This window comes from Vitis vinifera, chromosome 6 (genome assembly GCF_030704535.1).
Source record: "Vitis vinifera cultivar Pinot Noir 40024 chromosome 6, ASM3070453v1".
Classification (NCBI taxonomy): Eukaryota; Viridiplantae; Streptophyta; class Magnoliopsida; order Vitales; family Vitaceae; genus Vitis; species Vitis vinifera.
Window position 1 is genome coordinate 8,270,632 of NC_081810.1, and position 126,692 is coordinate 8,397,323.

The 126,692-nt window shown below is 36.9% G+C and overlaps 14 protein-coding genes and 1 long non-coding RNA gene across 17 annotated transcripts; 4 read left to right on the plus strand and 11 right to left on the minus strand.

Annotated features, from left to right (window-relative positions):
- The first annotated feature begins 3,131 nt into the window (after positions 1 to 3,131).
- Positions 3,132 to 3,980, plus strand: LOC100260457 (uncharacterized). Its single transcript, XM_002272537.4, has one exon. It carries the CDS (start codon positions 3,202 to 3,204, stop codon positions 3,646 to 3,648), a length of 447 nt encoding a protein of 148 aa, XP_002272573.1. The 5' UTR covers positions 3,132 to 3,201; the 3' UTR covers positions 3,649 to 3,980.
- A 1,897-nt stretch (positions 3,981 to 5,877) lies between these two features.
- LOC100253616 (cation/H(+) antiporter 15) lies at positions 5,878 to 9,099 on the minus strand. The gene is made up of 3 exons (XM_059737298.1): positions 9,052 to 9,099; positions 7,273 to 8,274; positions 5,878 to 7,053 (listed from the first exon to the last, which is right to left on the minus strand). The coding sequence occupies exons 1-3, from the start codon at positions 9,097 to 9,099 to the stop codon at positions 5,878 to 5,880; spliced, it is 2,226 nt and encodes a 741-aa protein (XP_059593281.1).
- A 1,411-nt stretch (positions 9,100 to 10,510) lies between these two features.
- LOC100258763 (cation/H(+) antiporter 3) lies at positions 10,511 to 18,361 on the minus strand. The gene is made up of 3 exons (XM_002277538.4): positions 17,346 to 18,361; positions 11,845 to 12,846; positions 10,511 to 11,716 (listed from the first exon to the last, which is right to left on the minus strand). Exons 1-3 carry the CDS (start codon positions 17,541 to 17,543, stop codon positions 10,622 to 10,624), a joined length of 2,295 nt encoding a protein of 764 aa, XP_002277574.1. The 5' UTR covers positions 17,544 to 18,361; the 3' UTR covers positions 10,511 to 10,621.
- A 403-nt stretch (positions 18,362 to 18,764) lies between these two features.
- Positions 18,765 to 21,686, minus strand: LOC100263928 (cation/H(+) antiporter 14). The gene is made up of 3 exons (XM_002277516.4): positions 21,453 to 21,686; positions 20,339 to 21,343; positions 18,765 to 19,935 (listed from the first exon to the last, which is right to left on the minus strand). The coding sequence occupies exons 1-3, from the start codon at positions 21,684 to 21,686 to the stop codon at positions 18,802 to 18,804; spliced, it is 2,373 nt and encodes a 790-aa protein (XP_002277552.1). The 3' UTR covers positions 18,765 to 18,801.
- A 913-nt stretch (positions 21,687 to 22,599) lies between these two features.
- Positions 22,600 to 26,440, minus strand: LOC100241653 (cation/H(+) antiporter 15). The gene is made up of 3 exons (XM_010652545.3): positions 26,269 to 26,440; positions 24,091 to 25,095; positions 22,600 to 23,853 (listed from the first exon to the last, which is right to left on the minus strand). The coding sequence occupies exons 1-3, from the start codon at positions 26,269 to 26,271 to the stop codon at positions 22,693 to 22,695; spliced, it is 2,169 nt and encodes a 722-aa protein (XP_010650847.1). The 5' UTR covers positions 26,272 to 26,440; the 3' UTR covers positions 22,600 to 22,692.
- A 108-nt stretch (positions 26,441 to 26,548) lies between these two features.
- Positions 26,549 to 28,597, minus strand: LOC100265673 (uncharacterized). The gene has a single exon (XM_002272425.4). The coding sequence runs from the start codon at positions 28,237 to 28,239 to the stop codon at positions 26,728 to 26,730; it is 1,512 nt and encodes a 503-aa protein (XP_002272461.1). The 5' UTR covers positions 28,240 to 28,597; the 3' UTR covers positions 26,549 to 26,727.
- Positions 28,598 to 31,498: 2,901 nt separating this feature from the next.
- LOC100243352 (WRKY transcription factor WRKY24) lies at positions 31,499 to 34,599 on the minus strand. The gene is made up of 5 exons (XM_002272004.5): positions 33,901 to 34,599; positions 33,472 to 33,660; positions 32,737 to 33,389; positions 32,482 to 32,643; positions 31,499 to 32,159 (listed from the first exon to the last, which is right to left on the minus strand). Exons 1-5 carry the CDS (start codon positions 34,234 to 34,236, stop codon positions 31,688 to 31,690), a joined length of 1,812 nt encoding a protein of 603 aa, XP_002272040.1. The 5' UTR covers positions 34,237 to 34,599; the 3' UTR covers positions 31,499 to 31,687.
- Positions 34,600 to 36,120: 1,521 nt separating this feature from the next.
- Positions 36,121 to 42,027, minus strand: LOC100246775 (F-box/LRR-repeat protein 3). Of its 2 annotated transcripts, XM_002277470.4 has the most exons (9): positions 41,121 to 42,026; positions 40,231 to 40,356; positions 39,996 to 40,100; positions 39,498 to 39,891; positions 39,287 to 39,416; positions 38,461 to 38,755; positions 38,118 to 38,372; positions 37,404 to 37,489; positions 36,121 to 37,039 (listed from the first exon to the last, which is right to left on the minus strand). In XM_002277470.4, exons 1-8 carry the CDS (start codon positions 41,778 to 41,780, stop codon positions 37,448 to 37,450), a joined length of 2,007 nt encoding a protein of 668 aa, XP_002277506.1. In that variant the 5' UTR covers positions 41,781 to 42,026; the 3' UTR covers positions 36,121 to 37,039; positions 37,404 to 37,447. The 2 variants fall into 2 exon arrangements, with proteins under 2 accessions (XP_002277506.1, XP_059593509.1); XM_059737526.1 differs by lacking the exons at positions 36,121 to 37,039; positions 37,404 to 37,489 and having other exon boundaries at positions 37,807 to 38,372; positions 41,121 to 42,027.
- A 4,984-nt stretch (positions 42,028 to 47,011) lies between these two features.
- Positions 47,012 to 50,883, minus strand: LOC100248478 (U2 small nuclear ribonucleoprotein B'' 2). Its single transcript, XM_002271828.4, has 5 exons — positions 50,594 to 50,883; positions 49,176 to 49,348; positions 48,027 to 48,120; positions 47,638 to 47,720; positions 47,012 to 47,503 (listed from the first exon to the last, which is right to left on the minus strand). Exons 1-5 carry the CDS (start codon positions 50,664 to 50,666, stop codon positions 47,222 to 47,224), a joined length of 705 nt encoding a protein of 234 aa, XP_002271864.1. The 5' UTR covers positions 50,667 to 50,883; the 3' UTR covers positions 47,012 to 47,221.
- A 2,214-nt stretch (positions 50,884 to 53,097) lies between these two features.
- Positions 53,098 to 54,365, plus strand: LOC100251905 (short-chain dehydrogenase reductase 2a). Its single transcript, XM_002277451.2, has 2 exons — positions 53,098 to 53,147; positions 53,531 to 54,365. Exons 1-2 carry the CDS (start codon positions 53,098 to 53,100, stop codon positions 54,363 to 54,365), a joined length of 885 nt encoding a protein of 294 aa, XP_002277487.2.
- A 286-nt stretch (positions 54,366 to 54,651) lies between these two features.
- Positions 54,652 to 56,445, minus strand: LOC100257036 (uncharacterized). Its single transcript, XR_002030226.2, has 2 exons — positions 56,303 to 56,445; positions 54,652 to 55,624 (listed from the first exon to the last, which is right to left on the minus strand). It is a non-coding gene; the product is annotated as an uncharacterized LOC100257036 (long non-coding RNA).
- Positions 56,446 to 61,577: 5,132 nt separating this feature from the next.
- On the plus strand, positions 61,578 to 74,435 carry LOC100262146 (mitochondrial 28S ribosomal protein S29-like). Its single transcript, XM_002271560.5, has 7 exons — positions 61,578 to 62,308; positions 62,386 to 62,552; positions 63,232 to 63,443; positions 68,636 to 68,890; positions 69,029 to 69,115; positions 72,234 to 72,406; positions 73,897 to 74,435. The coding sequence occupies exons 1-7, from the start codon at positions 61,941 to 61,943 to the stop codon at positions 74,006 to 74,008; spliced, it is 1,374 nt and encodes a 457-aa protein (XP_002271596.1). The 5' UTR covers positions 61,578 to 61,940; the 3' UTR covers positions 74,009 to 74,435.
- On the plus strand, positions 63,529 to 68,104 carry LOC109122794 (uncharacterized). Its single transcript, XM_019220559.2, has 4 exons — positions 63,529 to 64,765; positions 65,421 to 67,257; positions 67,363 to 67,690; positions 67,779 to 68,104. The coding sequence occupies exons 2-4, from the start codon at positions 65,422 to 65,424 to the stop codon at positions 67,937 to 67,939; spliced, it is 2,325 nt and encodes a 774-aa protein (XP_019076104.1). The 5' UTR covers positions 63,529 to 64,765; position 65,421; the 3' UTR covers positions 67,940 to 68,104.
- Positions 74,436 to 75,849: 1,414 nt separating the features above from the next.
- On the minus strand, positions 75,850 to 99,488 carry LOC100267314 (E3 ubiquitin-protein ligase listerin). 2 transcript variants are annotated; one of them, XR_009465851.1, is made up of 18 exons: positions 99,237 to 99,488; positions 99,047 to 99,149; positions 98,446 to 98,508; positions 93,203 to 93,280; positions 90,651 to 90,742; positions 89,626 to 89,728; positions 89,131 to 89,283; positions 87,705 to 88,363; positions 87,072 to 87,561; positions 84,784 to 85,310; positions 83,510 to 84,248; positions 80,946 to 81,654; positions 79,090 to 80,114; positions 78,483 to 78,941; positions 77,868 to 78,098; positions 77,102 to 77,441; positions 76,946 to 77,011; positions 75,850 to 76,209 (listed from the first exon to the last, which is right to left on the minus strand). XR_009465851.1 is itself a non-coding variant. In XM_059737527.1 (16 exons), exons 1-16 carry the CDS (start codon positions 99,290 to 99,292, stop codon positions 77,214 to 77,216), a joined length of 5,715 nt encoding a protein of 1,904 aa, XP_059593510.1. In that variant the 5' UTR covers positions 99,293 to 99,423; the 3' UTR covers positions 77,096 to 77,213. The 2 variants fall into 2 exon arrangements, 1 of the variants encoding a protein (XP_059593510.1); XM_059737527.1 differs by lacking the exons at positions 75,850 to 76,209; positions 76,946 to 77,011 and having other exon boundaries at positions 77,096 to 77,441; positions 99,237 to 99,423.
- An 898-nt stretch (positions 99,489 to 100,386) lies between these two features.
- Positions 100,387 to 101,879, minus strand: LOC100245001 (asparagine--tRNA ligase, cytoplasmic 1-like). Its single transcript, XM_010653123.3, has one exon. It carries the CDS (start codon positions 101,824 to 101,826, stop codon positions 101,098 to 101,100), a length of 729 nt encoding a protein of 242 aa, XP_010651425.1. The 5' UTR covers positions 101,827 to 101,879; the 3' UTR covers positions 100,387 to 101,097.
- Between the last annotated feature and the right edge of the window lie 24,813 nt (positions 101,880 to 126,692).

Genomic DNA, 126,692 nt, shown 5'->3' on the forward strand with positions numbered 1-126,692 from the left:
TCCAATTTTCCCAGATGTTTTCTTAAATTTTTTTGAAGCCAAATACAACTTTTAGTTTTTATATTCAATAAGGATATGAAAAATAAGATAAGTCTTATGATTTTTAGTATGATTTATTTATGATATAAAAAATTGTGAAAATGTATATTATTATTATTATTATTATTTTATTGCTAAAAACCAAAAGTGAAAGTTAAAAATTATTCTAAATGGGACCATAATTGATGATAACACTAACCTTAAATTTTTTATTCATTTTCTATTTTATATCTGTTTGAAAATTTGTTGTAGGCTAAGGGCTACTTTGGTGAATTGCATGCCAATCGAGAGAGAGAGAGAGAGAGAAGCCATTCCATTTTTTTTTTTTTAAATGTTATTTCAATTTTAAAAAAATTTGTCAACCACCCTCCAACACTCCAGCTGGCCTCTTCGAATTTTAGCGCATAGTATGAGAAAAATGAATGTCTCACCCGCATGGCAGTTAACTACATCACCCACACGTAAAACCTATGCAAATTTGTTAATATCTGAGGTGGAACGAGCATGAAAATATACTAATTAAAAAATAAAAAATATTTATGTGAAGACATGTAATAAATTTAAAGAAAAAAATTAAAAATGACAAGGCAATAATAATAATAAAAATATTATAATAAATGAGGGTGAGTGAATGATAAGGAAGATGAGTATGGGATCCGTACCTAATCATTTTAATATCAGTTGGAAGGCATTATTTGAAGGTGGGAGTTGAAACTCATCGGCATGATTTGGCATCAACTCATCCAGTCCACCCCACATTTCACCAAACACTTCCCATTTTGCCATGTCCAACTAAACTCATTTTAATATCAGTTGGAAGGCATTATTTTTAAATTATTTAATTTTTATATAATTGAAGAAAATAAAATAAATTGAATTTAATAGTACGTGTAAAAAATAATTTATTAACTTTAATCTATTTTTATTATTTTCCTTTTTTCTTTTATTTTTCTTTTCTTCATATTTTTATCCATATTTAAAAAAAAAAATTAAACATAGGATTATATATTTATTTAAAAAAAGATGATGGCTTTTAGAATATGTTTAATCAAATTATTATATTAATAAATTTTTACTATCTTAAATCTCTAAAATTTTTAAGCATATAAAATAAATTCTATACTTTTTTTTTATTTATAATAATTCTTACTTTTATATATATATTTTTTAAAAAAAACACACAAACTACACCTTAAGTTTCATAGTTATATTATTTCTTAAGTCATCTTTTTCTTAGCTTAATTCCATTTTTTTTTATCCTATTAATATTATTCATTGATTGGTCTCATTTTTCATAGTAGATAAGATCTTTTATACTTCCATGACATATTTGAGTCCTATATTTATTTAAACATATTTATATAAAGAAATTATTTAACAAATTTGATGGAAAATCATAAGATTATTTGTCAAGAAAAGTGTACTCTTGGCCTAATTTTAAATAGTGAGGAGAAAATGAATACCCAAATCTGTTTGAAATTGGGATTTGGGAGTAGTATATGGCTAGGATTCATGGGTCGGATCACTTTCAATGGGTGGGTCATTCTAATTTTTTTATTTTTATTTTTATTTTTTATTTTTATAAAGATGTCAAATTTCAAGTTCAAAAAGCTTCGATTGGACCCATGCCATTACAATTACAACTTCAAAAAGCTTGGAATGGCCCCATGGCATTACAAGTTAGAGGTCTAATCGAAACAACCACAGTAGGGTCCAAACTCATTGGAAATCAACTGTTTTTTCCCTTTTAAATAATTGTTAGTTGATTTCCTAATAATAATGTTATCTAGAGATGAGTTCTGAGAATTCATAGGTTTTTTGTAGAATGTTTTCAAAAACAAATTTAAAAAAATATCATTTGAGAATAGTTTTTAAAATTAGTTTTTAATTGTTTTTATGAATAAAATTTTATTTATGAATTCAAATTTCCTTCCATTGTTATATATTAGCATATTGTGTACCTACAACAAAAGTTATTAAACTCTTATTGTTAATCGTTTTCAAAAATAGTTTTAAAAAATAGTTTTCAAATATAGTTTTTAAAAATTGTCCTTTAATGTTTATTCGGGAACTTAAAATAATTTTAACTTTTTTTTTCTAATTTTTAAATATGTTTTAAAAACTATTCTCCAATATTTTGTAAAACAAATGTCCATTTGGAAACTCCAAATATTTTTAAATTTTTTTCCTTATTTTTAAATATATTTTAAAAATAACTTTTATATATAGTATCTTATTTTTAATCATTTTTCATATTTATATAATTATTTTTTTAAACATTTATCACAAAACAATTAAAAAAAATTATTTGAAAACACCTTATTTTCTATATCTTGGTTACCAAAGGTGTTTTATTGTTTTGAAAAACAGAAAACTATTTTAAAAAACAATTACTAATTAGATCTCAAGATATTCATATTTTTTTATGTTGTTTGGAATAATCTATAAAAAAGTGCGCTTAAAAAATAATACATTTTCATTATAAATTTTTTAAAAAACTATTTTTGTTAAATATGTTTTGTAAACTAAAAAACTTTATGTTTTAAAATAAAAAATGAAATTGTTCTTAAAGATAGTTCTAAACACACCCCATAATTTCTTGGAGATTGCTACTTTTTAATAGATCTAACAGAAAGTTCCAATTCTTTGTTTGGTGGGAGGGAAAGATCCAGTTTCACAGCTGTGAAAAGGGGCCCAACTTCAACTCCAAAACTAAAATACTTTCCTTGCTTATATCATTACTCTCCTTGCCTGTAATTCATTTTCCTTAATTTGCCTATCTCCAAAAATTGTAAAATTTAGAGAAGTATTTGCTGTGATAAAAAAGTGCAATATTTTTATTTTTAGTTTCTCCTAATTATCCCTGGATCGGTGCAACCTTATTTTAATCTCTGAAACATGGAAAACATTTCCAACAAGGCTATGGCGGCCTAAGTTAAATACCCATTGAAGGAAGGACATAATTGGAAGATCATATTATACTATAGTCTATGTTAAAATACACTATAGTTTAAATTTTTAATTCACCTTTGTTTCTATGGGGAAGGTTGCTCCTGTATATATATCTGGCTGTCATGTCCCTGGTCACTAACAAAGAGAAAAAGAAAGGGAGAGATCAATACGCAGAGAGAAAAAAACACAAGAAATTGCATAGATAGAGATATGGGCAACAGTCTGAGGTGTTGTTTGGCTTGTGTTCTTCCTTGTGGAGCTCTGGATTTGATCCGTATAGTGCATTTAAGTGGCTACGTGGAGGAAATTGCTAGACCAGTCACCGCCGGCGAGATCCTCCAGGCCCATCCGAACCATGTACTCAGCAAACCCTGCTCACAAGGCGTCGTCCGGAAAATTCTAATCCTATCGCCGGAGTCCGAGCTCAAAAGGGGCAGCATATACTTCCTAATTCCGGCGACGTCGCTGCCGGAGAAGAAGAGAAGTGGCAGTGGCAGCAACCCCAAGAAGTCCTCCAAGAAGAGTAGTAGAAAGTGCAACACTGACGTTGGTTCAACGGAAATGATCTCTGAAAAGAAGTCCTCACGCCGGGATCGCCGGAGCAGCGGCCGGGTCGGAGTATGGCGGCCTCATTTAGAGAGCATTTTGGAAGACTGATAACTTTTTTTTTGGGTCGCCGGAATCTGAGATTCCGGGGAATATATCACATGAATGGTTCAATTATATATATATATATGGTTGTGCTACGTTTTTTTAATGTACGTGGGACTATTGGAATTGGTTATGTGGATAAATTTTCACTTTGTTCGATCGCTTTGCTGCTTCGGTCTGCTTACAATTAATAATAGCAGATTTGGAGATCCACTTTTTTTTATGAGAAAATCGTCTATTCTCCCGAGAAAATTACAGCAACAAGCTGATCAAAACCTGTGTCTCCTTTGTACTCATGTCATGGAAATGTAAGTAATCAAAGTCACTATATTTGTCTCTTTCAATAATCCCATAAATTTTAATTTCCAGAGTTCCCCCATTGGTGTTGTTTCGATGTTAATGATTAGCCTTCATGTATTCTATTTTGAATTCCATACTTGACTTGGAGAATTCTTAGCTGTCCAACTAAACTATCCGGTTTTTTAAATCCAAGTGTTGGGAGCTGTTGATCTTATTACTGAAAAAGTGGGATTGGATTCATAAATAAATGCTTGTAATGTCATTTAACAAAAGTCAAGAGAACATTGTTAAGCTTGGTAGCGAACAGATGGAGGGAATATAGGGCAAGGACTTCATAAAAAAATGGACAAGAAGACTAGTAAGTAGTTGATGATTGTGAATCTTAGCCTTTTCTTTATATATGCTAGCTATTACAGAGGTGAATATGGTCTAGTTTTGAAGAATTAAATGGCTAGCAACATGGGAAAATAGTCTGTTTTGGATGGGGATCGGATGAGAAAAGCCTCAGCCCATTTGGTTTATTGAATATTGGCTTATATATCTTATATATATATAGCATAAATCCAAAGTTCTCGAGTAGCGACATGGCCACGATACAGCAAAAATAAATGCAAAACAAGCTGGCAAATGACCTCAAACCATGTTTCATATATAACTCAAGTCATCACATGGATTCCCTCCTCTTCCTCCCCCTTTAATATTAGACAATACTTACACATCCCTTTCTCAAACTCCTCAACATAATATAAATAATGGTTTGGACCACAGGGCTCTCATTGATTGCAGTTTTGTAGATCCTACATTTCCATTTTCCAAGTTAACTCCCTTGTTATTTTACCCAATTAAGAGTGTGATCACATGGATTCATGTCCGTCGCCTGCCCCGTACGAGGCATCATTTCGTCTGTTTAAACAAAGGGCTCACAGCATATTGAGTATTGGGCATAATTCATATATATAAATATATATATATATATAAGCTATGGTTTTTAGCTAAATTATCGCCAACATAGTTGATCCAATTGATGTACTCCTTTAAAATAGTAAGCTGGGAGATCCCTATGAACTCACATCGAGCCTTGCATAGTATCGGTTAGGACAAAAAGGATCGCGACGCTGAGTTCACGGGTTCAGTCATGCACCCCAGTTCCCGGAGGAGATCAACTTGGCTAAGTCTCTCTAGATTGGAGACATGCAGTCTTATATTTACATATGAGTTATTATTATGTGGGGGGTGATTTTCAGTATCACTATGTCAAATGGAGTCTTGGACTAGCTACCATAGAAGGTCGGCTTGTTCCGATCATGTCCAAATAAAAAAAAAAATAGTGGCCGGGCTCTTTGCCAAAACCAGTTTCCAATCATCCTTACAATCCATGTATCAACATGAATTGCTTCAACTATATACATGTTACATGGAATGTGTATTAGAAACCACACAAGAATTATAATTTGCTTTCAATTTTCAAGAATCTAGTCTCAACTGCTCCATAATTTGATTCACAAATAATCTGTGATATATAGATTTATCAAGAAAAAGATCTTGATATGCAAATTTTCTTCACGGGACTGCAAGAATTTGAGCTGGAGGTCACATGGAATCCCAATTTAATCATTTGCATGCTGTGTTTTTCCTAATTAGTTATGCATATTTTTATTGCCTAGAACATTAATTGAAAAAGCAAGATCTTAATGAGTGGTGGAAATGGTTCTTTCTATCTGAATTTACCTCAATTAGATTGGGGTTTGGAGACTGTGAAGGGAGAGTACTCCATATAACCATAGGAACAAAAAATCTTCTTTTCTTCCAAAAAGTAATGTATTTTACAGGTGACTACAGGAAGGCATTAAGTAAAGAAGCTACTGTTTTTCTCATGTTTTCCTCTAAATTGATCCTATTTCAATTATGCTGTATGTTAATCTGCTAAGAAACTGGTCACATTTTTCCCATATCCACAACAGCAAATGCATCTCCCTCAATGAAAGGCGAGGGTTCCAGCATGCCATCACCTACAAATGCTTGTTGTTGCACCACCAGTAGTGAGGCCTTGCATTTGGAATCTGAGGATGCTAGCATGTCCCCGATAAACCCTAGCTCTGGAAACTCATTCCATTCTGTATACCCACCAAACATTGTTGAATCATTTGCATGGCTTCTACCCACCAGCACTAGTTCATACGAGTTATCTAAGGTTTGGATCGCTGTGATAATTCCCAAGCTGTCTGTTACCAGTTCCTCTTTGAAAACCAGGCTTTCGCTTCCAAGGTTTGCCAGCCTAAATTCATTGATCAGTTCATAGTCGAATCCTCTCTGGTGATATTTCTGGTCTTTGGAGCTGGAATCAACAAAGTGAACCACTGTGAGACTTACATTTGGGTGTTCTGCCATGCGCATGGCGTATGCTAGTGCCTCTCTATCGTCAGCCCCGCCAACGAACAACACCCCAATTCTGTATCCGGTTCTGCTGGCAAACAAGAAGGTGTTGGTAGGCAGCGTGCCGCGATCAACCAAGATGCCGACGGAGCAAGGGCTGTTTTCGAGTATGTTGCGGTTGACAGTCCGGATGGTAGTGTTGGCTGCGTCGGTGGTGTCAACGGTAAACCGCTTATGGAATGGAACTAGCACCATAGCCACCCTCTTGTCCAGAGCAAGTCCACAGACATCTTGATGAATGGTCTCGTATGGTGCAATGGATGTGAAGGGATTCACTGTCACAGCGCCTTTGTTTTGTTGCTGGTATAATCTGAAAGCGTTTATGATGTGCTTAGAGTGGGTGGCGTGAGCGGACTTCCTTTTCCCTGGACGATGAGCCACAAACATGGAAGATGATCTGCCTTCAAGGTCAACAAGGTGCACAACGTAAAAGCAGATTGGACTTCCGAAGCTTGGATTGGAGACTTCAAGAAGATTAAGGAGGGGAGATGTGTTGTTTTCATGGTAGATGCAAGCCAGCAAGCGGAGCTCGGAATCGGGTCTGGAATGGAGTATTGTCCTTCGCTTCTGTGATCTGTATTTCCTTGGCTTGTACAACATCTTCACTAGGGGTGCGATGGCTCCGGAGAAGAGAACCATACATATGATCATGATGCTATATGACTCTTCATCGACGTACTGCAGCATATGAAGCACAAATAGGCTAAGTTTATCAACCTTGAGGCAGTTGTTGATTGTATTTTTGCAGAATCATTTTGGATTTTATACTAAAGATAAGGCGACGAGAATCAATCTGATATCCCAAAACCATTTTGCAAGAATGCAACCAATTTGTTTTTAGCTAAAACTATTATAAACAAGCATAGATATATAATGGGATTGAGTTGAAGTTAATACCCCAAGCATCAGCGCTCTTCCTGAAATTATAACCTCGCAGATGCCTTGGGCACTCATGACAAGGCCTAACGACAGTGCATCATCGATTGGCATTTTGTAGTACATGGCAGGCAACATGGTTCCCACAATTTTTCCCGCGGAGGCGCCTAACTCTATGACTGCCAAAGTGAGAAAGTTCTTCGAACTTATTATAGAAAGATTTATTCTCGACGAGTAGATAACGAAAAAAAGTGGCAGAAGAATAGCGGAAGTGTAGGACTCGAGCTTCTCAATCAGTGCTGATCCTAATGGTGGTCCACACGGTACAAAAATGCCCAAAATTATAGGCCCAACCATGAAATGCTGGCCAATGATCTCACCAAGGAAGGCACTCCCTAAGATCATCACAAAGATGCTAAAGACATAGCTCTCCTTGATTGGTTTTCCTTCAGCAGTCTGTTCAACCATCCAATCCATAATAGGCCGCAGAATGTATACAATGATAAGCACCAAGATGATAAATGACAAGGATAATGCTAGCATGCTTTCATACTGACCAGTTGAGCCTTGAAATATTACATATGAGCCCAATGCCAGGGTCCAACTGCACAGGCCACTTATCATAGATGAGGATAGGGCTAACCTTCCCAGCTCGGAGTTGAGGATCTTGATATCAGTTAGAAGGCAAGTAATGACATGGGAGGAACTCATGCTCATCAGTGTTGCTACACAGTAAATAGAATTGCTTATATTGTGGGCCAAGGTCTTAGTTTTTCTGAGATTGTGAGCCAAGCCAACCACAATTATCAATGGCAAGAAGAAGTTGCAGAAGCCTATGACTACTCCTCTCCTTCCTGACTTCCTCATCAGATGTGTATCCATTTTCACTCCAACTAGGAACATAAAGATCATGCACCCAAATAAGGCGACGGTTTGGCTGAAATAAATGCTGCTCTCTGGGAAAACCCATTTGGAGAATGCTGGAGATTTTCCTAAACCCGACGGTCCCAGGATAATACCTCCCTGATGAATACCATAAACATCACACACACCAAATATTACATACTTCTTTTTCCTCTTTTGGATGCAGTACAGTAAATTGTTGGACGCATTGCCGTAACAAAATTGTTGCCTGAAATTTTGAGTAGTGCCAGCATTTGTTTTGCAGGGCACAAAAATGTGAAGCATGAAGAGAAGAGTTTATATATATATATATATATATAAGCGATTCTCCTTAAAAGTGCTTATAATGGTATAATGGAAGCCCTACTAACAAAAGTCTTCCTGATCAAAGGGTTTTAACCATAATCATCTCCAAATGGACTCTCAATCTAAGCATAAACCAACTATATTCTATAAGATATTATAAAAGGTGGGAGATTTCTCTAATCAATGTCACAAAATGAAATGGTCAGGATGAACATATTCAAATTACATTAGATCATATTAAATCAAGAATTGGTTTTCTATAAATTTGATACAAGCAATATGAATTTTCTATCAGAGACTCCTAAAGGGTTTGGCCGACTAAATATGTAAGCCTAAACGCATCAGAGACTAATTCATATAGTAATGAATCCTTTCTGTTTGGAAAATGTTAAATGGAAAGAAGATGAACATGAGGGAAGAAAATAAGCTTACTATCATCTGTGCGGTGAAAGCAGGTTGACCAAACGGGGTGAGAAGGAACTGTATGATTGAAATGCATAAGGAAGATAGAGAGATCTGCAGCGGGATTTGAGTCGACAAGTTGAGTGGACTATCTCCATAAAAGATACCTCTTGATTTCGTTTTCATTACGGTATTGCATATGAAGCCTGTGCCGTACAATACGTCTGAAAAATTCATCTTTGTAGCATACACAAGCTAAGATTCATGCAAAAATAAAGCTATGTAGGAGGAGAGAAGACAGCAAAGGTGAGTAGAAAATTCTCTCTTTCTCTCTCTCTTTCTCTCTCGATCTCCTCTTTTTTTTTTTTTTTTTTTTTTTTTTCTTTTTCCTTTTTTTAGCCTGCATGATGAATATTGGTTGATGGATGTGTTAAGGGCTTTAAGGCTTGAATTTTAGAAGATATGGAGGAGAGCAACAATAGGATTGGTCAAACTTCAATAAAACCTTCAAGCTTATAGAGACCGTTCACCACCGTTTGGTTTCGATATAAATCCTCTCTATTCTCTATCCACAAGTTTTCCTTTTTCTACTTTGAGTACTTTTAATTTTATCCTCTCTCCATGTGAAAAAAGAACCATTTTGGGTTTTTTCACCTAGATATAATTTTGTTTGGCTTGGCTTCTTCATTCCCAAAAGCACTTCGAAATTACACGTAGGATATTAGAAGTCTAGAACACCATTAAACATGTTGTTAATGTCAATTTTTCATAGGTTCAAATGATCAAGCCAAAGTTAATTAACTGAATTAATATGTATCGCATGACAATAGTTCAATGGCTAAAAGCAACCCATGGAGAAATTTTATGAAGTCAATAGTGAATCATCCCTCTGAGTTACTTATCAAAATGCTGAATTAATTAATGAAGCTCTAAATGAATAATATAATCCAATTAAGTGATGGGTGGTAGTATATATATGTATATATATTCTTCATGGATTCATCTACTACGTACATAATAGTGCAGACCTGCGGAAACGGCTTCCTGTGGGAGCTTGATATAATTCTCTATGTGATTGTATGAATTCAAATACGAATATTGGCCGAAAACACATCATTAGTTGTGCGAGATCTTTGTGTAAATAATACGTATTAAGGTAAATAAAACGAATAATGATAAGAATCCAACGGAGATTATTGGCAATGCTTCGAAACTTTTCTCTTATATACCTCTTGCAAACCCCACATAGAACAACATATTGGCAAGCTTTTCTCAATGAGTTTAATTACGTGCAATGAAGTGAAGATTAAGGACTGTTAGATTATCATTATCCTGTAAAAAGACAACTTTCCAACACCATTTTTAGTAGTTGGGAGCTATGAATACTGAAATTCAAGTTTTGTTAACTTGTGTCATTTTTGAAGAAACAATTTTCTCCAAAATTTATATGTACACTGATCATGACTTCAATTGATAGTAGTTCAGTGGTGCATTTTAATTCAAAGCTAAATAATGAATGTGTAAAAAGAGATAGATCAGCTGGTAGATGTGACAAGAAAAGCTAGAAACAAAAAGTTTGTTTTATAGGGATATCATGGATAGATACATATATCTAAACTTCAAGTTACAGAGGCAAGAAAAAAAGAAAGAAAAAAAAAAAAAAAAAAGAGGGAGAAAGGAGGAGAGACACAATTGCATCCACCAACTCTTAATTTCCTGTCAAGTACACTAGCATCTAGCTACACAATTAATGGGTGTCTTACAACTTTCGTTGTTGTTGCACAACCAATACAGAAGCATTGCTGTCTAGATCTGATGCTGCAAGCAGGTCTCCAAGGGCCCCAAGCTCTGGGAATTCACTCCATTCTGTGAGGCCTGATGTAAGAGGCGATTCTACACCGTGCCGTCTCCCTACTATTATGAGGTCATACTGACTAGTCATTGATCGAACAATCAATGCCGTCTCAGGTCCATCTTTCACAACTCTCTGTAAATAGTTAACTTGTTCAAAGCCCAGATTACTATGTTTAATATCCTTGAGTGCCTCATCATCAAGAATATTTTCCCACTCGTTTGTGTTTTCATCGTCCATGGGCAAGAAATGAGCTATTGTGAGGTTCACGTTGGGGCCTGAAACCATGCGTTTGGCATAGGCCAAGCCCTCACGGTCATCGTTTCCTCCTAGGAAAATAAGAGCAATGTAAAATGACTGTGAGGCCGAGCGCCCTAGCTGGGCACGGTCAACAAGAATCCCTACAGAGCAAGGAGCCATGTCCAGGACACTGCAATTAAGGTTCCTTATCCTTTGCTCGTCTGATTCAATAGACCCACCGATGTTCCATTTACGGTGGAAGGGGATTATCATAAATAGAGCCAGTTTGTTTAGCGCAAGAGTGCATATATCCTCATGCATGAGCTTGTGGGGAGAGATGGCTGTAAAGACATGGGTCAAGGCAGCACCTCCATTGTTCCGCTGGTAGCGATTGAGCGCAAGGATGACATTTTCGGAGTAGGAGTGATTAGAAACAGTCCTCTTCTGCATGTCATGGGAAATGAAGATTGGGGTGGCCCGCCCAACTAGCTCGATGAGGTGAAGAACATAAATGGAGATGGGGTTGTCTCTGGTAGGATTGGAGGCATTGAGCAGGTTGATGATGGAGGTTACGCCTTCTTGTTCATGGACACATGCAAGTATGCGAAGCTCGGCGTTGGGTTTGCAATGCATAATGTTCCTTGTCTGGTAGCCTGCATATTTCCTTGAAGGATCATAGAGTTTTCTCACCAGGAATGGCACAATAGCTGCGTTCAAGGTTGTAGCAATAACCATTAGTCCAAATATTTCATCATCCACCACCTGCACTTGGTAAACAAACAAAAGAAAAAAAAAAAAGGAAAAAAAATGGAGGGACGTCAATGATAGATGTTCAACCGCAGTATCAATCCACTTGAAAGTGGAAGAATTTCTGAGGCAGATTTTCTTACCCCGCTGTCCCTTAGAACGCTTTGGGTGGCCATGTTTACAGTGCCTTTGGCGCTCATGATGAGGCTAAGTGCTAAAGCATCATTACAGGGCATCTTGCAATACAAGAGAGGTGCCACGCAGGCTCCAATTTTTGCTATAAGAGTGGCAAGAATGATAAAAATATTGGCTACTGTTTCCTTGTCTCCTTTCCTGAAGACGTCAATCACATTTGCTCTCATGGCACATGTAGCCATGAAGATTGGCATAAGAACAAGTGAGACCATGGAATCGAGCTTTTCCACCAGAGCAGAGCCTAATGGGGGTCCATCTGGTACAGCCAGACCGAAGATAAATGCCCCAAAGATAACATACTGTCCAAAAAAATCAGAAAAGATACCACAAAAAAGGAGCCCCAAAATGATAGCGTAAATGTACACATTCTTGACCGCCCTGCCTTCTGGTGTCTGTGCAACGACCCAGAACATGGCCGGGCGGAGGATGTACACAACCACAAGGACAAAAACAACAGGTGATACCACGGTTACCACCGCTGTATGCCATGGTGCGCCTTCACGGGTCCTAACCACGACGGAAACAATGGTGAGGAATAAGCTAAATAAGTCGCTGACTATAGCTGAAGACAGTGCTAGCCGGCCAAGCTCCGAATTCAGGATTTTGAGTTCACTGAGGAGGCAAGCGATGACTGGGAATGGCGTCAGAGAATGCACTGCTGCTATATAGGTAAGATTCGTGGCTTCTTTCGCCCAAAACTCAAGGCAGATTACTGCGACGGCCATACCAACTATTAATGGCCCCAAAAGGGCTAATATCCCAACAGCCAAGGCCTTTTTGCCTGTGTTACTTATCATGCCCATATCCATTTTCACTCCAATTAGAAACATAAAAAGTGTGTACCCAAATATTGATAGAGTACCAATTATATTCTGACTTTCTACATTGAGAAACATTTCTGAATAGGCCGAGATGTTCCCCAGCGCTGATCCACCCAGCAGTAGTCCAGCCTAGTTCACGCAAATCATTCACACATTCACATTCATCAGTTATCATCACCCATCACAAAAAAAACAAAGAAGAAAAAAGAGAAGGCTCCTCTTCAATTGGTTAATTTATTAAATCTTTCATTTTATATACTCAAAACTTTTCCTTGTTCAAGTTTTGGTAGGGAGTCAAGTATATAAAGAGGCTGCTAGCATTAAGGGTTGATGAGTTGGATGTAATGTAGTTTGTTTCTTAATATTTTAACCATGGTTAAGTTATCCTTTTGACTACGGTTGTAATCCGGCCGAATAGAGGGCCTAATTTTTGACGATGAGAATTATGATTTCTGGTCTGTAAACATGAAAACTACTTTCTTGTCTGTTAGTTTATGGAACATGGTTGAGAATGGGTTTAAGGAACCAGATTTTGAAGAGAGATTGACTGAAAATCAGCAAAAGAAGCTGGAAGAAGACAGAATATGGAATGCAAGTGCTCTCTCCATGTTGCATAGAGCTGTAGCAGACTCCACTTTTCCAAGAATCATGAGAGCAGTTAAAGCCAAAGATGCTTAAATGATCTTGCAACATGAGTAGGTAGGAGATCTGAAGGTAAGAAACGTGAAACTAAGGAACTTGAGAATATTAAGATGAAAGAAAATGAGATTATAAATTATTACTCTTTCACATTCACAGAACTTGTTAATCAAATGAAAGTTTAGGATGAAGAGATTTTTTATAAGAAAATTGTTGAGAAATTTTTTATTAGTGTGCTTGAAAAATTTGATCTAACTGTGGCTTGATAGAAGAAACAAAAGATATCTCAAAATTGAGTATCCGTGCTCCTTGAAATTATTTGAGCATAAGCTAACTTGAAATTAAAAATAAAAAAGTAGAAAATATTGCATTTCCGGTCTAAACTTAATGTTGGAGCCAAAAACAATGAGAAGTAGCCATATAACAATGATTAGAAAGGAAAATTGTTTGGCCGAGGAAGGGGAAAAGATCCAAGAGGCAGAGGTAAAGGCAAGGTAGAAATAGAGACAACTTTGATGGAAAATTTTACGAAGGATCATCTCAAAAGTGTAAAACCTACAAACGAAGTAGTCATTTAGAAGATTATTGTTGGTTCAAGGGAAAGCCATGATGCTACAACTATAAAAAAATCGAGCATGTACAAAAAGATTATAGATTAAGAGATATGCAACAAGAAAATGCTACAATTGCAAAAGACGGTGAAATAAATATGTTTTACGTTCATCAAACTCGACATGAAAATGAAGTGTGCCTCACAAGTGATAATTGCTCTTAAAGTGGTTCTTAGACCATGATTGTACAAATCATATGACAACAAATAAAAGCATTTTTCTTGATATGGATGTTGCTACATCATCAAAAGTAATTCTTGGAAATTACTTATTGGTAGAAGTAAAAGGCAAAGGATCCATTGGAGTCCAAACCAAAAAAAGTGCAATATGTACTCGAGGTATATTTATGTTCTTGATTTAAACCAAAATTTATTGAGTGTTAAACAACTTGCAGAGAATGATTATTCATTGCATTCTGGAGACAATTCTTGCATGATTATGATAAAGGCTATAATAACTTGATGATGGCGAAACTGAAAATGGAGAATTGCAACTTTCTACTCAATTTCAAGCTTTCAAAAGATGTGGCCTTGAAGGTAGATGTCAATAGCAATTCATGGCTTTGGCCTAGGCGACTTAGACACCTGAATTTTAAAGGACTCAAGTCATTATGATAGAAAAATATGGTGTATGGGCTACCAAAAATTAATAAAAAGAATGAAGTTGGTGAATGATGTAATCTTAGGAAGCATCACCAGCAATCCTTTCTAAAAGGAGTAGCTTAGAGAGCTAAAGAAGATACTTGAACTTGTGCATACAGTTGTGTGTGGGCCAATGCAAACACCCTCGCATTCTCAAAATAGGTACTTTATCTTATTTATTGATGATTTTACAAGAATAACATGAGTTTATTTTATGAGGCAAAAGTTTGAAGTGTTTAGCATCTTTAAAAAGTTTAAAATCCTTGTTAAAAAGCAAACTAGCTATTGCATGAAGATGTTGAGAAGTGATAGAGGCAAGAAGTATAATTAAAAGGAATTTGATCAGTTTTGTGGATATGATGGCATGGAAAGACAACTCATAGGCTACATTCTACAACAAAATGAGGTATTTGAAAGGAATAATCAAACTATGATGGAGATGACAAAGTCAATATGAGAAGAAACTTCCTAAAACTTCTTGTTTATGCTCAAATTCCACAAAAACAAAAAAAAAGACAAAAAAAAAATGGTACAAGCTTTATGAGGCAAGTGAGAAATGTATTTTTATTGGTTGTAGCTTTCAATCTAAAGGCTACAAGTTGTATAGTTTGAAAATTAAGAAAATGATAATTAGTAGTGATGTCTTATTTGATGAGGATGCTATGTGGAGTTGGGAAAAGGAAGTAGTTGTGAAAAATGTTGTTCTTCCAATTGACTTGCCCTAAAAATCAGTCATTGAAAAAAATGAAAAAAAATGAAGATAAAGAAGATTCAACTCAACCAAATTTTTCATCACCAACAAGTAACCCTTTAAGCTCAAGTTTATCATCACCAAGCTCAATTCTAAGAAAAATGAAGAGCTTGAGTGATATTTATGAGAGATACAATTTGTGTTGTTGAACTAGAACACTTTGAAGAGGCCATGAAAAAAGAGGTTTGAGGAAAGTCATGCTAGAAGAAATGAATGCTATTCAAAAGAATAAAAAATTGGGGTTGGTTGATAAGCCAAAAAATAAATAAATCATTAGAGTGAAATGGATCTATAAAATAAAATTTAATGTTGGTGGATCTATTTGAAGAAATAAAGCAAGATTAATTGCTAAGGGCTATGCTCAACATGCCTGGTGTTGACTTTCATGAAATTTTTGCTTTAGTTTCTCCTTAGATACCATGAAAGTGCTTGTTGCACTTGTTGCCAACTTGATGTTAAATTAACCTTCTTGAATGGACAATTGAAAGAAGTGCATGCATGTTGAACAACATCAATGATTCATTATCAAAGGAAAAGAAAACAAAGTCTACAAGCTAAAAAATAAAAAAGGCTTTATAGGGACTCAAAAAGGCACCTAGAGCTAAGTATAGTGAGATTGATGGCTACTTCTTTGAAAAAGGTTTCCAGGACACAAGAGTGAGCCAACCTTGTATGTGAATAAACAAGGTAAGTCCGACATCCTCATTATTCCTCTTTATGTTGGTGACTTGGTATTTTATTGGAAATAACAAAAAGATGATGAATGAATTAAAAAATGAAGTGATGAAGAAATATGGAATGAGTGATACATTATTTTCTTGGCAAGGAGATTCACCAAAATGATGGAGGAGTTTTTATTTCTTAAAAAAATTATGCTCAGAAGGTTCCAAAAAAGTTGGGAATGCTCTTGTTTATAATGAAAATTTGATGAAAGAAGATGGTGTAAAGAAGGTGGATGAAACCCTTTATAGGAGTTTGGTTGGGAACCTATTGTATCTCACAACAAGAAGGTGAGATATCATGTTTGCTGCTAGCCTGCTATCAAAATTCATGAATAGTCCAAGTCAGTTTCATTTTGGTGTTGGAAAAAGAGTCTTAAGGTATATTCAAGTACAAGGAGTTATGGAATTCGATTTGAGAGAAATCCTAAAGCGAAGTTGATTGAGTTTTGTGATAGTGATTGGAGGGGATGTGTAGATGATATGAAAAGCACATCAAGCTATGTTTTTTTTCTTAGCATAGGTGTATTTTCATGGTTGTCGAAAAAGCAATAGTCAGTTGCTCAATCTTCAGCTGAAGCAAATCACATGCCAGCCTCAATCGCAACTTCTCAAGCTATATGGGTTGGATGAATTTTGGAAGACATTAGAGAAAAACAACTATCACCAACAAAGATCCTTTGTGACAAGTGACAACAAATCAATTATTGCAGGTCTAAAGATCAAATGGCAGATATCTTGACTAGGGCACTTCAACAACAAAGTTTCAAATGCTAAGGAAAGCAGCATTGGGAGTTCAAGAGCAGTACATGGCTAAGTTATCTTTTTGATCTACAGCTATAATCCTGACAAACGGAGGACATGGACAGAAAGAAAGAAGTGTGTTGAGCAAGCTTCACAATTTTTATTTTTATTTTTAATCTAAAAATCTGATAAAATATTCATAAGTGCAGTTCACGTTGCCTGAGTGTGTGCACCCTATTTTTGCTTTGCTCTGTTTTTTCTTGTTTCTTTCTCTACAGATTTGCAGGCCTTCATTTATGTGAAGAACCAGTAGATTGTTCAAGGGTAGCATCAACAGAAAACCTTCCAACAATAAGAAAGAAGAAACAAGGGCGAAGCAAAAATAATTAAGCTCAAAATTCTCTAATCGCCTGGTACCAAATTAATATTGGCTATCATGATTAGAAAGAAACATACAAAATGGGACATAAATGTTCAGATTGCAATGAAGTTTATGCAGAGATTCGAGAGGGAGAGGACTTACAGCAATCTCAGAAATGAGCATGGGGAGTCCTAAATGCTTGAGAACAAAATGAAGCGTGTGAATAACTGCAAGAATGGCGAGAATCTGCATTTGCAGCAATGGCAAAGGAAACTTCAGTGGCCCTTTCTCATATTTCCATACACCAAAGGAATTCACCTTTGGTGGTAATTCCGTGCAAGAAAGGAGCTGCTCTGGCATTTGGCCGGATCTTGGATTGGTCCTCCCCCGTCTCTTGCCAGTAGAAACTGCCTATGTCCCCGATGGTGGCCCCGCCTGTCACAGAGAGATAATAAGGATGCAAAGGAGGAATGAGAGGAGAGAATGGGAATGGGAAAGGAAAAACAAAAGGCTTTTTAACCAACCACAATGACTGGGATGCAATGGAGGGATGTGAGGGATCACAGCTGCCTAATTCTTACTATTTTTAGTTTTTCTTGTTTTCATTTCTTGTTAGCTCTCCAAATTAAGACAAAGTATCGGACCTATTGGTCATATATTTGTATGATTAACCACCCCTTTAAGGGCTGGCCACACCCCAAGCCTGGCCCCCTACCCAGGTGCCAAGTAAAAATCCATCTTCATACTTTGTATGAGTTCATCCTACGCAAATTGTGCAGTTTCACAGCTTTGCTTCTATGAATAGATACACGAGTCCTTGAGTCTGTAGCAGAGGAAGCAGGGTGATTAAGCAACTGGGGAAGAGAATGGGTGTGTGTAGCTTGTCCAAAATGAACCCAATGAAGCATGGGGCTCTAGCTCCATTCTCAAGGGCCTAGTGTGACTGGAAACTCTCGTTCATAGATGGGGTCCATCTACCTTGAAAAAAGGGAGTACCCTTTCCTGCTAAAAATTTACTTGGTTGTGCCCACTTCGTTTTTCATCTTGCTTAATTAATGTCTAGATAACTCATCTCATTGCCATATTTGAGCTGCAATTTTTCAGGGTTTGATCAGCCTAACCACAAAAAGTCTCAAGTTTGGAAGTGCCTCTTTGAACATCTTAATTGAGGCAATACATCCAAGTTGGTAGCATATAATATATATCATTACCATATGTATAAAGTCATGCAATTAGCTTTCTGAGTTAGTAGCTTTAAAACCAATTAGGCTAATCCAAATAACATAGCCTGAATATACAAGATCACAGTTGAGGTTACTCAGTTTCTTTCTATGCTTTGCCAGTTTTTGGGCAGCCAGATGGACTAATGACCACTGACCCTTTTGATCCATCCAAAAGAGGAGGTTGTACCAAAAATCTTGTTTCGAAGTCATGGCTAATTACCATTCCTGGATCAGTATGAGATATTTTTCATTTACATTTCTCATGCATATTCAGGCTAAAATACAGTACTGAAACACATTCCCTAGCCATCTAGTTCTCCTATATGTTTTCTTCTCAATTTATTTGAATGTACGCTCCTAGCTTGCAATCTTTAGCATCTTCATAGTCCCAGAAATCATGAAGCCCCATTGAGGCTGAGATCTTGCACCCCTAATCCAAATGGCTGCTGCTGCACCACCAATACCGAAAAGAGAAAATCTGAACCGGCCAGCATATCCCCAATCAGCCCAAGCTCGGTGCATTCATGCCATTCAGTAAGGCCTAATGTAAATGGAGACTTATCATGGTGTCTACCCACTATAAATAAATCAAAACCTTCCTCCATGGACCGAATCACCTGTGTTGTTCCTTCCCCATCTTTAACAATGACTTCACTGTAAACAATCTTGTCCACTGCATCAGCCTTAAACTCATTCATCAGCTTTTTGTCAAGATACTCCTCAGTTTCTTCAGTGTAAGCCTGCTCCCCCCATGGTCTAAAACAGACAACCGTGAGTCTTATCTTTGGATCCTCAGCCATACGTCTGCTGTATGAAAGAGCTTCTCGATCATCAGCCCCACCAAGAAAGAGCAAAGCAATATGGTACAATGAATGCCCAGCCACAAATGACCTGTGCCCACCAATGTGGCCCCTGTCAACCAGGATCCCAACAGAGCAAGGAGCCTTATCAATGACATTCAGGTTTACAGTCTTAATAGAGGTGGCTGTAGCTTCCTCTGTTCCACCAAAGGCCATCTGCTTATGGAAGGGGACGATAACTATGTTCGCCCTCATCTCTAGTGCTATAGCACATATATCTGTATGCATGCTTGAATAAGGTGCAATGGCCGTAAAATGCTGCACTGTCACACGCCCATGGTTGTGCTGCTCATAATAGTTGAAGGCATTGATAATATGCCCCAAGTGGGTTACACCAGAAGTGAGTTTCTTTTTCGAGTCATATGATTCAAGAACAGATGATGAACTGCCAGTGAGCTCCATGAGGCAAAGGGCAACGATGGAGATGGGGCTGCTTTTGGTGGCATGTGAGGCTTCAAGGAGGTTTATAATGGTGGACACATTGTGTTCATTGTGGATGCAGACCAATATTCGAAACTCCGAATCATGCTTAGGGTACATAATGCTTTTTCTGCTATAGGACATGTGACTACTTGCTGGATCATAAAGGTAACCGACAATGGGTCTGCAGACCCCTGTGACAATCAGCATGGTGATTAACAGAAGGCTATAGGATTGGTAGCTTAAGATCTGCAGACAGACCAATGAACTAGTAAAAAAGAAATTTATCTACACCCCAAATTTGCATACTGAAATCTCCCTTATGGCAATGGATTTATATTACAATGGAACTCCTGCTATATGTCATAGGTTCAAGCTTTCTTCATCAGTTTTCAGGAGAGTAAAAAAAATTTCTTCTTATACTAAAACATGACCACTGATATAATCTGTGAAAAATAGGTAAAAACCAACTGTGAAAACTGCTACATTTCTTGGATTATACTCTGTTTGGTAGACAAGAAGATGGTCCAAGGATTTTCACTTTTCTTTACTTTCCCCTCCATTTTCTTGCTGATCAAACAGAGCATCAAACAACTGATTGCTTGGTTGAATATGCAGAGGGAAAGAGAGATGATTTGAATGATTCAATTACCTTTCTATCCTTCCACATGCTGTATGTGGCAACCTCGATAATGCCTTTGCAACACATGATCATAGCAAGACATAAAGAATCCCAGCGAGGAACACCAGAGAAGATTGCTGGAATAAGTGTGCCTGTGAACTTCCCTATATAGCCCAAAATGATGATGAACTCGACCATGAAGGGAAACATTCCTTTTCCTAGGGAGAACAGTTTCGTTTTTGAGCCACTGAGAGCAAAGAAAATTGGCAGTAGCAAGCCAGTAACCATAGTATCAAACTTCTGCAGTAAAATTGTTCCAATTGGTGGTCCATCAGGGAGAGCCATGCCTAACACTAAAGGGCCTAAGGCAGCATGCTGGCCAAGGACCTCAGCACAGAATGCACAACCCATTATCATTACAATGATGATGAAGAAGAGAACTTCGTCCATTCGTTCTCCTTCTGGAGTTTGTTTCGATATCCAGATTATTATTGGCCGGAAGACAAACACAATGCTGATAAGAAAGATGAGCAGCCATATCAGAGACCATAGCAACATCCAATCTGAGTCACGGGCGGCAATGCCTACTGTGTTCATCATTGTAGCCATGAACCAGCTACACAAGTCACTGACCATGGATGTCTGGGTAGCTAAGCGGCCCAGCTCTGAATTCAGAATATTAAGATCAGTAAGGAGGCTGCTAACAACAACAAAGGAAGTCATAGAATTTAGTGCCACCATGAAAGGAATGGAAACCGATAATTTCCTATCAAGAGTCATCACATGATGTATGATGATAAACGCCAATTCACCAAGTCCATAAGGCAATATGAAACCCCCAATGCCTATTAGAACTGCAGTTTTCCCAGCCTTTTTTAATATCCTTGGGTCCATCTGCAATCCTACTAAAAAGAGGTGAAGCATGAAGCCAACATTTGCGAGTGTTTCAAGTACCAATTTGCCTCCTGGTGGAAACAACTTCTCTGCATAAGCCCCATCATGTCCTAGAATGGAGGGGCCCATGATAATACCAGCCTGCTCCAAATAAATCACCGGCATAGATTACAACCAGAAGTTTCAAGATTTTAACAACCCATGAAACTGAGAAAAAGAGAATGAAAATCTAGAGCGGGAAGAAGCTTACTATAATTTGTGCTGAGATCATACCCTGTCCAAGAGGTTTCAGAAAGTAGTAAGTGGTTCTGGTTAAAAGCAGAATCAGAATGCCCTGTGCCAAGAGCATAGGCAAGCTAAAATTAAAAGGGTCATCTCCAAGAAAAATGCCCTTTGAATGGATCATGTTTCCAGTGAATTGGCACACTAGCTTCTCTTCAGAAAAGGGTCCTGCGACTGGACCCATAGTCCTCAACCCTTCCATGTCTGAGAACTACAAAATTGGAGAGAGCTTCAGAAATGGGGAAAATAAAATTTTTTTAAAAAAAGGACCAAAAAGGGAAAAAAGAGGTGTAGCCCAGGTTAGATAAGAAGATCTAGTGAAAGATGAGGAGCCATAACCAGAGGGAGAAGAAAGAGAGAGAGGTGTGTATGGACATGAATCACTTACTAATACTAGCTAAGAGCTTAACCGTTAAAGTTGACCATGCAAAAAGAAAAAAAAAGAGAGCTTCCATAATACTCGGCTGGCTCCAAGATCCATGATGCAATCACATCTAGCCATCAAATAAAAGGTTGATGGCTTCATGAGAATTCAAGGAAAAGAAAAGCAATATACCAAAGGAAAAAGGATCAAAATGAAGGAGCTTATTATTCAATGATGATCTTGCTAATCAGTTGCTGCCAACGAGACGAAAATTTAGTTATTCTCTGGTTCAGATTATGTTTCCTTCGATCATCCCTAATGCCAATTCTCTTTGAAGCTGGAATTTTTCATCAGGGTATAGATTGGTTTCCGATAATTTTATTGGTTTCAGATGTAATAAGATGTCCCAATTCTGGAGGATGAATTTGTAGATAAGTTTTATGTAAAAATAGACTGAAGCAATTCAAGATCTTTCTGATTAGAGTATGCTGATGAGAAAATTGTTGCAGAAACTACAACCTACGCTGCAGCAGATTTTGATGAGTCTGAAGGCAGAATAGACATCAAAAGACATCTTGATATAATGGTGTATGGGCTCTGCTGGTCTTTTCTGTTGGTAGGGGAAGAAAAACAATTTATAAGAAAGCCAAAAGAGGGCATACACATTACATAGGATTGGCTTCTGATCATTTCTTTTTTCCCTAATTAGACAAATCAATCAGCAGTGGCAAGAAGAACAGAGGAGAAAGAATTTCACATAATTTGAAGGTGATAGTTGCAGTTTTGATAATGAAACTAAAGTCTTTACATATTCTTTTTGGGATTGTCATAATCCAGAAAATCCCTATAAGTTTACTCTTCTCAGGTGTAATGACTCCTCTGGGTTTAGCAATCCCCATATTCTGGTCTGTTGTTGCACGACCAAAACTGAAGCCTTGCTGCCTTTGGAATATGTGGTAACTAGTACTTCTCCTACGGTCCCCAACTCTCTGTGTTCACTGTATTTTGTGAGCTCAGACATAAATTGTGACTGGCCATGGCTTCTCCCAACCATAACAAGGTCGCAAGTATTCTCCATTGGTCTAGTTACAGCAAGCACACTCGCTATGTCTGTCACCACCTCTTCTTGGTAGGAAACTTGCTCATTGTGCAGGGTGTTGAGCCTGAATTCACCTAAGGTTTCAGCATCAAGCATCTTGCTCCTGTCTGTACCCCCTACTATTTCGTTCAAGGAAGAGAATCGGATAAGAGTGAGATTTACATTAGGGTGCTCCGACATTCGTCCTGCCAATGCTACTGCTTCTCGATCATCTGCACCCCCAAAGAAGAGCACAGCCACCTGATAAGAAGAAGGTTCTGCCATTGCAGAGCGACCCTTTTTCCAGTTCCCACGGTCAATGAGGATAGCAACAGAGCAAGGAGCTTTCTCAAGCACATTCTTGTTCAGGTGCCTAAAAACATAGGGTGCTTCTATCCTTTCCCCATTGATCCGTTGCCTGTGGAAAGGGATGATTACAATGCATGTTCTCTTTTCTAGAGCAAGGGAGCACACATCATTGTGCATTGTTGCATAAGGTGAAACGCCTTTAAAGCAATGCACCATGACAGCACCCCTACTTCTTTCTTCAAACTTCCGGAAGGAATTGAAGATTTGTTCAGATTGTGTAGGGTATAAAGAGGGCTTTTCACGCGGCCGGTGGGCAACAAGTAAAGAGGAGGAACGGCCCATCAGCTTAACAAGGTGGAGAACGAATAGATTCATGGGGCTATCTGTGGTGGGATTGGTAGCATTAAGGAGGCTGATGATGGTTTTGACATTGTCTTGGCTGTGGATACAAGCCAGTATGCAGAGTTCTTCACCGCGTTTGCTGTGTTGGACAGTCCTCCTTTTGTAAGCAATAAACCTCTTTGAAGGGTCATACAGGGCTTTTACCAGGGGTGAGATAACTCCTGTTACAACCACCACAGAGATAATCATAATGGCAAAGCATTCTTCGTTCATGACCTGCACATGCATTTATGTAATTACCCCTATTGATTAAATAAAAGAGCAGCTTAATAGCTAGAAACCCTTCTAGGTTTCCCGTAAATTAGTGCTGTGATTTCCCTCGTATGAAGGTACTTGATTTTTCCTAAATGGTACATGCACATCAAAAGATTCACAGAAAAAGCTTTTAAATATTGAATTTTCAAGAAACTTAAATAATGGATTTAAAAACCATCCAAGATAAAGTTCACATACCTTGTCTTTCTTCCAATTAGTCAGCATGGCAAGTTCGAGAATGCCTTTGGAGTTCATGATAAGGGCAAGAGAGAGGGCATCTCGGAATGGCATCCTGCAGAAGAGCGGGGGTAATATTGTTCCTATGATCTTCCCAACGAAAGAAACAAAAACAACCAACAGAATCACACCCGCATTCATCAACTTCTGTATGGCAAAAACATCTGTATTTAATCCACAGGTAGTGAAAAAGATCGGCATAAGAAGCACAGAAACAAAGCAATCGAGCCTCTCTACCAATGCTGCTCCTAAGGGTGGTCCATCTGGTATGACCAAGCCCAAAATGAAAGACGCAACAAGGGCACTGAGACCGATTACTTCACCCATGAGCCCACACCCCATTAATGCAACGAGGAAGAAGAAAATATATATCTCTTTTACAGGCTTCCCTTCTGGGGTGTGTCTAATTGCCCACAAAGCTGCAGGACGGATCCCAAACACAATGACAGTAATAAGGAGGGCACTAGATAAAAAGGACCCTATTGATGACGTTACCGATTTTTCTGTGGCTACCTTAGAAACGAACCTCAGTGACAAAATGGACCAGTGGAGCACATCACATATTATTGAAGAAGATGAGGCAAGCCGTCCAATCTCTGAATTTAGGATCTTCAGCTCTGTAAGAAAGCATGCAATAACTGGGAAGGACGTCATGGACTGTAATGCCACTATAAGGGGAAGAATACTCGTAACATCATGATCCAAAGAGAAGCATTGGTTGATGATGAGGGCGGCTATTCCTGCCAATGCATAAGGTACAAAGAAGCCTAAAACTCCTATAGCTAAGGCCTTTCTTCCTGATTTTAGGACCATGGTTGGGTCCATCTTCACTCCAATCAGGAAGATAAAGAGCATGAAACCAAAAACTGATAAGGTGTCAAGCACAGTTCTGCCTCTGGTTGGAAACACTTTTGATGCAAATACCGAGTTGTGCCCAAGAATTGAAGGACCTAGAATCACACCACCCTGGTGAAAAAAATTCACAAACACATACAATCAGCAACTTATTACTGGCTTCCTGAATCAGACTGATAAATCACAAAAAGGAGATTTCTATTTTCCCCCCAATGAGTTCTAGCGTTGCTTCCAGAGCAGTTGGCCATTGGGAATAGACTCAAGCAACAGAAGGGAGCGTATAACATTTATGTATAATAAATGCCCTTCTGGAATAACTACCAGAGCTTGTTTCTAAGTTTCCTGGTGACACCTAATTGAACTTCCTGTTATATGTTCAAATAGGAAACCAAAAGCCACTCCTTTCAAGTTGCATCTATATACGAGCAATAAGCTGTGTTTTTTGAATCAGCCTGAATTGGAAGCTGAACCCCCCTTCAGGCGGTGGAAGAGTTGGACTGGACTTCATTATTTCAGTTTATTTTTTTTATTTTTTTATTCCATATAGAATTCAGGTGATTTGATTTGATCAACGAATTAAAACAATAAATATGAGGAGAAAATGGTGAGAAAAAAAAAAAAAAGAACTTAACCACAATCTGGGAAACAATGGAGGGTTGGCCGAAGGGCTTGAGAAGGAGATGAATGGAGCGTGTGATAATGGTGATGAAGGAGAGCTGCATCATCAGAAGAGGAAGTGAGAAAAGGAGAGGGTTATCTCCAAACCACATCCCCCTTGAGTTGACATGGTTTACAAAGTGGCAGGCATAGGGGAAACCCAGTGCCATCTGCAGATCATCTTCAGCCTCCTGTTGAGCTGGGTCCTGAGGAAGCACAATGTCCATGCCTTCTTCCTCTTGTTCAGAAAGAGGAACCCAGAAGAATTTTTACAGAAAGCAAGAGATGGACTGAGAGAGAGAGGTGAACCCCATTTCAGAGAATTGAGGAATGGATGGAGGAGCATTAGAATTGGAGCCAGTTATGAGAGAAAGAAAGAAAGAGCACAAATTTGTCTTGGTGGTTAATTTTTAAACGTTGACCTTTGACATTTTGGACCAAAGGAAGAGAAGGGGGTCAGGCCATGCCCATGAATGTATCATAAACCTAAATATATGACTCCTTCCTCTCTATGATTTTGATATTTTAATATTTCTATTACCTAGAAACATTAAATGGTTTTTTATTTTTATAGAATAAAATAAAATAAAATCGAACATTTTGCAAAGTCAAAGCCCCTTCTTTTACCATGTTCTTCTGGCTTCAGTTGACCCTTCTTCAACTGAATCTCAGATTCTTCGGGACCACCCCATGGATTGGGAGAACTCAAGAATCCAACCTCAGCCTCTGAAAAACGCACGAGACCTCATCAATGTACAACAAATAAATCAATAAATTATGAAATCTGTGGACAACAAAGAAAACTTCTGAGTTTGAGGGTCCTCCCAAATGTCAGGAGAAAATTGGTGGGTCTACACCCCCTTGTATCCTCTGGTGGACAGGATGAGGTAAGGAGTAAAAAAAATGATTGAAGCAAGCTATACTATTGAATCAATTCCAAAAAATTGTGATTGAATTTTCTTTTGCCAGTGTAACAAATAAAAAAGAAAAGAGAAACGGAAAATAAAATCTTCACCTTAAAATGAACCAAAGGAGGAACAAAATGAAAGAATGTTACATGAAGATTGACTTTTACCCAACTGTCCATCACCACCATTGATGCACAAGAACTCCACTTTTTCTCAGAGAAGAAAACAGGTCCAAGCATTGGGCATAAGTCTTCTGAAACTTGGAACTCCTCTGACCAGGGCAGCATCTTTGCCATCTGTTGTAGTGACATTCAAGGAAAATCTCATCAATTAAACAAATCGCTCCTGTCTCTATCAACCTCGGAATCAAATGGAATTCAGTGCCTTCCACATCCATCTTCATCACAACAAAATCTCTTTCCGAAACCGTACTTTTCAACCAATTAGCGAAATCAATTCCTTGAATCTTGTCAACGTCAGCAGCATAACTGGCCGAGGATTGCACAGGTTGAATCCTTCCCATTCCTCTGCCTCTTTCCTGAACTTTCCTACCTGGGTCTCTGGTAATCTCGAAGAACAAAGTCTCATTCCTCAACCAAGCTGCATAAGGCAAAAGCGTTACCCCTTTCTTCAATCTATACTCTTCGTGGAAAGCCTTGTCGGCCTCAATTGCATAAATTTCAAAAGTCTTATTCTGTTTCGGGTACTGCTTCTTGAACCAACTACCAATGCTTGAACCATAGCTCCGAGCTCCAACATCCACATACACATATCTCTGCTTGAAACTCACATCAACCATAGAAGATATATATTTAATGTTTTTTATGTTCCTCTTCAATGTAATCCAAGGCTTCAATGGCTCTTCTTCGATCAATGGCTCTGCATTCTTGATTATTTCCTGTTTATACCCCGGAACAGAGCACTTCTTAAATGAATTCCTATCAGGAGATGACTCTTCATGTGCAAGAATCTCAATGTCTTTCTTTAAAACAATCTCGCGAATCGAAGGCACTGATGAATCAAGATTATCTATGTCTCGCGACCTAATGAATCTACAGCAATTGAACAACTCAAGAAACGAATTGAAGCTATAAGCATCTTTTGCAGCCACCGTGTGAACAACAACGAAGCCACCAGGTTTGAGAGTCCTACCAATCTCCGCTGCAAAATTCGCCGGCCGAGCTGACCGGTCAAGACCGCCGTTGCTGGAGAACTCAAAATCAAAGGTGTTATTATCGAAAGGCTGGCGATAGGCCTGACCAGAGACAACCAATGGTGGAAACGCCTTCTTCGATATCCCAATCGCATCAACAACTCCGATCTCTCTCAACGCGAAGACATCTTCTCCGGTTGACATTTCGATGCACAGCGACTTCGAATCCGGCGAGAGATACCCCTCGAAGATCAAATCTTGAAACAAAGAAGAGAAGTAATCGACGCTCTTTCTCCATTGTTTGCTAGTCCACATATCGAAAGATGCTTCCCCGATAGCGGCCTGGTGAGCTCCGACCACAACGCTGGAGATTTTCGGATTCTCCGGAGAGAAACAGAAACCTCCGGAACCGCATTCTCGGCCTTTGATTCTGACAACGTAAGCAAACTCAACAATGACGATGAGAGCAACAAAGCAGAAGATCGTTCGTATCAGAATGTTCCTAAGAAGGCTGCGCCTCCCTGCGGTAGCGTCCATGAAAATTTATTGTGCACAAGCAGGGAAAAGAAGAAGAATTCAAATGAAATGAAAGAAAAGGAAGGGCTTCCGAAAGAAACGGGAGAATTCTGGTTTGGCGCCAATTGGGGTTGCAGGTGAGCAAGAGAGAAGGGTATGGATTTGAAAATAAGGAAATTTTTGGAGGGTAAAATGGGAATAAATGGCAGTTTTGATCTCAGCAGATCCGCGTATCCGCGCACATTTTGATGGTTTTGGAAACGGCTGGAAGCGTGAATTCGGTGATTTTTCCATAAATGTCGAAACTACCCTTTATAGTCGACAGTTGCGCGTTGGCAGAGTGCCAATATAGCCGTTGGGAAAGTTCCCGACTCCCTGCTTGTACCATTTGGCTCTTTCTTTTGCGGCTGTTGACACGTTGGATTATAACACGTGTTGATATTTTGGAAATTTTAATCCTAATATACTTACATAATTTCATAATAAAATCAATTCACTAAATATGGAATCATTAATAATATCTTCGGGACAATCCTTAATTTCTTCCTGTAAGAAGTAAAAACATTTACTAGTTCCCTATCATTAATTTCATATTTGAAATTATTTTTAAATAATTTTAGTATATTTAAAATTTTCAATGCAATAAAAAGAAAATTATTATACTATTTTTTTTTTGGATATTCCTACCTTTTTTAAAAAAATATAGATAAATATTCCTGAAAAATATAAATAAATTTGGTCTTTGCTCTTCTTTATTTCATTTTAAGAAACTAATTTTCTAATTATTTATAAGAAAATATTTAATGATATATTTATATGAAAACAAATCTTAAAATAAAATATTTTCTTTATAATAATAAAAAAAAATCCTCATAAAATATATTTAAATAGAAAAATATAACAACTTTATTCAATATGAAATGTATAAAGTTAAGGACTTGTTTGACAAGTGTAAAACAAGAAAATATGTTTAAAAATTAAAATCCTATCTTTTATTTTTTATTCTTAACAACATAAAATAAAATAAAGTATTTTTAAATAACATTTTTAATTATTTTCACTTATTTTTTTAGAATTTTTTTTAAAAATAATTAACACTAAATATACAAAAATATTTTTTTTAAATATATTTAAAAATATTAAAAACATTACAAATTTCATATAGACTTTTCTTTTATCAAACATGGTAGAACAATTTTCAAAATTTGTTATCAGAAATTATTTTTTAAAACTATTTTTAAAAATAATTACTAAATAGGGCTTTAAGGATTGAGATATAAACTTATTATTTTTTGTTTTCAAAATTATAAAATATTAATTAATTTTATATATATATATATATATAAAACCATGTTATGAAAAAGTTATTGAGTAGCTTATATATTACTTTCAAAAATAATAAATACTTTTTGATATTTCATTTTTATAAAATAATATAATCATTATTTCTCTATGTGAATCTTTAAGAATTATTATATCTCACATAGAAGTGACTATTATTTTCTACTTTTAAAAATAAAATAAAAGAATTTTTTTTTTCCACAAACTAGGATAAAAATAAATGTGGCATTTTTAAGATAAAAGATTGCATTCTAAATTTGTGAAATGGTATAAAAATGGTCAATTCATATTAATTAGATATGGGTTGGATAGGCTCAACCCAAATCATATCCATTTGATATTCAATCAAATCCAATCCATTTATATTCGCCGGAAACAAAAAATAATGAGAATACATATTTTATTTTTATTTTTATTCTCGAATTATTTGATGATTTCAATTATCGTGTTTGAATACCTAAAGGAACGGAGATTGAAATGATAATTTGATTTCATTCTAAGTGAAAATGGGAATGAAAATAAAAAAAATAAAAAAATTATAAATAATATCCATATCATATTATACCTAGTTTAAAATATATTTTTTTTATTTGCATTTAAAAAAATTAAGAGTTTGTTTTTTTTTTGCTAAACAATAAAAACCTATTTTGGTGTGTAATTTAAAAAAAAAAATTACCACTTTTTAGTTGTTATTTTTTAGAAATAATTTTTAAAAACAAAGTAAAATACTAGAGAAAATGATCAAGTGAGACTTTGTATTAAATGTATTTATAAGTTTAATAATTTTAAAATGGCTATAAAAAATAATAGTTGTAATCAATGCTTTAAATTCTTTAATAAATTAATTTTTATGAATAATTTGAAATTAAAAAAAAAGATTAATTAATTATAAATTAAATAAAATAATTTTAAAATTCATCTTCATAATTAAGAAATAAATGCAAAATTTTGACTCATTTATTCCTTAAAAAATTAAATTTCATTTGTCTTTTTATATTCATGTAAAATATAACAGTATTAACAAGTATTTATTATGAATTATTATGATTTATTTTTAACAAAATAAATCAATTAATGTTAGTATCTATATTTTTATAATATTTATAAAAAATATAACTAATGATCTTATTAAATTATTAATATTCATATTTTATTAAAAACTATTTATTTATTTACAATTTTAAAAATATTTTTATTTTTAACATGATGTGAATTATATAAATTAAATTTATAATTTATGTTACAAAATCAAAATAAAAAATTATTTTTAAAAATAACTTATCTAAATAGGTTTTAAAATTTTTAATATGTAAATAATGTTTTTAATATTTGAAAGATAAAAATTTTTAAATATTAAAAATACTTTCTTAAAATCATTTGGAATGTACTTCAACTCTTCATCTCTTCATCGGAATCACTTTTATTAACTTTTATTCGTTTTTAGTGGTAGCCAGAGGAAGGGATGGTGGCCTAGTATAATTATACGGATAATAATTCATAAAGAAAAGAAGTGTATTTAAGGAAGCGACCAAATAAGAATAATAATAGATATAGATAGGCACTGTTAGGTGGTGGGTGGGTCGGTGGCCATAACTAAATGCGCCGTGTCCTTCACGTAACTGTCTCACTCAGACCATTAAAATAAGACTCCTCATTTTACCAAAACGCCCATCCGAAAGTTATAAGCATAATATAAACCAAGGGCATTAGAGGAATTGGAAGTGTGACAAGAGAACCCACCCCGTGGGTTTCTCGCTTTATTCCTATCGATAACGCGTTGACCTTTGACTGGCGTGCTACCAGGCGATACCCCCGCTCCAAATCTTTGACCGGTTCAAAGCTGAATTATAAATCAAAAAAAATATTATATAAATTTTTTTTGTTCCCTTTTATGACATTTTTATCTGCCGGAAAAATTAACTACAAGATGAATTGGAGCTGTGTGACAAATTCAAAAAATAAATTTAGTGCCAAATTTTGAATATACATAACCACATACCTGTAGAAATATACATCAAAAAAACAAACAAAATGGGGGATAATTAAATGAAATAAAGCTTCCTTATTGATTTTGTTCTTTTTTTTCCTTCTTCTGATCTTCAAACCTTGCCTGAAGCTGGGCAGAGCTTCAACAGAGCAGAGACTCGAATAACATGTCGTCTCTGGGCTCTTCTTTGGTTCTGGAGAACACATTGTCCTGGTGCTGTGGCTGGTTCATGTAAGTGGCCATGGAGTTGCCGAAGCTGGAGAATCCGAAGCCATCAGGGCTCTGCAGCATCTCTAGCGTGAAGGGTGCTGCTTGGGCTTCTGATGTGGGGTGCCTGACATGGCGAAGAGGGTTGGTGGTTGAGTTGTTGGGGAGATGGGTCATGATTGAAGGCCTGATTGCCATTGGCATATTGTTGTTGGTGGTGGCGGCGGCGGTGGTGTCGGGCAATGGCAATGGCCTGTTGACGGAGTGGCTGCCGCTGCCTCGCGCTGCCGGCACATCATGGTTGTGCTTCCCCTCGTAGGTTGTTATCACTGCCCTGAGGTCGTGGGAGGCTCTCTCGACATGCTTTCTCACGGGACATCCTGGGTTCGTGCACTTATAGTAGCTCCTACAAGAAACCATGATAACAAAGACTCAGTGCCCAGCTCAATCTCACTCAGTTTACCTTCTCACCATTGCATACATTCATGGAGAAATGGGTTAAGCTTTTCCTATCAGACAAACCTCTAGGCCATAATGTATCTAAAAGGCAGACATAATGTGCAAAATCCACTTTACAAAAATGTTTATATAAACTAAGGGGTCTTCAGTTAGTAGAAGACATTGAATGATGGGAACAACCTTTTTGAGACTTCGGAGCACAAAATTAACTGAAAGCATAATAAATACCTAAAAAAGGGTGGAAAAGTAAAAGCAAAGCAAGATTCTACCTGGGATTTGGATTTCCCTTGACAACTTTCTGTCCATATTTCCTCCATCTATAGCCATCGTCGAGGATATCGATGTCACTGGTTGTTTGAACAACAACTCTAGGTTCTCTGACTGTTCTACTCCCAGGGGCTGATATACCTTCATTTTCACTCTCCTTTTTCCTGGAAAAGAAGATTAGAAAGAAGAATCAGATCAAATTCAAATAGAAAAGCCCCCATGTAATTATTGTGTAAAATCTGTAGTATGGGATTTACCATCTTTTGGCCTCAGGTTCATCTTCATCGAAGTCATCTCCTCCTGATTTACTCTTCTGAGAGCTCTGCTCAAAGTCATCATCCCCCATGGAGATTGATGAATTCTCTGGTGTTGCAACGGAATCCATTTGTCCAGTGCCATGCGCCACAAATGGCTGATCAGGAACTTCATTGTTGGGAGGATTGGAAGCTTGAATTGTTTGAGAAGATGATAATGATGATCTCCTGGTAGACTGAGGCTTGGGATGGTTATGAGTACCTTTGTAGACAATCTCAGTGACCTGGCCTTCCAAGGATCTTTCCACTTTCTTCTTAGTTGGGCAATTGGGGTATGTGCACTTGTAATAGCTTCTCGGGTTTTCGCTTCCTTTCACTTGTTTCTGCCCATATTTCCTCCAATTGTACCCGTCCTCTGATCTTCTCTGCTCTCTAATTGACTGAGATGATGCGTGGTAACTGCCATAATCCGATTGGAATCCATTGTTGCCGTTTCCGTTGCTCTGAGTGTTAGTTTGGATCGTGGCAATCTCAGGGGAGAAGCTCTGGTAGGAACCAAATTCAGATTTCACCGTAGTTTTTTCTGATGAAAAACTATCTTGCTTGGTTGGTTCTTGAAAACTCCAAGCTGGTTGCTGTCCTCTCAAGGCTTGTTCCTAAGAATTTTAAACAATTCAAAGATTATTAAAGAGAACCCAGATCAGAGAAAGCTAAGGAAGATCGAAATCCAGAACATACAGTAGTAATCGTGGTGGTTGAAGGCTGAAACATGCTTGCTGAAGTCGTGGAAGGCCTTGCCTGGGGTTGGAACGAAAAATCTAGGTAGTTTTTATCTTCCCTTTTGACATCCTGCTGGTTGCTGTTCGAATTACTCCTCCAATTGAAGCCCTGAGATGGAAAAGTTCCTGTTGTCGGAGAAGGCAGAATCTGCATACAAACACAAATACCCATAAATTAAATTCCACAAGAAACCCCCAGACATGGACCAAACCAACACCCGATAAGCTAAAATCCTTCGAAGAGATTCAAAAAGATGGAACAACCTCGGGTCTATGTCCTAATTCCCCGTTTGGTTGCCAAGAAAATGATTGAACTAAGCTCAACAGAGTCAAGCTCTCTGTTCCCACCACAAAAACATGAAAACAAAGGAAGAAGAAATACACATACGTTAGAAGTGGAGAGAAGCACAGGCGAGTCGAGAAGTTCAGCTGGGCTCAACCCTGCAGGAATAGAAAAGTAAGAAGAAGGAGAGATCGGAGGCGGGGAGATGGGCAGCGAAGGCGGAGGAATTGACTTGAACTTCGGCACTCCGGACCCCGTCCTCTCTGCAATTCGATCCGAAAGCCCCCTCCCCACGGCACCCTTGTCACCAGTGGTGGTGGTGACGGGATCCTCGTCGGCGGACGTGAGGAGGTCGGAGTAGGAAGTGGACATGAAAGAGGAGAAAGAGAAAAGGGGATGCGAGTTTGCAGAGGTCTCTAAGCTCCCAGAGGAAGAACCCATGTGAAAGGGAGAAGCTATTGTGGTGGAGGAGAGGTGTAAATACAAATGTAAGAGACCAAGGCCCAGAAGAAGAAGAAGATGGTGATGGTGATGATGATGTCAAAGTTTTCACGTATTGGACAAGCCTTTCTCGTCTTGGGTGTATCTTCTGGGAAGGTGATGAGGACTGTGACCGTGGAGAAAAAATGGAAAATACATATGCCTTTTGGTCAAACCTCGTGGGTTTGACTGGCTGGCTCCCTAGAGAGGCGGCTGCTGAGACTCAGATTTCTCACCCTTCTCTTTCCATTGGCTGAGTTTCTCTGCAGTTGGATGCATGCGGACAATTGCGATTTGTGTGCTGTCGTGCCACGTGGTTTCTTTTCTCCAAAAAGTATTTAAATAATCTTCGGTGTTAATATCATAATGTGGCTTGTTCGGATTCGGATCGACTCCTGGGAAAGGGGTAGTGGACCATGTTTTTATGTGACTTCAGACGTAGTGGAATCTGACGGTGGAGATTGGGAGTCCATGACTGGTAATACGGGGGTATTCATTTGACTTCAGAGGTAGTGGAATCAGACGGTGGAGATTGGGAGTCCACGGCTGGTAATATGGGGGTATCCACTGGGGAGCTGGTTTCGGGAAGGTTCATACAGTGGTAATGAATCGCATGGATAAGAGACGATGCCCCCTTGAACACGTAATGACTAATGGGCTGGTACGGTAGATCTTCTAGATTTCTTGACATGAAATTACTCATTTATCCTTTCAAAATATCCTAAAGCTTTGCCGCGTTAGATCTAGATGCCCCTGAAAAAAATGACTTGGCAGTTCACACTAATGGCATCTCTCCACTCGAGTTTGGGTTCAAAGTGGCCTTAAAATATACTTTTTGACCCGCTTTTAAACAAATTTTCAAAATGACCCCTTTTTGTCCCTCTTAAAATGTTTAGTGCATATTTCATATTTGAAATTATTAAATTAATGCATCCAAATTATGATTTTTTATTTTTTGAAAGAAAGACTAATTTAAGTTATAATTTTACAAAATGTTTATAACCCACAAGTACTAATTCTCTCACTTACTTCATTGCTTACTAAAAGTATGAAAAAAATAAATTTAAAATTTCTTCATTTATATAAAAAATAAATTTAAAATCTCTGTTGAATTTATTATCTTCACCTCCTGTTTTACTTTTTTTCTTCATTCTGCTTTTTTTACTCTTACCTTTCCTTTCAATAAAAGCAATTTTTTTTAGGGTTATGTTTGGTTCCTGAAAAGTATCAAGTAAATAAAAAAATGATAACAAAAATAATTTTCTTATATTTGATTGTATTATAAAAATTTTCAAAGAAAATTAAATTTAATTAAAATTAATTAGAAACTTATGTATTTTTAAATTATTTAATCTTTATATTGATAAATTAAAATAAATAAAATAAGTTTAAAATATCAAATAAAAATAATTTATCGATTTTAATTTTAATTTTTAATTTTTTTTCTTATTTTCTTTCTCTCACATTTTTCTTATTTCATGAACGAAACATAGCCTTAACAACCTCAAAATTAAGGAAAAATTAGAAGTGATCCACTAATACTTGAATGAGAAAGGAAACCCAATTGACTGGCCCCGCTAGAGCAAGAGGCCAAGAGGCCAAGATCCAAATTGCAGAATTTTTTGACTAAAAGGGGGAAGAGTGGAGTGAAGTCCAAGTCAAAATTTTTGAATGGACTCCAACGAGGTTAATGATGAGACCTGATGGAAAAATTTGACTATGAATTAATATTTTAAATTTAAATTCCTCACGAGTCGTGCCCTTTTATGTATGCCTTCGGTTTTAATTTAAGGAAAAGTTTAGGGTGTTTTCTATGAAAATTTTTAATTTCAATAATTAAAAGTGTATACGATAAAATTTAGACATATATATAAAAGAATAAGAGTAGATAGAGACAAAATAAAAATAAAGCAATGGACTGAATTTGATACAATATACCTAAATTTACATGTGACATAGTTGATTCATCGCACTTTTTGATGATATAGTGGAACCTGATTTCAATTCCTCAATGAGGTACTCATTGAATGTGGTTGATTCCCATGCAATGTCAACAGCCCAATTTTATTTTTATTTTTTCCCACTATATTGGTTTTCTAGAAAATATATGTTTAATTTTTCATAAAAAGATATATTTAAAAAATTAGATATAATTAAAATTTTAAATTATTTAATCCTTTCTTCACCCTTTGCATTTTCCCTTGAAATTTTCAAGAACCATTAAACAATAGGGTTAATGCCCATGATTTTTATTTCCAAAAGTAAAAGGGACATATGTATAAAATGTATTGTCATTACCATTGGGAACTTTTTTTTTTTTTTTTTTTATAATTGTGCACCTCGACTAATCCCTTAGGTTTTTTTATAATGGCGCACCTCCCACAGGGCTTTGAAGTTAACGATAGGATAAACCTCGAGTGATCTTGAGGGGACCCATAGGGCTCTAAAGTTAACGACCGGATAAACCTCGGGTGGCCCTAAGGGGACTCAAACTGATGATCATTGGGAAACAAACCCAAGACGGGACCAACCATTTATGTTTTGTTTTTTGGTTCACTCTTTTATGATCTAGTTTAAGAGGTCAGAGGTGGGGGGCTGCAACTGAAGCTTAAAACCAAACAAGGATGTCCCTATCATGCTTGTAGTAGAAACAGAGGCAAACCTGATTCAGTCTCCATTAGTTAGAATTCCCATCTAAACTGAAACTCTTGGCCAACTTTTTGGCCAAACCGGTCTTGTCTGCAGCATCACAGGGGTACAGTATCTGGGCATGGGACCATAAGCACTCCGTTAGCCGGTAAAAGGCCAAGATTTAAGTGGTGTTTGTTTTTTTGACTTTTTGCTAAAAACCATTTAATTTTAGAATTTAGGTTGTTTGTTTTTTTACTTTTTCATGACTTATTATAAACTTTTTACTAAATAGAAAAAGTCAAAATACGTGACTTTTTCTAAATAAAAAAAATAATATAATGGTTTTTTTTACTTTTTAATACTTAATAAAAATAAAATACTACAAAAACAAACAACCTAATATTTAATACTATTAAGTATTAAAATTCTATTTAGAATTAAGTAAAAAAACAAACACCACCTTAGTATATAAGGTGAAGAAGTACAGGCCATCTAACCTCTGTTTCCTGAGATGGGGGGCTTTAGGAACTGTAATTGCCCATCATCCTAGATGCAGCTTCCATTCCATGGGGTCTGTTTCCACCTGTCAACCAAGACAGACAACTTGAGAACCATCATTCATCATTTTTGACAGCAGTTTTTCCAAGTGTGAGTACAAATTTTAGGACAATCAAAGAGTTTGCTGGATCATTTTGAGTATTTTTTTTTTTTTTGAGATCTGATTCCTTACGTAAACCTCTAGAATTCCCTATCCATTTGTCAACCTGCTGACATTTGACAGACCTACCAATAGTGAAGTTGCTCAAATCAACATTTGTTTCTTGTTTAATTTCTTTTTCTTTTTTTCACCGACAGGATACGCAAGACAGGTAGTTTGTGGGGTATCGATCAATAAATATAGGTAGGCAAGGCACAGGCATATTAGATTGTCATTTCGTAATGATCAAATTCATCAAAAGGTATACAAGTGTGTCCTGTCCACCAGAGAGGGTAACAGGCAACTGGGTGTCTTTTGCTTGCCAAAGAGAAACGAAAATTTGAAATCTTACATCCACCAGCACAATGAATTCAAGGAAATAGACGGAGAATAAGTTAAATCTAAATTCAACTTTTCGGACTTCTTTCATGGTGCTTATTAATGAGATCAAAGTTGACTAGAAAATTGGGCACAGATACTTAAAACTACAATGAAATGAGAAAAATTGAAGTACCTGTGTGGTGGCTTTGTCCCTCCATTGAAACACACAACCGCGGGATTGCATGTGATCAAGAAGGGAATGGGGGAGCAGTCGCTTAAAAAATCTGTGAAGCTTCACTTTCATTAGTCCTTTGCATGCCAACAGAGCAGCTGCGAGGCCATTTGAAGTCAATCCTGTCAAGTGCAGGATAGTTATGTTCTGTAGGGAGCTAATGCTGGCCAGTGCCAGGAGCCCCACATCTGTCACAGAACAATATGAGAAGTTGATCTGCACGAAATAAATGAACAATTGTCATTAGTTGAGTGTGTCATCCTTAAGTACTCCAACTAACCAGATGTGGGAAAACTAGAGTTACCTGCTTGAGATTTTGAGAAAATTGAGCAAGTGGAACCATTCCAACATCATTAATATGATGACATTTTTTTATGTCAAGCATCATAAGCTGCCTACATCCCAGAGCAATGGCTGATAAACCAACTGATGAGACACCAGGGCATCCTCGAATTTCTAGTGCTTTCAACCTCAAACATTTTGACAATGATTCTAAGGATGCATCTGTAACTTTATCACAATAAGCTGTGTTTATCATCTCCAGATCAGGACAACCATGAGCAATTGCTTCAATGCCCACATCGGTTATACAAATGCACCTGAATAAGATAAAAACAGTTCAATTACCATCCAACAGAAACCTTAGCCCTTTTAAAAGGAACCTCATCAAACATTATGCTGAAAACAAGTTCAGAAATGACTGACTTCAACAGACATACTGCTGACCTAAAGATACCTGTCCTTATGTTAGCAATTCTAGCAAAGAAGGAAAATCCCTACTTCTACATTGGGAATTCCTACCTATCTTAATTGTGTGTACAAAAACTATTACCAGAACTTGCACTAAATATCAAAATGATAAGGGACATACAACCAGTACATCTCTGTAAGGTTCAAAACTTCAAATCTCGTCATGCTAAATAGCATATACCAGCAGCGTTGACAAAAAATTGAAGTAAACAATAGAAACTCAGAAGCTTAAGAGTAAAATTTGACTTCACAAAATAGGTTTTTCAATTCAAATCTTGTTTCCTTTTGTCCATCTCTTTCACACACAAACATGTGTGGAGCATGTCCTTGCAGCAGTCAGTTCTAAATGAGCTAGAAAAAGGTGTTGAAAATTCACAAACCTGTACAAATCAATCTCGGTAAGCTTTGGACAACCAGTTCCAACATGGGCGATTCCATCATCAGTTATTTTTAGGCAAATCCCTAGTTTTAAACTAGAAAGTTTGGAACACCTTGCAATGGACTTCAAACCTGCATAAATGATGTAAAATAAATCATCTAAAATAACTGTGAGTTTTACACATGGCAGGTAAGATGCAATGTGAAATATACCCTCATCGTCAATTTCATTATCTGTGACATCCAGTTCCTCCAAGAATTGACAACACTGTCCAATCAACACAAAAGCTTCACTCTGAACCAGGCTACATGACTCCATCCTAAGGGAAGTGAGGCAGGTGCAAGAATTTGTTATGCTGTTTATAGAGACTTGAGTTATCTTGCGACAGCATGTGATGTCCAGCTTCCTCAATTCTTGGTGTCCCTGTACAATCAAGGAGAGACCCTCATCTGTCACTCCTGAGCACTTACTTAGGCTCAGCTCCTTGAGAGATGCACACCAATTTCCAATGGCCTTCATCCCAGAACATGTAACAATGCAACCATCTAATCTAATAGATTGCAGGTTCGAAAAATACTGCAAACATTTTGCTAGATCAAGTGTGACCTGAACCACCATTATAGATAAAAGCAATGAGCCACTTGGAAATATTCCAAATTACAAAAACAAAAAGAAGAAAAAAAAATCAGCACTACAAGTTTCAGACTCACAGGAGGACCATATGATATGTTAAACTGCCTTAGGCATTCAGCACCATTAGTTATAAAGGACAGTCCATAATGACTGATACAAGGACAATTTGACATATTAAGCACCTGCAGAAAAACCAAAGTGAAAAATTTTCAGTTCAAAATGTGTGTATTGAAAATCCCATGTCGGAAAGGTGATACGCCAGTAACGCACTACAACACAACACTTTTAAGTTTGGTAATGAAAGACAGATACCTCAAGTGACTTGCAACCTTGTTTTAGGTTTGTGAGGCCATCAAGATCGATATGAAAGCATCCTACAAGAACCAAATCTTCAAGATGTTGAAGTTGCAGGACAGATGGAAGACATTTCTTTGTGATCTGCAATTTGAAGATCAGTTTGATACAATTTCCATATAGTAGCTGAACCTCACACATAAACACATCGAGATTGAAGAATGTGCATTTGATCCAAGCACGCTTGCAACATATTGAACTAAAAATAAATTAACTTGCAGTTTTATCACCACCCTATTATTCAGTTCTGACCAGCTATGCTACATTGGTACCAGGACCGCCCTTCATACGCATCGTTGAGAACCAAATTTTTGGTTTTTCATACTTCTAATGAAAAATTAAGAAATAGTTTGCAAAAAAATCTTCCACTTTTTTCCAGATGGTTTTCTTAAAAGCTACAGGCAATAAGTTCATGAACAAGGAAAAACAGTAGAAATAGACAGATCATCAACAGCACTAAATATCAAAAAGCACACAACAACAACATTAAAAACGTGTACCATAAGGTAAATCTACACTAGTGATTGCATCAAACGCTGCTAAAAGTTTCAGCAAAGAAATTTCCTGACTGGTTGCTGGGAAAATGTAGGAAACTGGAAGGAAAATGCAATAATTTGGAAACCCCAAAATTTTCTTACATGGGACCCAGGGAACAAAATCCTCCGCTAATCGTGCTTAACTTTTTGGCTTCGTTAATACAAGATTTCCACTTTCTTTTCTACAAGCCAAAAACCTCTTTAAACGAACATATAATATGGATTCAAAATTTTAGTGTCTTCCCTTTTCCTACATTTTCTCAGCAACCAAAAGGAGAGTCAAAGAGAGAAAAGGAAGAAAATCAGAATTACCGGTAAGTAAGAGAGATCCAAACAACGGATCTCCTTGCACTTCATAGCGATCAAACCAACGCCCAAATCACCAACACGTAAACACCACTTCAAGTTAATCAATCTCAGCTTCCTACACCCAACTGCTATACATCCAATCCCAATATCCGAAACCAGCTTACACCTCACTAACCACAACCTCTCCAAATTCTTCGCCTTGGCGATCGCTGCAGCCCCGGAGTCCGTAAATTCAGTTGCATTAGACAAATCAATCTCAACCAGATCCGAGCAGTTCATCACCAACTTTGAGAACCCCACATTCGCGAAAAACATCGATGGAGAAAGCTTAATAGACCGCAGAGTTGACTTACACAGCGACAATATCACATCCCACGAATCGCCCTCATTGAGAGGACAGAGAGAGAGGTCGAGATGATCGATAACGGGGTAACGGAGGAGAATCCGACGGAGTAAATCGGAGCGGAGAGGCTTGAGGGTTTTGCGGTGGCGAGATTCGACGGAGTAGAAGGACTTGCAGACCAGCGAGAAGGATTTCCTGGAAAATGGGTCGTGGCCGAGAAAATCGAGGATTGCAAAGATGATTTCATCGGTGACAAGGGTGAAGGGGTTGGTGAAGCGTTGTTGTTTCTGCTGCCGCTGCATTCCTTTATATGTCTTCATGAATCTGAAGTGGATTCAGTGTTCATGAATACGAGGAAAAAATAAAAAATGATGGGAGCTGTTGAGAAGAAACAGGGGGATTTGGATTTGGAATAGAATTTGGATTTAGATTTTTGTGAAGAATGCGTGAAGACGGTTGTGTGACAACCGTTAACAGAAAATGGTGGCTCAACTGGTGGAAGCTGAATCTAGCTCTCAGTTCAGTTAGGAAGGATGGTATGAGGAGGACCATGTAAATGTAGAATTACGGTGTTGCCCTTGGTTCCGGCTTCAGTGTCAGTCTGGCTTCTTTTCTAAATGACAATATCACCCTCTTGTGGTGCAACAGCTCATTTGAATTCAACATTTAAAGGTAAACAAGAATAATATTACATGCGATTTAAGAAAACAATTTAATGTTACTAATTTTTTCACTTTTAAAAATAAAAAATAATAGTATCTTCTACATAAAATTTAATTGTCAACTATATATAGATTTATTTTTATATTTTTTAAATTTAAGATATATTAATTTTACACAAGAATATTATCAGCAATGCTCTCAAATCTATTCTCATCCATGCATGACCATTGCATCAAATCATACCTAAATTTTCTTCCGTTATTGAATTATTCGATATTGTTTTTAGGAATAGTTCAGTTGTGGAGGGTATTAGGGTGTAATTAGGAGTGATGAGTAAGGGGGGTTTGGTCTCTCCAATAATAATAAAAAGGCATAGGCTGGGAGTAGTTTGGGGAATAGAGGAAGATTTGGCAGCATCACCAACACAACTTGGCCATAATGGTAATTAATAATAATAATAATAATAATAGGTAGAAGAGGCCAAGAGGGGAGCCAAGTAGTGGAGGCGATCTCATTTGGGGCAGAAACATATGAGGGAGGACAGACTAAGTGCGCCCTGGTACCACGGCATCCTCACGTTACGATACCTGGCACAAAATCCATATTTTATAATATATATTTTTTAATCCAGCTTCCTTTTCAATGGCCGGAGTGTAAGGTATCTTCCTCCCTAGGAGTGGGGTCATTTTCTACTCCACTTAGCTGCGTCTCTTTCAGAAAATGGAGGGCCGGTTTCACGGATAAAACTATGGGAGAATTGTTTGGTGGGCCAGCCAAAATTGACATTTGTTGTATATAATTTTCATAATTTCATATAAGTTTTTTTTTTTTTTATTACACCACTATTCATGCAACCATAATAATTCTATTTTAATAATTTAGATTTTTCATTATTTTTAAAAAAAATTATAAATAATTGAAAATCAGCATTATTTTCTATTTTAAATTATAAATAAAAAAATTATGTTCAAAAACTATTTTTAAAAATACTTTCTAAAAAAATGGTAATATGATTTATATTTTTCTATATTTTCTTTTTGAAAAAACGTTTAATTAAAAAATGAAAACTATTTTTAAAAATAAAAATTGAAAACCTTGTTTAGTACTATTTTTTAGATGAAAATAATAAAAAGAATTAAATTTCATTTATTGATTATCTATTTTTATTTTTTTTCATTAGTTATTTTAATAATAAAATAAAAAATATATAGTATGTTTACAATTAAACAAAGAAATTGATCAATTATGTGTTTTTTATGGGACTATCTTTTACATGAAAAATAATTAAATAACTAAATTATATATATTTATTACTCTTTTTAACTTTTTTTTATTTTTTTATTTTTTGTCTAATAGAAAATTTTAATATATCCATAATTAACAAAGTAATAAATCAATTGTGCACATTTTAATCTATTAAAATAAATTACTTTCTAATTTAAATAAATAAAATGAAATAAGTAAATAAATTTGGGGTTATTTCTATTTTTTAACATATCTTATATCAATATTTTTTATGGTTAAATAAATTTTTTATTTTTTTTCTTTAATTTCAAAAATAAAATGAAATAAATAAATAAATTTGGTATTTTCTAACTGATCTTATATTCATATTTCTTATGGTTAAATAAAAATTTTATTCTTTTTTCTTTATTTCCAAAAATAAAAGGAAATAAATAAATAAACTTGACTTAAATAATAGTTTTTAAGTAATTTCTTTGTCTTATTTTTAATTACATTTTGCATTGAAAATAAAATAAAATAATGTTTTATTTGTTTTAATTATTTTAAATGTCAAACTATTGGGAACATAGTTTACACACTTGTGTGGATATAATTTATACATATATATGAAATTTATACCATTATACAAGGTTATTACATTAATTGTACAAATGATGTACAAAATTGTACATTTTGAACGACTTTTTTTTTTCTTGTCATTTAAAGATTATACGTTCTCCTATCACAAATTCTTTTATTTTATGTACTTTATTTAACTCGCATATAACAATTCAAATACTTACCTTAATAATGATGTTTAGAAAAAAAATTATTTTTTTGTTTTATATTATTTTTTAAATCAAACAATTGAAAACATGGTTCACACATCATATGTGGCACATAATGTATACATATAGATGAAATTTGCACCATTGTACAAGGGTGTTATATTAACTATACAAGATAAATGTTCAATTGGACAAGGCAAATGTTCTAACTGTACAAGATAAATGTTCTAACTATACAAGGGGTATACAAGGCTATCATTTGTAAAAGATTTTAATCAATTTTAGACAACTTTTTTTTTGTCTTGTCATCTAAGGATTGCACACTCTTAAGGCACACATTCCTCTATTACACACTCATGTTATGCACTTTATTTAACTCGCACATGATAATTCGAATACTTATCCCACTAATGATGTTTGAGATAAAATTTTGTTTTTCCATCTTCCACTATTTTTTGAAACAAACAAATGAAAACATGGTTAACCTACCTATGGTTACACATTGAGTAGGGGGTATATAGAATTTGAGTCACTGTACAAGGTATTTACACTAAGTGTACATGACAAATATACTAACCGTACAAGGGTGTACAAGACTATTATTTGTGAAAGATTTTAAGTAATTCTGGAAAACTTGTTTGTTTATTTCCCCTAATCGATGATAAATAACATTCCTTACACACATTGGTCAACATACATTTATCTCATGCACTTTATCTAACTTGTATATGGTCATTTGAATAGGTACCTCACTTATGATGATTGTAAAACAAAATTATACAACAATTTTTCTTCTTTTTAAAACCAAACCAATGCAAACATAGTTAACCGACCTATTGTCAGATATTCATGAGATGATGTATGAAATTTGAGTTATTGTACAAGGGTATTACATTAACTGTATAAAACAAATTTACCAATTGTACAGGGGTGTACAAGACCACTTTTTGTTAAGGATTTCAAGTGATTTTGAAAGACTTTCCAATTTTTTTCTACTCAAAGATTTTTTTCCCCACTCAAATTCTCTCACTCAAGAATTGTTTGGAATTTTATTTTTAAATTTCATTATCAAAATTTTGTAATTGCATATTTTGTTTTTGTAGTTTTACAATGTTCTTTCTTTCCACTATTTTTCTTTTGTGTGAAATTTTATCCAAATGAATCTATATTTAAAATTATAATCATATTTATCAATTTATTTTACTAAGATTATCTTTAATTCTTTTAATATATTTATACTCATTTATTTAAAAAATGAAAAACCATTTTTTTTTGTAAACATATTCTATGACCTTTCAAGTCAAAAATTAGATAAGTTTGAAAGTCAATAAAAAAATTAAATTAAATACCACTTTCAATAATTTTTAGATAAAATTTTATATAATATATTTTATTTGAAATATAATTTTTAAAGTTTAACTAAAAATTGTATTGACAATTTTCTTGTTGTGAGTCAAAATACTTTGCATTAGTCTATCTAGATAAGAAAAATTATTAATATAATATTAGAACTTCATATCTTAGTTATTTTTTTCAATAAATTTATCTTTTTAAAAATTTTAAAATAAAAATATTAATAATAAAGTGGTATTTTTAAATTAAAGTGAAGTGAAGTGATAGTCAATTTTTAAAATTTTTAAAATATGGTTAATGTAGAAAATATAAAAAATAATTAAAAATAAGAAAAAAATATAAGTGAAAGGGTAATTTAATTTAAAATAAAAAATGAAAATTAAACTAAAAGGTAAATACAAAAAGATAAAAAATATTTGGATGAAAAATCCCAAAATTTTTATCATTGCTTATAATAAGAGCAAAAAGATTCAATATCTTTAAAAATGAAAAACAAAAAAAAAATCATTGCTTTTTATTTGACATAAAATAGAAATATAGATCGGAAGAAAAAGAAAAAAAAAGTTAGAAATGAGTAATACTTAATAGGAAATAGAAAAGGAAAAAAAAAGCACAAAAAAATTAAAATTCACACTCACTTGTGCCTATGTAAAGGTTAAGAGTATTTTAGGAATTAATGAAAGACAATATCCTTCATCTTAATTTCCATACTTTGTTTGGATCTTGGGCTTAAATGTGAATGACATATAGACCAAATGTTAATTTTTGGGCTTAGCTGGACCCAAAACACAATTCTCCTAAAAACACTATTTATTTAAAAAAAAATTGAAAATTTAGATATGAGAAATAATTTTGTAATCATATTATATAGTACAAAAATTTATAAAATAATTTTCATCTTTTTAATTATTGTTTAAAACAACTTACAAAAAAAAAAAAAAATCTCAAAATTATTCTAAAAAACAACTCAGTTTTAGAATAAGTTTCAAAAAAATCTGTTTTTACAACAGTTTTCAAACAAATTGCATTAACATTCTAACTGATCAAACCAAGAACATTACCCCTGCCATTGCACAGATACTCCACATATTTAGGACAAGTAGTGTCCATTTTCAAAACATCAAGGCTTTCATTTACAAAACATCGCGGCTATTGGGAAATGTTTTAAAAAACAACTCTTGATGGCATTTTTTCAAAATCATTTTTAAAAATCATCTTATAATATTTTGTGGAACAAAAATTTATTTAAAAACTTCTACTTTTTCTATATATTATCTAAAAATACTTTATTTTCCATTTTTAATAATAAAAAATCACTTTCCATTTTTCTGATTGTCAATTCTTTTTTTTGTTTTTTTGTTTTTAAAAATAAAAACTTGTTTTCAAAAAGAGTTAGCCAAGAGACTGCCCAAACCTCAGAATCTCCACCTTCCATGGCAACTCATCGGGTTGCTGAGAAGATTTGGAGGTGGCTTCACCTCATTTGAGAGAGTGCCCAGTCCAAGTCAGGCAAAAAGGTACAATTGGTGAAAGTTTCAATAATGAAACGTACGTTTCTTTCTCATTGCATTTCCTGTTCTGTTACTTCAATGTGAAAATCAAACAAATGGATACAGCTTCTACAACTAGTTTTCCCAAACATCTACATGATTATAACATGCATCAAAATCTCTGAAACTATTACATTTCCTCTGCAAGCAAAGGCCACTTCTTGCCACCAAGGAAAACGCTAGTTACTTCTTGGCATAAGCTATGGCCATGGGGTTCTGAGGAGTGATTTTGAAGCCCTGAAGTGCCTCCATGGCCATACTGGACTGCACATCATCCTCAAATTCTACAAAGGCAATGCCTGGCTTTGCTTCAATCATTCGGACTTCCCTGAAACCCGGGTATTGTTGGAAGAGCACTTGCAGCATCATACTTGTTGTCTGGTGGGGCAAATTCTGAATAAAAAGTATGTTGTTTGGGGCTGCCTCAGGTTCTCGTGCGCCCTGGTTTCCTTGTCGGAAGGGGGGCTGCAGACATAATAGAAGGATGCAGTTTAACATAATTCACATTGTTCATGAGCAAAAGAGTCCATCACTCAGGGAAAAAAAATTCATCACCCCCAAAAAGAGAGAACATAAAAAATAATGCGGCAAAAACTTACAGTTGGGCCACCATTAGTTTCAGCATTTCTACCATTAGCATTACCAGATTGCTGTGCTTCTTCAGCACGTCGTTTCTTTTCAGCTGGCGCATAATAAAAGATCAGTCAAACTCATCCAAAGGAGACAACCGTTTTTTATTTCATTTTTGAAAGTTCAATGCCTAACTTTCTGATGTAAGGCAAACCAGAATATCAAAATTTGAACTTTAGGTTCACCATGTTTACTAGTTTTGATGTTTTAGCCCACATTTGGCTATGAAACTAGCAATAATTCAGGAAACTAAAGGAAACATAAGTAATTTCAAATGAGGCATTAGGATAATATATATTGTATTTAATATACATTGATGAAGAATGATATAGGAAAGTGCAGAATAACTTTGGGTCACCTTTTTCTTCTTGCTTCTTTTTCTTTTCTCTCGGAACAAAGGTTCCATCAGCTTTAGCAACACAATCTGACTTTGTTTTGGCATATTGTACCCGCTGCACCCAATTAATCATGAATAAAAGCATATTATACAAAATTTCTTAGTGTCGGTACTTGTAAATTTAAGTGTGTGGCATATGGCATTTTCAAAGCAATACTGAGTGCATGCAATGAGAAATAACAAGTATCACTTGCGAGCACAATAACTGTTTTCAAGAAGGTATGCCATCGAGAAGAGTCATTTCCATGATTATACTTGATGACTGAATTCTTAGTAATAAAAATTAACATTCCACATAGCCTTTAGAGTTGGCAAAGATTGAGAAAATAATAAAGAACCCATACCCCAACAAAAGGTAACAAAAATAATAGAGATCTCATCACCATCTGATCAAGTTAAAATGCTCCACACTTGTATGATTCAAGCCAGATGTATGTAACTTAAATTCATATGCCTCTAATAGTCCACTCCTATAATCTTTATAATCAAATATTTCCATAGATGATTTTAAAATGATTGGCTTCAAATTAAATTTTGGATAATCATAATATCAAAGTCAATATAAAACCCCAGTGAATTGAGAGAACAGGGAAAAGCACAAAATTTTCTGCCAAAGATAAACAATCATATCTATAGTGAGGAGACTTAGTAAGGGACATAACAAACAGTTCTCTGAAGTGACAAGGGATTCACAAAGGATAATTTTGCACAGGATATTTTTCAAATGAATAAGACCTAGACTTTACTAATTAGGGAGTTTATTTGGAAATTAACCAAATGAATTTCCAGGACCCCCTACATGAACAATATCCTTAATTAGGTTCTCAGTATCTCTCAATTAAGTGACAAATTGCAAACATATTTTTTTTAATTCTTTATTTCCATACTGCATATTGCTTGACAGTAATACTAGTTTTATCACAACTCCCAACTTCCTGTCCCAACCACATTATAAAAAGAATGCCCACAGAATTTATAATCTAAACAAAATAGAAAATAAGGCAGGCTGCATGTTGGACTTGACCGGAAAACAACAAACATGAATGCACAAGAAACAAGTGCTCAAATAGCATAGAAGATGATCTGGAAATTCAAGTTTTTAACACCCACCATAGGCTTATCATAAAAAGGAAAGTTTTGCATTTGTCGAACTGCATTACTGGCAGCTGTAACTTCACTAAACACAACCCATGCTTGTCCTCGAAGCTTAGGCGTCTTCAAGGCAACAACATCCAAAATCCTTCCATATTGAGAAAATAAGCAATAGAGAGATCTTTTCAATTCTGCCAAAGGAAAACAGAAAAAGGTAAATGTTCCCTGAATTCATGATAGGTCGAACAGAGAATGAAGTTAAAAAACTCACTCAGATAATGGCATACAGTTACAATATGAAAATCCAAACTCAAAAGCAAAAAAATGACAATTATATTTTATTTCACTCTCTCGATCTGATAGTTGCACAAAAGGTAGCCCACATAATCAAGTTTAAAAACAGAAACACAAATAACATTACAAATACAATCAATATAATGGTAGGGATTTCCTTTGTCCCCGTAAAAGCTGAGAGGAAATGCATCACTCCGATAGTGAAGCACAGATATACTTATGAGTGCTTCCATATCTGGTTGTGGTGATCATCTGCCATTAACAAAATGAAACAGAAACAGCAGTTCTAGACAAACAAGAATGTTTTCCTACAATAAAGTTCTATACCAAATGCCTACAAGACAAGCTTTTTATCCTTTTGCCCCGTCCTATATATGCCAGAAAGTATAAACCAAAATCAATTTGCACATATATCTGCTTAATGATTCAGTTCTTAAATATTGCCATCTCAGATAAATCATGCCCATGAAGAACACCAAAAACAGTATCGTGTATCCCGAAATGCAAACGGACCAAATTGCACCAACCAATTATGCTAATGATATGGACTCAACCACACTGACTGAAACTTTTCCCTAAAATTGCAACTTGAAATACATACATACCATTGATACCAATAGGACCTCGAAATTTGGATCCCGTGTTTTATGTGTTCGGGTTTCTCCAACAATGAAAATCACACCTCAACGCCTAATCCAAATAGTTCTATAACATCTCATGTTTTCTCGAACTTTAGAGAATTTCCTCCTCACCCTTTTCTCAGCAACCAAACAGAAGACTTAAGAAAATAGAAAATCATGCCTCTCTCATGCATTTCCTAGAATTCTTAAGACGCTGACGTAAGATATCTAATGCCCCATCCGGTAGCGAGAAGATGTAGGGAAAAAAATCGCACAATCAAAGTAATAAACAATAATAGAGTTTGCACAACTCGTAACCCTAAAAAACAAAATTCTAGGCTCAACTGTACCTAACACAAGATTTTTGAGCTTATTTCATCAAATTTCTCAGCTCTTTTTAGAACCAAAAGTATGAGATTCAAATTTTCTTTGCATTTCTTTTCTTTCATCAGTTTACTCAGCAACCAAACGGAGACCAGAAGGAAAATGATAGAGCGACCAGAGAAAAAACACAGGAATTACCTTCTTTCTTAACCTTTTCGTTGAGATTCTTGATGTAAATGGATTGATTTGGAGGAATGTCCCCTGAAAGCATTGTGGCTGAGCGAGCGAGCGAGCGAGCGAGAGAGAGAGAGAGAGGGGGGAAGTGACTCAGTTCTGAAGCAGACTGAGCCCTAGTACCAAGCCTAGCTATTATTATGGGCTTTTATCATTCAATAGCGGGCCCTTGGGCCTCATGGGCTGTAATAAAATTTACACCCACCTCAAACTACTCAAGCCCTTCTCGGAGCCCACCATGACATGTGGCCCTAAAAAAAATTATAGTGACGTTATATATACATGGTAGAGAGAAATATCTTCCTCCACAGTTGTGGTCCACACCACTATTTTCTTTCTTTTTCATTTTTCAATAAAGTGAAGTGAAAAGGCAATTTTGCCGTCTCTTCTTCTTTAGCTTTATTTTTTAATTTATTTAAAACGACAAGAGAAAATAGAAGGAGGAAGTGGTTCCTCAAGACCATGGCCACTATCTTTATAGACATATTTTTACTTTTTTTTTTATAATATTTATAGAGATATTTTTATTTTTTATTTTTATTTTATAAAAAATTTAAAATATTTTTTAATGATTTTAGGAAGTATTTCTAATATTTTTAATATTTAAAAATCTTATCTTTGAAGGATAAAAATGCTAAAAAACACTTTTTAAAATTACATTCAATTATAATTATATGTTAAATTACTAAATATTTTATATAATATTTTTAAATATATATATATAGGAATTTAAGATGATTTTTTAACAAAAATGTAGAGACGTGCTTGTTTTTTACTTAATTCTAAATAAAACTTTAATGTTGAATATTAGATTATTTGTTTTTATAATATTTTATTTCTATTAAGTAATAAAAAAATCAACATATTACTTTTTTTATTCAACAAAAAGTTTATAATAAATCATGAAAAAAATAGAAAAACAAACGACTTAAAGTTTAAAAGTAAATTACTTTAAACAAAATGTTAAAAAAACAAACACCCTCTTAGACTTAGACTTTCAAAATGGGAGATTCTAAAGATGTATAATAAGAAAGAAGAGAAGAAGAAAGAGAAGATGGGTAATGTGAAAGGGAAGGTGATCAAGGTTGGAGCCTTTTTTTTTTCTTTTCCTTTTTTAATTTATTTTTTATTATAGTTGAAAAAAAAATAGCAATAGAAGGTAAAGAAGAAAAGGAAAAGAAGGAAAGCTAATTTAGAGATTGGGTAGGTGTGTGAGAAGAGAAAGAAGAAAAAATTATTTTTAATTTATTTGAAAAATGAATTAGGGTAAAAGAGATTAAATATGACATTTAACATTTCTTTACACTTATATTTTTTGTGCTTTTTTTTCTTTTCTTTTTTTTTTGTTTTTATTTTTGTCATTATGTTTTTAGGCTTTGAATTTTTGAAAAAAAAAAAAAAAGAGAGAAGAATAGGAAATAGCAAAAATTAAAAGAAGAAATAGAATGATTTTTAAGAAATTCATCTCTTTATTCATTCATATCATACTAAACAATTTAGAAAATTCTAAATTTACAAATATTTTACACAATTTCAAATTTTATTTTATTTTTTGCACTTTCCATGATAAAATCATATAAGACAATTTAAGATGTTTTTTTTTCTACTTCTTGATTACTTTTTCTAGTGCTTTTAGTGAAGTAAATTAATCTTAATTTATCTTTTTAAATAACAAATATTTTACATGTACACAGTGAGGTTGAAGCCATATATCATGTTTTGAATGCAAAATAAAAGCAAAAGGTGCCCAAAGGCCCTGAGTTTTAGCCGCCACCGTCCACATTCAAAGTATGGAACTTCATTTTTTTTTTTCCTTTTATGTCTAATCACTCACATGAAATTAACAATGTCAACATGTTCCATTAGGAACTCAAATTCAACATAATGTTAATTTGAATTTATTATTTTTAAATTATTTTTGAAAATACAAAATAATAAATATTTAAACAATTTGTTTATGTGACTAAAAAATATTTTTAAAATACCATAAATAGTGTGTTATTAAATAAATTTTGAAAATAATATGTTTGAAAATAAATTATCTTCTTTTATTATATGATATTTGTGTATAATTATATAAACTTTATTTTGTGATATTGAAATTAATATTGATTTTTTTATTATATGATATAAATATATCGTATTTATATTAATTTCTTGATTACACAATATCATGTTAAATTTTGATGAAAATTTGTCACAACATTTCTTTCTTTCCTGCAAGTCTTTTTTTCCAAATTTTTCCAAGATGGCGTGCTAGTCTTAAATGCTCGGTATTTTGAATTTTCCTTTTTCTCTTGGTTTTCTTCACGTGAAAGATTATTATTTTTAAAGCAAACAAAGATGAACATCTTTTTTAAATCATAAAGCCTTTATGGATGTCTGTAAAATAATGGAGCCCTTCCCCCCTTCCATGAACATCTTTTTTGACTAAATTCCCAAGTCCCAACCATATGCAAGCTCAAGTCATGACAGAGAAAACCCTTCAAGGAGAAAACATCTCTTCCTCACCTAAAAGGTAATAAGTTTTTCTTCACTATTTTATTTCCATTATTTATACATGCTTTTATTCTTTTATTTATTAATCCTATTATTTATACCTTCATTTAACAATCTAAATTTTATTATACATTTTAAGCAAATCGAATTATATGTTCAATATTATGTATTAATTCGATACCTTTGAATTTTCCATATCTAATACTTATTTTCACCACTCAAAATTCTTCAAATGGCATATCTAATATGGCATTATGACTTACAAAAATTGTTATAAAATAAATAGAAAATTAGTCAATGTCTGGCCTTAGCCATCAATTTTTTCATCTCCACTAGCTATCTTGTTGGAAGATGGATGAGGGTTAAGTTAATCATCTAACAAAATTAAGTTTAAGTGTTTAGGTTGGAAGGAAAAGTTGCCCTTGTGACCGGCGGTGCTAGAGGAATTGGTGAGGCAATAGTGAGACTCTTCGTTCGACATGGAGCCAAGGTCATTATCGCCGACATTGATGATGCTACTGGCCTTCCTCTAGCTAACCTGTTACACCCCTCCACAGTGTACGCGCACTGTGACGTGACCGTAGAAGGGGACATCGAAAATTCAATCAATCTAGCAGTTTCCCAGTACGGAAAACTCGACATTCTCTTCAATAATGCTGGGGTCCTCGGAAATCAATCCAAGAACAAGATCTGCATAGCCAATTTCGATGCCGATGAGTTTGATCATATCATGCGCGTCAACGTGAGAGGAGTTGCCTTAGGAATGAAGCATGCAGCGAGAGTAATGGTGCCTAAGAGAAGTGGCTGCATCATATCCACCGCCAGTGTAGCTGGCCTCATGGGAGGCCTTGGCCCGCATGCATACACAGCTTCAAAGCACGCCATTGTAGGGCTTACAAAAAACACAGCTTGTGAGCTGGGCAGGTATGGGATTAGGGTTAACTGCATCTCCCCATTCGGAGTGGCCACTTCCATGCTTGTAAACGCATGGAGGAAGTCTGAGGAAGAAGATGATGGTGAAGAATGCTTACATTTTCAAGCACCTTGTGAGAAAGAAGTAGAGGAAATGGAAGAGTTTGTAGGTGGGATAGCCAATTTGAAGGGTGTTAAGCTCAGGGCTGAATGTATAGCTGAGGCTGCAGTCTATCTTGCTAGTGATGAATCAGAGTATGTAAGTGGCCATAACCTTGTTGTGGATGGTGGAGTTACCACCTCAAAAAACTTTGTGGGCTTGTAGTTTCGATTTATTAATTAATGGTTTAGTGGATGTGACACTAGAGGCATATATTTTGATACATTTAATCTAAAATTTTATAAATTGCTAATTGATCTCATTATTAAAGTGGAGTTGCAATTAGTATTTTCTAACCATCTAGGATTCAAATCTATACATTTACTCACAAAATGTTTTACTATATCAAGATAAATCCAATTAGTATCGGGATCGTTGGACTTAACTTACATTGCTTAAGCAAGGAAACCTTATAATTTTGTCTCATCCATAAATGTACACATAATCAGCAGGACCACCTTAAAACCTTATAATATAATTTGCTCTAACTTTAGGTTATTACACCAGCAAAGGAGATTAACAAATTAATTACATTGAACCTTCCACCAGCACAACAGAAACATTAACTAATTTATTTATAATATATATACAATGTGATATATTTGAGAAGGGTGGCAGCTCCAATATGGTTGTGCTGGCATGGGACCGCACTGCATTGCCTTTTGGGCTTTGTCATGTTTCACACATTCTGCAGGTGGCCTTGGACATTTGATGATCTTAAGATTAAGATTGGCTTCCATTTCTTTATTACAAAAGCTTCCATTTTTATGCTTTGTTTGGTTGGTCCATTATTATTCTCCTCTACTCTTTCCTCAACATGTTTTATTAATTCCAATTCACTGTAGAGCCAAAAGCAGTCCTGGAACTGACTTCCCCATGCTCTCACACACCTTGCTCTGCCAAACACACGTACAAGGAACTGACCGAGCCGCCGTCGTAGAAGTCGACGGCCCCTCCGCCGCCTTGTCTGTGTTGCTCAGTCGCGTGACTGTAACCGAAGTATTGAAGTACTCCCTCACTTGGGTAATTATCCCATCAGTCACCACCCACGCGTGCACCCACGCCACCGACCGCCGCTCCTCGTAGCCCTCGACGAGGACAGTTGATCCGAACGCCACTATGGAGACGGGGTCAAAGTGGAAGGGATCGTCGGAGGATGATGAGCCGGTGAGTAGTTGCATCAAATGCTGGTGGTTGGGCGGACCATGGAACCACCATTCGAGGTCCGGTGCCAGGAGTTGGTGCACCGTTTCAACGTCTCTAGTGCTCAAGGCTTCATACAGGGCTCCCACCACCCTTTTGCTCGACTCCTCCAGCGCTGCTTCTGTGTGAGCCAGTTCCGATACACCTGCCGGAGTGGGTTTGTGGCAATGGAGAATTGCAGATGAAAATTGAGGCTGCGTTTCGTCCTCTCTATATATATACTGAGAATGAGAGAGATGTGGGTAATGAGTCAGGACCCAAAAAAAGAATAAAGGAAGTGAAGACAAGGGCAGCTTCGTCTGCATCTGACCCCATCGTGTGACAAAAGTTAGGCTTCTTGATCACGGACTATTCCTAATTATTCCTAATTACTGCACTTAAGAGAATGACTGGCCACTGTGATCCGTTTCCCTTTTGAATATTTTCTTTTCTTTTTATGGTTATTCAATCATCTTTAATTTAAGATATCAATGGTTCACATTCAAACTTGGATATAATATTGAATCAACATTTTATAATTTTTTATACGATGGTATTAATTCGAATATTAAACTTCATTTTTTTAGCCTCTTTTGGATGAATTTTTTACTTTTAGGTATTATCGGTTATGATCTTAAGAAAATCTCATTACATGATAATTAACTATTTTCAATAACACAAAGATGAAAAGAAAAAACTCATCATATCCAGTAAAAAACTATTATTTGATTTGATTTGATTTTCTTAAAAAAAAATGTTTTTAGACATTCATATGCTAAGGTTTCTTTTATTTATTTAAAACAATTATATCTTACAGAACAATTATAACCTCAATTTTAAATCTTAAAACTTTCTCATTTTCATAAATAAAATAAATAATAATCAAGAAAACATACCTTGATCCATGAGATTCATCTTACCTTAATCCATGAGATTGATCTTGAAGAGAATTTCTTATCAAGAAAAATAAATTAGAAAAGACTGAATTCCTCTCTCGTGATCCTTTAGTTTGATGTAGAGAGAAAACTAGCTATATATAAAGAGTAGAGAGAAGACCAAATCCAAATAGTGTAGAGAGAAGACTAAGTCCAAATAGTCTCCTATCACATCGGTGAACGGTTATTTTAAAAATACATTTTAAATTAAGTAAAAAATAATTAATAAATCCATCATAATTATATTTATGGCCCAATATGATTATGTATTCATTCTTGATTTTTATATATTTTATGAGTTTTTTTTCTTTAAATCGTGAATTCTTGAAGTTCAAAATATTGAAAGTACTATAAAAATAACATGACTTAATAATTTTGGATACTTGAGCAAAAATCATGACCAACTTCCCCAATAACTATCAATTTTTCCCTTTTTTTTTTGTCATAGGTGTTGGTGGAGATGATATTGTAAAATATGTATTATTAAAGGCAAATATTATTTTTGATGGCTTAAATTCTTAATCGTTGAAGCTGCATAAAATTAATATTAAAAAAAAAAAAGCAATCAAAGTGATGTCGAAGTAATGGAGTTAGAATTGGCAACGGGGCGGGGCCACCCCTACCCCATTCCCGTCCCAATTATATAAAACTATTTCCCATCCTTGTCCCATACCTGGGGCGGGGCGGGGTCGATTCGAGAGATCAGTTTCAGCATTCAATGAGGTTCTGGTTTTTTGAGGGCAATTCGGGTATTTCAGTAGAATTGGTTTAGGATTAAAGTGAAGTGATGGATGGGTATGTGGTAACTATGGAAAGAAGGGATGACATGATTAAAATAGCAAAAAGAAAAGAAAAAGAGGTAGGAAGGCCATTCACCAGCAATACCAGTTAGACGGTGACGCTGCCACGTCAACTGGCCAGTCCCTTATCTCCATGTCAGAACATCATCAGTACCAAGGGGGCAGGTTAGACGGCCCATATCGCCTCCACTGAACCCCAAAATTCAACAGCTCTACTTGACTCTTCTAGACTCTTCCATTCAATAAGAAGAAAGGCCTGAATCCAGTCTCTACTCTTAACCTTGGTTAAACAAAGGGCAGAGGGAAACAACGTTGTTAAGCGCCAGTGTATTGAGATAAGCAGCAGGACCAACAACGAGAGAACAAGACCAACGCCAGTCCCTCTCTCGATTTCGAGGATGGCGCCGACGACAATGGTGAAGCCCTGGTGCTGGTAGCGGTTGTAGTAAAGGAAAGAGCCGGCGTAGAGGATGTAAGTTGAGCAACTGACTCTTCATTTTCCCCAAACCCCATTTCTCTTCTTACCCACTAGATCAGATCAGATTCAAACTCAAACTTTGTTGGTAATTATAATTTCGGGATGGGGCGGGGCGAGTAACTACAAACCCATACCCACCCCGAACCCAATTCGGGTTTTACAAAACTATCCCGTACCCGTCCTATACCCGATTAATTTATCCCATACCCGTCCCAATAGGGGCGGAGCGGGGCGGGTGACCCGATTGACCCGTGAAATTGCCATTCCTAAATGGAGTGACATCAAAGGGAATGGTTATGGTTGAAATTATAATTTTTAAATATTTTCATACTCTTTTGACACCTCCAAACTTTTTAATGAGTTGATTGAAATTATTGGTATAACTTTTTTTTTTTTTAATTTTACTTTTGTTAAATAATTGCATTCAAATATTCATTGGATTAAGTAGTTAATTTGGCAATTGATGAACATATAAGAAATTTTATAGATGTAAAACCTATGAGGTTAGAAGTAGTAGAACCATAATCACTATATTTGAAGAATTAGGTGCACAAGAGCAATTATTACTCTTTAAGACTTACATCCCAATGCTTATGTCTAATCTTATATTCTTAATGCAACACTACCATACTCCTTAATGGACTTCTAGACACCTTGAAGAGATGCAAACCACTACCATGAACTCAATAAACAATATTGAAATGCTTTAAGAATGTTAGGTTAAGTGCAAAAAAATAATAATTTAAACCTTAGTCATATGAGTTCTTAAATAGAAATTTCTTAAGAAGCATATTTATATTAGAGAAAACAATATGGACTTGGAGTCAATTTAAAAATATTATTAAAAAAAATTAGGAGACTTAGAGAATTTGGAAAAAATTTCCTTTTTAAATTTATTTCCAAATTTATTTTATTTTCAATTTCCGTATAGGTCAACTCCATGCCTTTTGTGTCATTATTTTCAATTAAGTTAATTATATTTACTTATTTGATCCGATTTTGTAACAATCTTGAGTTTTCAAAAGCAATGTAAATTATAAAAAAAATATGTAGTCCTAGACAGGTAATGATGAATGAAATAAAATTCTCAACTCAATATAAATATAAGAAGACATTAACAACATTTATTGTATGGATTGAACAATAATTCATGTTATTTCTTATATATATTTGGTATAAGAAGCCTTTTGAGCATCATTTATGACGGATTTGACTCTTTAAAGATTGTCAATCATTTTTGAGTTTTGTTATTTTTTTCTTGTAATATATCTTATTGAAATTGGCTATTACATTAATATATAAGAGAAGGTTTTTAAATGAAGATTTTCTTTGAGTGCATCGTAAAGGTTGATTAGTAATAATGTTTAGAGATAACTTAATAGATGATTCTCCTATAATACTTCTAGAAAATATACTTTCATTAAAAACATTACAAATAAAAATATTAATGAATATATTCCTTTGAAGGTGAGTTTCTTCGTTTAGAAGGCTTGCTGGGAAAAAATATTGACTTTGAATCAACTTTAAAGAAGATGATGGATAATCAGGTGTGGATTATGTGAAGAGAAATCAAAGAGTCTCTTGATCATATCCTCTTTCATTGTGATAACGTGAGAAAATTATGAAGTTGGTGTTCTCCATTTTTGGTTCTCAATGGGTTATTTATAGGTCAATTAGGGAGACTCTCCTAGTTGACATAACTCTTTTATCGATAAAAGGTATATCGAAGTTTGGAGAGTCGCTCCTTGAATTTTTTAGAAAGAAAGTATAACAACTATTTTGAATGTGAGGATTGTCAAATTAAAGGCTAAAAGATATTTCCCCTAACAATTTTTCTATGAAAGTTAGAATGTACGTAGGCAAAGGATATAAACATTTGATTAATCTTGTAGATTGATTGGTTCATGGATGAGGGAGAAAATATTTTTTGTGTATCCTCCTTCTTGTTACTTGTTTGGTGCTCTTTCGTGTATTCTTACTTGAAAAAAATATTAAAAAATCATAACGTGTGTTAAAAGATATCAATCTTTTACTAAAAGAACAAGAAATCAAAGTCGTGTATACATTAGAAAGATCAAATCCCCTTCCAAAAGAAGAAAAGTTCTGCAAAAGAAATTCTTGTACATGCCTGTTCTCAAAAAAAAGGGGAAAGAAAAATTGGCTTGTGACAAAACCCCACTTCATGTTACCAAGACGAAACTTGCACCGGCCATTACCTATTTTCATAGCCATTGTCTCCCACCTTTTCAATTTATGGAATCATTCAACAAGGCCACTTCTTGAAATGAGGCAATGGTAGGAAAGTAGGACCATTTGTCTAATGATCATTTGTTGGCAAATAGCCACTCTTTTTGGGCACTTTCTATTGCCCTATTCTTAATATAACTGGCGTTTCGGAACCGGCAAAGGCACTTGATCATTCAAACATGGCTCACCTTTCGGCCATTCACATGTGGTTATACTTTTTGATGAGTGTAATAATATAAATAAAGTCTACACCCTTCATTCATCAATCCTACTAGTTGTGATAGATTCTGTGACTCCTTTGTTCCAACAACCCTCCCCCTCTTTTTGCTCTGCGCTGGCTCATTGGTATAGAAGTTGATGCTTATGAGATTTTGTTTTACTCTATAAACCCATCTTGTCCTCTTTGAGAGTGACTCTGATATTTAAGTATAGAAATATTTGATGCCATATACTCAATAAACTCCTTTTAAATATGCAAATGTATTTTAAAGTAATGAGTGTACGTAACTAGAACAAATAATATCACGAGAGAATAAATTGTCACATTTGTCATTGGGATATAATGAAATTCCCGATGAGATATTATTAAAAGAATAGTTAAAGGTAGAAATCTTTAACAATATTTATGTTGAAAAAGTAAAAGCTCCAATATAAACATATTAATGTAGGAACATACAAATAATACGATATGTACATGATTTTATAACATAGTTCAACTAATAATGTATATATTTTCAGATGTTAAAAAGATCATTCCACTATACTGTAAAGAATATAAACTTGATACAATTATTTAGTCTCGACACATTTTATCATTTCTCATTCCTTATATATATATATCATGAATTGTAAACCATTTGCTCTACACCATTCTTCACTTTTTTACCTATTTGGTATAAGTTTTCCATTTCCATCTCATATCTTTTTCTTATGACCTAAAATATTTATAAAGATATTTTTAATTACTTTCTAATAATTTATACCTTGAATCAAATCTCATTAAGTCAAAATTTCATATTTTGAAGATGCAAAAAACATATTTGAACCAAATCCTTACTCTACATCATAATTTTCTTGTGTCATGCTCTCCTTATGTGGCATAGTTCCCTACATGCACCATTCGGATACTATAGTTTCCACATATCGATATATAATAAATGTATAGGAAAAATTACGGTTATCACGGATGATAAAAAATGGCTATTGTATTACATTTTAATGATATAATAATTGATTTTACTTTCAATTTACATTATTTGTTGTGACAAATTAAGCTTCAATGCAAATATATTAATACAAGAATATAAAGATAAAATAATATGTTCATATTTAAGTGGTTTAGCTAACCTAAGTCTATATCTATAAATAAGAGAAATCATTTCACTGTACTTAAAGGAAATAAAATAAAACAATGCCCATACGAAGATTTGGATGCCTATTCATTGATTGAAAGTGTTTGAAGCTTGATTAACTCTACAACTTCAGACTTTCAAATGGAAAAATCTTTGATCTTCCATTGATATTGAAGAATCATCAAATCTTTTGATTTAAACTCAAAGAATCTTTGAACTTGAATTAAAAATCAAATATGAAATTTGAAAATCTATTCAAACTTTGAAGTGATTTCCAAAACTTTCTAATTTTGTTTAGATAATGAAAATATGATTATAAGTTATATTTCAATAAGGATCTGATATAGTTTTATATAAATACTAGTAGGGGATAAATGAAAATTGAAGTAAGTCGTTACGATTCAACTATTTCCAATGGCTCTATTGTGTTTCTTTTTTTTCACGGCTTTGTTGTTTTTTTAACATTTGCCATGTTAAAAAAGAAAAACAGGCTTTGGGTTTGTTAGAGGCCAATCCAAACGGGACATTACCCTTGAAAAGATGATTTAAGCCCAATAAAAAAGGCCCAGACCCTTCTTTTTTTCTTTTGTTCGAACTGGGCTTGACTGACAAAGTATCGAAGTCTAAGGACCATAATACCCTCAAATAATCTTAAAATACCACTTCCGCCATCTTCTCAACTCTTACACCACACTCGGACACGATACTGCTCCTTCAGCATCGAAGCCCTTGGCGGCCTCCAAGAAATGTTGCGGGCGATCCTCAGAGCAGCCACTGCTGCCTCAAGAACAGCACCGGATCGTTCAATCCCTGCGGTTTTCGCTTCTTCGAAGCTTTCGTCTTCAAACTACTCTTCCAAAAACACTAAATCCTCTCTTGTCAAGGCCAAAAAGGCAAAATCCAAGCCCGACGCCAAATCCGAGGAAGCCTCCGCCGCTGCCGCCGACGATGGCCTCTCCGACCTCCTCGACGAAGAGGCTCGAGATCGCCGTCTCGCTGAGGATGACAAAGATCCCTCCCTCGATGTCGGTCCCAATGGCCGTGCCCTATTCACCTCCGCCACTACCATTTCTCAACTCTCCAGAAAGGACACCTGCACTTACATGAAGTTCAGGTATTTTTCTATGAATTTGTGTGTGCCTTTATGTGTGGTAAGGTTGGTTTTGTGATTTATTGGATGGTGATGTGCAGTACTGAGGGTTTGAATGCTGTGTTGCCGGAGGGATTGACGGCGGGGATGGTGAAGGAGTTTGAAGAGTCGAGGCGAAGTGCGTTGTTGGTTCGTCGGAGTTTTTTGGATCTTCGTGATAATTTCAGGCGCATTGTTGATCCACCATTGCGGTCTTCTGATGGCAAAGGTGTGGTTTCGTTTTTAATTTAACTCTGACCTAATTTTGAATTTAGGTTCCGTTTGGTTAGTGAGAAAATAAAGAAAAGAAAATAAGATGTTGTTTTGAATCTTGCATTTCGTGCGCTTTATTTAATGAGAAGGTGAAAACCTCTTAACTCAGACCAAATAGTTATTCGTATAGCATTTTCTTAATCTTTTGTTTAGGACTCTGAATGTTACTGAGAAAATTAAGAGAAGGAAAATGAGGTGTTATTGGAATACTACATTTGCTGCTGTTTTATCAGAAAGTGAAATCTCTTATCTTAACCAAATGGTTACAATGATTATAGCGTTCTCATAAATTTTCATTTAGCTTTCATTTGGTTTTGAAGATGATCATAGAAAAGAAAATGAAATTCTATGTTGCAGTTTGGTTCATGATAAACTGAAAATATCTTAACTTGGATGGTTGTGACTTTAAGCTTATCTTCATGTAACATTTTCTCATTTTTCATTTATCATCCATCACAAATTGACACAGACAATTAAAAATTTTTCATGTTCATTTCCTTTTATTCTCATAAACTCCTAAAATAAGCACAAAAAATGCATAAGGAGAGATATGTGCTTATGTGATTGGCATGAGCTTGCGAGAATTGCAATAGGTGACACTCAGAAGGTGCAGTTTATGATGGTAATCTTTGCAGGTCCAAAAGTTCTAAAGCAGATAATTTTGGATGGTCCTGTTAGTAGTGGGAAGAGTATTGCTCTTGCGATGCTTGTTCACTGGGCTCGTGATGAAGGTTGGCTTGTTTTTTATGTTCCCAGAGGTCGAGATTGGACCCATGGGGGATTTTTTTATAAGAACCCACAGACAGGATTTTGGGATACTCCTGTTCAAGCTGCTAATATTCTCCAGGCAAGAATAACCTCTTCTTAGCTAAATGTGACGAATGACTTTGATATGATGGAATTATTAGCATTTTTTTAGCAAGCAGGGTATTGCTAATCTCTATATCTTTCTTTTTAGTTAAAAAGAAATAATAGATGCACAAGATGGATTCATTTCCCTCTTTTTTTTTTTTGCTTTTTCTGATGGGATTCGCTCTTTCATTTATCTTCACTGAACAATGATCTGATGTTGAAATTTGTTGTTGAAGAATGAAATAGCAACTCTTCTGATCCAGCTATAAACCCTGGTCTTCAGCTTATAGATAGTTTTTTTTTTGTTTTGTTTTCTTCTCTCACTTTTCTCCTATATATGGTTACATGAAATCATTATTTTAGATCTTTGCCCACACTAAGTATGTTGCAAAAAAGAAGAAAAAGAAAAAAAAAAATCAACTATGCTCAGACATCAACTTTAATGGAGTTGATAATGGGACTCCTTACTTTCCTGAAAGCTATGAGGCCTTTTCTATTTTATTTTCCCTAATAGGCAGCAAGATTATGAGTTTTGAGGTGGTGATTAGTTGTGTGCCAAGAGCTCCTATTTTATCAAAGTGGTTCATTGGGCAGTTGGTTCCGACTTGCAATTTATTTTCTGTTTAAGTGAATAAAGTGGTTAAAAGAACTAGTTATAGCAAACTAAAGCAGTTCTTGGATTATATATCTTGATGACTCATCCTCTCATAATAGGTATTAAATTCATTTATTCCAAGATCCTAGGAAAAAGGGACACATCTAAATAACCTAATTTTTGTTTTCTTGTTCTATACCTTGGGAATGTGAAGTGTACAGCCAGGATCCAATGTAGAATGTGGGCACTTCATTCATATTTAAGCAAAAAAGAAATGGATTATGAGAGTTGAAAGTAACTTAAAATAGGAAGTTTTTCTTTGTTGTTTTGTTGAAAGCACATGTTTGTTATCTATTCTACCAATCAGTGTTTTTAAAGGCGTTGGTGGGGCGCGCCTTGAGGCGAGGCGAAGTGAAAACGCGTTGAGGCGTTAAAAATAAAGCGAAACACCTGAAAGGCGTACGCTTTTCTGGTGAGGCGTGGTTGAAGCGCGCTTTGAGCGCGCCTTTCACGCTTTTCCGGTGAGGCGTACGCGTCATCGGATCTGATGTGGCAATGAAAGATTTAAAAAAAAACCCTAAGAATACCTAAAACCCCAGTCCCGACTGAAAACAAACCCAAAACAAACCCTACCTCTTCCAGTCAAGCGGCGACGGAGTGCTCACCCTCGGCGGCGACCAATCGCAGCGATCTTCTCCGGCGGCAATCGGCAATCCCTCCAGGTATGTTGCGAACTTCGGTTTCTCCCTCTTCGTTCCTCTCTCTGCAGTCCACTCGGCAGTCGGCAATCCCTCTTCGTTCCATGCGATCTTCATCCAATTTTTTTATTTTATTTTATCAAATCACACGGGCGTGTCGGCTGTAATCTATTTAAGTTTTAAACCATTTTTTCTCTCTCTCACAGCATTTAAATCTCACTCACAGCCCACACTTCCAGCCACGATTTTCTCTCTCTCCCAGTAGGTTTTTCATCTTTTTTTTTTTTTTTTTTTTTTTAAATTATCAAATCAGATAATTATTATAAAAGATAATTATCAATAAACAAATAATTGGTTTTTTTTTTATAAAATATAGTATCAATAAACAAATATAATTAAAATTATATAAAAGATAATTATTTGTGAATTTTGAATTTTTTTTTCTGATTTAATTTTAATTCTCACCTCAATTTTCTTTATTTCATTATTAAATTCCAATTAAAATTTATGTGTATAATTTTTAAACTCCTTTAAAAAAAATTGGTTTTTTTTTTAATTTAAACCAATTAAATTTTGTATTTCATTTTTAAATTTCTTTCAATTGTGCTTTGTTATTATTTTTTAGTCAATTATATTGTTATATGGAAATTTGAATATTATTATTGGTGATTTTTTTTAGAATGAGTTCCTCCGATTCGAAAAATTCAAGAAAGGATTTTGTGTGGAAGTATGTGATTGAAGTTTCTGGAGAGCAATATATAAGATGTAAATTTTGCAATCAAAGATGTACGGGAGGGGTGAATAGACTAAAGCATCACTTAGCCGGAACTCATCATGGTATGAAACCATGCAGCAAAGTTAGTGAAGATGCTAGATTGGAATGTAAAGAGGCATTGACTAATTTTAAGGATAAAAAAACGAAGAGAAATGAATTGCTCCAAGAAATTGGTATGGGTCCAACTTCAATGCATGAAAGTGCCTTGTGTAAAACAATAGGGACATTAGGGAGTGGGAGTGGGAGTGGGAGTGGGAGTGTAAGTGGGAGTGGGGAACCTATTCCTAGGGGACCCATGGATAAATTTACCACTTCACAACCTAGACAAAGTACGTTGAATTCAAAGTGGAAGCAAGAAGAAAGGAAGGAAGTGTGTAGAAAAATTGGTAGGTTTATGTATTCAAAAGGTCTCCCATTCAACACTGTGAATGATCCTTATTGGTTTCCTATGATAGATGCTGTTGCAAACTTTGGGCCCGGGTTTAAGCCTCCATCTATGCACGAATTGAGGACATGGATTCTTAAAGAAGAGGTGAATGACCTAAGTATCATTATGGAAGATCACAAAAAAGCTTGGAAACAATATGGATGTTCAATTATGTCAGATGGTTGGACAGATGGAAAAAGTAGGTGTCTTATCAATTTTTTGGTGAATAGTCCTGCTGGCACTTGGTTTATGAAATCAATTGATGCTTCTGATACAATAAAAAATGGGGAATTGATGTTCAAATATCTTGATGAGGTGGTTGAAGAAATTGGAGAGGAGAATGTTGTGCAAGTCATCACTGATAATGCCTCTAATTATGTGAATGCTGGAATGAGGCTTATGGAAAAAAGGAGTAGATTGTGGTGGACTCCTTGTGCTGCTCATTGCATTGATTTGATGTTGGAGGATATTGGAAAGCTAAATGTTCATGCTACTACACTTTCTCGAGCTAGGCAAGTTGTGAAGTTTATATATGGGCATACTTGGGTTCTTAGCTTGATGAGAACATTTACAAAAAATCATGAACTTATTCGTCCAGCAATTACACGGTTTGCTACTGCATTTCTTACTCTCCAAAGTATTTATAAGCAAAAGCAAGCTCTTATAGCAATGTTCTCCTCAGAAAAATGGTGTTCAAGCACATGGGCTAAAAAGGTAGAAGGTGTGAAAACTCGAAGTATAGTGTTGTTTGATCCAAATTTTTGGCCTCATGTTGCTTTTTGCATAAAGACCACTGTTCCATTAGTTAGTGTCTTGAGAGAGGTTGATTCAGAGGAAAGACCAGCCATGGGTTATATTTATGAGTTGATGGATTCAGCTAAGGAGAAGATTGCATTTAATTGTGGGGGCATGGAGAGAAAATATGGCCCAATTTGGAGAAAAATTGATGCAAGATGGACTCCGCAACTTCATCGACCTTTACATGCAGCAGGCTATTATCTTAATCCTCAATTGAGGTATGGAGATAAGTTCTCTAATGTTGATGAGGTGAGGAAGGGATTATTTGAATGCATGGATAGGATGTTGGATTATCAAGAACGTTTAAAAGCTGACATTCAGTTGGACTCATATGACCAAGCAATGGGTGAATTTGGGAGTCGTATTGCAATTGATTCTCGAACATTAAGAAGTCCTACAAGTTGGTGGATGCGTTTTGGGGGTTCAACACCGGAGTTGCAAAAGTTTGCTATTCGAGTCCTTAGCCTTACTTGTAGTGCTTCGGGATGTGAAAGAAATTGGAGCACATTTGAATCGGTAATACTTCTATTTTTGTAAATTTTTATACATATATTTCTATTTCAATGTTAGAGAACTTTATTTCATTTTAACACATAAAATTGTTTCTTTTATTATTTGTAGATCCATACAAAAAAAAGAAATAGACTTGAACATCAAAGGTTGAATGCTCTAGTGTATGTAAGGTACAACACTAGATTGAGAGAGCGAAGTCTACAAAGGAAACAAAATGTTGATCCAATCTTGGTAGAGGAGATTGATTCTGATGATGAATGGATTGCGGAGAAAGAAGATCCCCTCCTCCCCCTTGATCTTTGTTGGCTTCAAGATAATGAATTATTCAATGTTGATGCCATTAGAGTTGTGTCATCCAACTCCCAAGAGACGCAAACATCATCGGATCATATGGTTTCTTCACATTCCTACAAAAGGAAACATAATGAAGTACCAAGTAAGTACCCAAAAATTGAAATCATAAATTTGATTAAATTTAATAAAAAAACTTTTAATATTTACACATAATTAATACTTTATGTTAGGTACAAGTGGAGGCAAAGGCAAAGAGAAGGAATTGAATTTGACACCAATTGATGAAGATGAAGATTTAGATGAAATGGGGATACATGATAGTGGACATTTTCCTACTATTGATACATTGGATGAGGATGATGATGACCTTGGAGAGGAGGATTTAAGTTGAAACAATTTACTCTAGTTGTTATTTCATGACTTAGTTATGGATTTTTTGTAAAAGTTTAGAACTATTATTATGGTTGACTCTATTTTCTATTTCATGACTTAGTTTTGGCTTTTTGTTAAAGTTTGAAACTATTAGTATAGTTGAATCTATAATCTATTTTATGAATTTGTTATGGTTTTTTGTGAAAGTAGGGAACTAGTATGTTTTTTTTTATGATTCTAATGAATTGTTTTCATGTTTTTATTTATGCTATTTTATTTTATATATTTTAAAATATTAATTAATTATATAAAGTAAGGCTCAAAAAGCTTACGCCTCAACGCCTCGAGGCTTACGCCTCGCCTCACGAACACAAAAACGCCTCGCCTTACGCTTTCGCCTTTAAAAACTTTGCTACCAATAGGCATATTGGGCACATATTCTAAACCAAGCCCTTGCCATGCCATGTATGACATGGGTACTTTCTAATGCTTTGAGTTGTCCATGTAATATTGGTTACTAATATTGACTAAAGATATGGGTTGGGCCCTGTTTGGGATGTGATGTCTTTCTCCCCCTACTCAGTAAGGGCTTTTGAAAAATAAGAGGAGTTTCTATGATTCGCCTGCTTCTGTGCATGGTGTTTAGATGCATTAAACTTATATTTTATAGGTCTTTTTCTTTTATCCTTATTCTTATGGGGCTAGTTTTCTCCAGGATTTTCTGAAACGGAATGAATCCCACTTAAAACAATTAACATGCCAAATATCTGATCCTATTCCATTGGGTGAGGGTGCTGGTGTTGGATGGATGAAAGGGGTTGATTCAATGGCAATGCCGGAAGGTTCAACACTATATGACTTGGTTCAGACAGGAATGAGTCACACACATGCTGCTGTTGGAGTAGTTGTTCGTTTGAGAAAAGAGTTATCACTTGTAAAAGATATCCCAGTGCTTATTGCAGTTGATCAAGTGAGACATATTTCTATATCACATCCTGTTATTATATCTTCAGCTCTTTGGATAATTTTGTTTTCGAGAGCTTTATCATGCATCTCTATAGTTTGTAGTTGACTTGTTTTATTTGTCTGTGCTTTTCCTTTTCTCCAGTATAATAGCTGGTTTACATTTACTGAGTATGAAGAGGCAGTAACTGTTCGTTCTTGCCGACCAATACATGCTAAAGAACTTGCAACGGTTAGTTACGATTTTTTCTGCATTCTACAGATGGTTTAAGCAACTTATTTATTTTATAGAAGTTTGTCCAGTATCTTTTTTTTTCCATCAAAATTATTATCTAGTGCTTCTGAACTTGTGAATAATTAGTATGCTTGCTAATTCCATTCCTACTGCCTCCTCTCTCTCTCTCTTGTGGATGTGGGTTTATAGGTAATGGAATTCAGATGCTATTTTTATATATAAAATGCTATGGATTTTGTGTCCTCAACACTGTAATTGGCAATTCTGTTCTAAAATGTTTGGTAATTAAAATCAATTAGGAGTCTCAATCACTCAAGAGTTCAGAAAGTTTTGCCCCTTTTAGATATATATACCCTGCCAAAGGAACTTTTTCATGTAATGTACAACTTTCTGAACATGTGCATTGTGGTGACTCATTTCTGTTCATACAAATATTGGATATTGTGTATTTCTATGCAAATTTAAATTTTGTTCATAGTATTGGCATAGGGAAAGCTACTAAGCTAGTTATGCTTTTGGCAAAATCCAGTGCCTGGCAATGATTTTCTGAATTTTCAAAGTTGAGAAAAAATTTTAAGGAAAATTTTTGTGAATTATCAAGCAAGATAATTAGAAAGATTTTAAGGGATTTTTATAATGAGAAATTGTATAGTCAAAATTCAAAATATCATTTGAAAACCATGGATTATCAAGTTGAAAATGGCAACCAAGGATTAGGATGTTTTAACATATCACCCTTTTCAATATCCTCATCTGCATGATTATTTTTATGAGAAATGTAATCTAATTGTCAAATTTTACCATATTTACATATTGATTTCTGAAATACTGAATTAGGATTAATGTATTGATCTCAAGTAGCTTGGATTAACAGTTGGTTGAGTTTAGTTGAGGGCCTGCATGTATTGATTTTTGTATTCTCATAGTGTATTATATTATGTACTTATTATTTTTTAACAAATTGAAGAGTCTAAAAAAGTGATGCAAAAAGCATCCAGTGAATGAGAATATATAACAACTCATGGTTATTTTGATAAATTTTAAGTCCCTACATCACATTAATCATGGAATCAAAGTTTGAATCTTAATAGTAAAATGGAACATTTCATTGCAGTGAGTTATAAGGTGCCTATAAAAAATTGCAGCAAGTTGTAAGGATAAATGAAATTCAAAATTGCATAAAATAATGGTCTTTTCCAACTTCCCACTCCAGAAAGTATCATTCAGTTATATCTGTGCAAATTTATATATTCAAACCACAAACTATAAAATATATGCATGCATTACAGCATCAGTATATCATTTAAGTTTCAAGTTTTAAGCTCATGGCTTAGGTTCTGAGTTTGTAAAATTCACCATCAATGGAGAAGTTTTTAAGTGTTTTCAACTATTCAAATACTTGCTGTAAATATCCCTGTAATGTAAAAAGGAACTGAAAATTATATCTATACATATATTGGTATCATTGCATGGAGATAGAATTATTCTTAAAAAATTCTAAATATGGTGTAATTATATTTATGTGTGATCCTATACTTTTGAAAGTATAAATTGTGTAATACGCATATGCATTAGCAGCATCACTATATCATTTAAGTTTCAAGTCCTAAGTTCTAGCCTCGGCTTCAGAGTTTGTAAACTTTGCTATCAATGGATAAATCTCTACATGTAGTCAACAATTCAAATACTAATATGTAATAATTATTTCTGGTAATGCAAAAAAGGAAAAAAATCAGAATTTATTTGAATTTTAATCCAATTGCAGATATAATGTAATATTCTGATGAGTTAATTAAAAGAAATTTAAACTTTTTGAAGACCCTGAAAAAGTTCAATTTTGTAGTTGTATTTGTAATATAGTGACTACTACATTCTGCAATTATGTGTTATGTTTTTTCCATGATAGACTTGATTATGTAAAAATGGTCAACAGAATAAGGAAGCACTAGGCATCCATCTTTACGGGTGAATAAACACACAAGATGTATTTTTCCCTAAAAAGAAATGCAATGTTTCTTCAATTTCTATTTAAAAAGAAAGAAAAGGTTCACAACTGCATGTCATGTGAGATGTATTCTTTCATGTTTCTATCATTCTCTCACATTATAGATGGATTGAGCAATTAAACGATCTTTTATGTATGTGTTCCTAGAATGGTTACAATGCACATAAGAGATAGCTCCTTATCATTGTTTGATTTTATTGTTTGGTTGAGCTATAAGTAAGGCGAGGGAGTTGTTTCTTGTGTTTCCCTCCGCTTTTTTGGCCTTTGATGCCTTGTATACACTGTGTATACTTTTGTGCGCCCTTTTGGTGGGCACTTTTAATTCAATAGAGATGATTACCTATCAAAAAAAAAAAAAGAAGGAAAAACTCTTACATGATATATGTTGTGTATATCATACTCTCACGTGATGTATGTTGTATATATCACACTCTCACATCATTTATGTTGTATATTGTATCACATTAACGTGGTAAAGTAGCTTCTGGATGGGGAACTACTCGAAGGGAAGAAGAAAAACTCAAATTATTTGCAAGTTTCCTTCTTTTCACTCTATGCTTTTTACACATTTCTTGCATACAGATTGTATTATATCTTTTTTGGGGTTTCTCTGCATCTCTCAATTTTAATACATATTATAATTCTTTGTTCTTTTTATTTATGACAAACATTAATGTTTGTAAAGCTAATTTGTATTAGTTTTCTAATTTTTGGTTCTATGGTTATTTTAACACTTCCAGATGGTGTTGATACCTCCATGCATTTACCCTTACATTGTGTAGCAAATTTAGTATTTTAGGATGTTGGGCATATTTCTTGATGCCAAGGAAAGTCAGACATCAAGTTGATTGTGTGTTTATCCTGAAGAAGAGAAATGATTCTCAGGATTTCATCGCCCTTTAGCGTCCTTTCATACATTCTATTTGTTCCTGAATGTAATAGGTTGAATTTACTTGTCAGATCTTGTCTTATATGGGATAATACTCCTCTTTCAGATGTTTTAGTAGCTTGGTAGTAACTATTGTTCTATTTCATCTTATTTATGGTTTTATTTCTCTAGATGTGAATAGATGGCATTATGCAATAGTAAGTTCTTATATATCTTTACAGGTGAATGCATTCAGGTCTATGATGCACAATGACATGATGGTGGGTGCATTTTCTCATTCAACAGCAGTAGGGAAACTACGCCAGGAGTTGCCAGATGTTCCCAAATATGCTCGTATTTATTTTCCTCGCTACAGTTTGGAGGAAGCTGCAACTGTTAGCCATTATTACCTTCGGTATGTCTACAATATTTATCTGCTCCAGGTCTTCTGTGTTTATGATAGTTTATGATAATATAAGGTGTTAGTCAACCTTTTACATTATATGACAGTGTCATCTGGGCCTGTTCACATTTCTGGTTCATTTTGGTTTTGATTGACCTACTGGCTATGATTATGCAATTTGGATATTTTAGTTTCTAAATCAAGTTAGTATACAGTGGCAACTTCCGGACACTCATGCCTGATCATGAGACTGCCTGTTGAACACCTGATGCCCCTTTGAGACCCTGTAAAATGGACAAATTCCTTTTCTTTTCTTAGGAACACATACACGATTCATCAATACAAAAGGGATAATGGTAACCCCACCGTTAATTACTTCATTTATGAATTTCATAGTAATAGAAATACATGTCCTAGGGATTCGAATGATTAGGGAGTATATATATATATATAGGCAAACAGAGAATGTATGAATCAACGCTTAACGAAAAGGGGTTGCACCCTATATACAAAGGTGGTATACAAAAGGCACCAAGTAAAGAAAAAAATGCATCTACACGAGACCATGAAAACTTAACTTTCGACAATTAGGGCTATCCAAAAAATCTAACAAAGCACAGGACCACTCCTTCAGGGATTTAATGAAGATCTCCTCTAATCTTTGATCTGACAACTTTTCCTCATGAAAAGTTCCTTTGATTATGCTGTTCCCACATTCATCAAAACAAGCATAGGGCATTGCGTGAGGTAACTTTATTCCCTGACTTGAAATGATGTACAAAAATTACAAACCAATTAAAAAAATCTTCAACCACACCACGGATAAAATTGCTATAATCACTTGGAACAAGTGGATCTAACAAAAGGCACACAAAAGTATATAACAGTTTGTGTTTTAGGGATTAGGAAAGGCAAAAACAAAAAGTTAAAACGTTTTGCTGAGTTTTAAGCTTATATTTGGGATTACTTTGTTCCTTAGCTAGCTTTAAAGGTTTGCATGAGGAACAGGGATGGGAATAGGCAATGTCATTCATGCAACTTCTCAATCTGATGTCTGGATGAGAAAATCAAGCATTTCATCATTGCATCATACATTGGGTGCTGATTTTTTGTGGATTGGTTGGGTTCTTGTTGAGGGCCGGTGAGTGCTTTTGTTTTTGGTGCTTGTTTTAGGTGTCTCTTGTATACTCCCTGTATGCTCTGGGTTGCCTTTCAAGCTCCCTTTCTCTAATATATCTTTGTGCTTTTGCCTATCAAAAAAAAAAATCATACATTGGGTGCTGATTACAGATAATCATACAATTATAGATCTATTTTTTACCTTTCTCTCCTATTTCTCTTGGTTGTTAACATTATTGTTATTATTATTATTATTATTATTATTATTATTATTATCCTTTTTCTTTTTCTAGGAAATTATATTTTTCTCTGAACTTGTGATGAAGATGAAAATTTTCCATGCAACCATGTCTTATATTATCAGCTTTTGTACCATTATGCAGGCAAAGGCTGGTACGCCGTGAAATATTCTCAGATGAGAATTGGAAGAAGCTATACTACCTATCCAACGGAAATGGAGCAGAGATGAGATGGTTAGCTCCTCTGATGCGGTGACCCACACAAGTTAATGTTCTTTGACGTATCTTACAATGATTAAGTCACAAGCAGGGTTGATTTTTTCTTCTTTTTTTTTCTTTTGGGGACTTGTGGCTTCTGATTTTGATAATCATAAATCAAAATCAATGTGGTTTAAAAGCAATAATATATCCTAACTTAATTTTGCTTTCCCAAGGACAGAAACAAATGTGGTGAAGCTTCTATTGATCGAGTACTTGATGATCAGGTCATTGAGGTTAGCACCCAGATTTCATTTATTCTCTTACTCAGTTCCATTTGTGGAGCATCTTTCCTTCTCCTTGGAAGTATTGTTCTGAGATGGTGTACCATATGTAGGTCAATTTTCATATTCAATGTGAAATACAGGAAATTTTGAACCTTATTTTTTTCGGTTCAAACTTATAAAATCAGGTTGGTTTATTAATTTCTGCTTTATGCGAGGGTGCATGATGCTTATTTATTTTTGATGCCTGTACCAGGTTTGGGATGCATTTAAGTTAGCAATATTGCTCAAGATGAAGTCTTACGTGAGGGTGCATGATGCTTATTTATTTTTTATGCCTGTACCAAGTTTGGGATGCACTTAAGTTAGCAATATTGCTCAAGGTGAAGTCACAGGGCTCGGGAACAAGTTCTAGAGCACAGGCCGCAGGACCCAGCCTAGACTCCCAATGAATACGGCCCCATGGAAAGATACAAGGACCAAGCCCAGGATGAATGCTGTAGGTCCAATAATCCAAGGGCCTGGGCTCGATTCTGAGTTAGCAAAAGCCCAAACTTAATCCCCCAGGCCTAAATTTAGAGGCTCATTTTATGAGCCCAATGCAGAATAAAGGCCAATGATCTGGCCCAAAAACTAGAGTTTAAAGCCCAACCGTAGGGTATCAGGCTCAATTTCCAAGGTTTGGGCCCATTACTGAATGCCACGAGGCACACCAGGAACTTTGTTAGTCCCAATTCCCACTTATGTAGGCCCAAAATTAAGGCCCGAAGAATGCTTACTAGCTCATCCTCCAAAGCCCAATACCCACTTATGTAGGCCCAAAACTAATGCCCGAAGAATGCTTACTAGCTCATTCCTCCAAAGCCCAATACCCACTTATGTAGGCCCGAAACGAAGGCCCAAAGAATGGTTATCAGCTTATCCTCCATTCAAACACAACAAAAAAGGTACCGGCCCATTACGAAGGTCGTTGAGGCCAATACACATGACCCATGTCCAAGCCTAAAGCACAAGGATAGCAGCCCAATTAAAAATATCAGCGCCCCATAACCAAATGTAAAGGCCCAAAACCCAATCAAAACAGCCCGAAAAGCTGAGGATAGGTTATTGCCCCAATACTCAATGATCAGGGCCCAATGCTGAACACCAAAAGGCCCAATTACAAGGTTCATTGCTCAAAATCTTAGCCCAATTCACAATAACGTAGGCCCAAAGAATGCTTACTAGCCCATCGTACAAAAAGGTACCAAGCCCATTATATAAGCCACAGTCCCCCAGTCCAAGTACAACGGTCCAATGATTAAATCTATAGCCAGAACCCAATCATAGTCCCACAAGCTACACTAATTTCATTGCTCAAAATGATGGCACTGGGCCCAATGCTTATTTCCCATCCAAGGTTTAAATAAATAAAAAAGATACCAAGCCCACTACTAATGCTGTTGAGGCCCAAACAAAATCTCTAGGTCCACTGTTCCATGTCCAAGCCCATCCCTAACCATCGCATCGGGGAGACCCCAATTTCTACGACTCCACGCTACCTCCATGGGGTTCGCCAACCTAACATAAAATTCCAATTATGGAAAAGAGTATCACGGAATTATAATACCAATCATAAACCCCATAAATCGTTTCTTCTCAGTTCCATTATTTATTGTTATTTTTAGGTACCCTCGTTTCTTCCAACTAACATTCTATGGAAATTTCATTTCTGTACATATTGCCCATATGCTAATCCTGAACATTAAACAATAATATATTCAAAATCAAAGACAACATCCCTCAACTCTGCATTTCCAACTCACTAATGGCCCTTCATTCATGAGGCTTCATCAACGTTGTCCGGACATGCTCTGTATGCAAAAATTGTAGGTGCAGGTATCTCTTCTTCACAAACTCCTACTTCATCAACTCATTACTTAAAATTAATGTCACAAATACCAGTAGATATCATCAAAGGGCTGATTCAGTGTGCCTGCAAAACCAAAACCCTATCAGCACTTATTAACCAATAAGTCCATCTACTGCTAAATGAATCAAGCAACCAATCGAAACTCGCTCATCGGCTTCATTCTGTTTATACTAGTTTGTGTGCATGGGGAGTTCAGGAAAAAGAAACCAACAAGTAGTCAGAAAGCTGCTAAGCTAAGAAGGTACGAACTGCCTAATGAGTAAGAGTCCACAGATCTCATCTCATGACACAGAAAGGAAAAAAGAGCAGAGCATAAGGGTGGGAACCAGTAATCTGGATTACTAATTAAATTAAAAGGGCAGTTGGAATGAGAATACAGAAATAAAATTAAAATGCAGTTCTAAGGCAGAAAGAGGGCTGCCAAGTTAGGTTCTCTAACTGATATGTTACTAAAATTTTGGAAATCTTATTAAAAACTTCAGACCATTTAAAGATTATCAACATCTTGAAGCCTGTCTAATAAAGATCTCAGTTTACTGGCAAATCCCCTTTAGTCAAAATAACTTCAAGATGTCATTTTGATTTTAACCAGGACCAAAATTGATGTCAAACCACCATTTTCAGAACCTTCCCATAAACTATCCACCCTGTAAGTGTAATTTTTCTAGAATTGCCTAGAGTGAATACAAGTTGTCACTTTGTGAAAACTGAGATGAAGATATGAAATACATTTGACTTCTTTAGAAACAGAATCGAATCGCATCACCCAAACATAAAACATTAAACCAAAGGAAATTACCTGTTTTCATATGGCTGATCATTCAACAGCATTCATGTACACCCGAGGAAGGTTTAAATCCGACCACTGTTAGAACAAAATATATAATCATGGAATAGTTAGAGAGAGGCCAAAATATACAATCACAAAATAGTCGGAAAAAGAGAGAGCCCTTACAATTTTGTGCTATAAATTTATACCGTGGCTCATTTAACTGAATCGACCTGTATTCTTTCCCACAAAAGAAATGTTATAACCTATTGAAGCATCATTGTTTGAACAGTTTAGATCAGAATGGAGACTGGCACAATGGGCAAGTTGATTTGTGAGAAGTGGAGAACCACTTGTACAGGCAGGCTGAATGGAACTTGTGTTTGCAGGTCTTGCAAGCAAGGCGTGGAAGGCTATGATTCACAGTATGGATCACACTGTAACAGATGGGGCACTCCTCAACACCTTCAAATTCCTTGTCAAAATTGTTCTTCCATATCCGTATAGCTTCAGCCAGTGCTCCATTCTGTGCATCATAAAGTTTAATCACTTACAGTCTTTGTAGTACAATTGTTTGAAGCCAACAGATCATGCTTTGCCTTTCGGGAAGCATGCATGAGAAAAATAAAAAATTAAGTACAAAACAAAACTTCATCAAACAAGCATATGCTACAGACACTAGCTCAAACAGAGAACACAAGGTTTTAATTAAAACACAAGATTCTAATACATTGCCATTTTTTTCTAATAAAAATTGTGCTTTGCAATGGGCAATACTAATTGTGTAGGACCCAAACTAGTAAAACTTCTATTGCTGCTGTGTCTATATCTCCATGATTCACTCATGTCTCATGCATAGCATGAGGATATTTGTGTCCTGAACCTTATGTTAGTACAAAGAAACATCATGGAGAAAAAAAGGAAAAAGCAAACTAAAATACATAGCAATTACCTGATTACGGACAAATGACGTCATAGACATTAACCATTTCCTCTGCTTCACTTCACTAATGCCAAGGCTCCTTGTGCAATCAACATCCACGGACCGCAATGGGTAAGATGGGGGAAGACGAATAACTAAATCCATTCCTGTCTCATCCTTTGTATAGGTAGCAACAACCTCATTGGCTGATTTACTTACACTCACTGAAAAATTCTCATCAGCAAAACTAGCTTTCTTGATCTGTAAGAGAAGCAATGTTATAGTAAGTTAATAAAACAGGATAAAGTCAGACTGCAATCCAGAAGATGGCTTCAACAAGAAAGGATTTGGAATAGGCAATTGAGGTGTGGCTAAAAAAGACTGTAAAGTAATACCCCTTGATAATTGCCTTGAAACCAAGTCCCTTCTACAGACTGGGTAACCAATCACACTATATCATCAGGTAATAAAAAGGACTAATTAAGTTCCTTTCTATGATTCCTAAAATAAGTCCCACCTATTTGTCCAGAGTAAGTTTACACAAGTGCTTAAGAGGGTGAATTTTAAATTTAAATTTAAACACTCAAGCCATCCATAGCATAGAAGTATTTATTCCTTAGAAAAAAATGTGCTAGACTCACATACCTGAGATAGCTCATCTGCAATTAGCGGAGGGCTGCACCATGCTTTTGTAAAATACTCAATTAGAGATGATGCAGAACGGTCACGTAAATCACTAAACCACTGTCGTACATATGCAGGAAGAACACGAAGCATCAAACCGAATAGTGCACCTGCAAGTGAAGCCATTTTCACAGGTCCAACTGGCCAAAGTGATTCCACATAAAACAACAATGAGCCTGTTGAGATGGCTCGGGTTGCGGCAGTGGCAGCCTCTGATAACTCAGCAGGAATCTCTATATCTTTCTTCTTCAAGCTATATGCCGAGCTTAGTTCCAAAGGTATATGTTGGAAAATGCAATCTAATATTGTTGAATTAGCAGACTCTTGTATATGTTGAATCAGTCTCTCCCTGGTAGGTGATGATGGTGGTGAAGACAACAGATGTGATAGCAACAGAGACCAAGCAAGGAATACATATACCTACAAATTTCAAGTAGACATCAGTATTTTGCAATCTTTAAACTCTAACAAGAAAGAAACTATATGAGGTCAAAATGTAGAGATAAGTAGGGTTGAGAATTGACAAAGAGAAGAAAAGAGTTTCATATTGGGCAAAGCATATCTATACCCGCTGTTGTGCAACCAAGTCCACTTCCAGAATCTCATATGGTAACCTTTCAATGATGCAAGATATGTCCTCCCTCAATTGGATACCTTCTTCAGATGATGAATCAATATCACAAGTATCAGTAGTATTTCCAACCAAATATCTTGTGCCCTTGCTAATGATGGCAGAGTTTGAAACAGGTTCAGTTGCAAGAATAAAATAAGCAGCAAACTGCAAGGAAGGAACTGGTTTGGAAGAAAAGAGGATGGCATACAAGGAGCTAATTGGTCCTTTGCTTAGCCCCCAAAGCTCAATTGATCTCACTGCTCTATCTCTAGCATGTAGTGAGGAGTTAACAATGCTCAAAGCAATTAACTCCCAAAAGTGAGGATGATCAAGCCGGGTTGATGCTATAACAGATGAAGCCTCAGTATAAGAACTAGCAATGGCCTCAGTGACACCAGTGGAAAAGAATAGGCGAAGAATACCTTCTACAATTCGGTCTTTTACAAGATCCCATCTTTCTCTCCTCAAGGGGTTTGAATTATCTGCATCTTCTGCATTTTGGAGTTCAGTAAGCCCAGAGAAAAGAGAAAATGCAAAAAGGGCATTCCTAGCAATATTTATACGAGGAGAGTCCAAAAGCAAAACAGCATGCTCAAGCTCCTTAAGAATAACTTCCTTGTCATCAGAACTAGGTCTATTAATGATGACATCATTTACATTTTCAGCTACTTCCTCCATCATTACAACTGCCGATTCAATCCACCGTCTCAAGTGAAACAAGACAAACTCCCAATCTTCTTCATTGAATTCTTTCCAGCAATACCCAACTGAAACTGCCATTAACTTCGATAGCAATATCTGCACCATTGGCAGCTGGCTGGCTGCAGCTGATTTACCAGCATGTCTTTGCTTTCGAAATAAATCAAGTAGAAGAGATCTCTCTACAGGGTCGATGTCTCTCTCAAGATTCAATGCTTTTGATCCTCCCAGTGCACGTAAAGGATAACAAGATAGAACCAACTGAAGCCATTCTTCCATATCTACAGAAGAAATAAGATGGTATCATTAAAAGGGGATATACAATATTCCAATAAAGAGAACAGCAGTACTGATCCCAAAAGAATAAGCTAATTGGGGGATAGAGATAGCCCCACATATAAAGCCCAATCAATGTTAGTAATCAGAGGATGTAGGATATTGGACTTTCATATGTCCTATGTCAAATACAACCATGAATGCCCCTCAATGCAAGTGCGACAAGATCAGAGTCTTAGGCATTGCCACTTGTTGCTGCTACTCCCAACTAAGAACATCATGCCCCATAACCAAAAGCACCATGGTTGGAAGATTATAATAAGCACAAATGATCAAGTTCTTTAATTATTTCTCTACCGTCTACTATGTAAATCAGTGGGTCTAACCCTTTGACAGCCTAAAAGCTCTTTCCAACTGTAAAATAATTTAACAGCGCATTTTGTTTACACAAAAAGGCACTTCAAAGTAGAAAAGATTTAAGGCCTAAAAGTGCCATTTAAGTGAAGTTAAGAAGAGAGAGATATTTACAGGAAGAGGTTTCAGAATTTTAAACATGTATATTTTTTAATATCAAATAGGAACCCTTCTTCATAGAAATCTCTTAAGAGAAGCACTTAAAAGCAACTGCAACTGCAACAACTGGATCCAAAGACAGACACATGGATTATAGAAATGATTACAAGTTCTAGGGCAGGGATTTGCTATTGGTAGTGGTGACCTACAATTACATCAGTGCTTCAGTCAGTGGTAGATCCATCAGATCTTCCACTAATATGTACCCATCATACCTGGAAGAATAGATTGTGTTTGTCGATTTGAAGAAAACATTCATTTACCTTGTCCTGTTTCCCATGCAGTTAAGGGTGGAAATGATAGAGTTCTTTGGACCCAATCCTTGATAGTATCACATATCTGATTTTCCTCAAAAGAAGTGGGTACAGCATCTCTATGCAATTCATCAGACTCTATGGTGTATAATGGTCGAATGAGAACACTTAAAATTAGAGGAAAAATCCTCAAACATTCTGCGTTCACTGATTCACCAATAAAAAGTTTATTTGCTAACAGCCCAAAAAGTATCACAGCTTGGTCCTTTCCCCATATATTTTCTGTGAACAGAGTAATAAGGAATGATACTAGAGCTCTCAAGAAGGGCTCCTCAATGCTTTCCACCTCATCATCTGATGCGGACCAAACATTGAAAAATCTCAATTCACCACTTGCACCATAAACAAGAGCACCATCAAGTAAAATGTTGACAATGGAATCCAGCAAGCCTTCCTTTAGAGAACAATTTCCACTCTTTGCATATGAGCATAGTAAAGGTAAGAAAGAACCTAAAGCACTGCCTCCTTGCCATTTCCATGTGCATAATATTTCAGCAGCAAGCCAGGCTCGAGAATAAAAATGAGAGGTAGCCAGTTCTTTTGATGCTTCCTCGGTTGAATTTGGAGTATTTGAAACATAACCAGCAACAACTCTATCAATGCCAAGGGCAGAGATCAGCTTCTCAATTATAGCAACAAACTTGTGACTCCCAGATGTCTGCACTCAGTAAGTACATACAATTCATGATTCTCTCTATTAAATATGATTATATGAAAAACTGCATATACAATTATTATTAATTCAAACCATGAATTTGTGAAAAAAAAAAAATCAACTAAGTCCTCACATGGACTAATACCCACACAACATGTTAAGTGCATGATACTCTGTCCAATAAATATGATTATATGAAATACTGTATATGCAATTATTACTAATTCAAATCATGAATTTGTGGAAAAAAAAAATCAACTATGTCCTCACATGGACTAATATCCATGCAACATGTTAGAGTGCATGATATAAATTGTGGAAAAATTGGTTATCCAATATGGTATTGGAGCCTCATTTGACAAGAGGTCATGTGTTGAAACCTCACCGCATGTTTATTTCTTCAATTTATTAGCCCAAAGGAGGCTACTTTATTTTCCCAGTTTCCTAAGCCCAAAGGAGGCTACACGCGAGCAAGGATGTTAAAGTACATGACATACATATTCTTGAAGCTTAAGCTGCTAGAAAAATTGGTTGTCCAATGCAACACATTGAGTTTTGCATTCCCTCCTAAGCAAATACAAATACTAAGCCCATGCTTAAGGCCAAAGGAGGCTACACGTGAGCGAGGTTGTTAAGAGTGCATGATATACATATTCTTCAAGCTTAGGCTGTTAGAAAAATTGGTTGTCCAATACAACACATTGAGTTTTGCATCCCCTCCTAAGCAAATACAAATACTATGCTGTTCAGGGAGTAGTTATCTGGAGTGAGCTGGGACATCAACAAATTCCTATACTATGAAATAGGAAATCCCCTTGACAGTGATGGCCCCATGACTCTCTCTATAAGGGTAGAAATTGTGTGGATTATTTAGCTAACCTAGTTCAAACAGTTCTCGCATCGATCAGGGAATTCCCTGCCCCAATTTTTTCAGCATTAAACTATATCAACTAAAGTGACAGTTTTGCACAGAAACCTATGCACAAAACCAGAAGCCTTAATGAACCCACCCTAAGAATTTGACTTTTGGTACCTATCCAGTCTTTGAGCATATCTTCTGAGCCATCCTGTCTCTTTAACCCTAACCCATCTTCATCATGGAAACAAGTACAAAAGAAAGGCTATCTACCATTCTAAACAACTTGTGTTTTTTATTCTAATGCACTAAGACTTTTGAAATTCAAAATTCAAACATCCTCAATGCAAATATAATATCGTTATAGGAAAAGACTAAAAGATTAATCACTAAAAAGAATGGAAATATCAGCAGAATCTGAAATCTAACTTAACACTTCATTTAAATCCTAGTATAGTTAAGTCCTTTCTAGAGTTCATCATCACATCTTATGCCTGAGGAGAAATGTTCAATAGATTCAGATAATTAATACTAGTCTAGTGGGTAGGTGAATACTGGTTAGTAATGACAGGACCCTTTGAAATGGATTCTAATATTACATTTTCCACATGAAGATTTTCTGCTAAACAAATAAGAAAATTAATCCAATCATAAGAAGAAAAGTTTCAAGAGAAATGTAACAAATTAGAGGAACTACAGAGTGCATATGTATTGAGGGATGAGAGAAGGTAAAAGTTGACACAACTACCAACACTATAACAATGACCAAGCCAAATGTTTGCTTATTAACAATGTAGAAAGGAATATATTCAACACTTTTGAGAGCACTAGTCAAAGCATGTTTGTCTCAATCCAGAGGGACAAGAATGAAAAGAAAAGATTTTGACAGAGGATTTTGAGGAAATAAACAAGTAAAACAACAACAACAACAACAAAATCAATTCATCACTCTTCTAATTTTATCATACAAGCAAATAAAAAAATTCCAAAAATGATACTCACATTAGTCTTAATAGAAATTTCTTTAATTTTCAAGGAGGCTGATCTTTTTGCACAGCCAGAATCTGGCATGATCCACAAAGGCCACACATCACTATTAGCTAGAAACAGGTCCAAGAAATTCTGCTCTTGATATTGGTCCTGACAGAGACATTCAAGAACTTCAGCCATCCACAGAAAGCACAAAGATGTGATCTCATTAGCATTTACTTTATCTTCCTTGAAAATGGCAGACCTAATAGTCAGAATCAAAATACTTCCCAACTTTTTCTGATTGGGTATGCTGAGACTTTGCCAGAATGTCTTGTTTATCTTACCACGCAAAGAAAGTAAAGCTTCACCAAAATTCATCCTTGCCTTTGTTATTTCCATTGATTGATCATCAAATGCATTATCCAATGCTCTTGCCATATTACACTCCCAACCAATAATAAATAATGCAGCTGAAAGACATGGAACTACCTCACTTCCCTCACAAAATGTCTGTAAGCAAAAGAAGCTACCATCAAGTATTTCAAGAGCAAACTGAGTTGCCTCCAGCATGTTAACAGAAGATTCCAGTTCTGTCATGGAATCTACTGCCGTAGGAGCCAATAAAGAACCCGCATCCTTAACCCATATAAAAGAGGAGGTCATTATAAAAGTCAGTAACTTTTTGAGGACATCCTCAAAAATCAGGATCATTGCATCTCTGGATAGAAAAGAAGCCTGATCATCTTCAACTGAGCCACCAAGGACAGCCCTGACACATAAGACCAAAAGCTCAGAATATGGATAAGAAGAATTGAACCCTTAGATCCAAAAATTCACACTTAATTTGAGTAAGAACCAAGGGCAATAAATGGAAGTTCTACGCCCATTGCCGGGGCTCATTTCCAATACTTTCATATATGGTCTTTTTCCACCTTCATTTTTCATATATAAATCTTGGTGCAAACATTTTTTTAAGGCAAGTATTTATCAATTTTATGATTACTGGTTTAAACATTCAACTCAACAAAATTATTTAGAAAGAGAACCTTATGGAAGGAAAGAAACAATTCCCATTTCTTAATTTCTAAGAGCAACCATAAGGTTTGATTTTATTCACTATTAGTTTCAATCTAAATGAAGACAGCCTGTATTACATCCCTGATATCTGATTCATTAGGATAGTAATCCATGGTTAATTCTCTGAAAAAAAAAAATACCAAATTGAATAGTTTAACAGTTTGTCATCAAGAGAGATAAGTTATAGATGATCCATATATGTTGCATCAAAATTTACGTTCACATACCGGATAAACCGAGAATCAGAAGTTCCATAGGGAGGAAGAGAACAGGCAACAGATACTGCAGCTAAATCAAGAAGCTCGTGATGCCAGTGGTCTGGCTGGCAGCCTTGGTGATGATTGAAATCCACTCCCACCTTTCGCTTCTTAAGTTTCTCTCTTGCTTTTTCCATGAGAATTGCCAAAACTGCTATTTGGTTAGAATCTAGAGACCCAGGCTTAGCTCCACAACATTCTAGCTTTGTTGCATATGTGATAACCATACACCACTGCTCAGCAAAAGATTCATCTTCAAATAATGCAAGCAAGAGATCTAGTTGAGCACTGATAGAGGAATCATGTCCAAGCAAACACCAAGGAGTAAATAATTCCTTGAATACTTGCAAAAAATCCTCTTGGCCCAATTTTTCTCCCCCATCATGAGAGAGATGGCCAAAAGAAAGTGCCTTATTGCATATAAGTTCTTGGATTATCTTGCGTGGTCCAAATACAGAAACTGCAACTGAGAAAAGTCTCACAGCATCTGGTGAGGCCTGACATCACAAAGATCAAACATAAGAATGACTATTTTATGTAAGAACAGATGGAATATGCACACTGCATAAATATTAGATATATATATATAACACCCTGAGCTTTGGGTCCCCATGGAGAGTCCTAAGGGCTTGGCCATGCAAGGTTCCTCAGTTTAAATTCATTAGAATGTAATTGATGTCTCAAATAATCTGGAAACTCATTCAACAAATTTTAGTATTATCTCATTTCCAGCTACATATGTATATGTTTACATGGTCTAACACATATTGGATTAGATCCAGTCTTTGTATAAAACCGGCAGATGTTGGCAAGTGTGTCAAGAAATTGCCGAGCACATTTGAAAGACACTTCTCAAACCTCCAAATAAACTTCATCAGTGTTAGATTGAATGTGGAGGCCATATGTATGTTCAAATATATGCTTATATTTTTTAAACAAGATTTCAGAGAGAACAGAGGAATACAAAATTCAGGCTCTAATTATAGAGTAAAAAAGGCAGTTGAAAGAGTTTATAACTCTAAACTAGACACTTTCTAAAAGCAACATAAGATCCCTAGTTGACTCGAACTGGAGAAACAAAAAAATGGTCAAAAATAGAAGGTATCTAATGAAACTCTATTTAGAACTAAAAAGACTAAACCATATAGAGACTTCATGGAAGACCTGGAACAACTCAACTTAGAAACTAAAGTGAATGTATTTCAACTTCCAAAAGAAATACTAAAATCAGGATCTCAGACTTCTGAACAGATCTAACTCATAGAGACATCTAGCCTGTGACAAATGGACAATACTAAAATAAGTTGGTCAAAGGGCACACTACTTGCTGGTGGCAAAATATGGATTGCCTGTTAGCAATTGGTCACATCCTTGGGCTTCACCTTGCAAACATTGCATTTCTGGTTCAACAAACTGCAGTAGGAGTTTTGGAAATCACTATTTGAGAACTGATTAATGAGAGATTGACCAATCCTAACTCCAAAAGAAGTTACCCCTTTGTGCTTCTAAGAGCTTGTAAAAAATGTAATAGTATATCAGAATGTTAAAGAAATATGACATCAGAAAGCAAAAATGGTACCATTTCAGAACACACTGACCTATATGGCACTTTTGAAGTTCAAAGGTTCTTAGACTGTACTACACAGAAGTTAAAAAGAATATCAATTTCAACCACTATATCAAAGTTGAGAAGATAAATTTAACAAAGAAGACATTCATGACTATCGGTATTAATTTAGAAAGGGTGCAAATCAGTAGCAAGCGCAGGAATTTTGCATAAAAAATTTGGGAAATGTATGTTGACGATTATAGATTTTGGAGACATGGAATTAGTGTATTGCCTTATATGAGACTCATACCAGAGCCATCTCCTTGTTTGATTTTCTATGGTTGAAGAAGCCAAAGGGGTTAATCTTTCTGCATCAAGTCAAATGCCCTGCTATCACACATACTCCAGATAGTCCCAACAGGAACTGTGTGATTATCAAAGCCAACTTACAGGAGAGCACCTCCCACACCCAGTGACAAGGAAGTAAGCAGGCATGCAGTAGGGTATGTACCCATATGCCTGTTGTGTATGTGTGTCACACTGATGGTAATAAATTGCAAGATAAGTTAATCTAAGTGAAATTCTTCATAATAGTAAACTAAATAAACTGATCATATTGATTCTGACAGACCGCAGCAGGACTTAAAATGGAAGAAAGTAGATTGCAATAATTTTTTTAGTAGGCAGAAAGTAGATTGCAACAACTTACAAGTGATCTAATCAATGGGAAAGACTTTGATAACATTGGTCCCACTAAATGAATCAAGGGCCAAGTTTCATCTTTTAGAACTGCATATTGCTCCACCAATAATAAAAATTTGACAATCTGTTCTACATTCTCACTTTTTTCTCTATTCTCAGTTTGCTTCACTATCTCCAGGCAGTTCTCCTGAAATGTTGAACAGAAGGCAGAGAGTAGATCGTGATCCAGCAAATAAATGCCTGAAAGGATTTCAATAATGCACTTCCCCAGATCTTGTGCATAACTTTTTGGATATTTAATATTCTGTTTTTCCATTGCCCTTTTGTGAACCAGTTGAGTGCTGCTCTCAGAAGGATCCTTGGAATTCCCCCAGCGCACTACATCCTGATTTTTTGAGCTGGAAAATGACATGTACTCATGCCAAAAAAGCTTTACAAGGACACTGTCAATTAGAGTGACTCGAAAATGATGAATGGCATCCACTCCATTACAATATCTGGTATCAAAGAAGGAAATATAATTAGGATCCTGAACAAATGAACATCACAAGAAATTCATGATGATTACACAAACAAAACAAGATGAAGTAGAACATACATTGCCATCAACAATAAAGGGAGAAAAACTCAACAAACCCACCTTGATGCATTATGTAACCCCCAAAGGAAGCATTCTTTAAATGCCTGGAAAAACGCTACTCGATCTGCATTTGAAGGATTTGATGGGTTCCTTCCTACCCATAAATTCTGGAAAAATTCGAGAAAAAATTTCTCACCCTCTATTTCTTTAGGAGGCAGAGAGTCTAAAAAGAGGACCAAACTTGGATAAGAAATCTGTTGTGATCCAAAACACCCATTCCTAAGAAAATGCCAAAACCGATTTAGTAAGATTTTCTGCACATTCACAGATCTCCAACTGTCAGGAAATCTCTTAGAAAATAGTAGCATTGCATCCCACATTGATGAATGACAAGATGGGTCCTTTTCCTGAAAAGAACCAAGTATTGTGGAAGCAAGAGTTTTCATATTCTCTTCATTAAAAGCATGAGGAATGTTTTTAATACAACTCCTCAGCATTGAATATGTAGCTGACCGAATAGCAGGGCTCTGAGACTTGACAAAGTCTAGAAAATATCTGTGACTGGAGAATAACTTTTCAGCAAAGGAAATTGCAGTTGCCCTAGCCTTTGAAGCATGTTTTGGTTCAGCAGTGATGCTTTCAAAACCAGGCTTTTCTAATTGCGAGCCCACCAAAATATCAATTAGTGTAGCTAATGCCAACAATGATGAAGAAATCACCTACATGCCAACAAATCCAGAAACACATGGATTCAGAGATGGAGAAATGATAAGCATACATGGAATAAAAGGGAAGCCCAACACAGCAATACAATGACTAGAAAGATGACAATTACAGCAGAAGAGTGTCACCAGAAAATAGATCATTAGTGGGAAGGAAATATAAAATATAATGTCAGCTTGAACCCTCTCAACTACGCTTGTACACCCATTACAATGTAATCAGGAATTACCCACAAGGCTACATGAAATAAGGAGCACTGTTCCATATATTCAAGTTGGATCATCAGTTTCATTTTCCCATATATTAAAGGGACAATAAAAAATACATGCTACTTGGAGATTCTCGTTCACTGAGTGTTGCTTTTACATTGATAATCTAAATGAAACTGTAAGATTATTCTTGCCCCTTTGATTGGCACCACAACAAGTAAACTCATTAAAGAAATAAACATGGTAAAGCAAGAAGTGGACAGAATACAAATGTTTAAGAATGAACATGCAAGCCACCATTGTGAGGGATGTTCAGGTAATTGAACACTCAACTAGAGTACACTTACGTGAACTATTTATAGCAGGCTACAAAATCAAACCAGTATATGTTATCAAAACAACACAAGTTTAAATAGCAATTTCTGGTGATGAAACAGTCATATCTAAATGCAAATTATGTTCTTTTTCTTGATGTACTTTATACAAAACTGATACTCTCTATTAACCACAAAAAGAAAAGAATGTAGATAAAAAAAGGAACCCCAGATGCATACCTGCTGGTGCATCTCTTCCAATTCATCCAAAGCAGTTACTTTATCAGACATGCTCTGTGGTGTGAGCTTTAGATTTTCATCCAAATACATAAATATCTCAGTTGTGCATAAGATTAAGGCATCTAGTCTCTTTTCTGGAGCTGGGAAGGCAGCCTATATTAATGATTAAGTAGTTAGAAAACTTGAAAAGGCATCACAGACAACACATCTTTGCCTAGGCCCTATTCAATTGTTTAAAAATTTCTGAAAAATGCATTGACAAGCTACACAATAGATTTAATTGACAGAGAATATGGATATAGACAAATATAACAAACATTAACTGGCCCATCCTTAGAATAAAAAGAATTAAAAAAGAAAAAGGAAAAAAGAAATGCTTTGACACATTTGGAAACATGTATCTATAGAAATGTTGGCAATTATAAGGAATTTCATTCATGTTTTAAATTCACTTTTAATATTAAAAAATATAAGTATAAAGGCAAAAGAGAAAACCTGCAATGAATGCTTTGCACCTTGAGCAACCTCAGGAATTTGATCAAACTGAGAAAACCACCATGGTCCCATCAAAGATTTCAGGTGCAATGCTAAATCTCTTCTGAAATACAGTAGTTTCACAAGCAGATTGTCAGGGAATGTAGGGTAAACCTAAATGCTAGAGAAAATCTTTATGGAAGGTTTCACAAAAGTTAAATTCAAAAAAAAAAAAAAAAAGCTTGCACATGTAATATGGTATGTGAACATTCAAACTCCCAGAAGATAAGTTAGATGACTGACTTGCAGCAAAAATATGACACCATAAGATCCTCATGCATGGCCCAAGCCATGGATTTTCTCTGGATATGCTTTGGTCAGAGAAAATCATTTCCTTTTCTTCCTATACTTCTAATAAATTTTGTTTCCCATGAGAAAGAACCAAAAAAATAAAAAAAATCAGGCCACTGGCAGCACGACTCTGCTCCCTCCAGCAAGGTGTAAGGATCTTCTCTCCAAACTTAATCCAACCAGAGAAACCATGACCCATTTCCATAACTATACCTTCCAACCTACCTTTGACAATGAGATTTTGAAATATTTGGATTCTACCCAGCCCTTTCGACCTTTCATTGCTTCACCAAACAAAGAGATTCAGGTTGCAACACCTAAACCACCTAATGCACACTATGCTATATCTACAAAATCAAAAGAGCTGTCTCTATAGAGTAGAAAGAGTGAAACAGAGATACTCAAAGCACAGACATATGCTATATCTATAAATCAAAATACCAATCTCTATAAAGTGTAGAGAGAGAGAGAGAGAGAGAGAGAGAGAGAGAATCCAATATGCTAATACATATTCCAAATCGCACACATGTGCTATGTCTATAACATTTAAAGAGCTTTCCCTATAAAGCATGAATTGTAGATATTAAATCAAAGAATTTCCTCATTAACTGCCATAGAATTTCAGCAAAGTGTTGCTATATACAATAAAAAGAAAAGAAACAAGCAAAAGTCTACAACACAAGATAAGCTCACACCCGACAGCGAGGACAAGATTAGTCATTGTGTCATGAGTAGCTCGTCGAACCTCTCTATTGTAGTCCATCAAAAGCTTCTTGTATTCAAATGCCTGCATACGAATAAGCCTTTAAATCCTTTTTTTATTTTTTTTGTATTTTTTATAAAAAACAACTTTCAAAACAGCATAAACCATTCAAAAAATAAAGTGTCATAAGAAGTTTTTTTAATTGAAACTATCATCCAGTGTGTCAATATGGAAATGCCAGTAAAGTAATATCTCTATTAAGTGAAAGATGAAAATGCAATACTAGCTCAGAAGTAGTGGTGCATCTACTTTATATACTTGCCAAATGGAGGATTCCTTCTAGAATTATTACATGTATAGAATAAGAAGAATTATAAAAATAATATTGTTAGTAATTAACAAGTTTCTTTCTAAACAATTAATATTTTAAGTATGCTCTAGTGGTACAGGAACTATGTTCTCATCTAATCATTGAAGGTTTTATGTTTTTTGATAGAAAAATTAGAGATTAGAAATCTGTTCATCAGAGGATAGGATGCAACCCAGATACAAAGGAAGTATGGAAGCATGCCTAAAATAAAGGATAGTCTGAGTACCTATGGGCCACATTCTAATAGATGAGATACTAACACTTTTGTCAGGTGGTCGCATTGTTGTCTCTAAAAGGGTATAATTCAAAGCTTCTCTGATCTTTCTTATTTTACTCACTTTGCTATGGGTGATTAAACAAAAATGTGCTTTTAGGAAGACATTTTGTGCAATGATTTTCCCCCTAAGGTTCAATACTCAAATCATTTCAAGGTCATGAAGATGAGGGGGTCCACTATCTCCCCTATTTTTGTAGCCTCCTCCACCTCCCCGTCTTGAAACTTTAATTCTCATTGAATATTTTGGACCAGGAAATTAAGAAACTATATTTTCTAAATCTTGTATGGTCTTAAGTGTATTTATTGCTTTCCTACCCTGAAGCGAGGATTAGTCTTTAACCTCTTCAAGTTTGTTCTTAGGTAGTTTATTTTTCAAAACTTCTTCTTTCTCTACCAATTTTATTCCTTTTACACTTCCCAACTTTATTTTGGAAATCTAAAACCCATTTTAGTGTAAAGGCCTTTGTGTGGCTCATGACTAATAAGCAAGCTAATACCAATCATATGCTCAAGAAGTAATGGCTTTGCAAAGCTCCTTAATTGAAGTTGTGTGTTATGTGCAAGGATAGTGGAGAATTAGTTGCTCACCTTTTCCTTCACCACCCAATAACTTTAAGTGTGTGGTGTAGGTTGCCAAGTTAGGGTTTGATTAGATTCCATCCAAAAGTGTGGTGTAGATATTGATTATTTTTCTTTAGAGCTTTTGGGGACCTCCCAAATGCAAGGTTTCATGAAGCATTGCTAGCCTCTCTTTGACCTGAACTATGTGGGAGGAAAGAGGTGAGAATTTTCAAGATTATTGGAGGAATCAAATCCAATTTGAGATTTGTCATCCTACCCCCCACGGCCACCCGCTTCTACAAGTGAAGTCTTCAAAGACACTCATTTGAGCCTTCTATTATTTAACAAGAACCTTGTCTGCAAGTCCAAGAGATAGGTTGAAAAGACTTTTCTCATGTGGTCAGAAGGTAAGGGTTTTGCTATTGAGATTCTAGCTCCTTTTAAGGACCATATGCAGCCTAAAGCTTTAGAGTTTTACAATCTTGTAGTGGGGAAAGATTCCACTGTTGCCATTTTATGGGTAGTGAAGGAAAGAGGCTTATGGAGGTTTGACGGGTGGTTTCTCTAAATTTTTTATATCACTTAGCCAATCAAGTGGCAGATCTTTTAGCCAAAAAAAGGGAACAAAACTTTTGCTAACTGTTCAAGGATTTTTTGCCTCGTTGAATTGTAATGGGTGATGCTTTGGCTTGTTTTGGCCATCTTCCTCAGCTATATAGCTTGTTTTGCAGCTCTTTTTGAAGATTTTATCCTTTTTTTAATTGTTTTGGCATACAGAAGGATTTGTCTTCCTTTCTCACCTCTCTCTCTCTCTCTCCCCCTCAAGAAACTTGTCAGATTCTCTCACAGTCATACCATATTATATATGCATGCTTATTTGTGAAGCAATGTACAATATGCATAAGTTGTCTACATGATGCAAATTGTGCTTTATGTGATTTAGACAATGCTTGCTAGTTGAACAACTAACAAAACGTTCTTCCAAAACCTTAAAACTAAAATGTTTATTTGAAGTCTACAACCACAACCAAACATGATTCCTTCCTAATTTAAACCATTTTACTTTGTTCCATCTTTCTTCCCAACTTCCAAATCCCTCTTCTGTCTGCTTCAGTAGGTCAATAATATGCTGATCAGATCATTGGTAAAATACAGCATTCAAATGGTAATAGATATTAGGTACCAACAACGAGGGAGGGCGAGGAATGATAGCATTTCAACTGTAGTCTTTTCAGATATCTCAATAGGAAGAGCATATGAAATGGATTATAAGATGCATATATTGACCATCATTCTGAACAAAAAAGGTAAAAAAAAAAAGGAAAGAAATTCATACCCATTGTGGAATGATCAGTACTATTTCCTTTCCAGATTTCTGCTTGAGCAGCATAGATAAACATGTCAAAGCTTTAAGCTGTAGAAGAACCAAAAGTCAACGAATTTAACCAGATAATGAGAAACAAATGCAAGTTAAACACAGATTGAACTAAACTTGTGGGCCTGTGATCCACTCATTTTCCTTGTGTAAATATCCACTTCAACACTAAGTTGTTAATAGAATCCATGAAGCGAAAATTTATTATTTATGACCTGGCTTTTTCTATGGCACAGAGGAGTGACTCTTTGGTGCCCTATTGACAAGATTAGGGAATATTTAACAAAGAAATAAAAAATAAAAAAAATAAAACATTTTAAAGAAGTTTAAAAATAACTAAAAATTTCAAATGAAAATAATGTTATTAAATAGGAAAAGAAAAAAAAAAATCAAGGAATGAGAACAAAGTTAAGTTAAGAAAACCAATAAAAAAAATTCAAGTGGTTTAATACCATCAATTTAGCAAAAAAATAGTAATGAAAATAAAAAAAGCAACTCATGCCACTGAGGTCAGTATTTTATTAAAACTGGAAGAAGGCATCTGTCAAAAAATTAAAACTAGAAGAAGGCTAAACAAATTCTTTGAAGAGGAGCATCCCACAACTCAGCATTCTTTTTGATAAGCAAGCAAGGAAATAATATAAATATCAAATGAAGAAGCTTTCTATGAGGGTAGAAGGTACACATGGCGTATGCAATGGGTACCCAAAGGCTTTGCCAGGAAGAGAGAGAACACAAAAAAAAACTAGTCCCTCCTCAATTAGATCACACCCAATCTATAAAATCAACTAAAGGCATTGAGTCTTCTTCTATGAACATGTTAACCCATAACACTAGATTTCTAAGGAAAAAGCATTGTGTCAATTGAATTGACCACTCTTCATTTTGAAACCTCTTTGATACTTTTTTTTTTCCAAAATATCCAAAAAACTGCATATGGAAAAGGCTCTCTAAACCTTTTTGCATCTTCTTTCCATAAAAAGGTCATGTCAACTTAATAGAGTCTCTCTAACCATAAAAAGAGGGACCCAAGCAATGTTGAACAAAGATAACATAAGTTGTAATAATGCCCTTACTTTAGTACAATGTAGGAGAATATGATCAATTAATTCCTTTTCACTCTTGCAAAGGAGATATCTATTTGCCAATAACCCCTCCGATGAGGATGAATCTTCAAGATATATATCAAGAAAGGGAACTAGTATTAGTTGTAATTAAATTAGGATTAATATTACTTGGAATTAAATTAGGTTTAATATTTGTTGGAATCAAATTAGGATTAGCTAGTTAAGTTATAATATAATTAGAATTTGAGTCATGATAAGTTATTAGAGTCATAGTAGACTTTGGATGTTGTAATTAGAATTAGAATTAGAATCATAATAGGTTATTAGAGTCCTAATAGACTTTGGATTTCTTAGAAAAACCTGTAAATAGGTTAATCAATATAAATCAAAGGGATGAATTGATATTAATAATATTATGTTTTTTTTCATTGCAAGGTTGCAACCCTCAATGGTGAGACTCCATTGATTTTCTTCTAGGTGAGACTCCTAGAAGGCTTTAGTGAGAATCTAAGGTTTTCGATCTTTTCTTCATTGTTTTTTTCTTTCTCTCTATTTCTTATCTTATATTTTTCTCTACCATAAAATTTATTCCTTGTTCCTCTCCTTACACCCTAAAAATAAAACCCTAGCCCACCTACCCTTAAGTGTAGGCAACCATCCTAGGGTTGTCCTACATCAATTTTGGTATCAGAGCAAAAATTCTTGGCATGAAGGCTTATGTAATTGAGGAGTGGAGAAACATATGCAAACATGGTTGAAGGCTACAACTTTTGTGTGCAGCCATTGGTGAACATACCAAGGCTAAATGAAGAGGAGGATTGGCGACGTACTAGCATCTTCCAAACTCGTGTTGCTTGTCAAGGGAGACTATGTACTTTGATTATTGATGGAGGTAGTTGTTCCAATCTAGCTTCAAAGGAGCTTGTAGAGAAGCTTAATTTAAAGACAGAAGATCATCCAAATCCCTATCAAATAGCATGGGTAAATGACACATCTATTTTGGTGAGTTCTCGTTGTCTAGTGACATTTAATTTCAATAATAATTTTGAGTTATCAACATGGTGTGATGTTTTGCCGATGAAAGTTGCTCATATTATGCTTGGCTTTTTTATGAAAGGGTCCAACATGATGAATATGAGAACACTTACACACTTGTGCGCAATAGGCATAAGAAGATCCTTCATCCAATGAAGGAAATTCCACCACATAAGCAACCAGAGGAAAAATTAGCACCCTTGAAACTAGAAGAGTCATCAAATATTCTTACTAAAAAGCAAGTTGAAGTTACTAGAAAAGAGGAATAAATCATCAATGATGAATCTAGAAAACAAGAGGTGATGAAACTAATCCTAGATCAACCAATAGAAGAGCTCAAAGAAGTTTAAGAAGTTTAAGAAGAATCGATGTTTGACTTCCCAAAGCCAAACATTATCATGAGTGGTAGCAAACATGAAGAAACTGCTGAAATTTCTTTTGAATATAGGGAATTCAAGAATCTTATTCCTTTACAAAACAATTTACAAGAAGAGTGTGGGAAACAACTTTCCACAAGCTTGTTGAAGACACATAATTATTTCAAGAATTATCAACTTGTTGTACAACATCAAAAAGTTTTTCAAAGTCCAGTATTTGTCTTGCATGAAATTGAACAAGTTCCAGAGATCTTGAGATCCTGTCTTACCATGGGAAAGAAACGATGAAAAAAGAAAGGGTGGAAGGCATTGCTCAGAATTTTAATTGATCGTGGAAAATCACTAAAACTCGAGGTCGAGTTTTTTTTCATGTCAGGGGGAATTGATAAGGATGAATCTTCAAGATATATATCAAGAAAGGGAATTAGTATTAGTTGTAATTAAAGTAAGATTAATATTACTTGGAATTAAATTAGGATTAATATTTGTTGGAATCAAATTAGGATTAGCTAGTTAAGTAATAATATAATTAGAATTTAAGTCATGATAGGTTATTAGAGTTCTAGTAGACTTTGGATGTTGTAATTAGAATTAGAATCATAATAGGTTATTAGAGTCCTAGTAGACTTTGGATTTCTTAAAGAAGCCTATAAATAGGCTAATCAATGTAAATCAAAGGGATGAATTGATATTAATAATATTATGTTTTCTTTCATTGCAAGGTTGCAACCCCCAATGGTGAGACTCCATTGATTTTCTTCTAGGTGAGACTCCTAGAAGGCTTTAGTAAGACTCTAAGGTTATCGATCTTTTCTTCGTTGTTTTTTTTCTTTCTCTCTATTTCTTATTTTATATTTTTCTCTACCATAAAATTTATTCTTTGTTCCTCTCCTTACACCCTACAAATAAAACCCTAGCCCACCTACCCTTGAGTGTAGGTAACCATCCTAGGGTTGTCCTACATCCCCCACTCTTTTGAAGAAGATCCAAAGTTAACACTTTACCCTAACTAGTTTCTCATATAAAGAAACTTGCTTTAGATGGAACCCGTGATTTCCATATAATGCTTATGAGAAAAGGAATTTTATGCCCTGGCTCCAAAATGGAATATAAAAATTTGACAGAGAAGAATTAGAACCTAGCATTCTTACTCAATGTCAACCCCAAATGACCTATCTTGTCACTTCTCTCTTTGAATTCAATACAAAAGAGCCATCATTCTTATCTTACTTCCAAAAAGGCCCTTATGACAACATTCGAGAGGGTACTATGTATCATCATTCATTGAGAACAACGTTCCTCATTTTAGCTTCTAATCATAAGCAATAAGTATAGAGCATAACTGACCAACATTGAATGAGGTTGCGGCCCAAGTGCTCCATAGTATAGTGTCAAGAAAACAAGATGGCAAGAAAGAAAAACAACCCAAAAAAAGGTTCTCTAAGTCAGGCCCCTTCTAAGCTGTCAAACTCCTAAGTTCTTCTATCTGAGTGAACTTGAATTAGCCAACCAAATGAGTTCGCTGCACTTATTCCAAATGCATAAAACTAAAACATAAAGGTGACACACTTCTCTAATCCTTCCAAACTACATCAAAGAGGATAAGATCAGATTGCACAAGTCCTCTCCACATGCAATTCAGAAGAACACTCTTCCAACCCTCTATCACATAACCTATTACCCTTCCACAACCTCAACCCATAAGTAACATTAAAGACCCCAAACATCCACCTAATTCCTTCTTATCTCCTAGAGAATGCTTTCCACCATTTAGTGTCCCTTTCAACAGCAAATCCCACAACCTACTAAGGACCTATTCACTGTCTCCAACCTCCTGATACCAACCACACCTGGCCTAACAGAACTGTCATTTAGTCAATTAAGTGTACTCCTCATTACCACAGCCAAGTCTGTCCCTTAGCAACTCTTCTTGAATCTTCTCAATCCACTCCCTCATTGACCTTGAATAGTAAAAGGAGACATTTTGTAGTCAGCAAGCTTGCAAGTGAGCTTTTAAGTAATCCCTCTCCTTTTGGGAGATACTGCTTTTTCCAGACCCCCAAGTTGATATCCACAAAATTTTCCAATTACCTTGCTTATAAATGCTTGAATAATTTTCTACAGTTCACTACAAGCATGCATCTAACCTGACTTTGCAATAAACCCCCATGAACCATATCACAACCATGATTCAAAATTCCTTTACTACCTCTTGGAAAAGAAAAATTGCATACAATCTCAAGAGCAAGCCAATTTACACAAACAATCATAAACACGTGACTCTGCACTAATGGCCACAAATCATATGCTCAAAAATAATGCAACAATGAAATCACGGACTGGTAGTGTCAAGAATTAGCGTTCCAAGAAAACTAATGGAATTTTACTAAAATATGGATCAACTCCAGTATCAAATTAAGCAAATACAATATTTCATACTTCAGTCACAAGCACAGACATCTATGGTTTTCAACTACTCTTGTGGAGGAGTAGATGACTGAACTTGGGATCAACGCAAATGGTTATTTAGGTGAGGCAATAGAGTTCTCATGGTTCTTCAACCTTACAAAATAAACAGATGCAAAATTCTAAATTGGATCATTTATATCCTGCAAATTTAAAAGTACATAAGTGCCTCAATAATTAATGAGGTATATAAACAAAGAATCAAGACAATGATTCACATAGATGACCAACCATTCACCACAAAATTGCACAATATTACCTTGGTGGTGGGATCCTTCCTTGCAAGCCTCTTCAAGTGTTGTGCCATTTCACTGTCAATGTCCTGAATTATCAAATATCAATCAGAGAAATATGTCATATGTTATATAATCATATACACAAGAACTTATCAATGTCCATATTATATAAATAGAACCTATCAGACAAGAACAGAGCTATAAAATTAGAATTTCCACCAATGTCTGTCTCTAATGATGAGGTCATTTTATGGTTTCTGAGAAAACCAAAGAAAAAAGATTAAAATATAAAATCTATAGGACCAAGAAAACAATACTTCCACAACCAGACCTAACAGAACCAGAAGGTCTTTATATAAAACGAGTTTTTTCTACGTTTTTGGGAAACCAGAACAACACAAAGCATGATCAAAATGCAGTTTACTTTTCTTTCTCACGGTTTTGTCAGCAACCAAAACCGAACTGATAGGAGAACCTAATCCAACTACAAAGCTCAATTAAGGTGAGTACCTAATCCGACTACACAGCAGACCACAAAGACACAAAAGATAAAAATCTCAATTTTTCTTTACTTCAAGTGTATGTATAAATAACAGAACTGCTAACCAAAAAATTGAAGCATACCGAAAACTCTTCGGATGCGAGAGATGAATCGAGCCGAGAACTACCGACATAGCCTCCAAATCCGACAGCGGCTGTCCCCGAGGGGAGAAGCGAGGCAGCGAGACTGCAGAGATACAATTGTATGTTAACAACAAGAACCGCAACAGTACGATTGGAAGTGGAGGTGTTTGGTAACTGAGAAAATTTCTACCTGCTGCTTGAAGGGCGTGACTTGCTCCTGGCTCCCTCTCCTTTCTGTCGCCCCATTATTTCCTTCCGGAAGGTCTAATTTTCCCCGCGTTCGGCTCCTTGAAACCCTTTGCCTATAAATGTTTGTATCGTGATCCGCTTCACCGCACGGCGGAAGGGGGCTGAATCTTCGACAGCAGCCGGCCAATGGGATTTAGATACAGAATAAAACTGAGGGTAATTTCGTCATTCCAAAGGCGCTGCCTTTTGCCCACTTTGCAGGAAAGCAACGTGGTATGCCTTTCGAGGGTATAATTTTTTTAAATATTATAAATACTTTCTAAAATCATCTTCCTATATAAATTAAATTTATTTTTAAAATTATTTAAATATAAACCAACACACTTTTTAATTTAAAAACCAATTCAAATTAATTAAAATATTATCAAATCATCTTAAACTTTTGTAATTAACAATAAAAAACTAAAAATAATTCCTATTATGATTTGATTGAATCCCGTTTTAAGGGGTGTGGACCCCGCATTTCGATTGCTCGATGCGTTTCCCACTCGATGGCGAGCTCGATTTTTATTTTTAAAAAATTGATTTTTATTGATTATTTGAAAATGACTTGGAGTCGCCACTTATTTTTGTTTTATTTTTAAACGATAAACAAAATAAGAAAGAAAACCCTAAGTGTGACTCCTTATTTTGGAAAAGGTGATCTACGAAAAACCGGATCGGGTTCGGGGGTCAGGTTACTTATCGGGAAGGTACGGTAAAAACCGTAGCACCCCTCTAAGTCCCTAAGTCGGGTCTCTACTAATGAGGTGAAGCTAACATGGCAATGGATGAATAAATCAATGAATACTCAGAGCAAAACATGCACATACGAGAGTCAGAAAATGCATATAGACTAATTAGAGTGGGAATGAGTGTGTACCTGTGCAGCGAGCCACTATGCGCTATCAAGAGAGAGGGTTAGTGCAAAATAAAGAGTATAAACATAACTCACATGTCACAAAATCGAGTACAAAATCATCAAAGGCACGCATGGCACTTCACTCAAAATTCATTTTTATTTTAAAGAAAAATTATTTGATGTTGGGCCCCCATCAAAGCCCGTTTTATTTTGCATGAATTAATCCCATAAATTCCATTATTCGGAATTACGGAATTAAATCCATGCTTATTTTAAAACATTTTAAAAAACAAAGAAAATTTGAAAATGGCTTGCCAGAAAGAAAAAGGCAGCCAAGTTTTATTAGAAAATAGGAGTTGGGATTATTTGAAAAGCTGAATTTGAGAGAATATTTACAAAATAGGATTTGGGGCAATTATCTTAAAAATTAAAAGAGGGGAATAGGAGATAGCACATTCCTCAAAGGTAAGCCATGCATTGACATACAAGTGAATAGGTGATGAGGGAAAACCGAGTAAGAATGCAATCTGGAGTGCCACTACATCTGCTCCGTCAACAACTCATCTTCAAATGAATCACATGATCTTGCTATATGGGCTGGCCATCCATGTACTGCACCATCAACTGATCGAAATAATTCCCAAACATCCCTTGAACACTTCTCTACAGGCTGCATACATCTTCTAAAAGATATCCCTGTGGAGTCCTTCAAATCTTTATTACCCGAATGCTGAGGAGAGCAGAAAATCCTCATTGAAGCAAAGCTAGCAATCCCCGCATTCTTTACAATCTGTGCATCCTCATCAAAAAGAGTCTCAAGCCTAAAGAGACATATTGATATCCCCAGCAATGATGATGGAACTCTGACCATTTGACTGAAGCATCTCTTCAGCAGGACATGTGGTGCAGCAAGTACATTACCAAGATGCTTGAGATGACCCCTCCATCAGAAGTCAATTTCTTATACGTGTCTTTGCCTGCTGGCCAGAATCTGATCATGCTCAGATGCTAAATCAATCCCCCATTCCACTTTATTCTCAAATTTCTTATCTTTCTTGACTGCTTCCTCCAGAAGTTTGATTGCCTCTGCATATGAAATTCGCTCAAAGGGCATTGATGCAACCATTCTTATATGATCAATGGAGCCTTTATCAAAATTTTTAGCCATGAATTCCATATCATCAATGCAATTGTCAGGTAACCACTGGCAAAGAAATTTCACATAGGCCTCCGCACAATTCATATCATCCTTAAGATCTGCAAATGCTATTTCAGGCTCCACCATCCAGAATTCTGCCAAATGCCTTGATGTGTGAGAGTGTTCAGCTCGGAAAGTTGGCCCAAATGTATAAACACTGCCAATAGCACATGCATAAGTCTCAACTAGCAGTTGGCCAGAAACAGTCAAAAATGCTTGACGGGCAAAGAAATCCTGGGAATAATCAATCTTCCCATCTTTTTTAGGGATACCAGGCTTAAGCTTAGATCGCTCTTCCAGCCTTGAGAGATTCTCCTTAGCCTTGTTAAGTTCAGCCACAGATGCGGTGATTTCCCCCTTACTTGCTTTAGCAGATTTTAGTTGGGCAACAGCCTCTCCTTGCATCAAAAGTCCCACAGCTCTTAAAAGGCGTTGAGAGCATAAAGCAGGCTGACCGAAACCCAGCTCGCGGCTACAAAGACGAGACCCCATGCACGAGGATTAGACATGCTCTAGCAAGGTATTTTACACCGAGATTTGCATATTACAGATGTTACAACCAGCAACTTTGGAGTGAGAAACTTCTCCCCTGCCCAGGTTGCGGATCCCTTAAGCAAATGCTTCAAGTGGCACTGACGTGATTTATCTCTTGGGTCAAATCTATGCAGGTTTACAGATGACCTATGATTGCCATCTGGAGGGGTTTCATGATGGAAATAACCACGTAACTGCTGTGTGGAATAAGATAAGAGTCTTAGGACCTAAGGATGCATTTGGATGGAAAGAAGAAACTCAGCCACAAAGCAGCCTGCAGACCACATATCACTAGCAGTTGTATATTCTGTAGCCCTAAAGATCATTTCTGGAGCTCTATGATACCTTGAGCAAATATATGACTTGTTTGGTTCACCTGGCGCCACCTTCTTTGAGCTTCCAAAATCACATATATGCAGTTGATGAGTGTGGAGATTGACCCATAAATTTTGAAGCTTGATATCACAATGACAGACCCCAATAGCACTGTGCATGCAGTTAAGTGCATGACAGATCTGGTATGCATACAATTGCACTTATATAATGGGCACATGCTGGTCCTTCCTGCTGTGATGTCTTGAAACTTGGTATGCAGTTTCAAAGACGCCTTCAAGAGCAAGATTTAGGTACACTGCATCTCTTTCATTTCGATTTTCAGTCACATCCTCAACAATTGCTCGTCTGAACATCAACATTACACGGAAGAACAATAGCAAACTCAGGCTGTGGCATATTGCTTCCATAATGTTTATTTCCATTGGCAATGTTTACTGGAATTCCAGTGGATTCTTGGACTTCAACTAGCTGTTGGAGTTCTTGGGCCTTTGGAATTACATGATCCTTCATGTATGCCCAATCAGGCATCTTCCACATGACGAATCCCACTCTGCAAATCTATAGTACCCTGTTGAGCTGGAGGTACCAATGAGATTACTATAAAATGGCCTATTTAATTCCTTGGCAGATTCCATAGCAATCAGATTTAATCCCTGGGTCTTTGGCATGTTCAGAAAAGTGGAAGACAACATGATAGCAAATTTCCTCATCAGGCTCAACTCCTTCCAGATAGCCTTCCATAGCTTCATCAGGCACAGTGGGCTTGAACTTCAACAGCTTAGCATATTCGTTTAAAAGATGAAACATGTAGGCATACACGTTGTCCATCTTCAAGTCCTCTTAGATAAAATCACTGGCTGCCTTCCCCATGGACTGCGCCTTCTGCTTATGGAGGTTGCCATAGTCAACAGCAAACTTAATTGACTTGCACTCGTCATCCTCCTTTATGGACATTACCGGAACTAAATGTTCCTTGTCTCCATTTTCACCTCTGTCGGTTGGCTTGTAGTGATTTGACTCTTCAGCAGATCTCACGTTCACAATAATCTCAAGAAATCATTTGAGAGTTGTCGGGCAGAAGCAACAAAGCATTTCAGGCTAAGTTGCCATTCTTTCCTTGCAAACCAAGAAGAATTTATTACCATCCTGATAGCCTTGCCGAGGTAACCAGTCATGATGAAGAAAGATAAGTGCATATGCAAGAGAGTAGGAATAAGGCATTGCAACTTGAGAGTATTTTGGGGGATCAAGTTGCTCCATTGTAGTACGCATTTGGTTTGCGGGAGTGTGAGTGCAGCACCAAAGCCTAGACAAGAGGAAAACACTTGGGACGTGAACAAGCTTGATGCTGCTACTGATGATGATGTCGCTGCCGCTATTGCTCTTTGGTTGAATTTGCAAAGTCCCTGGATTCCCTTCATGGAAGCGTGTGCAGCTGTGACAAACTAACCGAAGTAACGTCGAAGGAAACCCATTATGCCTATACTCGTCAACACTGATGCTGGATATCAAGATAACGTCGAGCGAAGACAACGGGCCTCACTTGTTGTAATCCATAGGTGATTCAAAAGTCAAATTCCATGCACAAACGGGAAGGCAACAAGACGTGTTTGCCTATGATACTAGCCTCAGAAACCATGCCATTGACATCATTGTGCTCGTTACTGCTGATGAGAAAGCCACAGAACCACTAAATGGATCAGGTTTCTGCTTGAAATGTCCATTTCCACATGACAGAATTGAAGCCATTGTCTAGGAATTTGAAGAGCGCATGCCTCAAGAGGAAACATGTTTTAACTCATTGCTGGCACCGTCTGAGGGACACCTGGCAATTCTCCTAGGACAACGGCACCTGGCAGCAATGCAACGACAGATGGTGCCACGTCAAAACCGCTGGTTAATAATTCCATCAACACCAGCACTCCAAGCTCTGCTCAACACTACTGCAATATCAGACCCGTGGCACTGCTTGCCATTGTAGATTCCCTTGAACATGCTATCTGTTAGACTTTCTGGCAAATCATGTAGTGGGATCCTAGGGAATAGGAGTCACCACTTCACTTTCTGTCAGGTTGAACGCTTACTTAATGACTAAGACAGAGAGGGCTTTTCACAATCACTTGCACTGTTCTTCAGAATTCACTTGGCTACAGTGCTGCAATCAACAGGAAGGTGAGCTCCCTCTGTACAATTCCATTAAAAGTTACATGAGCGTGGCAGGAAACATCACAGCTTCCACCACTAACAACAAAAAAACAACTTCATAATCACAGCCTGGAGCAGGACAACATTTGGCATCCCTATCGTCTTCAATATAGTGTTGGAATCTTTCCATCAGTTATAGGACTTCCCAGCCGTCCATACATAGTACTCTACATTGCTGCTAGATTCTCCATGCACGAGAATTCCAGCTTTAAGACGAGCATGTTCACTTAAAATATCCACAGTTTCAATAAAGTCAACACCCCTGTCCCATCATCCAAACCTTGATTTCTTTCTAAAGGAGTATCTTCTTTAGCTTCATTCTCTGATCTACTTTCAGGTATCAAATCTGGATTACATGAAAGTCTGCGGCATGACCTTCCTCTTATTCTTCTTCTTCGCTAGCAAGCTTTTTCTCCCTAGCTAGCTTTACTCTCAGATCCTTCTCATAGAGCTCTCAGAACCCCTCTTAGACCAGTTGGAGAACATCCTTTTTCTGCTCATTTACCTTCTCAAAAATACCTGCAACTCTCTCTCAAGTATTCTTTTTCTCTCCAAGCTACTTCCTCTTCTCAAAAACATCATTCCCTACTCTCTCTGTTCTCTCTGTCTCTCTTCGGCTTGTTTGCTTCTTCAACCAGAACAACCTCTACAAAATATCTCTCAAAACCCAATATGTTCCTTTCAACCATAATAGATCTCTGTGGGAGTGTGCAACCAGACCTGGATATACCCTTTCAAAGCCATTGCATTGAGCAAGGCATAGAAACAAATAGTGGCCACAACAAAGAAGAATCCATAGAAAATAGAACACAAAAGAAAATGAGTAAAGGGGATCTTCAGAGGCTTCACTTCATGGGTCATCAGTGAGCCCTCTGATCAGGTGAGAAAGACCATCTCAAATGCAACTATGAGCATTTTCACAATAGGAGCAAAACATACTAAGATTAACAGTGGTAAACATGTAGGCATGACTATGTTTCAACAAGCAATAAGTGGCCTTCATTATCCACCCCAAGCAAATCAATAAACACTCAAACATCAGTAGGAATCATAGAGGAGTAATAAGAATCCAGATCAAATAATAAATCAATTGCATTCATACCTGAAAGAACCCTTTTCCAGTAAGGCTCTGTTTAGCTATCGATGCCTTCAATCCTCCTCCAATGTCAACAAAACCAACCAGCTTACCCTTCTGAACAGCACCCCCTCCTCCTGCAGCTCCAATGAACCCCTCCGAAGCTCCCCCCAAAAAACTCTCAGACCCTCCTCTCAAGCCCTCACACCTCTCTCTCATAGTTTGCTGCTCCTGAACAGAAACGCACCCCTCTCTCCTGCAGCTCCCTGCCCCAAGCTCACCAAAAAGCTCTCCAGAATTTTTCTTACCGTCGTCAATGGGATCCCCCCCTTCCTTTGCTGCAGCTGTCTGCTAAAAGTTTCCTCAACGGCCAGACGACACCACCTGCAGGAGACGTCCCCCTCTCACAGCAACGTCCCTCCTCTACATATCCTCTCCAGCTTGCACTAACGGCTAGCAGATTTTCTCAGAATCACCTTTACAGGTGTCAACCCCTGATTGCTCCTCCAACTCCACTATTGTGATTCTCTAGCAGCTAGTCAAAATGTGACACGTGGCTTCCCCCAGATGGTGACACCTGGCTAAAAGCAAGCTGCAGAAAATGAGCCCCAAATGGGGGTCTACAAATATGCCCATCTTCGGTAGAGTTCACGAGTGTAAAGAATATGAACACTGAAGTGAAAGGTAAGTGTGAATAGTAAGTGGAATGAAGTGAACTCTACCGAAGAATCAAGGAGACCCCCATAGGGACACTAGTGAAACGCAAACTCACTCAAGCTAACAAACGAAAACAAAGGCTCTAATCCTAAAAGAGAAGGATGCGTCAAAATGCCTTTGAAGCCACACTAAGGATCCAAGCTCCCTCTAAAACGTCTCCAAAAGTGACCCGAAGATCGATGTCAAAGGTAAGTAACGGTCGAACCACCCTGGAGTACGAACAAGACTGCGTCTAAAGGAGACTGCCCTATGTGGACTACGAGATGAATAGGCGATAAGCACAGGGTAACGAGGTGAGGAGAGTGAGAATAAGTGCAAATCCATGAAGGTGAGACATGCAATGCCAGAGAATATGAACGCTAGGAGCTGTGACTCTGCATGACAAGACTGACTCTAAACGCTAAACTAGAAAATAAGAAAATAAAGCTCTGGAAGCCAAACCAAAAAGCTAACTTTAAATGCTAAACTGAGAAAATAATAGCTCTAGAAGCCAAACCAAAAAAGCTAACTCTAAACGCTAAACTAAGAAAATAAAAGCTCTGGAAGCCAAACCAAAAAAACTAACTCTAAATGCTAAACTAGAAGGCCCATAGGTGAAGACCTACAGTGGTGACACAATAAAAATGCCCATAGATGTCAATCTATGGTGGTGAAAATCTCGAAAGCCCAAGGATGAAAATCCATGGTGGTGATAACTGAAAGCCCAAGGATGAAAATCCATGGTGGTGATAACTGAAAGCCCATAGATGAAAATCTATGGTGGTGATAGCTGAAAGCCCATAGATGAAAATCTATGGTGGTGATAACTGAAAGCCCAAGGATGAAAATCCATGGTGGTGATAATCTCAAACGCCCAAAGATGAAAATCCATGGTGGTGATAATCTCAAAAGCCCAAGGATGAAAATCCATGGTGGTGATAATCTCAAACGCCCACAGATAAAATTCCATGGTGGTGATAACTGAAAGCCCAAGGATGAAAATCCATGGTGGTGATAATTGAAAGCCCAAGGATGAAAATCCATGGTGGTGATAACTGAAATAAATGCTCATAGATGAAAATCTGAAAGCCCAAGGATGAAAATCCATGGTGGTGAAATAACTGAAATAGATGCTCATAGATGAAAATCTATGATGGTGAAAAACTGATCAAAGCCCATAGATGAAAATCCATGGTGGTGAATCCGAAAGCCCAAGGATGAAAATCCATAGTGGTGAAATAACTGAAATGCCCATAGATGAAAATCTATGGTGGTGATAATCTGAAATGCCCATAGATGAAAATCTATGGTGGTGAATCTGAAACAAAGGGGGATGCCCTAAACAAACTGATGGAAAGGAGATGCCCTAAACAAGGTGACCATAGGGGATAACTCATAAAGATCAGCAAATGGGTCTGACGACCATGAAATCAACACGAGACACGGTAAACCCAAAGAGAGGGGGTATACCCCAGTAGAAAAGCGCCAAAGGGGTATGCCCCAGTATAACGACTCACAAAGATCAAGAAGTGGATCAAGTGATGAGAAAAATCGCAAAAGATCTGGTGGACCCAAGGATGGGGGTATGCCCCAATGTGACGACCCATAAAGATCAAGCAATAGAATGAGCAGTGAGAAAATCTGCAGAAGATCCGATGAACTCAAGGATGGGTGTATGCCCCAGTGTAAGATAGTAACCAGCGTCAAACACAGAATGTCACCATACAAGACACTCTAGGATATGCTCAATGATGATGCAATGAAAAAGATACACATAGCCTCGATGAACAAATGCTAAAACAAGACCAAACATCATCAAAACTATGCTGACAAAGCAAAACCAAAATAATGGATCAAATAGATGCTGACCAAGACTCTAAGCCTGAAATGCAAGCATATCAAGACACGACGTGTCGACTATCAATCATGAGAATATCATCACAAATACATCAACAATCTAACAGGCCCTACCATCACGGAAGATGTTGAACCTAATGTTCAAAGGCATGTGAAAACTCAACCAGAAAGCTCGAGACTAGTCTGTATCTTCCTCTGATAAAGAGAAATGGGATAAGGTCATGTAAGACGATGAAATATGTGGGCACAAAAGATGTAAGGCTCTGATAAGATGAGTGCAGGTATAATAGTGTCCAATGTAGGATGGATGGGAGTGTAACAAAGATAAGTGAATATCCGAATCAAACTAGGTACGCTGAGAAGACTGAGCCCAGGGTGTCAATGACTCTATGATCCATCGAAAACAACAATCATAAACACGAAATGGAGTCTCAATGTCGAAATCGGCAAGGTGGCTATGCCCCAGTGTGAATGCATCATCTCAGAATGGGTAAGCTCTCAATGCAGAATGATCATCTGGAAAGTAAGTATCCGGCATAAACTGTCATCTCACAAAATCATCATCAATGAGTGGGCTATGCCCCAGTGTAAGCATCTCCAAATCAAACGTCGATGAGAGGAGTGCAACCAATCATACATCATCTGATCAAAATGAACCTCTGCTCCTCAAAGTCATCGTGGTAATGTGAAGAGAGTATCTGACCTCCTCTAAAGAAAAAGCATGTCCCAATGTGACCTGGTGTCTCTAAGATCAACCTCCAATGAAAGGGTTATGCCCCAGTATAGGGCAAACCCTGAAATGACTAAACTCCGCTGCATGTTCTCATAAGTGCCCGTGCCCGTGTCCTGATCCAATCATCTCAAAAATATGTCAATAATGATGAGAAGGCTATGCTCCTGTGATCACATCAAAGAAATCACCCAATCATATCTCGTACTCCAATGTGAAATGAATCTAATCACCTCCAAGGAACAACTATGCCAAAAAACTATCATCGACCGAAAGGGGTATGCCCCTGTGTAAAGTACACCATATGAAATACGCCAATCATGTCTCATGCTCCAATGTGAAAAAGGACATCTGATATCCTCTGAGGAATGGACATGGCTCAAAAAAAATCCGTCATCGACTGAGAAGAGTATGCCTCGACATAATGGTCATCCGATAGAAAAACTTTCTGAGATGGCTATGCCCCAGTGTAGGGTCATACCATAACTCCTGGTCCATCACAATCAAAACGCTCTCGAATCAATCCCAAGTATCGCTCACATAAGAGCTATCAAACACAATGTGTGATGTCATGGCCTCAGGGTGGTCTTAAGACTCAGGACGTAACGAAGGCTAGGGTGATAGAAATGAAGGGAAACTAGGACCAAATACCCAATGATCAAAACCCGTGCCCTCATGTATAAAATGCAACATGTATAGAAAATAACGTGAGCCATGGACCTGAAGATGCCTACTGTGAACATGGTAACGACGATGATGCAATGAAGAAAAACCAAACTGATGACGAGATGTATAATGATGGTGTGAAGAGAGTATCAAACCCGAGATGGGTCACTGTAAGAAAAGAATAAGAGGTGAAGTGAGAATGATGAATCAGAAACGAAAACGAGGATGATGATAATGGAACAAATAACACCAAGAGGAGTAATGATCAATCTCAGATCAGACATGGAGTGAAGTCACATCAACTATGAACGTAATGATGGAATGGACAATGACCCAGAGCTCCTAAGAGAAGGTCACTCATCTCGCTCACAAAATGTACGACAAAAATGAATACAAAGAATGAAAGGTCCCGAGGAGCTCACATACGAACTCCCATCAATGGACATATCCAACAAAGCGACTCTCGAACACTAATATACACATACTCAATGATAGAGAATAATACACACATGTGCCTTTTTTTTTTTTTTTTTTTCATTTTTTTTTTCAATTTTTTTTTTTTTTTACATATATACAAATATACATGCTCTGAACGCAAACCAAGAAAGACCCAAAGAAGGGATCAAAAATGAATAAACATGCTCTCAAATATCAATATATCACAAACTCTCTCTAATGATGTGACCCTCTCAAGCCAAGGATCCCTGGATCAACGTCCGTAGGATAGATAGTGGAAAATGACATGACTACCCTCCATGTAATGAACTGAGGATGATCACCACTCGGGGTGGGAGAAGATGAAGCGGAACAAACGATAGATATAATAAAGAAGAGGATGAAGAACCAACGAGATGTGACGAAATGCAATGACGCAATGATAGGAAAAGATAATGAGAAAGATCTGCCCCTCGGTCCAAGGCTCATGAAACTCCTAAACAATGCATGCATACACTGAAGGGCCCCTATCCCGATGTAGAAGGTGAGCAAGGCTATAAGAAATAAAAGGCTATGATGCTCATGCTAGGCTCAAAGGGCTAGCAATGGACTAGATGTCAATAAAGGTAATAGGGTGTGAGCTAACCAAAATGAAGGCCACCCATCCTACGACCACGGTCTCAGACATCGTGCTATCAAGCCTTCAAATGATCAATACTAGAGATCGATGTCCATCTGATATAACCACGTCAACCCTCTAGAATCATGCACCAACCGTACTCCAAATGCTCCATAATAATCTCAAAGATGATCCTCTCAAAGCAAAGTGAACGGTGATCTCATCAGGCAAGACTGCCCATCACAAGCCAACCCTCATCATACAAGATCAATCTCTATACTCACGGCAAAATAAGTGATAGTCACATCAAGCAATCGACCAATCCACTCATCGTAAGCCATCCAAAGGTCATAAGCTAACCCTCGCCATGCGAGATCAACCCTGGGCTCAAACTCCTCACACTCTACCTGGTCGGATCAGAAAGGGGATGTGTAAAGCTAGAAAAAAAACCGAGGATGGAAAGGTCATACAATGGTTTGAATGGTGATGTTGTGCAAAGCTCACAATGGATGGATGTAGGTCAAAACAAGAGTCAAGGTGCGGGAAGTGAGCAAGGTATGACTCTGATCATAAGAAGATGTGTCACAGTCTCAAACTCCCTAGGTCAAATCTCTGATCCTAAGCTAATAGGCTCAATATCTCCCATGATAGGTCAAGCCTCAAGACCACAATGTGCAAGTGAAAAGACGCCTCAAGTCAAAAGTATAGCACATCATAAAACACAAGCATACGTCCATAAAGGAAAATGCATACACTGGGATAATCCGATGAGTACATGATGCAAAAGAAGGATAACAAAGACAATAGTCAAGAAACGAGTTATAGTCTCTAAAAGTCAAAAACAAAACAAGACTAAACAAACAAAAACAAAAACAGTGACTGGTCCTGTCATCACATCTCTGGCCATAGAAAGAACAAAAACTGAGCACCACTGTACCAAGGTAAGCCAATCATGAGTCAATCGCCCAAATCAATAAGATCAGGGACTGCTGGTAAAGGGAAGTCTGCATGCATGGCCTGAGCTGAGGTAGAAATAGGAAACATATCGGACTGAGGATGCCCAAACGTCCCAGAATCAACAATGTCCTGTATGGCATGTCGTAGAGCAATGCAACGATCAGTGTGATGTCCTACTGACTGATGGTACATACAATATAAATCAAGTCGAAACTGTGGAGGCACAGGATCTGGAAGTGCCCTAGGAGCCAAAAGTCTCATGGCCTGGAACGTCTCAAAAACTCTGCTCAGGGGTGCGCTCAAATCTGAAAAGCGTCTCTGACATCGTCGACGAGGGCAAAGTCGCTCCTGAGGAACTGTAACGACCGGAGGGCCCCGAAGCCGGGATGGAGGTCATGCCAACGTAGTCAATGAAATGGATGAGGAATGCTGCTGGAGTACTAAATGTGGGCGAGGTCGTGGATGCGAGGCACCCAAAGTAACAGGTGTCGGTGAAGTCAAGTGTGGCAATGAAGGCATCGCTACTCCTGGAGCTCCTCTCGATGACGATGGATACTCCGAAAAAATAAGCTCAATCCTCTCAACCGTCCGCGTCAAATCCACCATCATCTCATAAAGAGCAGTAAGAGTAATGGGTGTGATGTCGTCCGACATGGTGAACCTCAACTGAAGAAATCTAGTCTCAAGGTGCTCTGTATCATGATCATCATACCATCAATCTCTGCTCGGGGACCAGTCACGACACTAAAACCGTCTAAGACTCTAAAACAAACACATGCAAGAGACAAAACAAGACAACACACGATGCTACTCAAAACAACAACACATAAAATACATGATACGAAACAATGATAAAAAGAAAATGGGAACACATACCCAAGAAAACAACAATATCACTAAATGAAATGAGAGTACATCATGCAAAATAATAGGACAACAAAGGTCTACTCTCGAAGCACAAGGTGCGAACTCAAAACACTAACTATAAAACAAGACTCAAATACAAAGAAAAAGAGAACAAAAACCCAAACGACCAACTAACAATGTAGTCCCAAAATACACCAACAAGGTATCAAAGTGTCCTATGAATATCAGTGCCCTGGGTGTCCAAAACGTGATAGTATAAGCCTGAAGGATGAGGAACTGCATGTGTGGAATAGGCTGGAAAGGAATCCGCAGTCATATCTGGACCAAGATCAGTATCTGTGGTCGATACGGGAAAACTAACTGCACCACTGTCAATAAGATCATGTATGGTGTGACGTAGAGAAGCACAATAATCAGTACGGTGGCCTGCCATTTGGTGATATGCATAGAACTCATGAGCATGAAAACGCGGAGGTAGGGTACTCGGGAGTGGCCTAGGGGCCAATGGTACTAAAAAACCAGTAGATCTGAGTCGCTCAAAAGCTCTATCCAAAGGCATCCCCAAATCAGAATAAGTCCTCTGACGTCGCCGATGGGGACGAGACTGCTCACGCCGTGGGATACTAGTCTATGGACGCTGAAACTGGAATGAAGGTCGTACTGTGACAGTATGAGGATGCATAGAAGGGTACTGCTGAACTGGATGAGGATGATGATGCTGTAAATGTGGGAAATCACTCCTGGGTGTCTGCAATGATCTCACATAGGGGTGATAACCAGGTCGTCGATGCTGAAAGTCTGCTGAACATACGTCTCCATAGCTCTCAGATGATCCACCAACTCCCTTCCCCTCAGTATCTGAAGAAGGAATAATATCTGACCATAATCCTCTAGATATGCCATCGTCTACATCAATCAAAGCCTGGACCAATGATCTGAAATCCCGGAATGGGACTCCTGTCATATGCCGAGCAAACCTAGGATGCAAACTCCTCAAAAACATGCTCATCTGATCCCTCTCGATAAGTCGCTCAATCATCTCTGTAGCCTTCTCCCTCCAGCGAGAGATAAAAGAAGAAACAGACTCATCTGATCCCTGTCTAAGAGACTCAAGCTCTCTACGTGTAACACTCGTATCACCGCTGAAGGAATACTGTCTCAGAAACTCCTGTGCTAAGTCCTCCCAAGTTCTTCGACGAGATAACTCTAATGAAGCGTACCATCTCTGTGTCACGCCGCTCAATGACAATGGGAACAAAGTGAGCAACTGTGCCTCATCTAGACCAAGAGCTCTCATAACTGTGCTATAAAGTCTGAGATGAATACGTGGACATCCAACACCCGTATATCTCTCTATATCCGGCATCCTAAAACCGACTGGCAAAGTGGCCACTGGCACATCGTCAGGGTCATCCCATGAAATCATCTCATCAGGATCTCTCATCTGTCTAATCCTATGCTCGAGTCTGTCCATACGAGAACGAGGATCCCCAACAATGGTAACTGGTGTGACAATAGGTGGAATGACAATAGTCTGATCATGTGAAACAGTAGGCAACGTCTGTGTAGATGGCATCTGAACAGGTAGAATAGGTGGTGTCACTAAATCAGATGGCGTGTCCTCGAGCACTACATGTCTACTCTGCTGAGTATCCATCATCTAACTCAAACTGGTCAATGCCTCCAGAATCGAAACCACAGAAGCAATAAGCTAACCAATCGAAACTGACTGTGAATCCGTCTATAGCAGCTCAGCAATACGAATCAACCTCCCACTCAACCCAGGGCACTGAACCAAGACTGGGACTACAAATAGACTCCTACAAAAGAATCGAACAAAACGACTCAAACACGACTCATGCAACGACACGAGATGTAACGAACAATGACCAATGCATGATACAACACAACTCAACACATGACAGGGTGCGACACACAATCATATGGTGACAATCAAAATTTGGATAGATGATAGAATCTCTAGAGTCACATGAGTGTCCAGTGTGAGACAACTACAAATATGACTAAAGAATTTCTATCGATGATCCAAAAAATGATCAAGGTGTGAAGAAAGTGAATGGGGTGTGAAGAACACTATCACGAGATCGATACTCAATATAGACCAAAATATCCTTGATTCAACCTTCAACTCGAGCTCCATAAGAAACAAAATGATAAGGTGATCAAGGCGAATCTCTCGAAAAATGTGTGAATATGAAAATATGTCTTTCACCTTTCTGTAATGAAAATATGAGCATCGAGTCGAAAATCGAACCAAGGATCAAACAAATGATGAGGTATTGAGCCCGTGATAGGTGTACAATATAAAAAGATGATCAATGAACATATCCCAAAATATCGAGTGAGTGACAACAAAGTGAAGGGGTGTGTTGAGCCAAGAAATGAGAACGAAAACCCTAGGGAGAAAACATGCTAAACTCATCAAGTAAAAAGCATAATCTAGAGCGACGAGACGAAAAGGTGATCCAACCGATACTCAAACTCATACCGGTCTCCGAGCACTCTCAACTGGAGACTAAAAAGAGGGAATACTGGATCCGAATTGTAACCACAGAGGCTCTGGAAGCCCTCAGATGTACCCACGTGTAGGAAGGGAGTCCTAATTGAAGGATCTATGGCTCAACCTACAAGGTGAAGGTGGCTCTAAATGGATATGGGTGGACTTTAAAGGATCCCTAGCAGAAGCGATCATACCCTCCGGCGGTACGCAACCCTCTGCACGCCTCCGAAGAGACGGGGTGCTTCCATGCAAGGTGGTCATCACCTCCACACATGCACTACCTCGACATCCCAGGGGGTTTCCTATGGTGAAACCTCTCAAACTCTCAACGCTCAATGGTCGACTAGAGTGCACAGTGAATGGTGTGGGTGCATCCGAAAACCCTAAGAAGCTAAAACAAGAGAGAAAACACACTGGTCGCACGACTATCCATGAAACCTAGCTCAGGGCTATACAGGTCTTCAATGATCGGACTCCTCCCGACATCAGTGTGCCGGTCACCTCCAGGATGCTCCCATACATCAATATAGCCCATCGCTAGACCCTACTCCTAATCTCTGGCTCGGTCAAAAAACAAGCACACAGAAGGCCTCACACTTGCAAAAGTGAGAACCGAAATGAAGGAAATGACCAAGACCAAGAGAGTTGGAGGTAAGGGGATAGAAGTGCGGCCCACACGGACAGACAGCATGCAATCATGCAGAGGAAGGGTAGTCATGCACCATACAGTCAAGCAGAGTACAGGTATATCACTCATGTCCACACAAACCATGATAAACAGATAAAAAAATGATAAATATATACACCATGCTCAAAGACGATCGAGAGGATATACAAGTCAGAGAATCAACATGTCAAACTGAGTGATATACAGTGGTGAGTGTATGCATGTGAAGTGATCAGAATAATCATGGCAAAATCAGGATCGCTATACCAAGCAAAACAAGGTGAGCAACCTATGATAATCGACATGTCAATGTACCAAACTAATATAGCAATGAAGTACAGAAAAAGCGACATCCGAAACCCCAAATCAAAATGATCAATCATATCAATGTCACAACACAATGTCCAAGCATACATCAAAAACTCCCAATGTGCAATCAAGAGACAGGTACTCGCTGATCGACTCATCAAATGCCATGTTTGCTTCATCTTAAGTTCAAGTTTGACCCTCTATCGTCATCCCCAGTGGAGTCGCCATTTTGTGGACCCCGCATTTCGCTCGCTCAATGCGTTTCCCACTCGATGGCGAGCTCGATTTTTATTTGAAAAATTGATTTTTATTGATTATTTGAAAATGACTTGGAGTCGCCACTTATTTTTGTTTTATTTTTAAAGGGTAAACAAAATAAGAAAGAAAAACCCTAAGTGTGACTCCTTATTTTGGAAAAGGTGATCTACGAAAAATCGGATCGGGTTCGGGGGTCAGGTTACTTATTGGGAAGGTACGGTAAAGACCGTAGCACCCCTCTAAGTCCCTAAAGTCGGGTCTCTACTAATAAAATGAAGCCGACGTGGCAATGATGAGGAAATCAATGAATACTCAACATGATCGCACATATGGGAATTAGTACATGCATAGAGAATTACAAGAATGGGAGTGGACACGTACCTAGGTGATGAGCCGCCATGCGCTATCAAGAAATGGGGTTAGAGCATAGTTAAGAAATAATCTCATGCATGTCATAGATCAGGATAAATCAATTATGCATGGCAGTCAAATCAATCAATCAGTCAATCAATCATGAAGTCACATATGTCGGGCCCCCACCAAAGCCCGTTTATTTTTGCATGAATTAATTCCATAAATTCCATCACTCGGAATTACGGAATTTAATTCTTGCTTATTTTTAAAACATTTTAAAAAACAAAGAAAATGCAAAAGTGGCTTGCCGGAAAGAAAATGGCAACCAAATTTTACATAAAAATGGGATTCTCGGGTGATCCTAAAAATTCTAAGGATGAAAGAGGGGAAAATTGGAATTATTTGAAAAATCAGAATTTGAGAAAGATTTTTACAAAATGAGATTTGAGAAATCATTTTCAAGATCAGATAAGAAGAAATCCCAGAATATTACATGGAGCAGCTTCTTGACGGGTAGAGTTTCTCTTCACAACCTTGGGAATACGTGACATGAAGGAGGTGCCATCAAGAGAAAGAGCATGTCCTGCAGCCTCTTTTCGCATGAACTCTACATAGTCAGACCCCTTTGGTTGCCTTGTAGCAGCATCAGTTACTATAATCACTTTTACCACTTCCCCAGACTCATTAAAATGCCGAGAAAGACTATCCTTGGTTGCAATAAAATGAACATTGTTAACAAAGATGGTCCGAGAATCAGCACCCTCTAAAGGACGACCAGTAGGATATGAACCAGGAGCAGATAGCTACATCTTCTGAGACTCTCCCTGAGTATCTACAGCAGGTTTTGCATTTCCATTGCCAACCGAGACAGGGTTTCCATTTGCCTTCATTAACTGCACACCAAATTTGCCAGTGCCTGTTTCATTTCCCCGCACAGGTTTCTGACCATCCTCTTCCTCAACCTCCCTTAATCCCTGATAATGAGCTGGTTTCCATGTATTCACACTCACAGAGATATTCATGATCTTACGAGAGGTGTTTGCTAAAGCACTAAGCTGACCCTGATCTTTACTTCGCATTGTTCGCATACCTTCATCAGCATTCTTAGCTGCACTGTGCTGCACCATTCATCTTCCCATGGAGATTCACTGACCATGATGCAATCAAGTCTTTCTGTACAACAATATCATCATCAAGAAACAATATCTTATCTGACTTGGGATAAACCTCAGAGAGATAAAACTTCAGGTGGTTAAGCATTGAGAGATACTTGGGATTCCTGTACTTTAGATTAGAAGAGCCTGATGACAGAGTACTGGGATACCTCTGATTGAAATATGATACTTTCACAGCAGCAGACTCGAGCTGCCTCAGAACTGGGCAGTAGGATGAATTAAGCCACTTAAATTCATCAACGTTTTCCACATGGATGGTTACTTCTCCTGGGGGTTCAACGGAAACCACATATTCATGGCTTCAAAGTTCAGCTCATCAGTAACCAGATAGAATACATGTTTTTCTGATTCCCTGGCGTTCAAGATGGTTGAGTTGACAACAACCAATGGTCCAGCGCATAGACAAGTAGTGGATTCCATTAGGAATTGTCCTGGATGCTAATTGACTCAGGAATGTGCTCTGTTTTTTTCAAGCTCCTGACTTGTTCCTCTGCTGACTGAAGCATTGCTCTCAGCTTCCTAGTGGCTTGTCTGAGGGCTTTTTGGGCTCATAATTTTGTATCTAGTACCTCAAGAAAAGTCAAGCCCTTGCACTGGCCCAGACTGGTGAGTTCTTCAACTATATTGGCATTTTCGAAGTTTATCTTGTGACTCCTTCCATGCAAACCTTGTCAATGGGTCAGATTCACCTCTTCCGTTAACTTCACTTGCCACATCTACATGGACTACCCTTGCGTGGCCTCTGCATGAACCCTTAGCTGAAAGATCTTATCTCCGCCACTGCCACCTTCACCCTAACTGACATTGCATCACCCACACTATGAAACGAAACCGCGAGGATGTCACCAAACTTGATGGTTTCAAGGAAATCGAGGTCCTTGAAACTGAATGGGATTGATAATGCTATTCCTTCATGCACAGCTTCGTCAAAAAGTTCAGTATGTCAGCACAAAATACCCTCTCTAAATCCTGTCACATGTGGCCAATCAAGCTTCAGGCGCATCAAACATCTCCATGTCTTTTGTACTCCAGCTGTTACAGAAATAGTGATGAGAAAGCCACTAACAGCGCAGTGTAGATCGCCATTGACAGCACTCTACAGAATCATCTCCAAGACAAGCAGTCCCTGCAGCACCAATAATTCCTTCCTCTTCTCCTTCAAGATCGCTAGCATGCTTTCCTCTTCTTACGCTGCGTGCCCACCATTTTTCCTTGGACAGCAGCTGCAGCTTCACGAGTCTTGTACTCATCAATAGCATCTTGAGCAAATGCAATATCTACATCCTTCTCCCATGTTGCTTTAGCTGATGACCTGAACTATCTCTGTTAAGCTGGTCATAAGCCATGACTTTCCGTTACATTGAAGCTTTCTTTGCTTTCTCACTCCTCTTATGAAATATTCCATGCTCCTTAGCATCTTAGGTATACCCCAAGTAGTCCACAAAATTCACGACAGCTAGCTATAACGAGAATATATATTCAAACACCCGTGACTTTGATATTTACATGGAGGTCCATAAAACGCAGCTATCCGCTTTAAAAAGAGACATCTGTCATTACCAAGTTCATACATGCACATGGAACACGGGTCAATGCCTCCCAAGCTCATATCCAGAACACCATGCATGACCATTCGAATACTACTGGATGGGGTAGCGGGTTTGAAAAGTGCAGGTTGTGATTAATGTGACGGATAATGAGAGAAATTGGTTGGGGGTAGGATGAAAGAAGGAGACGTGGGCATGATGATGGAATAAAAAGATTAAATCTGAGATGATGATCAAATGAGGAAAGAAAGACATGGAGAATGGTAGACAAATGGGAAATGGGCAGCAGATTGGACATAATAGAGGCTTAGAAGCGAATTGAGCCCAGGTAGAAATGCATGGTGATCACGTGCGCATGGGAAATGAGGAGCGAGTTAGCCGGGTATGTGTGAATAAAGTAGAAGGTTATGAATAGTAATGGGTATGAAGAGTATGGGTGATTTTAGATATAGTGAACATGAGACGAAATGGATGTGGTGAGCATGGAGTGGACAGCTGGAAGACTGGAACAGAATCAGCCACAGTTAAAGGCGTCATAGCCTCACAGAGCACCCAGTTTTCATGACCTGACATGGCTCCAATCAGACTCTTTCCCTCAGCATCATGCGTGTGCGCATGGCCATCATATATACACAGCCTGCTAGTTCATCAGATGTGTCGACACCAAAACAGTCAATGACATAGACAATTTGAATTTCGGTCGGCATCATCACATCCCTGCACCAATGAGCCATGGGTTCCACTTCCTGCATGTCTACGCAACTTTAAAACATCATGATGGCGCTCCTCCTCTATGAATATTAGAACCCCAATTCGAGCCCTCACTTCAGTTTCTGCCAGTTTGTTTTCGGATGGAAAAAAACAAATTCTTGGTCTAACCTCAAATTCCCATTGCCCACTATGATCTCTTTGTAGCAAATAATGGTTCCCACAACAACGCCCAATAATGGAGACGAGACTTTTGACTTCTGGCCAGGTGAGAATGACCTTCACTCTCTTGTCCCTCTATATCTCTGCTTGCTTTTCCCAAAGATTCCTAAGAAAAAATTATCACTCTCTGGTTCTTCTTCTCCTAGACTGATTTCCCCTGCTTGCAGGTCCTCTCTTATTCCCCCAAACCAACAGAGTTTTCTGACTTGGCAACTGGATCAAAGCTAGAGGTTGACTTGGCTTTATTTTTCAGATATGGCATGTTCTGCCAAGTTCTTGAAAAGGAGACCCATTAGGAGCATTTCTTGAGGATCACAATAACATAAACTTGACTTCTCAGGCGGGGTAGTCTTTTCTAATGAGAAGGCCATGTTATTGCTCTTTAAAAGGTCCTGGTTGATACTAGAAAATTTCTCTATAGAAGAGAAGTCAAATAAAGAACTTGAATCATCAGGAAGCTGGGTACTGATTTCAGAAAACAAAGATGCCTCCATGTGTTCCAACTTCAAATGTTTTGGAACAGAATCTGTCCATTGTTGATTTTGAAGGGGCTTCAGTTCATTATGCTTAGTGCTTTCAACCAACTGATGCGATTAAAACTTTGATTCCAAAAATGACCAACAGCTATATTTGTCACTCTATAGTATTTGACCAGCTTGACGCACCATAGTCATCGAGGCAAAAGAGGCAATATTCAACTCTATTTTGGATGCCATGAACTGAAATAGCTAAACACTTGGACTACTGCAAATAGGCAAGCTCTCAACTCAAAACCAAACAGACAGGGAATTCAGCTAACACCTTGGGAATAAATAGATATTAACCACAACCATGGGACACTTTCGAAGCTTTATTTCAGAAGACATTGGCATCATGGCATCTATCTCATTTCAGCAGCAAATCATCTACTTCTCACCAAGGATGAGAGTAAACTTGTGCATGCAGTGGTTTTCCCTTGGAGATTCAACTTCGCAATCATCAGTGGTGGAGTCAATCTCGCAAAGTAATGAAGCAACCTCAGCTTTGGCCAACAACGAAGAGGAAATGGTCATCTCTTACACAAATGCCATACCTCCAGGATGAGTCAGTGCGAGAACTTAGGCCCATCAATCCTCTTACCATAGACTGTCAAGTTCAGCTTAGACCCGGTGTCTCCTAGTGACAGAAGGTGAGCATTTACCCTCTCATTCCACCCAGAAGAATGACTTTCCCACCAGATATACATAGAGAACTCCCCATCCAAACACCAAAATCACCAATCCTTAAAGGAATGAACTCCTGATTTGAAGAACTGAAAGCACCAACCTCCTACATTGAGTGAGATTTCTGACCTTCTGACCAGAGCTACTGACCAATCATAGGAAATTAATACCCTGCTGCGTTGATTTGATACCCATATGCCCCACACATCCACCCAGATTCATAGACATCTGAAAGTCTCTTTTATCCTCAAATGTTCCTCAAATTAATTCATTCTCCACCAGCACACCAGCACAGATTTACAGTCTTAAAGCCTTGAGCATGCATTCAAGAGAAAACAGAGGAGCAAGAAACAAAAACGAGAATAGAACATGAAGCATTTAACAAATATGTTGAGCCCATTTCCTCATTTTATCCATGGAACCAACAATCAGTGGGTTAAGATGAAAAATATTTGCCAGAATAGAGCATAAAATGTAGCAAGCTCTCTAAATATTAAACCAATGCAACCCAACAAGCAGAGTGGAAATCACAGAGAATGAGTCATGAGAAATATGAAAAAAAATGAAAGTGCACAGGAAAGCCATAAAAATCATACCTGAAAGCCTCTTCTTCAACTAGGTGTCTTGGGTTGCAACTCCCTGCTCCGTCTCCGGTAAGCGCTCAGCTCAGAATCCCTCTCTAAGATCTCTGCTCCAGACTATGGCTCCTCCCTTACCCTCCAAAAACTCTCTGAAAAATATCTCCCCCCGTCCCAACATCTCTAACGGCTTCCTCTCCCAAAAACGCTCCTCCCTGCAGCTCCTTCTGTCCCTCAACAACCTGCAGCTTTTGTAGATTCCTCCTTGCTAGGTGTCAATCTCTGATTGGCTTTCAAAAACACTGTTCTGATTCCATGATAGCCAATCAGGGATTGACACGTGGCCTCCTAGAAATGCTCCATCTGGCCAAATAAGCTGCAACAAATTCAAAAAGAAAGTGCTCCCAAAATGGGGGTCTACAAATATGCCCCTATTCGGTAGAGTTCACGAGTGCAAGGAATATGAACACTGAAGTGAATAGTAAGTGTGAATAGTGAGTGGAGTGAAGTGAACTCTGCCGAAGAATCAAAGAGACCCCCATAAGGACACTAGTGAAATACGAACTCACTCAGGCCAAGAGGCGAACACAAAGGCTCTAATCATAAAAGAGAAAGATGGGTGCCTCAAAATGCCTCTGAAGCCACACTAAGGATCCAAGCTCCCTCTAAAACGTCTTCAAAAGTGACCCGAAGATCGATGTCAAAGGTGAGTAACGGTCGAACCACCCTGGAGTATGAACAAGAATGCGTCTAAAGGAGACTGTCCTATGTGGACTACGAGATGAATAGGCGATAAGCACAGGGTAACGAGGTGAGGAGAGTGAGAATAAGTGCAAATCCATGAAGGTGAGACATGCAATGCCAGAGAATATGAACGCTAGGAGCTGTGACTCTGCATGACAAGACTGACTCTAAACACTAAACTAGAAAATAAGAAAATAAAGCTTTGGAAGCCAAACCAAAAAGCTAACTCTAAACGCTAAACTAAGAAAATAACAGCTCTGGAAGCCAAACCAAAAAAAACTAACCCTAAACACTAAACTAGAAGGCCCATAGGTGAAGACCTACGGTGGTGCCACAATAAAAATGCCCATAGATGTCAATCTATGGTGGTGAAAATCTCGAAAGCCCAAGGATGAAAATCCATGGTGGTGATAACTGAAAGCCCAAGGATGAAAATCCATGGTGGTGATAACTGAAAGCCCATAGATGAAAATCTATGGTGGTGATAGCTGAAAGCCCAAGGATGAGAATCCATGGTGGTGATAACTGAAAGCCCATAGATGAAAATCTATGGTGGTGATAGCTGAAAGCCCATAGATGAAAATCTATGGTGGTGATAACTGAAAGCCCAAGGATGAAAATCCATGGTGGTGATAATCTCAAACGCCTAAAGATGAAAATCCATGGTGGTGATAATCTCAAAAGCCCAAGAATGAAAATCCATGGTGGTGATAATCTCAAAAGCCTAAGGATGAAAATCCATGGTGGTGAATCTGAAATGCCCATAGATGTCTGATCTATGGTGGTGATAATAACTGAAAAGCCTATAGATGAAAATCCATGGTGGTGAATCTGAAATGCCCATAGATGAAAATCTATGGTGGTGATAATAACTGAAAAGCCCATAGATGAAAATCCATGGTGGTGATAACTGAAATGCCCATAGATGAAAATCTATGGTGGTGATAACTGAAACAAAGGCTCATGGATGAAAATCCATGATGGTGAATCTGAAATGCCCATAGATGTCTGATCTATGGTGGTGAAAATCTGAAACAAATGCTCATAGATGAAAATCTATGATGGTGATAATAACTAAAAAGACCAAGGATGAAAATCCATGGTGGTGATAACTGAAATAAATGCTCATAGATGAAAATCTATGATGGTGAAAATCTGAAAGAAGGGGGATGCCCTAAATAAGATGACAATAGGGGATGCCCTAAACAAAATGACAGTAGGGGGACGCCCTAGGTGATAACTCATAAAAATCGGCAAATGCGTCTGACAATCATGAAATCAGCACGAGACATGGCAAACCCAAAGAGAGGGGAATGCCCTTGCAGCTTGCTTTTAGCCAGGTGTCACCATCTGGGGGAAGCCACGTGTCACATTTTGACTAGCTGCTAGAGAATCACAATAGTGGAGTTGGAGGAGCAATCAGGGGTTAACACCTGTAAAGGTGATTCTGAGAAAATCTGCTGGCCGTTAGTGCAAGCTGGAGAGGATATGCAGAGGAAGGACGTTGCTGTGAAAGGGGGGCGTCTCCTGCAGGTGGTGTCGTCTGACCGTTGAGGATACTTTTAGCAGACAGCTGCAGCAAAGGAAGGGGGGGATCCCATTGACGACGGTAAGAAAAATTCTGGAGAGCTTTTTGGTGAGCTTGGGGCAGGGAGCTGCAGGAGAGAGGGGTGTGTTTCTGTTGAGGAGCAGCAAACTATGAGAGAGAGGTGTGAGGGCTTGAGAGGAGGGTCTGAGAGTTTTTTGGGGGGAGCTTCGGAGGGGTTCATTGGAGCTGCAGGAGGAGGGGGTGCTGTTCAGAAGGGTAAGCTGGTTGGTTTTGTTGACATTGGAGGAGGATTGAAGGCATCGATAGCTAAACAGAGCCTTACTGGAAAAGGGTTCTTTCAGGTATGAATGCAATTGATTTATTATTTGATCTGGATTCTTATTACTCCTCTATGATTCCTACTGATGTTTGAGTGTTTATTGATTTGCTTGGGGTGGATAATGAAGGCCACTTATTGCTTGTTGAAACATAATCATGCCTACATGTTTACCACTGTTAATCTTAGTATGTTTTGCTCCTATTGTGAAAATGCTCATAGTTGCATTTGAGATGGTCTTTCTCACCTGATCAGAGGGCTCACTGATGACCCATGAAGTGAAGCCTTTGAAGATCCCCTTTACTCATTTTCTTTTGTGTTCTATTTTCTATGGATTCTTCTTTGTTGTGGCCACTATTTGTTTCTATGCCTTACTCAATGCAATGGCTTTGAAAGGGTATATCCAAGTCTGGCTGCACACTCCCACAGAGATCTATTATGGTTGAAAGGAACATATTGGGTTTTGAGAGATATTTTGTAGAGGTTGTTCTGGTTGAAGAAGCAAACAAGCCGAAGAGAGACAGAGAGAACAGAGAGAGTAGGGAATGATGTTTTTGAGAAGAGGAAGTAGCTTGGAGAGAAAAAGAATACTTGAGAGAGAGTTGCAGGTATTTTTGAGAAGGTAAATGAGCAGAAAAAGAATGTTCTCCAACTGGTCTAAGAGGGGTTCTGAGAGCTCTATGAGAAGGATCTGAGAGTAAAGCTAGCTAGGGAGAGAAAGCTTGCTAGCGAAGAAGAAGAATAAGAGGAAGGTCATGCCGAAGACTTTCATGTAATCCAGATTTGATACCTGAAAGCAGATTAGAGAATGAAGCTAAAGAAGATACTCCTTTAGAAAGAAATCAGGGTTTGGATGATGGGACAGGGGTGTTGACTTTATTGAAACTGTGGATATTTTAAGTGAACATGCTCGTCTTAAAGCTGGAATTCTCGTGCATGGAGAATCTAGCAGCAATGTGGAGTACTATGTATGGACGGCTGGGAAGTCCTGTAGCTGATGGAAAGATTCCAACACTATATTGAAGACGATAGAGATGCCAAATGTTGTCCTGCTCCAGGCTGTGATTATGAAGTTGTTTTTTTGTTGTTAGTGGTGGAAGCTGTGATGTTTCCTGCCACGCTCATGTAACTTTTAATGGAATTGTACAGAGGGAGCTCACCTTCCTGTTGATTGCAGCACTGTAGCCAAGTGAATTCTGAAGAACAGTGCAAGTGATTGTGAAAAGCCCTCTCTGTCTTAGTCATTAAGTAAGCGTTCAACCTGACAGAAAGTGAAGTGGTGACTCCTATTCCCTAGGATCCCACTACATGATTTGCCAGAAAGTCTAACAGATAGCATGTTCAAGGGAATCTACAATGGCAAGCAGTGCCACGGGTTTGATATTGCAGTAGTGTTGAGCAGAGCTTGGAGTGCTGGTGTTGATGGAATTATTAACCAGCGGTTTTGACGTGGCACCATCTGTCGTTGCATTGCTGCCAGGTGCCGTTGTCCTAGGAGAATTTCCAGGTGTCCCTCAGACGGTGCCAGCAATGAGTTAAAACATGTTTCCTCTTGAGGCATGCGCTCTTCAAATTCCTAGACAATGGCTTCAATTCTGTCATGTGGAAATGGACATTTCAAGCAGAAACCTGATCCATTTAGTGGTTCTGTGGCTTTCTCATCAGCAGTAACGAGCACAATGATGTCAATGGCATGGTTTCTGAGGCTAGTATCATAGGCAAACACGTCTTGTTGCCTTCCCGTTTGTGCATGGAATTTGACTTTTGAATCACCTATGGATTACAACAAGTGAGGCCCGTTGTCTTCGCTCGACGTTATCTTGATATCCGGCATCAGTGTTGACGAGTATAGGCATAATGGGTTTCCTTCGACGTTACTTCGGTTAGTTTGTCACAGCTGCACACACTTCCATGAAGAGAATCCAGGGACTTGCAAATTCAACCAAAGAGCAGTAGCGGCAGCGGCATCATCATCAGTAGCAGCATCAAGCTTCTTCGCGTCCCAAGTGTTTTCCTCTTGTCTAGGCTTTGGTGCTGCACTCACACTCCCGCAAACCAAATGCGTACTACAATGGAGCAACTTGATCCCCCAAAATACTCTCAAGTTGCAGTGCCTTATTCCTACTCTCTTGCATATGCACTTATCTTTCTTCATCATGACCGGTTACCTCGGCAAGGCTATCAGGATGGTAATAAATTCTTCTTGGTTTGCAAGGAAAGAATGGCAACTT

Bases quoted from the DNA above. Each gene is read 5' to 3' on its own strand.
- LOC100262146 (XM_002271560.5), top strand. From the start codon at position 61,941: ATGTTGCGGGCGATCCTCAGAGCAGCCACTGCTGCCTCAAGAACAGCA. The intron at 62,309-62,385 runs GTATTTTTCTAT...GGTGATGTGCAG, and splicing joins TGCACTTACATGAAGTTCAG to TACTGAGGGTTTGAATGCTG. The intron at 69,116-72,233 runs GTTAGTTACGAT...ATATCTTTACAG, and splicing joins ATGCTAAAGAACTTGCAACG to GTGAATGCATTCAGGTCTAT.
- LOC100241653 (XM_010652545.3), bottom strand. The intron at 23,854-24,090 runs GTATGTGAACTT...ATGCATGTGCAG, and splicing joins CTAATTGGAAGAAAGACAAG to GTCATGAACGAAGAATGCTT.
- LOC100258763 (XM_002277538.4), bottom strand. From the start codon at position 17,543: ATGCCAGAGCAGCTCCTTTCTTGCACGGAATTACCACCAAAGGTGAAT. The intron at 12,847-17,345 runs GTAAGTCCTCTC...TGCGTGAACTAG, and splicing joins TGCTCATTTCTGAGATTGCT to GCTGGACTACTGCTGGGTGG. The intron at 11,717-11,844 runs GTAAGAAAATCT...TACCAAGTGCAG, and splicing joins GCGTTCTAAGGGACAGCGGG to GTGGTGGATGATGAAATATT.
- LOC100248478 (XM_002271828.4), bottom strand. From the start codon at position 50,666: ATGCTTTCAGGGGACATTCCTCCAAATCAATCCATTTACATCAAGAAT. The intron at 48,121-49,175 runs GTGGGTGTTAAA...AATTGGGTGCAG, and splicing joins CTTTTTATGATAAGCCTATG to CGGGTACAATATGCCAAAAC. The intron at 47,504-47,637 runs GTAAGTTTTTGC...TTATGTCTGCAG, and splicing joins AAACTAATGGTGGCCCAACT to CCCCCCTTCCGACAAGGAAA.
- LOC100246775 (XM_059737526.1), bottom strand. From the start codon at position 41,780: ATGAAGACATATAAAGGAATGCAGCGGCAGCAGAAACAACAACGCTTC. The intron at 40,357-41,120 runs GTAATTCTGATT...TTCAAATTGCAG, and splicing joins TGGATCTCTCTTACTTACCG to ATCACAAAGAAATGTCTTCC. The intron at 39,417-39,497 runs GTATATTTCACA...TCATTTATGCAG, and splicing joins TAATGAAATTGACGATGAGG to GTTTGAAGTCCATTGCAAGG.
- LOC100267314 (XM_059737527.1), bottom strand. From the start codon at position 99,292: ATGGGGCGACAGAAAGGAGAGGGAGCCAGGAGCAAGTCACGCCCTTCA. The intron at 89,729-90,650 runs GTGTGAGCTTAT...ACTGTATTTCAG, and splicing joins AATCTTGTCCTCGCTGTCGG to AAGAGATTTAGCATTGCACC. The intron at 84,249-84,783 runs GTATGTGAACGT...CTTATGTGTCAG, and splicing joins TCTGATTCTCGGTTTATCCG to GGCTGTCCTTGGTGGCTCAG.
- LOC100260457 (XM_002272537.4), top strand. From the start codon at position 3,202: ATGGGCAACAGTCTGAGGTGTTGTTTGGCTTGTGTTCTTCCTTGTGGA.
- LOC100253616 (XM_059737298.1), bottom strand. From the start codon at position 9,099: ATGAATTTTTCAGACGTATTGTACGGCACAGGCTTCATATGCAATACC. The intron at 8,275-9,051 runs GTAATGAAAACG...GGTATTCATCAG, and splicing joins CAGGCTTCATATGCAATACC to GGAGGTATTATCCTGGGACC. The intron at 7,054-7,272 runs GTATTAACTTCA...CATATGCTGCAG, and splicing joins GAAGAGCGCTGATGCTTGGG to TACGTCGATGAAGAGTCATA.
- LOC100243352 (XM_002272004.5), bottom strand. From the start codon at position 34,236: ATGGGTTCTTCCTCTGGGAGCTTAGAGACCTCTGCAAACTCGCATCCC. The intron at 33,661-33,900 runs GTATGTGTATTT...GTTTGTATGCAG, and splicing joins TGCTTCTCTCCACTTCTAAC to ATTCTGCCTTCTCCGACAAC. The intron at 32,160-32,481 runs GTAGAATCTTGC...GGTTTCTTGTAG, and splicing joins AAGGGAAATCCAAATCCCAG to GAGCTACTATAAGTGCACGA.
- LOC100245001 (XM_010653123.3), bottom strand. From the start codon at position 101,826: ATGGGGTCTCGTCTTTGTAGCCGCGAGCTGGGTTTCGGTCAGCCTGCT.
- LOC100263928 (XM_002277516.4), bottom strand. From the start codon at position 21,686: ATGGAAGGGTTGAGGACTATGGGTCCAGTCGCAGGACCCTTTTCTGAA. The intron at 21,344-21,452 runs GTAAGCTTCTTC...TATTTGGAGCAG, and splicing joins TGATCTCAGCACAAATTATA to GCTGGTATTATCATGGGCCC. The intron at 19,936-20,338 runs GTAATTGAATCA...GTCTGTCTGCAG, and splicing joins GCATGTGGAAGGATAGAAAG to ATCTTAAGCTACCAATCCTA.
- LOC100265673 (XM_002272425.4), bottom strand. From the start codon at position 28,239: ATGGACGCTACCGCAGGGAGGCGCAGCCTTCTTAGGAACATTCTGATA.
- LOC109122794 (XM_019220559.2), top strand. From the start codon at position 65,422: ATGAGTTCCTCCGATTCGAAAAATTCAAGAAAGGATTTTGTGTGGAAG. The intron at 67,258-67,362 runs GTAATACTTCTA...TATTATTTGTAG, and splicing joins ATTGGAGCACATTTGAATCG to ATCCATACAAAAAAAAGAAA. The intron at 67,691-67,778 runs GTAAGTACCCAA...ACTTTATGTTAG, and splicing joins GAAACATAATGAAGTACCAA to GTACAAGTGGAGGCAAAGGC.
- LOC100251905 (XM_002277451.2), top strand. From the start codon at position 53,098: ATGACAGAGAAAACCCTTCAAGGAGAAAACATCTCTTCCTCACCTAAA. The intron at 53,148-53,530 runs GTAATAAGTTTT...TTAAGTGTTTAG, and splicing joins ATCTCTTCCTCACCTAAAAG to GTTGGAAGGAAAAGTTGCCC.